Here is a 116683-nt window from a genome sequence, read left to right on the forward strand (position 1 = left end):
GATTAGACAACGCAGTAAAACAAGTTTATTAACTTCAAAAAGAGAAATTTTAAGTGAGTACAAGTAATGAGGCATAAAGTGAGAAATGGTTACAAGAAAAATAATGATAAAATGTTTTTCAATACCTAACTTAACAAACTTAGATTTAAGGAAAATTTTTCACCACATACTTCCAGCATTTACTCATCAAACTCTTCAGGTCAGGACCCCTCCCCCAAGAGTGCAATGGCTGTTTCCTTTGTCTTTTCAGGTGTCCCTCCTTTTTATAGTTTCAGTCCCGCTCTTGAAAAACACTTCCAGCTGAGAAACAGGAGATATAGAGTCTATGTGGAAGTATGTTCTTTGTTGGGTTTTTTAACTTGTTTTCCCTTCCTGCTTGATGATTATGTTTAATGCTTAAATGCAAATTAAGGCAAGCACACATTACTTTATTTAGGACAGACCTCTTTGCCTACTTCTGTTTGGGCAGGATTGTGGGGTTTGGAACATGTGTTACTAACATCATAGAGGAGAATCTTCTAACTTCACGTACAATGTTGCCACCCATATTTTATCAGGACATTATTAACTAGCAAATTATGGGTTGTCAAATGATACCTTACACAAAGATAATTATAATTGTGTGTAGGCTGTGACTATAAGGGTGTATCCTGTTGCACTTTGCTTTTGCAATAAGACTTAATCATCTGTCAAATGGCATAATAGTTGTACCACCTCCAAGCTAAAGAGAATCAAAACAAGGAGATATAAATTTTAAGATTTAAAATGTCTGGCATAAATACAATACAGGAAGAAAACATTTCCCTAATTTGTTTAGTATTATTTAATGAGGATTAAGAGAAGATACATGACATTCCAATTTTTAGTGTATCATTGCTAGTAAAAGTAAGAGATTGTGTGTGAGCATGTCCTGAAGAAATACTTAATACAGGCAGAATTTCAAGTATACTTTTATTTCACATCTTATGTAATTTCACAATACAGCTAATTCATAGACGAAATACAGTATGTGTAACTTTCTGTGTGATCGCTGCTTATTATTTATATGAAAACAAGGTTACTTACCAGTAACTGATGTTCTTCGAGATGTGTTGCTCATGTTCATTCCACTATAGGTGAGTGCACACCACCGTGCACGGTTCCCGGAACTTTTTTCCCCTTAGCAGACCCCGTAGGGTCGGCTCTGGTGCCCCCTGGAGTCCTGCGCACATGCCGCGGTATATGAGGCACTGCTGATCCTACGGTCTCTCAGTCCCTTCTTTCTGCGAACTCTGACAGCGGGGATGGAGGGTGGGTTGTGGAATGGACATGAGCAACACATCTCAAAGAACATCAGTTACTGGTAAGTAACCTTGTTTTCTTCTTCAAGTGATTACTCATGTCCATTCCACTATAGGTGATTAGTAAGCAATACCTTGGAGGTGGGTAGGAGTTACCGGTGAGCTGCCCTCAGCATGGCTCTGCCGAATCCCGCGTCCTCTCTCGCCTGCTGGACGATGGCATAGTGGGACGTGAACGTGTGCACCGATGACCAGGTGGCGGCTTTGCAGATGTCCTGCAGGGGTACTCTTTCTAGGAAGGCCACAGAGGAGGCCTGAGCTCTGGTTGAGTGCACTGTGATGACACCCGGAAGTGGCACCTACACCTGCTTGTAGCAGAACTTGATGCAGGATGTGATCCATGCGGAGATGCGCTGGGTGGAGACAGGTGATTCTTTCATCCGGTCTGCCACTGCGACGAAGAGCTGCGTTGATTTGTCCTCTCGATGTAGTAGGCCAGGGCTCATCTCACATCCAGCGAATGCCATCTTCGCTCCTCCTCCGAACTGTGTGGTTTGGGAAAAAACACGGGGAGAAAAATATCTTGGTTATAATGAAATTGGGAAACCACCTTGGGCAGGAAGGCTGGATGCGGCCTCAACTGCACCTTATTCTTATAGAATACAGTATAAGGGGGCTCCGAGGTCAAGGCCCTAATCTCGGAGACCCTCCTAGTGGAGGTAATGGCCACTAGGAAGGCTACCTTCCATGAAAGGATGAGCAGGGGGCATGAAGCCATGGGCTCAAAGGGGGGCCCTGTGAGTCTCGACAGGACCAGGTTGAGATCCCAGGGAGGCACCGGGTCACGGACCTGCAGATAAAGCCTCTCCACCCGCTTGAGGAACCTGACCGTCATGGAATGGGAGAACAGGGATCTCCCCTCTAGCTGCTGATGGAATGCTGAAATGGCCGCCAGGTGAACCCTCCGGGAGACCAACGCTAGACCCTGGAGCTTTAGCTGGAGCAGGTACTCCAGGATTGCCTGAATAGGAGAGAGACTTGGCAGAATACCCCGGGACTCCGCCCAGCAGGTAAACCGCTTCCACTTAGCCCGATACATGACCTGTGTTGAAGGTTTTCTGCTGCCCAGAAGGACTTGTTGGACCTGCACCGAGCAGGCTCTTTCTTCCTCCATCAGCCACAGGGCCTCCAGGCCATGAGGTCCAGGGAGTCCAGGTCCGGGTGTAGCAGGCGACCGTGGTCCTGGGAAAGAAGGTCGTGCCATCTCTGGAGCTCTATGGGTGGGGCGATCGACAGGTCCATCAGCATACTGAACCAATGCTGTCTCGGCCAGGCTGGGTCGATGTGTACCACATCCGCCCTGTCCCTCTTGATTTTCAAGAGAATTTTGGGCAGGAGTGGAATGGGTAGAAACGCATACATGAGGGTCCCCGTCCATTCGATGAGGAACGCATCGGATATTCATCCCGGCTCGCAACCCCAGAGCGAGCAGAACCTTGGGCACGTCTTGTTCCAGGGTGATGCGAACAAGTCCTGTTAGGGAACATCCCACTTGTGGAAGATCAAAGTCACGACCTCCGGGTGCAACGACCAGTTGTGGTGGGGTAGAAAGGACCAGCTGAGATGATCCGTCTCGTTGTTCCTCACCCTCGGGAGGTGAGAGGCAGCCCAGTAGAAGTTGTGCCTCAAAGCAAAGTCCCACAGGCGGATGGCTTCCTGGCAGAGGACCAAGGAGCGCTCTCCCCCCTGCCTGTTTATGTAAAACATAGCTGCGGTGTTGTCCGTCAGCACTTGCACCACCCTGCCTGTCAGGAATCGGAGGAACACCCTGCATGCTATGAGAATAGCCTTCAGCTCCTTCACATTGATGTGCAGAAGCCTCTCCTCCCCCGACCAGAGCCCCTGAGCGCTTAGGTTGGCGCTGATGTGGGCTCCCCACCCCACATCCAAGGCATTTGAGATTAGGGTGACCGATGGAACCAGGTCTCTGAATGGGACTCCCCTCATCACTGCCCTGGGAGTCTGCCACCAGTTTAGAGAGGCTAGGACTGGCGGGGGAACTGTGACTACCCTGTCCAAGGGGTGTCTGCTCGGCATGTATGCTGAGGCCAACCATGCCTGAAGCGGCCTGAGCCTCAGGCGAACTAGCCTCACTACGTACGTGCAGGCCATCATGTGGCCTAACAGTCGTAGGCTGTGCCTGGCTGTTGTCGTGGGGCACCAGTGCAGCTGGGTGATAATAGAGGCCATCGCCTTGAACCGTAGTTGAGGGAAGAAGGCTCTGGCTTGTGTGGCGGGGTACGCCTGCTCCGCTCTGTGGATCCTGCGCTTTACCGGCTACGCCAGTGGTGTGGCTGGGAGGGAAGTGCAGGGGGGGGGGGACCCGGTCCCACCCTCTGCCCCGGGCCCCCGACCCAGGGACCCTGTGAGGAGTGGTCTCACCCTGCTCAGTCCCTGAGACCGACTACCTTCCCTGGGTCACCTGTCCGTGGCCCCCCAGCCTGTAGCCTTCTCCGCCTCAGTGTGGTAGCCGCAGCGGATGATAGCTCCAAGCCCCGCGGCTGTCGCTGCAGCAGGGCAGGGCAGCTCTTCTCCGCTCTGCTTTACTTTGCTTCGCTTTGGTCCGTGCCTCCTCTCCTCTGGCTGTTAACTCCCTTCAGCCTTCCTGGCCTGCCTGAAGTGGAGGCTTTTATCTGCTGGGGCAGCTTCTTTGATAGGCCCCAGGTGGCCTAATTGGCCCAACTGTCTTAAATTAGCCCCAGCTGGGTTACCCAGGGAAAAGGGCTTTATGGAGCCTGGGGCTAATATACATGCCCTCCAGCACTCTTTCATAGCCGTGCGGTCTGGCCCTGTCACACATCCTCCCCCCCTGCTCAAGCCCCCAGGTTTGGGCAACTTGGGACGTCAGACAGTGAACCCGGGACAGGCCATCAGCATTCCCATGGCGACGTCCCGCCCTGTGCTGTATGGTGAACTGGAAGGGTTGGAGGGACAAGAACCACCGGGTCACCCGCACGTTTTTCTCCCTGTTTCGCTGCATCCACTGGAGGGGAGCGTGGTCGGTCACCAGTGTAAAGTGGCGCCCCAGCAGGTAGTATCGGAGTGCCTCCATAGCCCACTTGACGGCGAGGCACTCCCTCTCCACTACTGCATACCTCTGCTCCCTCGGGAGGAGCTTCCTGCTGAGGTACATAATGGGATGTTCCTTGTCACCCACCATCTGCGACAGGACCGCCCCTAGCCCCACCTCCGAGGCGTCGGTCTGCAAAATAAACTCCTTTGTAAAGTCAGGAGCGAGGAGTATGGGGTTACTGCAGAGGGCCGTCCGTAAGTCTGTGAAGGCTTCCTCTGCCCCTGCGGTCCATCGTACCATGTCCGGGCCCCGGGCCTTGATCAGGTCGGTTAGGGGGCTGGCTCTGGAAGCGAAATGGGGGATGAACCGTCGGTAGTACCCTGCCACCCCTAAAAATGCTCGGACCTGCTTCTTTCGGTTGGGCCGGGGCCAATTCTGGATATCTTCCAGCTTGTTGAGCTGGGGTCTTACTGTGCCCCGCCCTACAATGTATCCGAGGTATCTAGCCTCGGCTAAACCAATGGCACACTTGGCGGGATTTGCAGTGAGGCCAGCCCACCTCAAAGTATGCAGTACCCCTTCCACCTTCCTCAGATGTGTCTCCCAATCTGGGGTATGGATGACTATGTCGTCCAGATACGCAGCGGCATAGTCAGCATGGGGGCGCAACAGCTTGTCCATTAGGTGCTGGAAGGTGGCTGGGGCCCCATGTAGTTCGAAGGGAAGGACCGTGTACTGGAACAATCCATCTGGTGTTGAAAACGCCGTCTTTTCCTTTGCCTCTGTAGCTAGTGGGATTTGCCAGTATCCCTTGGTCAAATCTAGGGTAGTCAGGAATCGGGCCTTGCCCACTCGGTCCACAAGCTCATCTATACGGGGCATGGGGTATGCGTCAAACCGAGATACCTCGTTTAGCCGGTGGAAGTCGTTGCAGAACCTCGTAGTGCCGTCTGGCTTTGGTACTAGCACAATTGGGCTACACCACTGACTATGGGACTCTTCTATGACCCCCATCTCCAACATCCTTTTGACCTCAGCCTTAATCTCCTTTCTCTTGGCCTCGGGTACTCGATAGGGTCTCATCGTGACCCTTGCCCCAGGGCTGATGATGATATGGTGAACGACCTCCGTTGTTCGGCCTGGGCTAGTCGTGAAGACATCTTGGTTCCGGGCTACCATCTCCGCTGCCTCGGCCTTTTGGTTTGGCGTTAGATCGGGGGATATCTTCACCTGTTCTGGTGCTATCACCTCCTGGGTGAAGGTCATACATGCTTCTCGGGCCCTCCATGGTTTTAACAAGTTGATGTGGTAGATCTGCTCTTGCTTCCGGCACTCCGGTTGCCGTACTTTATAGTTGGTGTCTCCCACGGGCTCGACCACTACATAGGGCCCCTGCCACTGGGCCAACAGTTTGCTCTCGGCGGTAGGTACGAGAATCATCACCTGGTCTCCTGGCTGGAATCGTCGAACCATGGCGTGGCGATTATAGTGGACCTGCTGGGCCCTCTGGGCTTTCTCTAAGTGTTCCCGCACAATGGGGGTCACTCGGGCTATCCGATCCCTCATCTGGAGTACATGATCAATAACATTCCTTCCCGGGGTGGGCTCCGCCTCCCAGGTTTCTCTGGCTATGTCCAAGATGCCCCGGGGGTGACGCCCGTACAGTAGTTCAAAGGGGGAGAACCCTGTGGAGGCCTGGGGAGCCTCGCGAATGGCGAACATAAGGTACGGCAACAGGGTATCCCAGTCCTTGCCATCTCGGCTCACCACCTTCTTGATCATGGCCTTGAGGGTCCTATTAAACCTCTCCACCAGGCCGTCCGTCTGGGGGTGATAGACAGAGGTCCGTAGGGCCCACACCCGTAGGAGAGCACACAAGTCCTTCATTAGTTTCGACATGAACGGGGTCCCTTGATCCGTTAGTATTTCCTTGGGCAGCCCCACCCGGGCGAAAATCTTCACTAACTCTGTTGCGATCGCTTTGGAAGTGGTATTCCGCAGGGGAACGGCTTCTGGATACCGGGTAGCATAATCGAGGACAACGAGTATGTGTTTGTGCCCCCTGGCTGTTTTCTCCAAGGGCCCCACTAGGTCCATCGCAATACGCTCGAAGGGGATCTCAATGATGGGCAGGGGCACTAAAGGGGCCCGCAAGTGAGGCTGGGGGCTGTGTAATTGGCATTCGGGGCAGGTGGCGCAATAGTGCCGAACTTCCTCGTGTATACCTGGCCAAAAGAACCTCCTCAGGATCCGGGCCAGGGTCTTTTCTACGCCCAAGTGCCCCCCAAAGAGGTGGCTGTGGGCTAAGCTCAGCACGGCGTTTTGGTGCTTCCTCGGCACCAGGAGCTGCAACACCCGCTCCCCGCTCATCTCCGTGGCCCGATACAGCAGGTCCCCCTTTACCAGAAAGTACGGCCCCGGGCCTCAAGCTCTTCCTTCCACTGGGACACCATCGATCTCGGCCACTTCTGTCCTGGTGTTGACATATCTTGGGTCATTGGCCTGGTCTCGACCGAAGTTCTCTCACCCTGTTTCTAGTTGTCCCAGCTCCAAGGGGCCGGTCTCTACCCCGGCTTCCGGTTCGGTACGACTCAGCTCGGCGTCTGCTTCAGGGCCTTCTTCGCTCCGGGCCGGTTCTCTAGCTGCCGCCCAGGTCTGTCGGCCTACCATGGCTGGCTTCAGCCCCTGGGCCAGGATTCTTGTGCCCAAAGCCTTAGCCGCCCTCCTTTCGGCCCGAGTTTTTCGGCCCGTCCCTGGGGCTGGGAATAGATCCTGGGCGATCTCAGAGAACATCGGGGGGTGGTCTTCACGGGGAAGGGCCCGCCTGGTGGTTTCAAGTTCCTCCTCTCCCCCTGGCCCCTCTGGGGGAAGGAGGGTCCCAAAGCCCGGAAAGTCTCTCCCTATAAGAACTGGGTATGGGAGCCTAGGAACCACTCCTGCTGTCACTCTGGTGACACCTTCCTGCACTTCGATGTCCACTGGGATGGTGGGGTAGTAGCTTACGGACCCGTGGACACATGTCACTCCTGTGCGTTTAGCTTGTGCTAATTGGCTGTGCCTCACCAATTTTCCCGAGACGAGCGTAATGGCGCTCCCAGAATCCACCAGTGCCAGGGTCTTGACCCCGTTCAGCTTCACAGGCCTCGTGTATCTGTGGGGGGTTAGGGCGACCCCTATGAGGTGGATTAGGCTGCAGGGGTCCGGCCAAGTTCCCAGGTTGCACTGCATGGGTTCGTCGGTGTTGGGACATTGGGCAGCTATGTGTCCCCACTCCCCACATGCATAGCAGCAATAGAGGGTCCTAGGCACCCCTTTGTTCTTTGGGCTAGGGGGTCTAGCTCTATCCTCCCTGCCCATGTCATCCCGTCCCTTGGTGGCCTCCTTTGTCCTCCACCTAGTCCTCGCTGGGTTCTGGGGTGTCCGGCCTCTTGGAACTGGGGTGGGTCGTCTGATTCGGGGCAGGTCGCCGGGCGAGACCCCTGGCTGTTACCTGCCTCTCTACTAGCGCAACTAAGTCATCATAAGACGAGGGGTCATTCTGCCCTACCCAAGCGCGGAGGTCGGCCGGCAGCCCCCTCATATACCGGTCGATAACCAGGATCTCCAGGACCTTCTCCGGCCGGTGGACCTCTGGTTGCAGCCACTTCTGGGCGAGGTGGACGAGGTCAAATAGTTGCGACCGTGGAGCCTTGCCCTCCTGGAATCTCCAGTCGTGGTACCTCTGGGCCCGCACGGCTGTCGTTACCCCCGACTGAGCCAGGATTTCTGCCTTCAACTGGGCATAGTCTGCCGCCGCCGCCGCGGGTAGGTCATAATAGGCCTTCTGGGCTTCTCCGCTCAGGAAGGGGGCGAGAATACCAGCCCACTGAGCCTGGGGCCAAGCCTCCCATGCGGCGACCCACTCAAAAGTAAGGAGGTACGCCTCCAAATCGTCCTCCCCAGTCATCTTCTGTAGATAGCCGGTGGCACGTAGTGTTCGCGCCCCATCCGGCCCTGGGGTTTGAGAAGCCAAGGTCCTCAGCTGGGCTGCCACCTCTCGCAAAAGGGCCCAGTCCTGGTTGGCCTGGCTGATCAACAACTGATTAGTCTCTTGTTGAAGCCTCAGTGATTCCTGCTGAGTGGCCATCTGGGCCCGGGTGGCCTCTTGCTGGGCCGCCGTGGCCTGTATGAGTGCCTTTACTACGTCGTCCATTGTGGTGGGGAGGAGGAGAAAGGGAAAGTCCCGCACCCTCTTGGGGTTTTTCTTTTTTTTTTTTCCTCTCTCTCTCTCTAGCCGCTGCGCACGCCGAATCCCACTCCTGACACCAGTGTGGCGGGGTATGCCTGCTCCGCTCTGTGGATCCTGCGCTTTACCGGCTACGCCAGTGGTGCAGCTGGGAGGGGAGTGCAGGGGGGACCCGGTCCCACCCTCTGCCCCGGGCCCCCGACCCAGGGACCCTGTGAGGAGTGGTCTCACCCTGCTCAGTCCCTGAGACCGACTACCTTCCCTGGGTCACCTGTCCGTGGCCCCCCGGCCTGTAGCCTTCTCCGCCTCAGTGTGGTAGCCGCAGCGGATGATAGCTCCAAGCCCCGCGGCTGTCGCTGCAGCAGGGCAGGGCAGCTCTTCTCCGCTCTGCTTTACTTCACTTCGCTTTGGTCCGTGCCTCCTCTCCTCTGGCTGTTAACTCCCTTCAGCCTTCCTGGCCTGCCTGAAGTGGAGGCTTTTATCTGCTGGGGCAGCTTCTTTGATAGGCCCCAGGTGGCCTAATTGGCCCAACTGTCTTAAATTAGCCCCAGCTGGGTTACCCAGGGAAAAGGGCTTTATGGAGCCTGGGGCTAATATACATGCCCTCCAGCACTCTTTCATAGCCGTGTGGTCTGGCCCTGTCACACTTGGGAAACGTCCAGGGTGGCCCCAATGAATTCTATGCACTCCACGGGGGTTAGCGTGGACTTCTGCTCGTTTATGAGCAGTCCCAACCTGCTGTACGTAGAGCATGTGAGGGTCACGCTGTTCTGCACATGGGACCTGGACCTGCCCTTGATTAACCAGTCATCCAGGTAGGGGAAGATCTGCACACCTCGGCATCTCAGGTGGGCAGCCACTACCGACATGCATTTGGTGAACACCCTGGGGACCGACGAGAGACCAAAAGGCAGTATGCGTCCTTCAAGTCGAGGGCGGCATACCAGTCTCCTGGATCCAGAGAAGGGATAATGGAGGCTAGGGAGACCATGCGAAACCTGAGTTGTTTGATGTATTTGTTTAGACGATGCAGGTCTAATATGGGTCTCAGACCCCCCCTTCGCCTTGGGGATGAGGAAGTACCTCGAATAGAACCCCTTCCCCCTTTTGTCTTGGGGGACCATCTCCACTGCTCCCAGGCTGAGGAGGGTGACCACCTCCTGCAAGAGGAGTTGCTCATGAGAGGGGTCCCTGAAGAGGGATGGAGGGGGAGGGTTGTTGGGGGGTGATGCAAATTGTAAGGCATAGCCCCAAAGGACTAGCCTGAAAACCCAATGGTCTGACGTGATGCTTGCCCATTCTGCGTAGAAGGGTCTTAATCTGTCCAGGAAGGGGCAAAACAGATCCAGGGAGATGGTAGGGGCACCACCCTCGGGCGCACCATCAAAATTGCCCTTTTCAATTGCCCGACCCCTTGGGGGGCCCCTGCTGAGAGGCTGAGGATGAGCTAGTGGGCTGATTCCGCCTTCTAAACCCCCTATTTCTGTCCCTGCCCCTGTGGGGCTGGAAGGGCCTAGGCGGGGGCTGTGGTTACTGCTGTGCCTGAGGCCGTGACTGCCGCCTGGAAGCCTGGGGCGTGTACAGGCCCAGTGAGCGGAGCGGAGCCCTGGAATCTTTGAGGCCATGCATCTTAGCATCAGTCCGGTCCGAAAACAGGCCCATCAAAGGGGAGGTCCTGAATGGACTGCTGCACCTCTTGCGACAGCCCTGAGGACTGCAGCCACGAGCAGCGCCTCATGGTGATGGCGGAGGCCATTGCCCTGCTCACCGAGTCTGTTGCATCGCTGGACGTTTGCAGTGCCGCCCTAGCCACTGTAATCCCTTCATCCAGGACAGTGGCAAAGTCTGCAGCCTGGTCTTGTGGTAAAGCCTCAGTGAACTGTCTGAGGGAGTCCCATAAGTTAAAATTGTACCTGCCCAGCAAGGCCTGGTGGTTGGCAATCCTGAACTGCAGGGCTGCTGTTGAATAAACTTTTCTCCCAAACAAGTCCAGTTTCTTATTGTCCTTGTTTTTGGGAGTGGACCCTGCTGACCTTGTCTGTCCCGCTGGTTGGCCGCATCCACCACCAGGGTTCCTGGGGCCGGGTGGGTGAACAGGAACTCAAACCCCTCAGCCAGGACATAGTACTTTTTCTCAGCCCCCTTAGATGTAGGGGCGACTGAGGCAGGGGTTTGCCACAGGGACTTGGCAATTTTAAGGACCCTGTCGTGGATGGGTAGAGCCACCCTTGCTGGGGTGTCTGCCCCCAGCACATTAAAGAGGGTATCCTCTTCCTCCTCTAACTCCTTGACCTCCAGCTGTAAGTTAGAGGCCACCCTCTTAAGCAGCTCCTGGTGCACCCTGAAATCTTTCAGCGGCGCCATGTGGTCCCTGGAGGCTGCCTCGTCTGGGGAGGAGGAGGAGGACTGCCAAGGCGCGACCTGTGGCTGTTCCCCCTCTACAATGGGGTGTACCCGTGGAGGGTCCCTCCGCTGGGTCTGATTCCTCATCTGAGGAATGGTCCTCAAGTCCCTTTTCCAGTGCAGGGGGCATGGGCTTAACCCCCGATAACAGTACAGACTGTGACCCCAGTCCCATCTGGAAGCCCCATGGGCCCCAATAAGGCCATTGCTGTGGCCATTGCCCCTGTGGCCAACCAGGGACTGGCTGCGGCTCTGGCTGAGGTGTGTCATGGGGGCGCCGGATGTCCTTGCAGGACCCCGAGCCGCTGGGACGGTGGTGCCGAGCCCCTTTCCGGCCCTTGGTGCCGCTCCATGCTGGAGACCACCCTCGCAATGCCCCCGATGCGGAGGACAATGAAGACTGCTTCTGTCTCCGCGACCGGTGCTGGCAGGTAGAGGTGCGCTCCGAAGAGCTCGATGTCGATGAATGCCTTCTTGGCACCGACGACTTTTGGTGCTGCTTGCCCTTCAGGGAACGGGAGCATTGCCGCTGGGAGCTTTGCGGTACCAAACCCGACTCCGGTGACCGGCTCTTTGAGGGAGACTTGTTTCTGCGCTGCGAACCCTTTGATGCTGGGCTCTTCAATAGCGACCGGGTACCACACTGCCTTGTTGCATGAGAGCTGCTCGGTACTGGGGATTGAGAACTGGAACTGTCCCCGTGGCGCGGGGTGGACCTTGAGCGATGCCATCTTCTGTGCACTGCCTCCAGTGTTGGGGACTGACCTCGGTGCCGAGGGGCAGACTGGCTCGATGAGGTAGACTCGGCGCGACTGTTAGGGGAGTGTCCTCGCTCTACCCTGATGGCCGTCCGGCGGGAGACTCTTCCACCCCAGCCGGGGGTCTCCACCGCCCTTTGGGGGGACCCAATATGGGCTTGCCTCTGGATACCAGCCCTCTCTCCCTCGGTGGAGGGGGGGGGCGGAGGCGGCGTGGGCAAGGCCATCAGGGCTCTTGCCGCCTGAAAGGCCTCCGGTGTCGCCGGCGCCGGCAGGGGCACTCCCCCACTCCCAGGAGTTTCCCAGGGGAGGCTCCCCGCTCGGAGATGCAGGCACCGGAGGGGGCTTGACGGGCCGTGGCTGGTGCACCTCCACACTCGATCCTGCCCTTGCTGGCGGCACAGGGGAGTGTCCACGCTCCGTGCGCTGCTGCTTTTTCTTTCTTGGCGCCGGGGATGCCTCTTGGCATCGGGTCGATGTCGGTGCCAGGGCTGCGCTCTGCACTGAGGACACGCTCAGCACTGAGGTGGATCGGGTCAGCTTGGAGGCTGTGCGGAGCGCTGCCTCCATCAGCATGGCTTTCAACCAAGCATCTCGGTCCTTTTGGCTTCTCGGTTTGAAAGCCCTGCAGATTTTGCATTTCTCTTTTCTGTGCTCTTCCCCCAAGCACCTAAGGCAGCGGTCATGGGGGTCGCTGAGCAGGAAAGCCTTCCCGCAGGAGGCACATGACTTAAAGCCAGGTGACCCGGGCATGGCCCGGCCACCCTAAGCCCCTCAGGGCTTCTACTCTATTTAACTAACACTACTTAACAACTACTTAACTAAGGTATAAAAGAACAAAGAACAAAGTTAAAACAATGGGAAATGGTACTTGCGAAGAGCAAGGCTAGTTCCAGCAATTGTCATGGGCGGAAAGAAGGAACTGAGGGGGCGTAGGGTCGGCAGTGCCTCACATACTGCGGCATGTGCGCGGTACTCCAGGGGGCACCAGAGCCGACCCTACGGGCTATGCCAAGGGGAAAAAAGTTCCGGGAACTGTGCACGGTGGTGGGCACTCACCTATAGTGGAATGAACATGAGCAATTACTCGAAGAAGAATCTATTTTTCTTCTTTGTTCTATTTCCTGGCTCCTCTAAATTCCTCACAGTAACATGCAATGGCTGTGGCCGTAGGTCTGTCAGAAGGGTTGTCTGGTCAGCACTTTCCTTATTCTAGCTACTGCTTTATTTATACAGCAGACATACTATGCCTACTCTTCCTCCAATTTCTTATGCACTTGAGCAACCATTTCCAGAAGTTCTCCTGATATGAAACAAATAGAAACAGGAGCTCTGGTTCCTGCATTTGTCAATGGTGATTGCCTGTGGCCTTGTGACTTTATTATATTTTAAAAATATAATAGCTTTCAACGTGTAAGAACAATTACAATTACTGATGTGCCAAAAATTATTTTATTTAAGAGCAAAAATGGCTTTCTATTACATCAGAGCAAATAACATATTCAAAAAATAATTAAGTTCATATGGACTGAGGAACACATTGGGACTGATTAAAAATCAATTTTTTCATACTCAGTAAAGAAATTAATGGTGGTTTTCCTTGAATAACTATATAAATGTATATGCTTAAGAAAATAGAAAAAGGAAGATCAAACACAAACAGATGCCAAAGACAAGACAGATTTTAAGGAACTCATGATGGTTCTGGCACTTGGGTCTATGTTGAAGACAATGATCCACAGAATCAACAAGTGCAAATTTCTTTGGGCAGTAACCTAGTTGATTACATGCCTTGTCTATTCGGAAAGTATGAGTTACAGTGATGTTCCACACCTAAAAAGCAAAAGAAAGATTAATAGTGCTTCAAATACAGAATTAATTTAGGTGCCACTATTAGAACAGATACATAAAAACATGGTATGGATGACTGAGCAGACACAAACCACAGCAACAGACAGTAAGGTCCATTCAGCTAGACAGAATGTTTAGAAATACAAACCACACAGGACTGCTATAACCCAGAGCAGTCTGGCTATGGCTTCCTCCAGTTCTGCCATGTGCCCTTTGCTGGGGAAATCAGGAGTGCATGGCACAGAACTGCAATGCCATGCCTACACCATCTGGGGATTCCCCTATGAAAGCTACTTAAGACAGCTTGCTATCCCCTATGTGCCACTGGAGCTAGAAATTGGTGCAAAGGGAGTGTAAATCAGAATCATAGCAATTTACATTCACTCACTTAGGTTTAAGACTACTCAGGGTGCGAGGCAGTGGGGAATCAGGCTCCTAGTTGTTTCTTTCCACATAGCAATACCACACTAGCTGACACTGTTAATATATATATACAGAATAGTGCCTTACACAGTCCCTCTCTCATTTTAATAAATATCAACCTCCTCCAGCCTGTGGATAATATTGATGTTTAATTGTTGTTTCTGTTCTCAAACCTCTTTCTTAGGGGTCTATAAATCCATCATTAATTCTCTTGAGTGAATTATGTCTCTCTCTACCTTTTTAAAAATAAAAATGTAAACAGATTTAACATCAAAATGCCAGATCCTGCTTAATTTGCTCATATGACTTCAGTGGGACTACTCACAGGAGTGACATGAGCAAGATTTAGCTACATTTTTAAATATAAAATGAGGCAAAAATAGTGTCTTCATATTTCATACACTGGTCACAACTAATGAAACATACTAAAACACTTCTACAGGCAACTTGGATTGAAGACAATGCCTGTAAAACTATTTTAGTATGTTTCATTGGATTGTGACCAGTGTGTGAAATATAAAAACATTATTTTGCTTCATTTTATATAAAACTAATAGCCAAATCCTACTCACATTACTCATGAGGGTAGTTCCACTGAAGTAATATAAGCACATTAAGCAGGATTTGACCATATCTTTTAGAAAAAATACTCAATCTTGATTTAAAAATTGTCAGTGATGGAGACTCTTGGTAGGTTGGTGCAATGATTAGACCCTCCACGCTGCTATCATGATCCCTTGCTCTCTGGAAACATTTACATGGGCATAAAACTGGAAATAATACAGTGGCAAATCATGCCCAATCCCCCTCAACTATCTGTGCATAACTTCAGGTGGTACTATGTGGACATAAGTATAGGAGATAAGTGTTTGATTAGAATGGTTTCATTGTGGTATTTTATAAAATTTAAAATAGTTATATTAACGTGTGGAAAATCAGTCGTAAACCCTGTGCCCTATGACGGGGTGTGTACATATGTATCTTTTCCCCTGTATATTGCATAATATAGTAATATAAAAGATATACATTTACATGGTGACTACTGTATCATGAGTCATTCTTAGTATCATTAATGTTTTGAGGTGTATGTGTCTTGATTGATGCTGTGGTGTTTACTGGGTGTGGTGAGATAAGACAGTAAAGCTAGTCTCATTCCTGTGCATTTTGACACTGACACAGATTGAAACCAAGCTACCCAGAATGAAGGTTGATGAAAGGTGGGGCCTTCATCTCATCTTTTTTTAAAAAACTATCATTACCAAAAAAAAAAGGCAGTTAAAGGCAAAAAGCATATTTAAATGATATATGGTCTTTAATTTAAATAACCAAGATCTTTTTTCTAAAACTTGACATCTGGTTGAAGCTGCTCATGTTGTGCTTAATGTGACATGCTGCAAAACTCCACATTGCAAATTGATGGCCAAATTCTGCCATTGGCTTTTATTGTGTAAATGAAAGCCCTGCTCTTGCTTCCAAGAGTAGAACATGGCTCAAAAGACAGAGAGTCAGAAAATTTCTTCTAATTTTTTGTTTATTTGTCTCAGTTTAAGTGAAACCTTCATTTTATTTCAGTTTTAAAAAATAATTAAACAGAAGAAGAACCTGCAATATTTCAACACTGATCCCTAACCCTTATTCATTGATCCCAAATTTAATCTAGATCCAGACACTCTACTGACAACTGGAAAGTGCTTCAAGCTCAGTTCTAGTCTTCCTAGAAGTGGAGTTCTGTATGCAGAATGACTGCAGGATTGGATCACTAAGTGTTGACATCATCCCTCCTGTGAAATTTCTTGCAGAAGGGGGTCTAAGAGGGAGGAAAAGTATGCAATTCTTCTCTGGGAGACTTTGCCCATGGAAGAAAGAGAGGGTTTCTTTCAGAAGCTCCCTGGATATGGTGGAGCTGGTCAAAAACTTTCTGATGGAAAATGTTGATGTGCTATCATGATGTGATACTTCATGTCCTATTATATTATGACATGACATAATATAATAGTAAAAATATTTAGACTTTTATATTATAAATTATACTATAACAGTGAAAATGACTGTCAAAACAAAATGTTTAGAGGAGGCTAAAACAAAAAAATATCAGAAATTTTATTTTGTGGGAAATTTCAAAGTTACAACTTTTTGTTCTGATTTGGAGGACAAAAAATCAAAATATCAGAATTTTTCTTGGAATGGAAATTCTGAGTTTTGACCAGCTCCAAGTTATGGTATACTGCTGTGGATACAGTCTTCAGACCCTGTCTGTCCCTTTCCCACTGGTATGGATCCTGGTCTGCAGCTGCCTCTGGAACCTCCCTTTAACATGCAGTTCCATAACATGGAGTGGCTCACTGGAAAAGATAATATAGCCTATGTCTGTTTTACCTCTTATGCAGATTCCCTGCTGGTTGCATGAATGATGATGCACTTGGCTCTCCTGTTCACCCTGGCAGCTCCCTCTGGCCCATCTACTTTCTAAGCAGGGAAACAGTGTGGAGGGCCCCCTGGGATGAGGGGGGGAGAAGACTGAGATGGGGTAGAAAATTGTGTTACAGAGATGATAGACCCTCTCTGTCTATCCATATCTATCTCTGTCTATTCCATGCAGGAAAAATGGAGATCTATGTGCAGAGAATTTCCTCCACACGTGTATCCAGAGGAGATGTTCCCCACCATTGATATTAAGTGTTCTTGAGAACTTTATAATGATGAATATGTATGCATGAATACTTTTACCTCACTTCTGGTCAGGAAAGGTGTAAAGTTAAAAACTGGTTTCAGTGCCAGGTGCAGACATTCCATCAATGTGGCTGTGGACAGAAAGTCACTAAATTAGATAACAATAGTAAAATGAGAACAACATAAGGCTTGTCTTTGCTGCCAAAAAAGCTTTTTTTTTTAAAACGTACGGGTAGTTAATGCACATGAGCTCTAACAAGATTAAAAACACAGTGAAGACAAGGTGCTTTAGTTTTACCAGGAAGCAAACTTGCTGAGGTCAACTCCAGGTGGGGTATAGAACTAATCTTAGTGAGTTTACCCCAAGGTAAAACTAAAGCACCTTGTCTTCACTGTCTTTTTACCCCAGGATAGTTCACATATGGTAGATATCCTGAAGTAAAAAAACCCAGCTTTTTTAGCAGTGAATACAAGCCCAGAGTGATGACAGGTGTTGTAGGCTAGATCCTGTGTTTGTCGCATATCCACTGACTGCAGACCTTGCTTTGTGTTTTCTACAGAAGCAGAATCAAAGGTTTTGAAAAAAACATAATTTACATAATATTGATGAATGCAAAGATAGCTCATCTCTTTTTGTAGAGAAGTGCTTATTATACTTTTATAGGTATTACGTAATTCCAGCTAGTAAAATTGAACAATTATTGTAGGAACTGAACAAGTTTAAATCTGCATATTCCTTTTACAGAACTGCTGTGCAGCTTACCAGTGACAGTGGAAATAAAAGATGAAATGCAAAATAAAATAGCATAATTAATCTAATACTTGTTTTATTACCTGTTGCATAAACGAAGAAAGCAGGAATGTTTATCCATGGTTTACTGTAACCTAATTTTTCAAGCTGGAAGGGATTACAAATATAACAATAAGAACAAAGTACTCATACTAACTTGATGAATGTCAGTGCAGCAAGAATATGTAGAAATAATTACTGACACATTATAAATCTGAATTTTTCCCCCCAATTCATCTTACTATAATAATTTTTAAAAAGTTTTTCAGCTGAATCTCCCTATGCCCGCCAACACAATTAGATGACACAGGCTGGGGAATTCTATTTTAAAATAATAGATGACCTGAGAAGAGTGCATTTTCTCTATCTTGGGAACAGTCCGGAAGTCTATTGTATTGAGGTTAATGGGAATTTTGTCTGTGCCTGCACTACAGAGTGTGGTCCTGAGTGGAGATTTAAAATTCTAGGCTAACTATGAACATTTCCTGCTGCTTCTGTTTTATGTTTAAAGTGAACTTAAATAACATGATTTTCTGCCATTTACACCAGAATAGTCTGTGTATCACAATGCTACCAACTAACAATGGTAGCATTTTACATGCACTTTGGACAACTTTGCACATTGGTAAATGATTACACAAGGCAGTGAAGAATCAGGACTTATATCTTTTAACTAAATTAGCTCATAACAATAAAGTGCTTAACCCTGCATTCCTGCCCATCCAAAACTCTCATTGAAGCCAATGGGCGTTTGTTTTTATGAGCTATCATTTTGCTAAAATTTGTGAGAGTACAGGGCTGGGTTCAGATCTGATAAATAAAAGTCACAGAAATGTAGAACTGGAAGCGATCTTGATAGGTCAGCTACTCCAGTCCCCTCCACTGAGGCAGGACTAAGTGTTGTCTAAACCATCTCTGACAGGTGTTTGTCTAACCTGTTCCTAAAAACCTTCAATAATGGAGATTCCACAACCACCCTAGGTAATTTGTTTCAGCGCTTAACTACCCTGACAGTTAGCAAATTTTTCCTAATGTCTAACCTAAATCTCCCTTGCATTTAGGCCCATTACTTCTTGTCCTACCCTCAGTGGTTAATGAGAACAATTTATCACCCTTCTCTTTATAACAAGCTTTTATGTATTTAAACAGCGAGAGTCCTATAGCACCTTAAAGACTAACACATTTATTTGGGCATAAGCTTTCGTGGGCAGAAATCTACTTTGCTGGATGCATTGTATTTAAAAACTGTTATCATGTCTCCCCTCAGTCTTCTCTTTTCCAGACTAAACAAACCCAGTTTTTTCAATCTTTCCTCATAGGTCCTGTTTCTTCAATTAGTCCACATCTTTCCTGAAGTGTGGTCCCCAGAACTGGACACACTTCTTCAGTTGAGGCCTTATCTATGCTGAGTAGAATGGAAGAATTACTTCTTGTGTCTTGCTTACAACACTCCTAATACATCCCAAAGAATGATATATGCTTTTTTTGGCAACAGTATTATATTGTTGACTCATTTAGTTTCTGATCCACTATAGTCCCCGGATCCTTTTCTGCAGTACTCCTTTGTAAGCAGTCATTTCCCATTTTGTATTTGTGCAACTGATTATTCCTTCCTAAGTGTAGTACTTTGCATGTGTCAGTACTGAATTTCACCCTATTTAATTCAGACCTTTTCTCCAGTTTGTCAAGTTCATTTTGAACTCTAATCCTGTCCTCCAAAGCACTTGCAACCCCTCCCAGCTTAGTATCATCTGCAAACTTTACAAGTGTATTCTCTATGCCATTATCCAACTTATTTATGAAGATATTGAATAGAACCAGACCCAGGACAGATCCCTTTGGGACCCCTCTCGATACGCCCTTCCAGCTTGATTGTGAACCATTGATAACTACTCTCTGCATATGCTTTTCCAGCCAGTTGTGCATCCACCTTATAGTAGGTTCATCTAGGTCAGTGATACTCAGACTGAGCCTTGTGAGCCACAGGTGGCTCTTTAATGTGTTGCCTGCGGGTCTTTGCAGCACATGATATTAAAACACTGTGATTTAATTATTAACCAATCAGGATGCTTTTAATATGCTATTAACCAATTGTAGTTGATAAAATAACAGTCAGTCAATTGGCTGTGAGAATAATATAAATAGTAAATTAAATAATGAATTCACATTCCTGAGGCTCTTTTGGGTAATGTTGATTTTTAATTTGGCTCCTGCACCACTGAGGTCTGTGTGTCACTGGTCTAGGCTATATTTCTCTAGTTTGTTTATGAGAGGATCATGTGAAATGTATCAATCTAATCCTTCACCCCTTTCCACAAGGCTTGTTACCCTGTCAAAGAAGGATATTAGGTTGGTTTGACATAATTTGTTCTTGACAAATCCATGTTGACTGTTACTTACTTTATTTAATTTAAACAAATATAAATATATATTTCTTAAAAAAATATATCGAAGTTTTGCTTTTTCAGGTGATTACTGTGGTATTGGCTTCATTTAGCTGATACATTCTTTCTAGATTAGTTATATGCTCAAGTTCCATACATTGCATTATAACTAAAAGTGTATTGTACATACTAATGGAGCTATCCATTCAGAAAAGATGACATTCTTGCCGTCATGTATGTAATACGCCTGACCACTCTGTTAAAGAGGCAGAGAAAAGACAGATTAGAAACATAATACTGTGCATAGAATGACATTTTCTTTTTATCTTTTAAGAATATCTTTATTCATTTTGTAAATAACACAGCAACATAATTACAAGCAAACAGACACAAATACATACAGATCAACAAGCAACCTCTGTTGGACCTAATTCTGATCGTCATATAAGTTTCAGACTTCTGTAAATCCACTTAAGTTACTGGCGTTACTCATGATTTATTACACTGGTATAAACATAAAAGAGCAGAGTCAGGTTCATTGTGTTTAGGACTTCTACTACGATTAGTACAATCAACCTAACTGTCATAGTATTGAGGTTTTTCATTATATTTTTCAGGTGCCAAAATCATATTACAAACGATAAATTCACCAGAGTTGGCAACACGGAAAGAAGTTGTGTTAACTAACATATGTCATGTTCTCTTTGGCTTATTCATTTTCCTGCTTTAAAAACAATGGCATGTTCTTTAATGATTTTATCTATGTACCATTTTTTTATCCTAGGAGCATTAGTGACACTATACTTAAGATTTCCGATGGACTTACACTATAACTCCTTTTATTCAGTTCATAACATTCTGACTATTTCATTTAGTGAGATGAAGTTTGCCAGATGTCATCTCAGAATAAAGCCAATTTTTTTGGAAAGTTTGAACAAAAACTCTTCTGCTGTTCTCAATTAACAGGAGAGTGGTGGCAGGAAACTCTCCCTCCCTCTGGTTGCTCCACTTCCAAGAACCTGGGGAGGTTTCAAGAGTTGTTGTCTATAGCCTCCCTCACTTAGGAGGGTGGCCACTGTCACTGCTGGGATTTCTGCCCCTCCCTAGAGGTTTTCTGGGACTGGGCCTTAGCTGGGGGTGAGAATGAAACAATGTGGCCCAGAAGAGGCAGGGCCGTATTATCCATTAGGCACAATAGGCACAGTGCCTAGGGCCTACGAAACTTTCAGGGCCTACGAAAAAAACATTTATATATAATTTTTTATTTTTATTTAAAAAACTGTTTATTAATAGCTTAAAATCAAATTAGATATTTCGGTCGGGGGTACTACGAAGGCAAGTGTGCCTAGGGCCTACGAAGGTCTGAAAATGGCCCTGAGAAGAGGTGGAGTCTACAGGAGCTGCTGATCTTCCCTTCACCTTAGGTCCAGGAATATGCAGAAGAGCCAGGAGGATTCAGATGGGGTGACTGTAGCTGTTTCTACAATTGCTTTGCTGCTGAACTGAGTCAGAGGAAGAGATGCGATCTATGCGCCTGACTGATGCTGGAGCTACCAGGCAGTGTGAGTGCAGCTGCTGCTCCTGCAACACTGTCAGGGATGTAATGGTTCATGCTCTTAAGATTTTTGTCACAACCAAAAGGAATAGAAATTTAAGTAAAAAAAATCAGAAATGTCCACTAATTTTCAATATCTAAATTTTTGGGAATGCTGAGCATGTACAAATCAGGCCCAAAATGTCTCAAGTTTGTCAATTAAAAATTTTCACAACTAGAATCAAAGCCTGCTTTTGGGGGGAAAAATTAAATGAAAACTTTGATTCTAGAGAATTTGATGTTTGCCATATGTACTTGGGGAAGATAACTACTCAACCTGGGTAGGCAGGAAACCATACATTTGCAAAGCTAGCTTACAAGAAGAAAAAGATGTAACACAATAAAATATTAACAAGAAGAATGTGAGTTGCATTTACAGTGAAGACATTTTACATCTGGAACTGTACAGTTTGCACATGTATTACTTTTGAGAATTTAGCAGACAGACTTTTAGACAGAGTTTGATCTGAAAGCCACAGAAAGTGACACATATTTTAAAACTGTATCCAACTGGATAGGATATTTAAATTGTTTACTTACGGCTATATAACCCTTCTCAGGGGTGAGAGCTTCAGCAGCTAAGAGATGAGCTTGTACAAGATTTCCTATGTGAACCCAGTTCATCTGAGCTCTGGGATTTCCAAAATTGAAGTTAAATAACCCTCTTTGTATATTCATCTGTGGAAACATACAACATATGCAAAAGACTCAAAAACTAAAGCAATTTTTTTTTAAAATACATCAGAAGCGGGAAACCTGACAAACAATCAGTGGGGCCACTGGATGATTGAGGTGCTAAAGGAGCATTCAAGGAAGACAAGGCCATTGCGGAAAAGCTAAGCGAATTCTTTGCATTGGTCTTCACTGCAGAAGGTGTGAGGGAGATTCCCACACATGAGCCATTCTTTTTAGGTGACAAATCTGAGGAACTGTCCCAGATTGAAGGAATTTGTTCATGTTTCATAATTTTCATTCCCATCATCCTTCAGTTATGATATTTGTCACCTTGCATCATGTGGTCAGTCAACAACTCTTGGAAAGGGCTGTTTGAGAAACAGTTTAGATCAGTAACCAGGATACTAACTTTTCTACTGAATTTTTTTTAAACTTGAAAAACAGTACAGGTGTTGTACTATTTGTAATGCACTTCAGAACTGATAATACAATACATACTACTATTCGTGGCAGGAGTCTTTGCTCTCCTGGTCCATAGATGCCTGGTGGGCGAAGAACACATGTATACAGCTTATCGCCTCCTAGGAGATATAATGAAATGTGATTTTTTTTCCAAATAGTTTCCATATCAGTACATGACAGGTACACTTCAGGTGCAGTTTATATTTTATTTTGAAAAATATAAGCAGGCCAAACACACTGGTCCATTTGTAGTAAATTCTCTTAATCTTCTTTTAAAAAGTGAATTTAGTACTCAGGAAAGGTGCTGGCTTGTGAGACCTGAAAACTGAAGTCCTCTGACCATAAAATAGCTGCAATATGGACAGCACCTGTACAAACTTCCCCACCAATATGCTCCTCATACCTAGCTTGGAGGGGCCACCTCTAACAATCTATGTAGATGTATAAAATAAATGCCTGTCTACAGTTTCAGGCACATAGAACATTGAAAAATCACAGTATCTAATACTAGCTATATTCAAAAATGTTCTCTGATCACAGCTGCAGCAGTATCACAAAGGGATAGAAACAGATTCTCAAGTAGCCAGTTTCCAGATCAGTTAGTTTTGAACTTAAAAAGAACTAACATTTTAAATTTCTCATGGAAATCAATAGGCACCCTGTGCACTCTACAGTGAGTAGATATAATGTGCTTTCTGTATGAAACTACTTATATAAATTACAGATGCTTTCTGCACTAATAGTTTCAAGTTGTATCCTCATGTAGAATACATCACAGTAGTCTTCTTCTGAGTTCACAGCAATGGATAATGGTAGCAAGATCTGCATCTGATAGAAAAGATCATACCTTTCTTGCCTAGTGCAGATTGAACAAAGCATTCTTGGCTAAGGTGCTATCTGTGTACTCAGGATTTAGAAACTAACATAATACAGACATTGAAAATCTAAGTAACAAGCAGCTGTCCTTCTGCCTTCTTCCTTCATCTATTGCAAGTTATCTGTAAGCCCTAAGGACCCATGAGGACGAAGCTAGTGGAGAGTGTTTAGGAGCCACTGTGTCTACAGTGAAGCTCAGTGGGATTGTTAGCATGACGAAGGATTATGTGTATATAAGTCAGAAATGCAGGATCAGAGCCTATATTTGTTGTAGAATTTATAAACACTTTTAATTGACTTGAAGAAACAAGGTTTTAATTTTCTGAATTGTGGATTATCCCTTTTTATCCTTTGTGTATAGTCTCTTGTTCACCTGAATATACATGAACACTGAGATTAAACACATTAGTTGAGGGAAGAAAAGATCCCTTTATGTTGTTCATAGTTTGATGCACATTAGTGATATCAGAAATGTAGAATTTTAAATGTACCTTTTAGTAGGATTCCATTAGCCGCAAGGATCATTTGGTCTGCCATTGCTTTGGTTCTAGAATAATGATCAACATGCTGAAAAGAGAGTGCAAATATAATGAATTGCTTAACTATATCACTACATCTGTAAATGACACCTCTGATAACATTTCAGTAAACTTATATTTCTATCCAGCTTGCAGACATCAGCTCAATTAAATCTTCTCAGCATAGAAAATGTGGAGAAATAATTTAGGGTCTGAGGCCTAAATAATCTGTTTATGATAAAAAAAACAGACAGGCTAGCATTTTTGGCTACACAAGTTTAGATTCCCAGCAAACTAAGCACAGCCCTCTTTTTTATTTCTATTTTGACTTAGGATATGCTTCGCTTGAAGTTACTAAGATTCAAATTATTCTTTAGCAAGGAAGATATTTGTGATACAAATAATAATGTGAAAACATCGGTTAAGTGATTTTTAATTTATACACTTACTCATGCCAAATTTCTCATGAATCTTAAATTTTAAGTTGCTCAACTAGAACATAGACTTGAAAGACTCGATTCTCCCATGTGCTGGAGCAGCTCTGGGGCATTCTGACAGCAATGAAACATAGCCTGAGCTCCGGGAGCCTGAGTCAGCTGACACAGGCCAGTCATGGCTTTTTATTTGCAGTGTAGACATACTTTTGGTGGCTAGCAAGCAGTATCTCATCCTCAGAGATGGGTAAAAGGAGTCCTGATTAAAAATCAATTGATGGATCCTCTACTTAAAGTTGCATCTAATCTAGAGGCCTGCACAAAGCCATAGTGAATGGTAAAATTATGGACTGATCTGTGGGGCCACCCTACGTATCCCAGACATTGGGACATTGTTCAAGGAGGCGGTGGAGGCTACCTGGTCTCAAGTAGAATGAAATAATGTGTCCAGGAATGTCTGTCTTATAGTTAGTACATAGCAAGTTCAGATGCAGACTGAAACCCATTTAGGCAATCTCTGTGAGGGTACTGGTTGTTCTCCATTTGTTCTGCAAATGCAACACATAGTTTAGGTGTGGCTCTAATTGATCTAGTCCTGTCTATGTAAAAGGAGAATGTTCTTACCAAATCCAGTGTGTGACATTTTGCTTTGGTTGATTAATATCTAAGTTTGAGGTAGGAAATTAGAGTGAAGCCTGGGGGTGAGTTTGTCTTTGTGAAAGATTGTGCATAAGGGCCTGAAGAGGCATCTCATATGCTCATCATTTATGGGCATTGCTGTGTCACAGGATGGACAAATCTTGAATCCTGGAGACTTAACTTTGGCCATTTTGGGCCTATATACAGGGATATTTATTCCTTGGGGGAGGGGGGGGGGGGAAGAAGGAGAGCTATCAACGCCCCAAGCAGCTAGACCAGTGATAGATATATATTTTAAACCAATGGGTTAACTAAAACTTATCTAAGTGAATCTAGGTAATTAACAATAACTAATCTTTCTGTGGGTGAAGAGACGCAGGCACTGTGGGGTTCTGACTCAAAGCCCCGGGTGCTAAGGAAGAACTTGAGTTGAGGCTGCCCCATTCTTATACACCTGGCTACAATGGTCACAAGGGATCTCTTGCCTCAGGCACAGCCTCAATGGGCACTGCCATTCAAGAAAATCTGATCTTACATCAGGGCCGGTGTACCAGTATTAGGCATCCTCGGCAAACCTTCAGCCTTGTGCCCATCCCCCCACAATTAACTTTTGAAAATGAATATTGTGCATTAGTATGAATAAAAATTCTGCATTTATAATTACAGATTTATTGTACATGAAAAAGGAGAATATTATGATACTGATTGTACATTCTCATTGATCTTTCATTCCCACTACTGAAGCCTATTTGTTTACTTATTTAGTTTCATGAATAGTTCATTCAGTTTTTTGCTGCCTCCCAAATTTTGCCGCTGGAGGCGACCACCTTGTTTGCCTAGTGGTTGCACAGGCCCCGTCTCGCATGCATGGGGTGCATGATCACCACTGAGAGTAGAATCTGTGTAAACAGACAAAGAAGAAGAAGTGTCTCCTAAATGTGTGAGGTGTTCTGGGGACAGGAAAGAGCGCTCAGGGGGAGCAACTAAGGCACAATGTGCTCCAGATTCCAGCTGGTGAACATTCCCTAAGAGACTATAGCCAGTTGGAGCAAATTAGAACAGGCCTAAGGCTACTCTAACTTATACTTGGGCTGGGTAGAGAATCAGGGAGCCAAAATACTACTTGACAGCACCCTGCAGTAAAGAATCTTCTCATTATTTTCAAATTTCAATTTTTTAGTTTATTTTTGCAAGATCCCAAATCTGCTTAGTAATGGATAAGGACTGAATAATTGAAATAAGAGCATCTTTATTGATCACAGGCCACTCTTAGAATAATCTCACTGTGTTTAAGGTAGAGTTCTGGCAGCAATAGCTACCACTACCCAAAGACAGACTGAGGCTAATAATTTAAATAAACGCATAAACTACAGAAGCGTACTTTGGAACACAGATGCAGTTTCATAAAGGTGGACAGCAGTGCTTTTCTACAGATAAAGCTGACAAGGTTGTTGTATAAGTAAAATACCTTTTCTAGTGGAAAATATGGTACAGTTTCCTCATCTCCTTCTTCAATAGGATTTCCTCCAAACACCACATTCACTGAACTAGTATATATCAGTCTAGGGATATTTCTTTGTTTGCAAACTACAAGATTATACAAAATAAATTATTTTAAAGAAAAAGGTAAGAATACAAAAATCCAAATGAACTGACTCTGAACATTTTCTCGTTAAAGACAACTACTCAAAACATAAGGGCAGTCTTTCAGCGTTAGCATTATTTTAAAATTAACATACTACCTTTCATTTATATAGAATTTTTCATCCAAAAGATCTATTAGTTAATGTCTATACAACACTTTGAATCTGGACAATGCTATATAAATGCTATTGTTGTTACCAAGTGTTTTACAAACTATGTTCATGCAACAATCACATCATCACTGAATCGCAGTCACTAGTTGGGGTGGGAAAGTTACTTGTGCAAGTACACTTTGATGAAATAAAAAGCCCCGCTGTATTTCAGAAACTTCACATTAAAATTTATACTATGTATGATTGAGTTAAAAAAGGATATCAATATGCATACTCTCATGTGATCCTATAGAATTATAAATGACTTGCATCTTCTTTTCTTATGGATTGTAGCTCCCCCTGCTGAAGTCACCTTAGCCCATGCTTAAGCAGCAGGTAGTTGTGAGAGCAGTGCTGCTTGTTCTAGCACATCTGGCCTGTGCACCTGCCACCTCCTTGCTTATTTGCACACACCTCCATGAGGGTATCTCCATTCTCATCTTTTGAGAACTTAAGTATGATGGGAAGCAGGGATGTCTTCCCAAATGTCTCAATGGCACAAAGCTTCCCACACCATCATCTCACATATTGAGGGAAAAAGGTGGGAGGCATCCCTCCATGTGTTATGAAGGAGAACAGAGTGCTCCTTGACCTTCATCTTTCCAAGTGCTATGGGGGGAGAATACCACCAAAATAGGAGAGAGAAAAAATGAAACAACAAAACGAAAAAATTTGACCAAATGGGATTCAAATCCACTGTCCCTATTATTACAGCTGACTCTCTAATCCCTTGTACCAGTGTTCTGGCTGGGTTTTAGGGTTTCCACACTCCATTTTTGTGTGTAGGAAATCTTATGCAGACACATGCATGGGTATTGGGTTGTGTGTGGGGAAGGGACAGCCAGAAGCATGGTCCAGCTGTGCTAGGAACAGCACCACTGCTTGGCTGCCCGCAGGCTGTGATGACAACATTGGGGAAAGCAACTGTCACAATAGTGACTGTGTAGATAGTTATGTGGTTGCAAATATATGGGGGCAAATTCTGTCTTTTGGCACTGCATACTTTTGATAAACTATGGGCACATGGGGGAATCTCAAAGTGTGTATTTCCCCCATTTCTTGCTCTATTATAAACCCATGGAGACGTGACTTTGCAAATTCTGTGGCTCCAGAGATAGGAGGGAAATGTTTGGAATATTGAAATGGATACATTACCTGATTCATTCTTGGCTTTATTTACAACTTCACTTAAGCTATTTCTGCTCTAGATAGACAATCTGCAGTGAAAACTGGGGACTGTGCCTGGGTATATAGGCAACACAAAAGTGAGTACAGATTAATGCTGCTTTTGTCTGTGTTTGAGGGCAAAAGCAAAAATAATTTTGATATGTACAATACAGTATGAAAAGCCACATCTGTAACTTACAGCATCAGAACTAAATTGTCATTTTCCTGAGATTGTTGCTAAAAGGACAAAATATAACGGAAAAAAACAGATTTCATTTTAGATGTCCTGAGTTGCAGGCTAGTGCCAAAAGCAAATTTTCCACATACAATATAGTAAGAAATACTTTAAATATACCATAATTATGTTACATTAGGCCTTCATTCTGCCACCCTTACTCACACTGGGTAGTACCTTATTCTGTGAACAAGGCTGGAAGAGTTTTTGTCTGCTAAATCAATATGCTAAATCAATACACTAAAGGCCTGTGGTCAATGAGAGTCTTTCCAATTACTTCAATGGGCTTTGGATCAGACCCTAAGAAGGAAAATCTAGGTACATACCCTCAATGACTAGTTTTGTTCCATCAACATTTATGGTTTCCATTTGTTCTTTCTTTTGTAGCTAGAAATAGAAAAGTTGTAGAGTAGCTAATGAATTTAACAATTTAAATTTTTAGAAAATGAATTTAAACAATTTAAACCACATAGCTTTGTAATCGCTAAAAACTAAAGCAGTTAATGTCCACTTTGCTACTTATTTTATTGTTTTATGTTCTTGCAAACCTCACTTTTATATTTCTTGTCAGTGTACAGGTAAGTAAAGTTAAAATTAAAAAAAAGAGAGTGGGAGTAGGGAAGATAATCCTGGAAACAGATTCCAAGACCTCAATTCTCTCTTTTGCCCAAAGTATGCTTGGGATAGAAATGATAGTCGGAAGATAGATTTATATCACCTGTGTGCTTTCCCCTATTCTGGGGTTGGCCATGGTCCTGTCCTCCCCATTCACCCCACCCAATAAATTAGAAGCCTTAGAGTTGCTTTAATTTAACCTTTAATACAACATTCTCTACCAGTGCAGTAGCTGTGTAGTGTAATTATGTGGGTCCACTGGCCAGTCTCCCCATACTGAGAAAGAGCTCCTCAGGAGTGGAGACTTCAGTAGCAGCTGTAGAGTAGTACCGCTGCACCTCTGAAGTCTGGCCAGGCAGGAGGAGACCTTGCTTTCTAAGCCCCCAAGGCCACATGCTGCTAGATTATCTTGGGCTCTGCACCAGGTTAATGATTTGGTACTTAATATTCAATAAATGCCTCCTTGTTCCCTAGTTAGATTATTTAACCTTTATAAATAACTTTGGCTTACATCTTAAACTAACAATCACATTCATCAGAAGCTTAAATGACTTGTGGCTCTGGGCTCAACCTTTGTTTCCCACAGACATTTAAATGAATACAATTTCACAAGTATAAATGATTTAATAAATGTAAAAATAAAAGTTTGTGAATATTTTTTCCTGTCATGTACCCGTCTTTACGTGAACAATATACTGTTACCTTTACAGGATTCAGAGAGAAAAGCAATAAGAAAATTGTACTTACTTGTTCCAGTCCTGACATTCCATATGCAGCCACATGAAAAACACAGTCAACCCCTCCACAAGCCTTGAATACTGCATTATAATCCCTCACATCGCCCTGTAATAAACAAGAAAACAATAGATTAGGCCAGAAAGGTATCAGTTATTATTTTTTGTTATGTAACTAATAACTATTGTTAAGAAAAATCTAAAAGTAATTCTGCTGCTCTGCCCTTCACACAACAATTGGTTTTCTAACTAATATTAAATAGGTTTTTACAAAACTGTACAACAAAGTCCCTGACAGAGTATTTCTTTAGGGACAAGAAAAATGTGTATAGTTATGGTTTGGTTGAAATAGTACTATGTGTTTTTTCACACCTCATCCTTTAGCCCTTATGAAGGCAAAACTAGCTTGACTTGAATTGGAGTAACATGTCTAAGGGCTGCAGGATCAGGCCCCGATTCTAATAAGTCATGAGAGGAATGGGATTTGCAATGTTGCCACCCTGAGATAAGCATGTTAACCTATACCATATTCATAATAGTTCACACATCAAATCTCATCTTTTGCAGTTTATTAAAACATATACAAAATATCAGTCTGGTCTCCAACAGATTTTTTTAAACAAGTTTCTGTTAGAAATTTACTGTTTAATTGACATAGGTGATAGTTCTGTGCAAAGTTTCAGAGTAGATCATATCTCTCTAGACAGATACCAAAACAAATATAAAAGTTATATGTCTGGGTGGTGAGATTTAAACATCAGATGTGACTCGGATTACTATCATAATAATAATTTGCTGTATACAGCATCTTGCTTCTCAAATTGTCAAAGCATTTCACAAATAAGAATTTCTTTAAGCTTCACAACACCCCATTAGTTAGATAAATATTATTAGATGTAGCCAGTTTACAGTTTAAGCATTGGCACAGAGTGGTGCCCAAGATCACACAGCAGTCCCAGAGCCAGGAGTAAACCATGCAAGAGTCCCAACTTTTAGTCTGCCATTCTAACCACTAGATATCAGTCTCACCCTTCTGTAATTAGTTCATATACATGCCGCAATTTTTAATTTTATTAATTTTTTGTTAAAATGTGGAGGGGAAAATATTTTTTATGGATTCTTACAGCCCAATCCTGAGATGGTGTAAACTGGTAGAGCTCCATTAAGTTCAATGGAACTATGCTGATTTACACCAACTGAAAATCTTGCACATGCTTTCTAATGATGTTGCTTATGACAATTCTGTGTTCCATGAAAACTGCTAAGATAACAACTTGCTGCTGTACACAAGAGCAGAATACTTCATTTAATTTGATTGTTGTTAAAATGTAATTTTACCATACCTGGAAAAACACAGCTCCTCTAGGAACTTTCCATTTAGGCTTTTGTATATCAAAAAGAACAACAGTGATTCCTAATTTGGTGAGAGCGCACCCCAGGTTGTATCCCAAGTAGCCTCCACCTCCTGTCACCAGCGTCTTCGTGCTTCTTTTAAGCAGTGGTCCAGCTTGTCCATTCAGTCTGCAGTCAGATGATTGGTTCCACTGGGGCACTACCCCATTAGACCTCTTTTGTATCATTTCTACAGATTGAGAAACAATTTTGAAAACTCCTCCGCAGAGCTCTGGGGTGCAGATAATTCCACTAAATTTCATGAAACCAAGCACCATTCATGACTGCAAAGATTTTCTTTATCCAACCTGTTTAGAAGGCATAAAGATAAATCATAATACTAGTTGCATGATTATCAGGTACAAAGAGTAACCAACATAAATGCTCATTGATATCTTCAGTTTTAGTCTTTTTCTTTTTCATCACAAATTTCATGTTAAATGAAAAGAAATGCTGGCATTCTGCAAACATTGTCACCTATAGTCTATCAGTTATAATTCAGTTTTTAAAAATATTGTATTGGAAATACTGTAAAGTTTCACAAAGGTGAAAAGGTTCACTAAGTTTGCATATATTGATGTCCTATATAAATATTAACATAGCATACAAGAAAGAAAAATGGATGAGTTCATATTTGGTCAAGACAAGAATTATAACAGTGTTCCAAACTGCTTGAATGGATCACTTTATTCCACTTTCTGTGTCAAATTTACTCTTAATAATAACGATCAAAAGGTGTTATCATCTAATGACTGTTTGTCTATGCAAATGAGTTTAATGATCCCTGTCTAGTTCCTGTTAGGTTCTGTCCACATTATAAAATTCACCTCTGCATTGGGCACTCTTGTTGGCAGCCTCTGCAGAATGACAACTGAATGGGCAAGGAGATTACACTAATTCCTTTGTTCCAGGGTTGGTCCCTCCAGGTCATGGTGCAGGTATAGGAGGTCTGCATTGTTATTGCTTGTGCTGTGCCTGTTCTGTGGCTACATTAAGGATTTCTATCTCCACTGTTATCCATCCAGCTTCCTTGACAAGCACTTTCATTATAATTCTCTCGGACCACACACACAAAGTGTAAAAATGAAGAATAAAGCAATGCCAATATGTTGAAACAAAGAGTCTATTCTCCCATCAATAAACAGATCTCATTAGAGCTAAGGAGTTAAGATCTATTAGATGTTTAAAGGTTTGGAAATGTGCTATACCAGATAGCTGTAGATACTAAGTATTAACTCTTTATTATTGGAGTTGCTTGTATTCGCCCTTCAGTCTGAAGGTTTGTCTATACTTAAAAGGCTGCAGCGGAGCAACTGCGCTGCTGTAGTGCTTCAGTGAAGATGCTACTTATGCTGATGGGAGAGTGTCTCCTGTCAGCATAGGTAATTCACCTCCCCGAGAGGTGGTAGCTTTGTTGATGGGAGAAGGCCTCCCATTGACATAGCGCTGTCTACACCGGGAGTTAGGTTGGTAATAACTGCGTTGTGCAGGGGTGTGGATTTTCTATACCCCTGTGGGACATAGTTATACTGATAAAGTTGCTAGTGTAGACAAAGCCTGAGAGTGAACCCTGATGTGTTACTAAATTTACTGAGACACTTGCAAATTTGTAATTGAAATGATTAAAGTCAATACAATATGGTGCAACACATTATTATTTAACATACTAGAGTTTAAACATTTTTGACTATGCATATAATGTGTATTTTCTGAAGAATGAAAGGTGAAGGGAACATGGTGGTGAGGACATGAACAAACAGATCAAGTAGCCTAACAATAACGTATCTTGAGTTCTTGTTTCAGGGAATATACAGTGAAACTTTTTTAAAGTTTCCAATTTTGTCTTTGAAAATTAACAAGACGATCATGGCCACCTCTATACTTGGTACGCACATACTGTGGTAATATTATTTTGTTACAAAAAACAAAAACTTTTTTAAGGAAGGCTGCATTATTAAGATTTCTTGTCCCTGGAGGTAAATACTGACTTCTGCATTACATACATCAATACCTACTTCTTTGGTCATTAGTCTTGATATTCACCTCACCAGAAGTCACACGTGTAGTTCTCCTTTCATTCACTCAAATGCAAATCCAGAACAACTCCACTGAAGTCAGTTGGATTACTTAGTGTAAAAATGGTGTGAGAGGAGAACTGGGTTCTACATCTCTTTATGATTCTCTGATAGATGAATAAAGGCTGTGCTGACTTTCATCTTGGAGGGGTTTGGCAGGGATGTTACAGAACCTCCTCTGGCTCCCTGATATCCAGTGGTGGTCTTGCCCTGCCTTTACTCCAGCATACATTACAGTAGCCCAAGAAACAGTGTGCTGCAGCCATGCCACCTTCCAATCATGATGTAAGATATGGGTATGCTGTCTCTGGGTGTGTTTACATTGCAAGCGGAGGCTGATATGGAGCTTGCGTAAGCATACCAGTCCTAGATTTAATCTAGTGAGCTTGCTAAAAATAGCAGTAACAATGGCTTCAGCATGGGCTAGGAACGTGAGTATGACCCAGGGTTCTGGGTCAGTTTGTACAGCCCTCACTAAAGCCTGTGCTGCTGTGTCTTCACTGCTATTTTTAAGCACACTAACTAGAGTAAAGCTAGCACAGGTATGTTTACATGAACTGCATTGCAGTATAGTCATACCTTTATCTGTGTCAGCTGAGAGCTCCTCGTGTGTGGGAAACTCCCCTTCCTTACAGAAAGGCACAAAGAGACCAGAATGCATTTGAAAATCTGGTCCATAGTAGGTGAAGTTACAAATTACTGCTACCTTTGACTAGCTTACTTTTCATGCCTTTGGTTTGCAATATTTTTAATTTAAAACCAGGAAAGTGTGTGGCAGATTTTCCACTCTGTAACACCAACTGAATGTCAGCGTCACGTCACTGGAATCCGTGGAGTTACAATAGCATAACACTGGTGTAACAGAACAGAGTGCAAAATCTGAGCTCTGGATGGTGATTCTACTCCCAGGATATCGCAAGAGAAATGTGCTGATATTATAGAGACAAAATTGAAAATGACTCACACTCCTAAAGTAAAATTAATAAAAAGAAAGTAGCTCCCTTGCCCCCCAAAGGGGAACTGCCTATGATTTATACCTTGTGAATATAAGCTACCTCATAACTTTAATTAGGGTAAAACTCTTTCTTTTCCCTTTGTCTGCCACAAAGACAGACCAAAAGGTGGATTGTTATTTCATGCCAGGTGAGCTCTATTAGGCCAGGTCTCTCTCACCAACAGAACTTGATCCAATAAAAGATTGAACCTCATTCATTTTGTTCCTTCCATTTAAGTCAGCTGTAAGAGACAATTAAGGGGCCAACCCTAAAACAAAGTCGAATAGAGTCTGCCCAGAAACTAACACTAGCTGGATAAAGGGGTTTGACTGGGTATGGTGACCAGGTGTAGGGAGAGAGAACATCCAGAAGAAACTGAGAACAGATAAGAAAGTGAAGCAGGGACTTATAACCACAGTGCGATCCTAGAGAAAGCTAGAGAGCACTTTTGGATCTGGTGTTGGGTAAAGAGGCTTGGGGGATGACAGCTAAGGAACTGCTCCCTTTGTTCTTGGTTTCTCTGTGTTCAGAGACACAGGATTTTGTACATTCTTTGTAAATAAATAAGATTGTATCAAAGAACTACCTGATTATCACCAATTTCTACTCTGAACTGGAACATCTCCAGGGCCCCAAAGTTAACTAGCCACTTAGGTCAGAAGGGGCAACACTGGTGTCAGGAGCATGATCCCCTTTCCAGAGAGAGGTTGTGAGCTGGCATTCCTATTGAACCAAGATGGAACAAATAATAAAGGGGCTTACAGAAATTAAAAATGGTCATCAGGATTTAAAACAAGACCTAAAAACAGGAGCTGCAGGTTTCCCATAATAGGCTCAGATATGAGAGATTGGGAAAAATAATATAGCAGGGCACAGATTATCCAACAAGTTCTTGGAATGCATTGGAGACAATTTTTTATTTCAGAAGGTGGAGAAAGCAACTAGTAAAGAGGCTATTCTAGATTTGATTTTGACAAATCAGGAGGAATTGGTTAAGACTTTGAAAGTGGAACGCAGCTTGAGAGAAAGTGATCATGAAATGACAGAGTTCATGAGTCTAAGAAATGGTAGGAGGGAAAACAGCACAATAAAGATAAGGGATTTCAAGAAGGCAAACTTCAGCAAACTTAGGGAGTTGTAGATAAGATCCCATGGGAAGAAAGCCTCAGGGGAAAAATAGTTTGAGAGAGTAAGCAGTTTTTCAAACAGACATTATTAAGGGCATAAGAGCAAACTATCCCACTGCATGGGAAAAATAGGAAGTATGTCAAGAGACCACACTGGCTAAACCAGGAGATCTTCAATGATCTGAAACTCAAAAAAGGGTCATACAAAAAGTGGAGATGCCTTTTTTGTTTCAGTTTTCACCAAAAAGGTTAGTAGAGATTGGACGTCTAACATAGTGAATGCCAGTGAAAATGAGGTAGAATCAGAGGCTAAAATAGGGAAAAAACAAAATTAAATTAAAATTAGTAAGACAAGTAGATGTCTTCAAGTCAGCAGCACATGATGAAATGCATCCTAGAATACTCAAGGAGCTGCCTGTGGAGCTATTTGAGCCATTAGTGATTATCTCTGAAATCTCATGGAAGATGGGATAGATTTTAGAGGACTGGAAGAGGGCAAATATTGTGCCAACCTATAAAAACAGGAATAAGGAAAACCTGGGGAATTACGGACCAGTCATCTTAACTTCAGTACCCATAAAGATAATGGAGCAATAATCAAACAATCAATTTGCAAACACTAGAGGACAACAAGGTGATAAGTAACAGTCAGCATGGATTTGTCAAGAGCAGTTCATGTCAAACCAACAAACCAAACCAGCTTTCTTTGACAGGGTAACAAGCCTTTTGGATAGGGGAAAAGCGGTAGATGTGGGATATCTTGACTTTAGTAAGGCTTTTGACACTGTCTAGCAAGACCTCTTCATTAATAAACTAGGGAAATACAACCTAAATGGAGCTACTATAAGGTGGATGCATAACTGGTTGGACAACCATTTCCAGAGTGTAGTTACCAGTGGTTCAGTCAAGCTGGAAGGGCATATTGAATGGGGTCCCACAGGGATCAGTCCTGGGTCCTGTTCTGTTCATTATCTTCATGAATGATACAGATAATGGCACAGAGAGTGCACTTATAATGTTTGTGGGTGATACCAAGTTGGAATGGTTGCAAGTGCTTTGGAGGATAGTCTTAACATTCAAAATGATCTGGACAAACTGGAGAAATGGTCTGAAGTAAATAAAATGAAATTCAATAAGGACAAAAGCAAAGTACTCTGCTTAGGAAGGAAAATCAATTGCACACATACAAAATGGGAAATGACTGCTGACAAAGGAATACTGTGGAAAGGAATCTATGGTTAAAGTGGATCACAAGCCAAAGATGAGTCAACAGTGTAACACTGTTGCCAAAAAAAAAAAAAGCAAACATAATTCTGGGATGTATTAGCAGGAATGTTGTAAGTAAGACATGAGAAGCAATTCTTCCACTCTATTCTGCGGTGATAGGGCCTTAAATGGAGTATTGCATTCAGTTCTGGGTGTCACATTTCAGGAAAGATGTGGACAAATTGGAGAAAGCCCAGAGGAGAGCAATGAAAATGATTACAGATCTAGAAAACATGAGGAAAGATTGAAAAAATTGGTTTGTTTAGACAAGAGAAGAGAAGACTGAGGGGAGACATGATAACAGTTTTCACATACATAAAAGGCTGTTACTAGGAGAAGGGAAAAAATGGTTCTCATTGAACTCTGAGGATAGGACAAGAAGCAATGGTCTTAACTTGCAGCAAGGGAGGTTTAGGTTGGACATTAGAAAAAACTTTCTGTCAGGGTAGCTAAGCACTGGAACAAATTGCTTAGGGAGGTTGTGGAATCTCCGTCATTGGAAGTTTTTAAGAACAGGTTAGACAAACACTTGCCAAGAATGGTCTAGTTATTACTTAGTTATACCCTGTGTACACCTATTGAGGCCCTTCCACGTCTATGATTCTGAGTTGCAGGCTGAGATGAGATCCCTTTTGGGCAGAGTGCCAGACAGATTGGGAAAGTCAGCTGCAAATAGACTTTCCCAGGCTAGAATGGTGAAATGGATTGATGAGAAAACCAGCAATCTGACTGCCACAGACCAGGAGATTTTGCTACAAAATAACAGAGACCAAGCAATCTGGAATTTTCTTACCAAGATGAGCTGCAGCAAGGATTTATGGAGCTAAAAACTCAGCTACCAAGGAAATGAAAGGAAAGGCAGCCATCTGGATAAGGAATTGAGCCAGCCTGAGGATGAGTATTCTACAAGTTTGTAAGTCACAGAAGCCCGGAGATCAGTCTGTCCCAGCTCAAATAATGCAAAAGCCCACTCTCTTTGAGGGAAAAATTCCCTGGGAGGCTTATTTGGCTCAATTCAAAATTATAGCTAAAGTGAATGGTTCGGAGGAAGAACAGAAAGGGAGGTTGCTAGCAGCCAGCATGGGGGGCCCAATTCTGATGGTGCTGCAGAACTTAGCCTCTGTTTCTTTTCTGTGGGTATGTCTACACTTGAAACAGTACAGCAGCACAGGTGCAGCGCTGTAGCATAGACACTTAATACAGCAAAGGAAAAGGTTCTTCTCTCATTATGGATTAAATCCACCTCTCAGAGAAGCTAGATTGATGGAAGAATTTTTCCGTCAGCCTAGCGGTATCTATGCCCAGCAGTGTCTTATCTACGTCTCTCAGGGGTGTGAATTTTCCATATCCCTTGAGTGATTTTAGTTAAACCCAGAGTAATCTAGACTTGATACAAGCCCTTGAAATGCAGTTTGGAGCTACCCATCAATCTGAGCTGGCTAGGCCACAGATAAGGGCTAGAAGGAAATGAAAAGAAGGAACCTCAACTGAACTGGCAAAGAACCTGTGGAGACTTGTGTTCTTCGCATGTCTGGATACTACTGAGGCCTCCGGATAGATTGGCAATTTATAGATGCTCATTTGGATTGGACTTGCAGCTCAAGATCAGTGAAAGGAGGCCAAAGACACTCAGAGGCTGTGGAATTACAACAGAACTTGAATCTTTTTTTACAGCAGTTCACCAGAAGAAGGAGCACTGCTGGTGAGGAAGATGTGATATGTATGATGAAAGAGATGATTCTAATCTGGTGTATGGCTGCACTGAATGACTGGAACAAAGGATAAATTTGGTGTGTAAAACAAGGGAAATTGATAATAATGCAAAATTTAAAGAAAACAGTTTAGTTAAATGCTGGTACTGTGACAAAATTACTACAAAAAGGATTATTATAAATTTAAGGTGGGCAAAGAAAGACTATCAAAAGTGTCTAGTGACTGCCTCTCTCTGAGTTTAAAAAATAGGGGGACAGGACACCCCAGCTAAAGGGGCAAAGCTTGGCGGTACTAGGATTAGCCTCATCATAGTGCTTGGTTAGAGCTGGGCAGTTAGACAACAATCGGTGTTTGGCTATTGAGTGTGTAACACAATCTGTAATGTTTATGGGGATAATTGACATGGGTTCAAACATAAGTTATTAAACCAAACATGCTAAAAAGGCTAGGGAATAGGGGATCCAAAACCAAATAATCTAACTGGTCTAAAAGGGAAAAGATGACTGGAGGAAGGGCTCCTGTCCAAAAATGGGAAAATTGGGTTTGAAGCTTGAACTTTTGAAACTCAAGCAAGAAGTGTGGCTGCCTGAAATAGTGGATGTGCTAATAATTGGCTTGGATTTCATTATGGCTAATAACCATGTAATTAGTACAAGGAAAGATATCTTACAAATTCAGTTGGTGGAAATGAAAATATGGCTGAAGTGAGATAAGTAGTTTTAATTCTCTGCAAACCAATTGCCTGTATTATCCTCCCTCCGGGTGCAAACACCATACAGTTACATGCTGTGGTAGCTTTCCCAGCAAGCAAAATATGGGAGTGATTGAAACTTGGGGAATCTTAGCTTGCTACAGCTCTTGTGGATCCGAAACAAGAACTGATCCTTGTTCATTTTGCTGAATGTTTCTGAAAAACCCTAAACAGCAAAAAAAAAAGGACTGCATTTGCTAAATGTGAACTTGTGGATCTGGTATATACTGGTATAGAAGAAAACTTCAGTGGAAGAGGGCTGTAGGTAAGCTCCTAGTGTTTCTACTGGATCTGTTCCAGCGCAGTGCAGTAAATTTAAATGGGAAACAGCTGAACAGTCCAAGACTTTCTGGTTAGGAATAAGGAGGAGTTCTCCTGATCCTATTAAGATTAAGATTTTACTGCATTGGTCCAGCACAAGACTGATACTGGGGGAAACTGACCCATTAATCAGCCACCTCACAAGTTAGCAGTAGCAAAAAGGGAAGAGGCACTACAAACCCTTGAGGAAATGTATCAGGAAGCCATTATTGAACCTTCAACCAGTCCTTAGGCCTCATCCATAGGTCTGGTTAAGAAAAAGGATGGTAGCACTGGATGTGTGGACTACCGAAAAATTAAATGAAGTTATTGTAAATGATTCTTATCCATTACCATGAACAGATGATTGAACCTGCTACAGTATCCAGGTTATCTGGTTTTCAACACTGGATCTTAGAAGTGTGTATTAGCAAGTGGAAGTGGATCCAAAAGACAAGGAAAAAAACCTGCATTCACAGGAGCACAAGGCTTATGGCAATTTAAAGTGACGGCTTTTGGCTTGTGCAATGCACCAGCCACATTTGAGAATCTAATGGAGAGGGTATTAGCAGGCATGTCCCCCTCAGTCTATCTGTTTTACCTAGATGATATCCTGGTGCATGCTAAGACCTTTGAAGAGGAATTGAAACATTTCCAAATAGTCTGTCATAAGCTGAATAAGGCCAATTTGAAACGGAACACAAATATATAGTTGTTGTTCTAAAAAAGAGCTAACCCACCTGGTGCATGCAATTAGTGAGGTAATTTCCACTGACAAAAATAAAATGAAGGCTTGTACAGAGTTGGCCAACTCCCCAGATGCTCAGATAGGCAGGTTTTATAGGGCTCTGCTCCATATAGGTTTATGTGTGGGTTTGTAGATATTGCAAAACGACTGCATATATTGAATGAGAAAGGAAAACCACTTCACTGATCAGCAGACTGAGATGTAGCATTTTCAGAGTTGAAAAAGGTTCTAGTGATTGCTCCTGTCTTGCCCTATCCTATGGTTCAAAACTCCCTTCATACTGGACACAGATGCTAGTGCTGATGGCTTGGGGTCAATACTGACACAAGAACACAAGGGACTTGAGAGAGTGGTAGTTTATTATAGCAAAAGTCTAAATTCTGCTGAGAAAACTTATTGTACTACCTGAAAGGAACTCCTAGCAGTGGTTAAATCCCTAAAACATTGTCAACACTATTTGTATGACAGGAAGTTTAGGGTCAGGACAGACCATGCTTCCCTCCAATGGCGCTTTTAGATTCAGAAATCCTGAGGCACAGCTTGCCAGATGGTTGGAGAAACTGCAGTGATTTGATTTCACAATCACACACAGGTTAGTCTTGTTTGGAAGCTAATTGTAAGCACTGCTCCAAGTAGAACAGCAAGAGACAACAGGATTTTGTACGTTCCTTGTAAATAAATCAGAATGGTCCAAAGAAATACCTGACTATCACCAACTTCTACTCCCAGATGGAATATACCCAGGGCCCAAATTTTGACTAGCTGCTCTGATAAAAAGGGGAAACAGCTCCCCAAGGAACCAGAGAGTTTCTTAAGAAACTTCCTTTCACAAGCAGGATATTACATAAAACTCTTTTTAATACCACTGTGCATTCGATGCTATCAGTGTTAGAAAATGCTCACTGCATTTTCAGTGCTGTATGAAAATCACAGTCAGATATTTGTTTCCATTATTACATCATTCTTTCTGTTTCTCTCAATTTGTAGAGGCTATTTTGAGCGATTCACTCTAGACTTTTACGTAGTCAAATGTAAATATGCTCAGGGTTATGTCTAACTAGGTCCAGATACAGCGGGTACATCTTTAGCTTCTGCACTGCAATCCCGGTTGCAAAAGATGCAGAAAAGCGATAAAGTTCCTTACTACTTACAGTTAGTAATTGTCTGGTTCTTCTTTTCCAAGTAAATGGGATGGTGAGAACTCTCTTCTGTGGATGTTTAATAGCACCAGGATAGCAGGCATCCTTAGAAGAGCATATTGATGTTCCCAAGTGTGCTCAGGTCCTTTATATTGCCCCATAATTTCAAAAGAGAGAAATACTTACCTGTAGTTGGAGTCTGGGCTGCAGGCCAGGAAAGGGCAGGGTTCAGTAATTTCACTGCCCTCCCCAGAAGCAGGTCAGGACAAGTGGCTTCCTTCTATCAGCCTCTTCAAAACAGGGACAGGGACAGGTCTCACTGAATCACTGAGTTTTAACTTATGTAGAAGCACTGTTGAGATCCACAGGCAGCATGAATATAGAACAAGGTTACTTACCAGTAACTGATGTTCTTCGAGATGTGTTACTCATGTCCATTCCACTATAGGTGTGTGCACGCCTCTGTGCACAGTTCCCGGAACTTTTTTCCCCTTAGCAAATCCTGTAGGGCCAGCTCCGGCGCCCCCTGGAGCTCCGCGCACATATTAGGCGCTGCCAGCCCTACGCCCCCTCAGTCCCTTCTTTCTGCCAACTCCGGCGGTGGGGACAGGGGGTGGGTTGTAGAATGGACATGAGCAACACATCTCGAAGAACATCAGTTACTGGTAAGTAACCTTGTTTTCTTCTTTGAGTGATTGCTCATGTCCATTCCATTATAGATGACTAACAAGCAATACCTTTGGAAGTGGGTCAAAGTTACTGGTGAGCTGCTCTCAGCACGGCTCTGCCAAATCCCGCGTCCTCTCTCGCATGCTGGATGATGGCGTAGTGGGACATGAAGGTATGCACCGATGACCAGGTGGCAGCTTTGCAGATGTCCTGCAGGGGCACTCTCTCCAGGAAGACTGTAGATGAGGCTTGAGCTCTGGTTGAGTGAGCTGTGATGGTTCCCGGAAGCGGCACCCTCGCCTGCTTGTAGCAGAACTTGATGCATGATGTAATCCACGAGGAGATGCGCTGGGTGGAGACAGGTGAGCCTTCCATCCGGTCAGCCACTGCCATAAAGAGCTGCGTCCATTTCCGCAATGGCTTTGTACGCTCGATGTAGAAGGCCAGGACTTCTCTCATGTCCAGCAAATGCCATCTCCTCTCCTCCTCTGAACCGTGCGGTTTGCGAAAAAACACAGGGAGAAAAATATCTTGGTTACAATGAAATTAGGAAACCACCTTGGGCAGGAAGGCTGGATGCAGCCTCAACTGCACCTTATCCTTATAGAATATTGTATAAGGGGGCTCCGAGGTCAAGGCCCTAATCTCGGAGACCCTCCTAGCTGAGGTAATGGCCACCAGGAAGGCTACCTTCCATGAAAGCATGAGCAGGGGACATGAAGCCATGGGTTCAAAGGGGGACCTTGAGAGTCTCGACAGGACCAGGTTGAGATCCCAGGGAGGCACCAGGTCACCCCCTTGAGGAACCCGACCGACATGGGATGGGAGAACAGGGATCTCCCCTCTAGCTGCTGATGGAAGGCTGAAATGGCCGCCAGGTGAACCTTCAGCAAGGCCAGCACCAGACCCTGGAGCCTTAGCTGGAGCAGCTACTCCAGGATCGCCTGTATAGGCGAGAGGCTGGGCAGGATACCCTGGGACTCTGCACAAGAGGTAAACCGTTTCCGCTTAGCCTGATACATGACCTGTGTCAAAGGTTTCCTGCTGCCAAGCAGGACTTGTTGGATCTGCACTGAACAGGCTCTCTATACCTCCGTCAGCTGCAGAGCCTCCAGGCCGTGAGGTGCAGGTAGTCCAGGTCTGGGTGCAACAGGCGACCATGGTCCTGGGATAGAAGGTCGTGCCGCCTCGGGAGATCCAGGGGCAGGACGATCGAAAGGTCCAGCAGCATGCTGAACCAGTGCTGTCTCGGCCAGGCCGGAGTGATGAGTATAACATATGCGCTGTCCCTCTTTATTTTCAGCAGGATCTTGGGCAGGAGCGGAATGGGCGGAACGCGTACATGAGGGTTCCCGTCCAGTTCATGAGGAATGCATTGGAAATCAACCCAGTCTCGCGACCCCGGAGTGAACAGAACCTCGGACATTTCACGTTCCAGGATGATGTGAATAGATCCAGTCGGGGAGCCACTACCTCTGGGTGCAATGACCAGTCGTGGCGGGGTAGAAACACGCTGCTGAGGTGATCTGCCTCGCCGTTCCTCACCCCCAGAAGGTGAGAGGCAGTCAAGTGGAAATTGTGCCTCATGGCAAAGTCCCACAGATGGGTAGCTTCCTTGCAGAGTGCCGAGGAGTGCGCTCCCCCCTGTCTGTTTATGTAAAACATGGCTGCGGTGTTGTCCATCAGCACCTGCACCACTCTGCCTGTCAGGAATTGGAGGAACACCTTGCACGCTAGGCGAATGGCCCTCAGTTCCTTCATGTTGATGTGCAGGAGCCTCTCCTCCCCCGACCAGAGCCCCTGAGCGCCTAAGTTGGCGTTGATGTGGGCTCCCTATCCTACATCTGAAGCGTCGGAAATTAGGGTGACCAACGGGACCAGTTCCCTGAATGGAACACCCTTCATCACTGCCCTGGGAATCCACCACCAGTTTAGGGAGGCTAAGACGGGTAGAGGAACTGTGACCACCGGGTGCAATGGGTGACTGTTCAGCACATATACCGAGGCCAACCATGCCTGAAGCAGTCTGAGCCTCAGGCGAGCTAGTCTCACTATATACGTGCAGGCCGCCATGTGGCCTAAGAGCTGTAGGCAGTGCCTGTCTGTTGTCATGGGGCATCGGTGCAGCTGGGAGATGATAAAGACCAGCGCCTCGAAACGTGGCTGAGGCAGGAAGGCTCTGGCCCAGGAAGTGTCCAGGGTGGCCCCAATTAATTCTATCCATTGCACTGGGGTTAGTGTGGACTTCTGCTCATTTATGAGCAGTTCCAGCCTGCTGCACGCAAAGCAAGTGAGGGTCATGTTCTCCTGCACTTGAGACCTGGACCTGCCCCTGATCAGCCAGTTTTCCAGGTAAGGAAAAATTTGCACACCCTTTCGTCTCAGATGGGCGGCCTCTACCGCCACGCACTTGGTGAACACCCTTGGAGTCGAAGACAGGCTGGAGGGCAGGGGCTGTGAACTGGTAGTGGGAGGCAGCCACTGTGAAACCGAGAAAATGCCTGTGGCTGGGGAGGATAGACACATGAAAGTATGTGTCCTTGAGGTTGAGGGTGGCATACCAGTTTCCTGGATCCAGGAAAAGGATTATGGAGGCTAGGGAGACCATGCGAAACTTGAGTTGTTTGACATATTTGTTTAGACGACAAAGGTCTAACATGGGTCTCAGACCCCCCTTCATCTTGGGGATAAGGAAGTACCTCGAATAGAACCCCTTCTGCCTTGAGGGACCATTTCCACCGCTCCTATGTTGAGGAGGGTGTCCACTTCCTGCAAGAGGAGTTGCTCATGAGAGGGGTCCCTGAAGAGGGACATAGGGGGAGGTTTGTTGGGGAGGGGGGTAGATGTAAACTGTAGGGCATAGCCCCCTGAGACTATCCCAAGGACCCAACAGTCCAAAGTGATCTTTGCCCATTCGGAATAGATGGGCCTTAACCTGTTTAGGAAGGGGCGGGGTGGATCCAGGAGAGCAGTCGGGGTGCCACCCTCAGGCACACCATCAAAACTGTCTCCTCTGGTTGCCCGACCCCCTGGAGGGCCCCTGCTGGGGGGCTGAGGATGAGCTAGGTGGCTGATTTCTCCTTCTAAACCCCCTGTTCCTGTCCCTATTCCTATAGGGTTGAAAAGGCCTGGGTGTAGACCTTGGCTGCTGCTGTGCCTGGGGCTGTGACTGATGCCTGGAAGCCTGGGGCATGTACAGGCTTAGGGAGTGAAGCGTGGCCCTGAAGTCCTTCAGACCATGCAGCTTTACATTGGTCTGATCGGAGAATAGGTCCGACCCATCAAAGGGGAGGTCCTGAATTGATTGCTGCACCTCCTGGGACAGGCCTGAGGATTGCAGCCACGAGCACCTTCTCATGGAGATGGTGGAGCCTATGGCCCTGCCTGCCGACTGAGTCAGCAGCGTCAAGGACTTCTGGAGCTCTGCCCTAGCCACCGTGATTCCTTCCTCCACAATGGTGTTAAAGTCTGTGGCCTGGTCCTGGGATAGGGCCTCAACAAACTGCCTGAGGGAGTCCCACAAGTTGAAATTATATCTACCTAGGAGTGCCTGACGGTTGGCAATCCTGAACTGCAGGTTTGCTGTGGAATAAACCTTTCTCCCAAACAATTCCAGCTTTTTGTTGTCTTTGTTCTTGGGAGTGGACCCTGGCTGACCTTGCCTGTTACGCTGGTTAGCCGTATCTACCACCAGGGTTCCCATGGGAGGATGAGTGAACAGATACTCAAACCTTTTGGCTGGGACATAATACTTTCTCTCGGCCACCTTTGACATAGGGGCAACCGAGGAAGAGGTTTGCCACAGGGCCTTTACAATTTTAAGGACCCTTTCGTGGACTGGGAGGGCCACTCTCTCTGGGGCAGCCGCCACCAGCACATTAAAGAGGCTATCTTTGGCCTCTTCTAACTCCCTCACCTCCAGCCCCAAATTGGAGGCCACCCCCTTGAACAGCTCCTGATGCGCCCTGAAATCCTCCAGTGGTGCCGAGTTGTCCTGGGAGACTGCCTCGTCCAGTGAGGAGGAAGAGGACTGCCGAGGTGCGTCCTGCGGGTGCGCCCCCTCCTTGCGAAGGGTTGCACATATTGAGGGTTGCTCCATGGGGTCCAACTCCTCATCTGAGGAGTGGTGTCTATAGGCTCTCTCCTGTGCAGGAGGCACGGACTGCACCCCTGATGACAGAATGGATTGGGGCCTTGGCCCCATCTGGATACCCCATGGAGCCCAATAAGGCCATTGCTGCAGCCATTGACGCTGGGGCCAACCCAGGGCTGACTGCGCCACAGGCTGTGACGCTTTGTGGGGGCGTCGGCTCTCCCGATGGCTGTCCCCCCTGGGACACCCCGAGTCACTGGACCGGCGGTGCCGTGCATGTCCTTGGTCCCGGGCGCCCTTCCGTGCCAGGAAATGCCCTCTTGAAGCCTCCAAGATGGAGGATGACAAGGACTGCCTCCGTCGCCGCGAATGGTGCCGACAAATGGAGGTGCGCTCCGAAGAGCTAGAGGTACCGGAGCGTCGTCTCGGTACCGATGACTTCCAGTACCGTTTGCCATGCGGCCCTGCAGAGCCTTTCGGTGACTGAGGCCGGCGCTGCTCCAAGCTCCTCGGTGCCGAGCTGGACTCTGGCGACCGGGTTCCATGTTGTGGACTGCATGGCACCAGGTCCTCCGATAGCAACCGAGTTCTGTGCTGCCTTGATGCGGGCAAACTCTTCGGTGCCAGGTCCTCCGATGGTGACCAGGTTCTGCACCGCCTCAGTGCAGGCGAACTCCTTGGTGCCGGGTCTTCCGACGGTAACCAGGTTCTGTGCCATCTCGGTGAACTCCTCAGTGCTGGGGAACTGGGATGGGAGCTATTCGGGTGCCATCTGGCAGACATCAACCGGTGCTGCCTCCTGGCCTGCGCTGCCTCCGATATCGCGGATCAATGTCAGCGCTTAGAGGGAGACTCCGCATCCTGAGTCAACACAGGCTGGCTCGACGACGCCGACCTGGAGCGACTGCTGGGGGAGTGTCTCTGCTCTACCCCTGGTGGCCGTCTGGCGGGAGATCTTCCTTCCCGTACCAGGGATCTCCACTGCCCCTCAGGGTGACCCCACGTGGGTTTCCCCCGTGACACTGGCCCCTTCTCCCTCAGCGGAGGGAGGGACAGAGGTGGCATAGGCAACACCAACAAGGCTCTTGCCTGAAAAGCCTCCGGTGTTGATGGCGCCGACAGGGGCACTCTCCCACTCCCAGGAGTCGGGGGAGGCTTCCTGATCGGAGATGCAGGCACCAGAGAAGACTCAACGGGCCAGGTCTGGTGCATCTCCGTGCTCGACCCTGCCTGTACCGACGGCGCAGGGGAGTGTCCGTGCTCTGCGCACTGCGTCTTCCTCTTCAGTATTGATGATGTTGCTCAGTGCCAAGTCAAGGCTGGTGCCGGCGGTGCACTCTGCACCGAGGTCACGCTCGGTGCTGTCATAGAAAGCTCAGGGCCCTCCTAAATAATGACTTGAGTGCGAAGTTCTTTGAGGCAGTTTATTTCGAGCAGCTCGGAGAAGTGTTGGTCACCCTAAGGCTCCCGAGGACTTCTACCTTACAGACTCACATCACTAAGTTTTATACAGTATTCAGACAACGAGAACAAAGAAAAAGATGAGGTAATGCAGTACATTTCCATTAGCTCAACCTTTTCTACACTAAGATATACTAAGAAATTCCTCCATATTGCTAATTGAACAGGGCCCCTGATTACCATAACAACTATCTTTTGAAGCTAGCTAGCGATGTCCTGTTATCTACTGACAGCTGCAAAAACCTGCAACATCTGCAAAATGTACCTGTTTCAAGGATGAGAAAGCTACTAAAAATCCAAGATGGAGTCTTTAGAATACAAGATGGAGTCTTAAAAGCTTAATACAAAATAGAATATATAACTAGGTAAAAAAGTAGAATACAAAAAATAAAGTATATAAAACTGTTCCTTCCACAGTGCCGAGGTGGAGCCGGACGGCGGGCAGAGTGCTGCCTCCATCAGCAGGGCTTTCAACCACTTTTCTCGGTCCTTTTGGGTCCTCGGTTTAAAAGCCCTGCAGATCTTGCACTTTTCTTTTCTGTGTGCCTCCCCCAAGCACTTACGGTAGAGGTCGTGGGGGTCGCTGAGCGGAAACGCAGGAGGCACACAGCTTGAATCCCGGGGACCAGAGCATAGCCCGGCTGCTTTAAGTCACTGCAGGGACTTGCCTTATCTCTAACTACTCTTTTTAACAACACTTAACTAACTAAACTACTTAGAATAACAAACAAGTTCAAAGAAGGGGAATAGTACTTGCTGAGATCAAAGCTAGCTTCAGCAACCATCATGGGCGGAAAGAAGAAACTGAGGGGGCATAGGGCCAGCAGCGCCTAATATTCTGTGGAATGTGCGCGGGGCTTCAGGGGGTGCAGGAGCCGGCCCTACGGGATCTGCTAAGGGGAAAAAAGTTCCAGAAACCGTGCATGGAGGCATGCACACACCTATAGTGGAATGGACATGAGCAAGCACTTGAAGAAGAACATTTATTATATATAAGTCTATGTATAAATTGTACAAGATCATTCTGTGCATGCAAAACTATTTCTCACATAGGGCATTTTGAATGAGGCAGAATTATGAAAAATAAAATATAGGGAATTTTAAATGACTCTTTGAAAAACACACAGGAAAGTCTGTTGTTTAAAAATGTGAGAGCAAGTTCTCTAAAATGAATCCTTAAATGAATAGATCTCCCTCCCAACTGAATGATCCTTTTTTGGTTTAATCTAATCTAGCACACACAGACCAGCTGAAGTATTTTCCCTGGGAACCTAGATTTGCAGCACAATTTTGTATGTAGTTAATATACAGTGAAGAATGAATGAAAAACTCTTGGAGTTGGCAATAGCTAGTTTAAAAAATATGTCTTCAGATCTTGATAGATCAGCATTTGTTGCTGTAAATGCCTTAACATTTTTATCTTGACTTTTCCAATCTCAGACCCTAATACTACAAATATTTAGAAAGGTGCTTAAATTTAAGCACGCATGTTGTCTCATTGATTAAATTAATGCATGTGCTTAAGTGTTTGTCGGACTGGGGCCTCTGTGCACATAGTATCAATGAAGTCCAGCAGCAAACTGGTGCATGGCATGTGGGGAAAAAGTGAAATTCTTAAACTAAGACTACATGCTTTTACGTTAAGTGATTATATGAGATCTTTTTTTCGAGGATTTTAAAGAGAATTTTCAGATATTAATTAAGTATCAAACCATCCTTTTGAGGTAAGTGATACGAGACCAATTTTCCAAAAAGTTAAACTGAAAATTTGGCTTTAATTTCTCTTAAAAAATGTAGGCCTAAAATTAGGCAAGTTATGCCCTTCAGTAAGTACTTAGCTTAAATATAGATTTAATACCTATATTTAGGCAACGATATTTGGGTAATTTTGACTTAAGCAACGTGCCCAAGATCACTTAATGAGTCTTTAACCCAGGAGTTCTGTATCCAACCCAGGAGTTCTGTATCCAAGAACTTTAATAGCCAACAGTGGACAAGATCTTAAAATGACACCCAGTTCAGTATATCTTAGCACAATATTTATTCATTTTGGTCTTTTGAACTAAAAATAAAAACTAGGTTTATATGTTGATTAAAAAGAAATGAAAACCCATTTATGCTATTTGTAAACTCCAGTACATTTATAAAGTGAGAGATAGGCCATTCCACGTAGCAAGCAATGAGTTTTTTAGCTTATAAAATTTGTTCAGGATTTTTCTCATATTCACCGTAATGAGAAAGTTTTTAGAAAAGGCTGTGGAATTCATGCAGGTGGGATGCCTCAAGTGAGAGGCATGCTCTGATTTGTCATCCTTTCCTCTGAGGGTGGTGTACAGATAAAATTAGGAAAGGTTATTTGTCTTTTAAGTGACACAGTTGTTGCATCTGCCAGGTAAGGTGGCTTAGCTGTCTGTCACAGATTTGGGACATCCAAGTCATCCTGAACTAATTCTAGGTACCTGGCAATTAAGGAACAAGGCCTTTTCCACTTCAGTGAGTGAGTCAGCCTGCAATGGGGCTGACTGAAGTGTCTCAATGGGGCCGAAGTGTCTTAATGAGCATGCTGGAATTAACTTCAGAATATAATGGTTAGCTCAGTAAGGATGATCTATCTTTCTTTGTATTTCTGTTCAAGAAGTTGCTTGTAGGCATTATTTTCCACATTTTTTCTGTTCCTCAGGCAACTAAGTATCTTTACCTAGATCAGTTACATTTTGCCCATGGTCAAGATTTGCAAAAATACATACCCAAAACTCTTAAAAAAATCTGACTTGATTTTCAAAACTGCTGAGCCTCTTCAGGTCCCTAAGACAATGGCAACTGAAAGTGCTATGCATTTTTGAAAATTAGGCCAAATTTAAGGTCCAAAACATGATGTGCAAATCTCTAACATGTCTCAGACTCAGTGGCGGAGCAGGGGCTGTGGACCCAATACTTCTTCCCTCATCCACCCTCGGCAGGTGAGTGAAAAGAGCATTGAGAGGATGGGGCAAAGAGGAAGAAAGACAGAAGGGGGTTGAATCTTATCTTATCTCAGGGAGAACCCCTCCCACTGCTGTAGCAAGTGTCTACACTAACGCGCTACAGCAGTACAGCTAGCTGTTGTAGTGTTTTAAGTGTAGACATAGCTTCCCATAGTAGTCTTATAGCTAGAGACAACATTTTTTCTTTTTGTTTGAAGAAAGATTTTAAAAGGTATTATTCATTCATATTTACTTTATTATACAAACCACAATTGAGAGAAATTGGATTAAATATAAAGTGATTTTATGACTCTGAAGCTGTACATAATAATTTAAACTAACTATTTCAAAACAATGGACATGAATCATATTTGAGATTGTTGTCCATAAATATTCCATGATCTTTTCGACAACTTTTTTATGACAGCTCTGTCATACTCACTCATATTATTTAAAACTTGTTTGTTTTAACACGCCCACACACCCAGTTTATTAAAATTAAATCATTGCGAAATATGTCTAATAGATGAAGCCATCAAATAATTCTTTTCATTTTTTGGAGGCAAGGGGTAGGTGGGTGGATAAGAACACAAACAACTAGAGCTGGTTGAAAATTTTCAGATGGAATGCTTTTCCACTGGAAAATGCTGATTCCTTGAAATTGAAACATTCCACAGCAAATTTTTACACAATTTCTTTTATGGAAAAAAAAAATCAAAATAAAGCTTTTCAGTAGATCAGGCTCTCTCTCCCTCCGTCAGCCACAGAGTCTCCAGGTCGTCAGGTGGATGGAGTCCAGGTCTGGGTGCACCAGGCAACCCTGGTCCTGGGAGAGCAGGTCGTAACGCCTCGGGAGCTCCACAGGCGGGGCGATAGACAGGTCCAGCAGCATATTGAACCAATGCTGTCTTAGCCAGGCTAGGGTGATCAGTATCATGTCCGTTCTGTCCTTCTTGATTTTCAAGAGGACCTTGGTCAGGAGCGGAAAGGGGGAAACACATACATGAGGGTCCCTGTCTAGTCTATGAGGAACGCATCGGAGATGGAGCCCGGCTCGTGACCCCAGAGCGAGCAGAACCTCGGGCACGTCCTGTTCCAAGATGATGCAAACAGGTCCAGTTGGGGAACACCTACTTGCGGAAGATAAAAGTTACCACCTCTGGGTGTAGTGACTGGTTGTGGAGGGTAGAAACAACCTGCTGAGGCAGTCCGCCTCATCGTTCCTGACCCCCAGGAGGTGAGAGGCAGATAAATGAAAGTCGTGCCTCACTGCAAAGTCCCAAAGTCGAATGGCCTCCTGGCAAAGGGCCGAGGAGCATGCTCCCCTCTGCCTGTTCATACAGAACATGGCCGCTGTATTGTCTGTGAGGACCTGAACCATCCTGCCCCTCAGGAATCTGAGGAACACCTTGCAGGCCAACCGAACTGCCCTGAGCTCCCGTATGTTGATGTGGAGGCTCTTCTCCTCTTCCGACTAGAGCCCGAGCGCTCAGGTTGGTGCTGATGTGGGCCCCCCACCCCACATCTGAAGCGTCTGTGATCAGGGTGACTGATGGGGCCAGATCCTGGAAAGGAACCCCTCCCAACACTTCCCTGGGAGTCCTCCACCAGTTCAGGGAGGCCAGGACCCTTGGGGGAACTGTGACCACCCTGTTCAAGGGGTGCCTGACCGGTGCATACACCAAGGCTAACCATGCCTGGAGAGGCCTGAGTTTGAGGCCTCACCATATACGTGCAGGCTGCCATATGTCCCAACAGCTGCAGGCAGTGCCTGGCTGTCGTCATGGGGCACCTGTGTAATTGGGCGATTATCGTGGCCATCGCCTCAAACCAAGGCTGTGGGAGGAAGGCTCTGGCCTGGGTAGCGTCTAGGTGGCCCCAATGAAGTCTATGCACTGCACCGGGGTAAGAGTGGACTTCTGTTAATTTATGAGCAGCCCCAGTCTGGTGCATGTCGCGCAGGTGAGGGATAGGCTGTTCCGAACGTGGGCCCTGGACTTGCCCCTGATCAGCCAGTCATCCAGGTAGGGGAAGAGCCGCACCCCTCTGCGGTGCAAGTGGGCTGCCACCACCACCATGCACTTCGTGAAGACCCTGGAGGTGGATGAGAGGCCAAATGGCAGGGCCAAGAATTGGTAATGGCAGCCAGCTACCATAAACCTGAGGAAGCGCCTGTGGCTGGGAAGGATGGAAATGTGAAAATACGCATCCTTCAGGTCGAGGGCAGCATACCAATCTCCTGGATCCAGAGCAGGGATAATGGAAGCTAGGGAGACCACGCGAAACCTGAGACACCTGATAAACTTGTTCAGTCGGCATAGATCTAATACGTGTCTCAGGCTCCCTTTTGCTTTGGGGATGAGAAAATACCTGGAGTAGAATCCCTATCCCTATTTCTTGCGGAGGAGCCGCTTCCACCGCCCCGAGGAGGAGGAGGGCATTCACCTCCTGCAAAAGGAGTTGCTCGTGAGAGAGGTACCTGAAGAGGGACGGGGTGGGGTGGGAGTCTGGCGGGAAAGCCGTGAACTGAAGGGCATATCCCCTGAGAACTATGCCGAGAACCCAATGGTCTGAGGTGATATTCTGCCACTTGGCGTAGTATGGTCTTAGCCTTTCCGCAAACGGGAAGAGTTGATCCGGGAGAGAGGTACTGGTGCCACCCTGGGGCGCACCATCAAAACTGTTTCTTGTTGTTAGGCCCCTTAGAGGGCTCTTGCTGTAAGGCTGCAGACAAGCCAGAGCGGTCGCGTCATCTGAACCCCCTGCTCCTGTCTCAGCCCCTACGGGGTCTGGGTGACGGCCTAAGGGGTGGTTGGGCCTGGCGTTGGGGCTGTGGCCAAGACTGACGCCTTGAGGCCTTGGGGGTGTAAAGTCCCAAGGACCGGAGCGTAGCTCACGAGTCCTTTAGAGAGTGCAGCTTCTTGTCCGTTTTTTCCGAGAATAGGCCTGCCCCATTGAAGGGCAGGTCCTGAATAGATTGCTGCACCTCCTGGGACAGCCCAGATGACTGCAGCCATGAACACCGCCACATGGCTATTGTAGAGGCCATGGCTCTGCTGGCGGTGTCCGCAGTATCACTGGCGGTTTGCAACGCTGCCCCTGCCACCATGACGCCTTCCTCCAGAACTGTGGCAAAGTCCGTCGCCTGGTCCTGGGGAAACCCCTCTGCGAACCGCCTCATAAAGTTCCAGAGGTTCAGATTATACCGCCCTAGGAGGGCTTGGTGATTTGCAATTCTAAGTTGTAGGACCCCGGTGGAATAAACTTTACGGCCGAACAAGTCAAGTTTTTCGTTGTCCTTGTTCTTAGGCATGGTGCCCAGGCCACCTTGTCTGTCCCTCTGGTTGGCCGCATCAACCACCAGGGTCCCCGGGACTGGGTGGTTATACAAAAACTCAAACCCCTCTGCTGGAACATAGTATTTTTTCTCAGTGCCTTTAGAAGTAGGGGCAACCGAGGGGGGGGGTTTGTCATAGGGCCTTGGCCAGTTTAAGGATCCTATCGTGGACAGGTAGGGCCACCCTTGATGGTCCTGCTGACCCGACAACCCCAAAGAGGGGGTCCTCCTCCTCAGAGAGCTCCTTAAGTTCAATGTTCAAGTTACTGGCCACTCTTTTAAGGAGCTCCTGGGGAGCCCTGAAGTCTGGGAGGGGTACCCTGTGGTCTCTGGCGGCCGCCTCATCAGGGGAAGAGGAGGAGGATTGTGGAAGGGGCCCCGCGGAGGATCCCTCTTCAGGGTCCGATTCCTCCTTCGAGGAATGGCCCTTAGCCTGTTGGCTTGGTGGGGGGGGGCAGCAGCTGTGCCACTGAAGATGGGACAGATATAGTTCCCTGCCCCATCTGTGCCCCCCATGGGACCCAGTAAGGTCACTGCCAGGGCCCTTGTGTCCATCCTGGTGCCGGCATCAGTACTGGCTGCGGAGCATCGTGGCAGGACTTGTCCTTGCAGGACTCGGAGCCACTGGAGCGGTGCCGACGATGCCTCCGGCTTTTGCTCCTCTTTGCCGGGGACCGGCCTCTCGATGACTCCAACGAGGACCTCCGTCTTGGCGCCGAAAACTTCCGGTGCCGCTTGCCCTTCAGGGACCAGGAACGGTGCCATCCATGCCGCCTCAGTGCTGAGCCCGACTCCGAGGACCGCGATTGGCGACGTGTCAAGGTGGCCGGGTCTTTCAGTGCCAGGTCCTTCAGTGCCAGACTCCGCGCCGGGCTCCGCGTCGGAGATCGGGACCGGTGCCATGGTGGTGAAGGGCTCAGTGTCGGGGTGCGGGAGCGGGAGCTGCGCGCACTGCGCGAGGCAGACTTGGCGCGCCGCCGCCTCAAGTATGAAGCCTCCGGTGCCGTGGACCATCCTCGGTGCCGCGAGGAGGAGGGGCTCAACAACTCATAGTCGGAGCTGCGAGGGGAGCTGCCACGCTCTACCCTCTCTGGCCGTCTGGTGGGAGACTTCGCCCCTAACGGGGGTCTCGACCATCCACCTGAGGCACCCAGCACGGGTTTACCCCAGGACACCGGTCCCCTCAGCCGAGGGGAGAACGGAGGCGTAGGCATGGACAGTAGGGTCCATGCCGCGTGGAACGTCTCCGGTGTCGACGGTCCTTGCAGGGGCGCTCCCCCACCCCCAGGAGTTGGGGGAGGCTCCCTGCATGGAGATGCAGGTGCCAGAGCAGGTTCAACGGACCGTAGCTGGTGCATCTCCTGGCTCGACCCCGGCCACGCAGGCAGTGCGGGGGAGCCCTGGTGCTTGGTGCCCTGGCGTCTTCTTTTCTTGGGCACCAGAGACTGGCGTCGTCGGGTCGACTCCGGTGCCAGTGGAGCACTCCACACCAAGGAGACGTTCAGTGCTGCAGGGGAATGCACCGGTTCAGAATCTGGGCGGAGCGCCGCCTCCATCAAAATAGCCGTCAGCCGGATATCTTTCTTTTTGAGTCCACGGCTTGAAGGCTTTACAAATCTTACAATTTGCATGCTAAAAATCTTTGACCAATCTATATTAACACCCATCCTGTATAAAAATTCAGAGAGGCAATTGCAATGTCTGAGGGTGCAGTAGTCTCCAATATGTATAAAAAGTTGAATTTAAAAATGCTTGTCTATAGATCCACTAATACGTTTTAGGTGAACAAGAGTCAGTGTGTATCAGATTTCTGAAGGATGAGAAACGATGATGCAATAGATGAAACCTTTGCGAATTGGTGGCATCAAACAGGGAATGAACATAGCTTTAACAGCTGGGAATCAAATCAGAGGAGTGCATTTCAGATCTGTTTTGCATGAATTTAAATGATTCAACATTGAATACGGGCTGTTCGTATGATGTACAGGACAGTTATTTAGACTGTAAGACCCGTGGGGCAGGGACTGTCTTTTTGTTCTGTGTTTGTACAGCACACAGCACAATGGTGTCCTTAGTTCCTAACCTCATGAGGACCACAGAACTGATTTGAAAACATTCAGAGGTTTTCTAGCACACAACTATGACATAAGGTCTTGGAATAAAAATCTAGATGCTTAAAACTTGCCCCCAGCTCACCACAAAATCTTTTTGGAAAAACATTTTCATATTCTCCTAGTTAAATTTAACAAAAACAAACCAAACAGCATATCCAAGGGCTTGCCCCTGCTTTTAATAGAACTGTGACAGAGTGCTGAAAGCTAACAGGTAACTCTGATAACATAGGCACAAGTTAGTTCCCCTGGAGAAGGCTGATGGGGGATATGCAAGCTAATTAGCTGATCAGGCTGGGAGGGTTGATGTACCAATTAGTTCATCAGCTGAGGGATATAAGACAGACACAGGAAGGGAGAGAACCTGGGCTAGCTTGAACCCACCATGTTCAATCTCAAGGAAGGGAGATCTCTGGTGCTGTAGGAAAGGCTAATGGCAGAAATGCACTGGATGGTGTTGGTGATGGGAATATAAATAAATCCATACAAAGTTGCCACTTACTGGACAGAGTCTAAGAGGTTCCTAGGGCATCAGAGGAAGGGGATGGAGCCCCATGTTACAGCAACTTGGAAAACATATCTATTGAACAGGACTGTTGATTCATGGATGGCACTGGGGGCAGGCAAGGAGCGTGGTTGGCCTGGGTGAGCAAGTTGTTTGATATAAACTGTCCATGCTTCACACCTATCACTGCTGCATAGTGTATCATCAGTTTTGTTGCTAGTTTGATGGTATGCTGGTTGAGTATCTTTTGGCAAAGTCTCCTGAAAGGCTGGTGTGCCTTTCATATTCTGTTTGGTATTTCTTGATCCAGAGAACTGTCATTTGAGATGGTACAGACAAGATATGTAAAGTGATTAATGTTCTTTAGTATTGTATCATTAATGGTACTGCTTGGCTCAGTGATAGTGGTTGATGGGCTCATTGGAAAAGGACTTCAGTTTTTTCCAAGCCAATGGTGAGGCCAAACTGTTCAATTGCCTCTGAGAGCCTGTCAAGAATAAGCTGCAGGTCACAATCACAATGACTAAGTAGAGCACAATCATCTGCAAAAAGGGCTTCAAATATGAGTTTGTCCTAATTTATTTATTCATAAAGCTCCATAAAGATGCATTGTGCTTTACAAATCCAGGACAGTCTCTGCCCTCTTATGATAATTTTATAAACCTCTACATTTAAGACCAGGTTAGAACAAACTGGAGATCTCCTCAAGGATCTTGCCTTCACTCTCACAAGGAGGACAATTAGTCTCTTTCAAAAAATCAGTTAAGTACCAATAAGTCCATTGGCTTCAGAGTTTCAGAAGGTGCTCACTGAAATTTTGGTCCTGTAGAATAAAACTAGTAAAATAAAACTGATACAACATTCACTCACAGCAGATTTGCTTCCAGTACCTATTATCTCATTCCCCCCCTGCACATGTGGATTTGTAGGGGTTATTTTTATTTTGGGATGATTCATCCAAGACTTCTACTTAAATGGGCATAAATGCACTTGTGGCTAGATCCATCTTGGGCCAAGTACTCTGCCTGAATCCTTAGCTTTGTCACTGCATTGAAAATGACAAACTATAAAATACCTCAGACATGTTTATGATCAAACATTTTAAAATATGGTGATAACAGGAATTCCCTTAGCAAGATCTTGGATGTTACTATAAAGTTTGATTATCTTGGCTCCTTCTTTCCAAGTTGGAGGGAGAGAAAGATTTTCTCTTCTAGATGTTGGAGTAACAGGATAGCAGGCTTCCTTGAGGGTGTACTGATGTTCCTCAAACATGCTCAGGTAATTTATACTGTCCCCATTGTATTACAAGGTGTCACAAGATACATATCTGGCTGGGCAGAATGCCAAGATAGGGCAAAGCATTCTGTGTAGCACTTCACTACCCACCCCTCAGGAGTAGCCCAGATAGTGTTTTGATTTCCCTTTTAAAAGAGGCATTTCTTAGAGTCACGGCTGTAGCTTGTAACACAGTGCTGATATGACAAGTAAGCAAGGTGACAGAGTGGAATATGTTTGCATCAAAATGTGAACTCCCTTTGTTTTACGTCAAACACAGTGCTAAATTTGCCAAAGGCAAGCCTTTTGAATTGCATTCCAGATAGCAGCCCTGCCCAGGGAAGGTACTTGACATCTCATTGAAGGACTGCCAGTCCACAAAGAAGCCATCAGGATGGTAACAGAGACAAATCTGATAACTCAGAACTGCTGGTTCACTCTGATGGATGAGTGGATATGAGTGAGAGAGAGAATATGCAAGCATGTCTGGTGTAGGAGGCTGGGGTTTTCCAGTTAAGCACATGGCAAAAAGAAAGACCATTGCCCAGCAACACCATGCAACAAGGACTTGCGGAAGAGAGGACAGGACAGGAAGGACTTTGCCCAGCGTGGAATGCTGACAACCCTTATACTCAAAAAAGGGCTGAGAGCAGATGAGGTGCATCAACATTTATAACTCTGGAGTGCTTTTAAGAGAGAAGTTCTGTTGTCCTTGGGTAAGCCTGAGTTCCTTGCTTTCTGTCACATTGTCCTCAGGGGTGAAACTAGAAGTCCAGAGCACCCATACAGCTCTGGGAAAGCATATGTAGGCTTTTTTGGGGGGTGGAGTGGGATCTGAAGCACTGGTTTCCTGGTCTTGGGTGGTTAGACTGTGGCATTCTATGTCCTAAGGAAAGGTTCAGACAGACGAGATCTGAGCCTGGAATTATGACCTAAGGATGAAGAGCTAGAAACAGTGACTAGATTCTGCCAGTTGGCTTTGAAGCAACAGGACCCAGCAACTGAGTCTACTCACAACAGATTGGTGTCCATAGAGGAGTATTGAGCCAGGTTACAAGTAGCTTTAATGTAGTATTATATGAACAATTAATCATAATTTTACAGAGAAATTGTAAAGATTACTCTTAAACAGACAGAGTTGTCACTCAAAGGGAACATTTTGAATGAGTCAAACTTACAAAAAACATACAAGAAGTGTCTTCCTGAAAAAACACCCAGGACACTGTCATTTAAAAAGGGAGATAATATGATTCTAAATCTTTAAATAAGAGCAGGAATTTGTCAGTCACTATCTAACACAACATGATGGAGTCTGGATTTGCAATGTCATGTAGACTCAGATTTGAACACCCTTATTCACATTGTGTAATATCTTACTTTGAGAGTAGTCTCACTGATTTCAATAGGACCATTTGCAAAGGAAGTTTTCATTCTCTCTCTTAGTAAGGATGTCCAAATCTAGCACATAATTTAAATCTTAATGTTTTAAAACCAGTGAAGAAGGAATCTGGCAATAGCCAGATCTAAGAAAAAAAAGAAATGGCCAACCACCCTTCACCCCCAAGAAAAACAAAACCAATAAAACCCACTCCCCACTGTGGTGTTCCCAGTTCACCATTTATTATTACAAAAACATCAATGCTTCCAATTTTTCAATTGTCATATCTAACATTTAAAAGTCTGTCATTTTAACATATAGCTAGTCCTATTCATTGATAACAATTATACACATTTTTACATAGCACCTCTCATCCCAAAGTTCTTTAGAGATTATGTACATACAGTACCAGTGAAATCACAGGAAATGATACTCAGAAAGATGCCTCCTTTTTATGATCTGTCATCTAACAATTGGGGAGTTAGAGATGACCAATGGCAGCTCACTGAAAATGAAGGAGCTGCCCATAGCTGGCCAGCAGTAGTTTTCAGCCCTCTACAATCAGGAACCAGGTTGAATGGTGAGTCACAGAATTTTATGTTGAAAATGCAGTAAGTGCATTTGAATCAGAGAGAAGGTGGACATTCTGCCAGTTACACAGGGGACAACTCGTACTTCTAGCTCCTGGTAGGTTTATAATAAAATAATAAGCCATGAAATAAATGTCAATATTGTCACCTGTCATTAGGTATCAGAGTTCAAATCTCAGTGAGCTGAACAGGGACAAGTTCACACTTCTCAGAGTTATTGTTTCAGACTGCCTGCAGACTCAGGAAGACAATACTGTACCATTTTATCTTGGGTCATATTTGCAAGGCTCTGTATAACCAAATGGACTTTAAAGGAAGCTTGGAATCTGGAACAGAGTGATTGTGGGGGCAGTGACTGATTCAATGTCAGACTGTGTGGCAATGTAAGAAAAAGTATACATACGGTTCTGTTTACTTCAAATGGACATGGACCAATTTTTATATTATCAATAGGAAGGGTTGCTTAGTCTTGTCTATTGCAAAAACTTAAACAGATTAAAATTGTAGTACCTGTTATGTGAGCATTAACACATCTCATTATAAAAATATTAACACTTTTTATTTTATGGCAGAAGAGGCATCACACCGAAGTTTTTTGCACATGGACAGTGGGAAACTGTTCTGTTCATTTGTTCTGTGTATTCTAAGATTTCCCATTAGTTTTCTGGGAGAGAGGAGTAAAGAGTTGGGGGAGGCAAGAGTGTCCCACCTGTTACATTGTACACCTCCTAACTTCTTTCAATGGGTACTGATCAAAAAACTTGGTCTCCTTTCCATAGTCCTTTGCTAGCAAAAAAGTGAAGTTCATAGATTCTAAGGCCAGAAGGCACCATTGTGATGATCTAGTCTGACTTCCTGTAAAACAAAGGCCATAGAACTTCTCCAAAATAATTCCTAGAGCAGATATTTTAGAAAAACATTCAATCTTGATTTAAAATTTGTCAGTGAAGGAGAATTCACCATGAACCTTGGTAAATTGTTCCAATGATTAGTTACTGTTAAAAAAAGTACACCTTACTTTCAGTCTGAATTTGTCTAGCTTCAACTTCCAGGTATCGGATCATATTATACATTTCTCTGCTAGACAGAAGAGCCCATATTAAATATTTGTTCCTCATGTAGGTACTAATAGACTATAATCAAGTCACCTCCTACCTTCTCTTTGTTAAGCTAAATAGATTGAGCTCCTTGAGTCTATCACTATAAGACATGTCTTCTAATTCTTTATTCATTCTCATGGTTCTTCTCTGAACCCTCTCCAATTTATCAACATCCTTCATGAATTGTGGACACCAGAACTGGATGCAGTATTCCAGCAGCAGTCACACAAATGCCCGATAGAGAGGTAAAATAAATTCTCTACTCCTACTGGAGATTCCCGTTTATGCATCATCCTAGGATCACATTTGCTCTTTTGACCACAGAATCACACTGAACGCTCACGTTCAGCTGACTATCCACCACAACCCTCAAATTGATGAGCAGTCACTGCTTCCAAGGACAGAGTTCCCCATCCTGTAATTATGGCCTACACTCTTTGTTCCCAGATGTATACATTTACAGTTAGTATTTGAGGTGGGCCCAAACAATACCTTGGGATCTATATACACCTGGACTTTGGGAAAATTCAGATCAGTATTTGAACTTTACAGCTCTGGCCCATTTCTACTTAATATTACCTCAATTAAATTTTTGGGCTGAAATCTTGGCTCCACTGAAGGCGATGGCAAAGCTCCCATTGACTTGAGTGGGGCCAGGATTTCATCCTTGGTGCCCAGGTTCACTAGCTGGAAGTGCATGAAAACCATGCATCTCTCAGAACTGTGCAGTTAGTTTGAATTGCATATCCTCACAAGACTCCTGTGAACACATGTTCAGTCTCTCTGGAACTGAAACACTGTCACTGAAGAAGCCTGAACAAACTACCACCGAAGTCAGAGGTAGTCTCTCCTTTGTTTTTAGTTGAGAGTCCAATTGGACCCACAGCAAATTCAGCTGGATTTGATCAGCATGAAAGGGTATTGCTTGCTTGTGTGTCTGTTGATTTCTAGAATCATCTTTCATTAGTACTTGTGATGGCAGCAGAGAGAGAATTTAGAACAAGAAGTGAAAATGGTTATTTGCAAAATCTTTTTAGCAAATGCATTCTCTTCAACGCTAGGCTTTATTTTTTTTTTCTGTGCTAACAGTTTTCTTGACATCATTATATAAAGATGTTGGGAATAATATTCTTTTTATGATTATAGTCCATCTCTTTTACCTATCAAGGATAACTTCTGGAGTCTGTTAAAATAACTGTAAAAAACAAAAACAAACAAGAGGCTCAACATACAATGCCAATTAATTGAAGCAATTCTTACTACAATAATACAGTGTAACACATTTTCTGAACCTCAGTTAGGAGAAACAGTTGTATCCTTTTTTATCTGTTAATTACATTGAAAATTTGCTTCATTTTTCAAAACCCTTATTATCCAAACTTATAATATTCCAATGCTAAACTGTATGTGCGTGCTGGGCCTGATTTACTGCCTCGGCTGTAGGCTCCAATGGGCAGAAAATTTTTACCTCTGTCACAGCTCTGACCTAGCAAAGCACCTAAACATATTGTGGCGGGGGAGGTCTATTCGGCCCCATGGGTCTGCGCTCCATTTGGCTACGCCGGTGGTGTGGCTGGGTGGGAGTAGGGTGGGGGCCCAGTCCCGCCCTCTACCTCAGGCCCTGACCCAGGAACCCTGCAAGGAGTAGCCTAAAATGGCTTAGTTCATGAACTGCTACCTTTCCTGGGTCCTTGTCCATGACCCCCTGCTTGTGGTCCACTTCCTGGAATCGGGTAGGCAGGTTTCCCCCTCCCTCACTTGAGTCTCTCTGTCCAGTTGTTTGAGCGGTGCTGGTCCTCCTCAGGCCTTTAGGGCCTGCATCCCCTGTGCCTGGACAGGCTTCTCCCTAACTCCTGTGGCTTGATGCAGAGGCAGCAATAGCACTAGCTCCAAGCCTTGTAGCAGCTCTGCTCCACTCCTTCACCCAACTCCCTCTCAGCTGCCCCTGTCTGCCTGAAACAGAGACTTTTACCAGCTGTGGCAAGCTCCTTAATTGGCTTCAGGTGACCCAATTGACCTGGAGTAACCCTGGCTGTATTACCCAGGGAACAGGGATTTGTTAAGCCTGGGGCTGATAACGCTGTCTGGGGCTCTCTGCTTGGTGTCCCCTTCCAGTTTCCTTTGTTTACCCACGCCCCTTCCTGTTTTTTCATTTGTTGTCCCAAACATTCAGTTGCATTCTGGGTCTGGTGACTCCTCCCCTTAGGCTGTGGGAGGGCCTTAAGAAGTGGGCGGTTCCCAGTTTGCAAATAGGAACACCATCCTATAGCCGTCAGGTCCGGCCCTGTCACAATATGCACAGCTTAAGTACATTGCACATGATTTTCAACATCTGAGTAGTCCCAATCAAATCAAATGAAGGGCTTCATTATTCAGTGCATGTCCATTAATAATAGTATATTAAATGAAGCTGGCAAGAGTTGCATTTAAGCAGCTAAGTTAACACATGCTTGAATAGTACATCCTTGTTTAAAAGTTTGGTAAACAGTGCTCTTATTTTTTTTTATCTTGGAATCCATTTATCGTCTGAGCCCTGCTATACCCGGATGCTGATGATAATCATATACACTGTGCTTTACTATTCAAAGTTTTTATAACCTGATAGTCACATTTTACCAAGAGACATGTACTAGAATCACTTGTAAATTATTTTTCTAACAAGAAAACATAGCATTGGGCACTACGGCTCCAGAAGAGCTTTGTTATTCATTCTTTCTGAAGCATGGAGCCCTTCATTAATAAAAACACACATCTGTATAGCACTTTTCATTCTGCCAAAACACATTACAACTTCTGAACTTCCTTGTGCATTATTATTAGGTGCTGCTGTTAAGCTAGCTGAGCATGTTATGCCAGGCACAGCTAATTACAGCTGCCTGCGGATTCTGGATACCAGGTGAGGAATAAAAACATGCCTACACCAATTAGGTACACTTATTTTTAATTACGACTTACGCTTTAAACAGCAGAGGGAGACCCTAACGCTCTGTGAAGCAGCTGCAGTGGAAGGCCAAGCAATCCAAATGGATTTATGGTGGAGTTTTATTGCGTAGCTTGCAATTTAAGCTTTTATATACAGCATAACATATTTATTTTAGGGAACAGCAAGCATTGGCTAAATTACAATATTTGATTTTTTTTTTGTTTTGTTTTTGGCACCAAAGCAAGTTAAATAATGGGTTGCGAAAAACAGGGTTACTTATCAGTAACTGTTGTTCTTCGAGATGTGTTGCTCATATCCATTCCACACCCACCCTCCGACCCCACTGTCGGAATCGGCAGAAAGAAGGGACTGAGGGCCCGCAGGGTCGGCAGTGCCTCATATACCGCGGCATGAGTGCGGTAATCCAGGGGGCACCAAAGCCCACCCAAGGGGTCTGCTAAGGGGAAAAAAGTTCCGGGAACCACTGCATGGTGGCGTGCACTCACCTATATTGGAATGGATATGATCAATCACTCGAAGTAAAACCAGTTATAATCTGTTTAATGTGCACCCAATTTTGGCCAAACCGGTCCTGACCACACCCGCCACATCACTATCTCCAGAATGTCACAACATTTTCCGTGGCCTCCTACTATAGAGCAAAACACTAAAACAACTGGAATGAATAGTTATTTACTTTCAGCAATGACTCTCTCCAGAGTTGGAAAATACTGCTTTCTAATTTGAAATAACATCTTTATAAAGATATACAATCAATTACTTTTTTTGTGTACTGACTACTTACCTGAGGATTTTTTTTTTTTTAAAAATTTGTCCTTCTGGTCTAAATTCCATTTTTCTAATAGCAACCTATTTAAAAGGAAAAATAAGGGACATAAAATTATTACAGCATTTTTTCCTAAAGGAAGGTATGTACTATCTACTTACTACTGTGTCTTTCCAATTAGCCTTGGCCCTGTGTGACATCAGGATGACATTGTAGGGACATAAGGATCAATTGTACTTGTATTTCAATTGTACTTGTTGAATGAAATTGGTTTGTTCTGGACTTAAGGGTGCAAGAACAGAGTCTTTTAAGATTATATTTTTCAGAGCACTACAAGGTTGTTGTAAGATTATGCAAGCTTGTTGGATTTAATTTTTTAAATCATTTATGTATGAGTAATGCCCTTCTCCATATGTGCCAAATCTTTCTGTGATAAGAGCTTGTGATGGTGGCAGGACATCCAAAATGGGAAGAGGAAGGAGTGGCAAGAAAAATTGCCTGGGAATCACTGGCAAATGATGGTAACTTAAACCATGAGGATAGATTAGGCTGTCCTAGAACAAAAGTGGAGAGAGAAAAGTGGTGAGGGGCCAGGACTGAACCCTGTGGGACCTTGAGAGAGGGTGGAAGGGAGGAAGTTTGAGCAGCCACAGGAAATGCTGAAAGAGAAGTTGCAAGAAAGAGATTCTATGCAGAAGATGGTGGAGGTTCACAGAAGTCAGAAGAGGATAGGATAAAGGGAGCAGGTGCAGGTGTGGGCAGAGAAGAGTAGGACTGATACTTCAGATTCTGGAGAGTGAAAGAGGAGGAAGCTCACTTCAGTTAGAGTCACTTTTCTCTTTGAAGAAGATAGGAACCAAGTACTACCATGGGAAGATGATAGAGCTGAACAAGGAAAGGATCAACCTCACAATTTTTCACTTAGTTAAAGAGAGAGAGACACCCACGGATGACAGAGATATTAGTTACATAGCTCAATGCACTTCTGGTGCTCAGATACTGGTGATGGTTGTGATATAACAACCTGAACAGAAACTCTAGAGGAGGCAGTCTGCATGGATGTCCCTTACCCACACTTTAAAATAATGCCATGAGTGGAGAAGAGAAATATAGGGGAGATAAAATGATTCTTTTGTAAGAAGCAGAAACTAGTACCCATTCTTTAGCCATGTAACATCCTTCTTTGGTCCCTTTATGAAAAAAAAACCAGTATTCACTGAAGGATCATGGATAGATACACACCTAAAGGATTTCGCTTGTATTAAAAAGCTTCTGGCTTTTGCTACTTCTTGAGCAAGTTTCTTTAAATCATCTCCTTCGAAGAAAGGAAAGACTGGGTCCTTAAAAATAAAATTAAAATGTTGTTGCTACAATGTACAGCAATTGCTTACAAATCTGAGGGGAGCAAACAAATGTAAATAATTGAACCCAAACTTCTGAACTTCACCACACTCACCAGAACCAGACATGATCTTCTATTTATGAAGGGCTAGAATAGAGTGTTTAACTCCACATTCTACTTGAGATGGGTCTGATCTTTATTTTTATTAAACATTTCTATTGCAATAGTGCGTGGATGCCTCAATCAGGTTGGAGCCCCAGTATGCTAAGCACCATACAAATACATAGTTAATGAGAGTCCCTGCCCCAAATATTTTATAACCTAAAGACAAGACATGATGATAGATGGATAAAACATAAATAGGTGGTAGTGAGCAGGACAGCTGAATTTTGATAAATCTCAGGGGTGTTCAGATCCAGGGTTTTGGTTTGCTCTCATTTTCAAATTCTTCTGCACCTTAGACTCCTTCCAAGGCTTCAGTCACCACCTCAGTGTGGCTGGGCAACAGGTGTAGTCAGACATTACATTTTTGTTCTTGGATCCCAAACATCTCAGTGCGAGATCCCTTGAGAGTCTTATTGTATTTTTTTAGAAGGTAATTTAAATATGGAGGGAAAATATACATTGCGTAAAGATACACAATCCAAATAACTATTGAACATACGTCCTCATCATCAAACCCTTCTGTCAACATTCTGTGTGCTGTTAACTGTCCGTCCACATCTCCAATGCAGCGATGGTAGCGTCCTCCTGTCTGAGAGGCCAGCTTCTTCAGAAATTCATTAGCTCTTCTGTTGACAATGAAGCAATAAATTACCTGTAATGATTGCTCTTCAGCATTAATAGAGCCTTACCATCAGGGACTCTTGTATTTCTAAGCATGCAGTTTGGGGAATATGATACAAATATCTACATCATTTCTAGAGTCTTTTCCAGCTATGGGGAGTGTGTGTGATTATAGATTACATAACAATACTTAGTGATCTAGACTCCAAAGGCTGGTTACATTTAACCAACTGTTACGGAGACAGCATAGCAATAAGCATGGAACCCAGACTTCTAGGGAGAAATCTGATGGCTTTACATACTGAAGAAAAAAATCACAGGTATGATAAGTAACTAATTTTATTGCAATTATAAGTCATTTCATAGACCTCTATCCATACAGCCAGATCCTCCACTACTGTAAATTGTCATAACTCCCATGGAAGTCAATGGAGCTATCACAATTTACACAAATTGAGGAGCTGCCCCCTAAAGTCTACAGTTACGCCAAAAGGAAGACACTGAGATTGACTTTCAGTGTAAATTAGGATTATCAGAAAAGTGATACTAAACATGACATTTGTGTCATTTATTAATAGTATGAATTACTCATTAAGAGACCTGCTCTGTTTATAACACAAGGCTTGTTTTTAAAAAGCCATAATTAGAGGCTCAACCTACTATCTGAATCTGTAAATCAAGATATGTTTTAAATCATCACAATAGAGTTTTTCACATCCAGAGTTTCAGGAAAACAAGGCACACCAAACATGACTGTGATGCTGGCAGGCAAGGTGCCAGCTCATGCCATGGTCCCCATGCCTCAACTGGACACTAACAGATACATAACTGGAATCTCTCTGGCTCACTTGCGGGTTAATGTTGATAAAATAGGCATTAGAATTCTAAGAGAGTTTAGTGTTTGGACTCTGCTGAATGCTTGAGTTGCTGTATGCATTAATCTTGCTTGTAATATCGGTGTTCCATATTGTAATGTAATATGAGATGTTACACTGTGAGCCTCTGTGTCTATGACAAAAGACAGACACTAATTATAGTCTGGTCTACATTAGAAAATTAAATCGGCTCACTCCCAGAATAGACAGCACAAGGTCAATGGAAGAATTCTTCCATCAACCTAGCTACCATGTCTTGGAGAGGTGTATTACTGACACTGATGGGAGAATCCCTCCCATCAGCATAGGTAACGTCTATGGCGAAAGCATCACAGCAACACAACTGTGCCACTGTAGTGTTTTAAGTGTAGACATACCTGTAGTATGGTAAGATGCTCTTCTACAGAAATTGTTATGCCCTTCTGAAAGAGGAGACTAATTAATACCAGACAGGCTACGGGTGGCACTTACAATTGGAAATTCCCCAAATCTGGATTGAAGAATCATCAACAAAAAGATTAAAGATTCATATTGTTGTTCTGCTCTCTTCCCAGCAGCTGAGTTTGCAACTCAGAGCACACAGCAGGAGGGGGATAAAAACCCCAAAGAAAAGGAACTAGATATCTCTATGCTGCTTGGACTCTGGGGGTGCCAGGTGTTTCTAGGCATAAGCAACAGATCCTTAGCTGCTTAGCCTAGGTTAGCCCTAAAGGACAAATAGAGCTTGCTGATTATAGAAGCCTTTATTACCTTTTGAAACCTAAGACTGTAACTAAATCCTTTGTCTGTTTGCTTGCTTTAACTTTATAAATAACTCTCCAATTTTCTTTCCCTATCTAATAAATCTTCATATAGTTTAACATAGGATTGGTTACAAGCACTGTCTTTGGTGTGAGATCTAAAGTGCAATTGACCTGGGTAAGTGACTAGTCCTTTGGGATCAGGAGTAACCTGAATATTACTATGCTCTTTAGAGTAAAAGACCATCCATCACAGAGATATACTTACCTGGGTGACAAGATAGACCAGAATATGCAAGGGGACTGTCTGTGACTCCATTTAAGGCTGCTAAAGTGCCTGAGGTGTTTTGTAGTTGATTGGTGAAATCTAAGTTTAGAATTCATAACCAATTAGGGGTTTGTGTCCTGGTTTTCAACAGTCTGCCCTGAAGTTGGTACTCATGATCTTGTGTTACCATTCAGAGAATTACAATAATACCTAAACTAGTAATTTTAATGAATTTCATACCCTTCTGCAAAGTAATATATACCTGTCTGAACAGTTAAAAGAAATGGTGTGGATTTTAATAGTTTGTTTCTTTCTAATCTTTTCAACTTCTTTTAGAATAAGACTGCAGCTGGTGTCTGGTTTTCCATCAGTCAGAACATACAGTGCCTCTACATCTTGAAAACAGAAAGCTTTCTGAAAAAGCAGAAAATGAGTTTAAACATCGAGGTACTGGAGAAACTTAGAAAATATTACAATAAAGAAGGGAAAATGCTGTTTAAATCATGTTATACTTAGGTAACTACATACAAATCATATCAAAATTAGTGAAATAGAAAATGACTATACTGGATGTGAAAGAATCTTAGTTACTGTTTAGAAAGGATATGACTTTTTTCTAAATTGATAGAATGTTTGTAACATAAGACAATAAACCCAGGGAAAGAATCTTCAGAGAGTGTCTCAGTGAATTAGATTAGGTAAGCGGACTTATTGGTCCTGATTTTGAAAGCTGCTGACTTCAACTGGGCTTGTAGGTCCCCCATTGACTTCAGCTGGACTTGTTGGCACTCAATCAGGGTATTATGACTTGGCAGGTGTTTCACGAGCTAAAAGTTTGTGTACATTAAGAAATGAAACATTTTATATTTTTGCTGAATCCAATACTAATGATGTTTCTAAATGCCTCTAAACTTTGGGCTGAGGGCTGGATCCAAATGTTGTGGCTTGATTCCAGAACTGTTCAACATACACATTTTCAAGCGATTTGTGCAGAAATAGCACTTAACTAAATTATTTTCCAGCAGTAGCGTCAGTTATGTAGAGCAATGTTTTTATTATCATATCACTTTGACATAATGTGATATACACTTAACTAACCTGCAAAGCCTTAAGAATGCATGTATTACCATGAGCTTGGAATTTTGACACCCATTGTACAGCATCATGACATGTTTCATCTGTAGCCTCTACAAGGCATTCCTGCCAAGTGTCTATATCTTCTGCAAATCTCAGCAGGTTAAACCTGGCAAGAAAGATGTAATTTTGTTAGAACTGACAATGCCAACATCAGCATCCTAATAGACAATTATATTTTAGCGTCAAATGTCAGCATCTATAATGTGTTCTATTTTCTATATTCACATTAAGTTTGGGAAGAATTATACTCTTGTGGGTAAGGCACTGGATTGGGACTGAGGAAACCTGGTTCAATTCTTAGCTCTGCCACAGACTCACTGTGTGACCTGGGGTAAATTACTTTATGCCTTCGTTCTCCCCACCTACAAAATGTATATATTCAGACTATATATATGTTACAATATTTCCTGTCTTTTCTATTGAGATTGTAAGCGTGTTAGGGCAGGTAGTTCCAGAGGGGTAGCCCTGTTAGTCTGTATACAGCAAAAACAATGGGAGTTCTGTAGCACTTTAAAGACTAACAAATTTAATTTCAGCAGGCATAAGCTTTCATGGGCTTCAGCCCACTTCCTCAGATGCAGTTGGTAGAAATAATATAGCAAATATTGGCAACATATACAGGAGGCAACATATACATATCCAAAGACATAGACAGCAATGGGGTAGGTGGATGAAAGCCGGGTACTTGAGGCCTAATGACAACTATTGAGTAGGAGGTGAGAATGGGTGATCAGAGCAAATTACTTCTTGTAATGAGATAGCCATTCCAAATCCCTGTTTAAACCCAGTTTGAATGTGTCAAGTTTGCAGATAATTTCTAACTCAGCAGTTTCTCTTTGGAGTCTGTTTTTGAAGTTTTTTTGTAGAAGTATAGCAACTTTGAGGTCAGAGACCAAGTGTCCTGGGAGATTGAAGTGTTCTCCGACTGGTTTATGGATGTTATTATTTTTTATGTCTGATTTGTGTCCATTTATCCTTTTGCAAAGTGATAGTCCAGTTTGGCCAATGTACATGGCAGAGGGGTATTGCTGGCACATGATGGCATATATAACATTAGTGGATGTGCAGGTGAATGAGCCCCTTAGGGTGTGATTGATGTGGTTAGGATCAGTGATGCTGTCACTAGAGTCGATGTATGGGCAGAGTTGGCAACGGGGTTTGTTGCAGGGATAGGTTCCTGGATTGGCCTTCTTGTAGGGTGTATGGTTGCTGGTGAGTATTTGCTTCAGGTTGGGGGGCTGTCTGTAAGCCAGGAAGGGTCCGTCGCCCACTGCCTGAGCAAGAGACGGATCATCTCCTAGGATAGGTTGTAGATCTTTAATGATGTGTTGGAGAGATTTTAACTGGGGACTGTAGGAGATGACCAGTGGTGTTCTGTTGTTTTCTTTGTTGGGTCTGTCCTGTAGTAGGTGACTTCTGGGTATCCGTCTGGCTTTGTCAGTTTGTTTCTTCACTTCTCCAGGTGGGTATTGTAATTTTAAGAATGTTCCATAGAGATCCTGTAGGTGTTTGTCTCTGTCTGAGGGATCGGAGCAAATCCGGTTGTATCTTAAGGCTTGGCTGTAGACAATGGATCGTGTAATATGTCCAGGCTAGAATGGATCGTGTAATATGTCCAGGCTAGAAAGCTAGAGGCATGAAGATACATATTGCGGTCAGTTGGTTTTTGGTATAGGGTGGTATTAATGTGACCATCTTTTATTTTTATTGTAGTGTCCAGGAAGTGGATTTCTTGTGTGGACTGGTCCAGGCTGAGGCTGATAGTGGGATGGAAATTATTTAAATCCCGGTGAAATTCTTCGAGAGACTCTTTCCTGTGGGTCCAGATGATGAAAATGTCATCAGTGTAGCGTAGGTAAAGAAGAGGTGTTTGGGGATGAGTTTTGAGGAAGCGTTGTTCTAGGTCAGCCATAAAAATGTTGGCATACTGTGGGGCCATGCAGGTGCCCATAACTGTGCCAGTGACTTGGGAGGTATAGATTGGCTCCAAATCTGAAGTAGTTGTGGGTCAGGACAAAGTCAGAAAATTCAGTTGTCAGGTGTGACATATCATCATCAGGGAAAATGTTCTTGATGGCTTGAAGTCCATCTTTGTGGGGAATGTTGGTGTAGAGAGCTTCTACATCCATAGTGGCTAGGATGGTATTTTCTGGGAGATCACCGATGGATTGTAGTTTTCTCAGGAAGTCAGTGGTATCACGAAGATAGCTAGGAGTGCTGGTGGCATGGGGCTTGAGGAGAGAGTCTATACAGCCTGACAGTCCTGCTGTGAGAGTGCCAATGCCTGAGATGATAGGGCGTCCTGGATTCCCAGGTTTGTGGATCTTGGGTAGTAGATAGAATAACCCTGGTCAGGGCTCAGGGGGTGTGTCTGTGTAGATTTGTTCCTGTGTTTCTTTAGGGATTTTATTAAGTAGATGTTTTAGTTTCTTTTGGTATTCCTCAGTGGGATCGGACAGTAGTGGCTTATAGAATGTGGTGTTTGAGAGTTGTTTGGCAGCCTCCTGTTCGTAATCCAATTTGAGAGTTGTTTGGCATTGGATTGGATTACGAACTGCTACACAACAAGCCACTACTGGCATTGCTGTTTAATGTTCTGTATATCAAGATCTGGTCAATCTCTATTATCCAAATGGGTGATTTTTAAAAAGTTTGGTTAATTAAGGTTTTTGATCAAATTATCTCTGTAAACACCAGATGCTGGGGGACAAAACTATTTTGGATAAGAGGTCATTTCAGATAAATGAGATTCAAATAACCAAGGTTGTACTGCTTTACATCCTTTTAAAGATGTAAGATTTCATAGGTACTTTTTGGTTTAAAACATAAAAATGTGTGTTCTGTACTAGTTCCTAATAACTGCTGCTATTGTGTTTCAATACCATTTTCATTAGCTATTTAACAGTTTTTGGTTAACAGCTTTCACACGTACCTAGCATTACTCTTTCTTAGCTGTTCCCAGATGAGGGAGGTAAGCTCTTTAGTGACCTGTTGCAAATAAGGGTCCATGGAACCAGATGTATCAATCAAGATGCATACTTTTGTCTCCAAAATGGTGCCAAATAATCGCCGGCTCCCTAGTCCGGAACATGAGATTTAGAGTATAATATCAGTTCATGGGCTCATTTTATAAATATACCATTTCAACTGACCTTGTCAGTACAATTTTCCATTGTTTGCAGCATTATTGTATTCATGTTGGGCCCAGGATATTAGAGAGACAAGTGGATGAGGTATATCTTTTATTGGACCAACCTCTGTTGGTGAAAGAGACAAGCTTTTGAACTACACAGAGCTCTTATTCAGGTCTGGGAAAGGCATTTATGGTATGTCTACACTGCAATTAAAAATCTGTGGCTGGCCCTGTTAGCTGACTCTGGCTTGTGGGGCTGTTTAATTGCAGTGTAGACATTCAGGTGGGAGCCGGGCTCTGGGACCCTGAGGGGTAGGAGGGTCCCAGAGCTCGGACTGCAGCCTGAGTCAGAACATCTATACCTCAGTTAAACAGCCCCTTTGTCCAAGCCCATAAGCCCAGGTCAGTTGGCATGAGCCAGCTACGGGTTTCTAACTACAGTGTAAATATCCCTCAAAGCATCACAGCTAAATACAAGATGGAATAGATTCTTTAGCATACAAAGTTAACAGAGTCTAAGGACCATTCAAGGTGAAGTAGCACATTAACACCTCTTCTGTCACTGGACAAAGAAGGAGGGTTAGTATGGGTTACAGACTGTTGTAATAAACCCAGATATCTAGTGTCTTTAAGACCATGGTTTTTAGTGTCTAGCAAAGTTATGAATTTAAGCTTCCAGGCTTGTCTTTTGAAGGTGCTGTGTAGAGCTTCTCCCGCTGACATAGCTACCACCTCTCGGGGAGGTAAAGTAACTATGCTGATGGGAGCAGGTCTCCCAAGGGCACAGGAACGTCTTCATTAAAGTGCTACAGTGGTGCAGCAGAGCTGCTAAAGCACTGTGCATGAAGACAAGCCCAAAGAGTTAATCAATATGGATACTGAACCATTTTTCAGCCTTAGAATGGGCCCTCCATGTCAAGGTTAAGGCACATTAGTAGTGGTGAATGTGGGGAAGCTTGCATTGCTGTGGCCGGTACTGTACATGTCCTGTTGACAGAAGGCATCTGTTTCCAAGAATATCAACCTGGCACTCTTCACAAACACTAAAAAATGTATGAGCAGAGCTCTATGTTCTCCACAGCAAGCAGGAACGAAATTCAGCTGCAAGGGCCCTGGATTCTGTGGCAATCTGAGGTGGTGAAATTCCACGGCAAATTTAAAATTTTTGTTTTTAAAAATAAACAAAAACAGTAATACAATTAGTACAGTGGCCCTTGTGTGATTTTTTTTTTTACAGTATATTTAATTTATTTTACACTATCCCTGCATCTTCAGTTCTCAACATGATGAATCGGGTGTGCAAGCGGGAGAGCTGATAATTGCATTCTAGAAGTCAGGTGGGAAAGCAGGAGCTTTTGGCAGCTATATAAGGGCAATAAAGACTTCTGGCATTTGAGGAGGCTGTTTCATTGCAATGTAGACTTCTGGGTTTGGGCTGGAGCTCAGGCTCTATGATCCTGTGAAGTGGGAGGGTCCCAGAGCTCAGGTTCCAGCCCAAGCCTGGAGTCTACACTGCCATGAAACAGCCCAAATCCGGAGCCCTGCAAGCCCGAGTTAACTGGTATAGGCCAGCTGAGGGTTTTTCATCGCAGTGTAGAAATCCCCTTAGTTCATATTTCAAGGTTTTCTTTATAATCATGAGGACTTTGCCAAAAACATGAATTTAAAAAATGAAAGTTTAGATTATGGAGCACAATTCTGCAGCAAGGAGAGGACAAGAGAGTGGATACTTCAGCAATTGTGCAGCTCAATAATCATGGACTATAGATCCTTACAGACCTAATGTTTACTTATGCCAGTAGAAAGAGTAGGCAAGAAGAAAGATTTTAATCATGCTTGGATTACATCTGCATAATCATGGATTATAACCTCATCCCTATCCCAGATGTAAAACCTACCTGAGAGAAGCCACTGTATTCTTTGAATGTAGCAATGTAACACCCTCTCCATTTGTTCAACATAGTCTTCTAGTTCCTTAGGCTGAAACTGTAGATGTTTCACAATACCCTAGAACAATTCACAACATTTGTAGAAGAATGTCTTATTTCAGCAGACATGTACTATGCTGCTGTGTTAGTCTGTATGGCTGCTCAGAGACATGAAGGTTTCCCCCTAACACACCCATGATATAGGGGCTGAAGGATGTGATGTAGGAGAGCTCCTATACTACACCTTTGTTCTAGGTTTAACCAAATTAGGAAAACCTTGCTCTGGTCAATGAGGGTGCATATGATAGAATTTGACTGGATACATTTATTTCTTGTATTTTTGTTAGGTGACAGGCCATTGATCAATAAGTATGAGGGAAACTGCTGTTTCCCTCAGTTTACTGCATTGTCTGTACTTTGACTAATTGCACGGAAATGTTTACAGCCTGAACCAAATCCATCAGTTTCTACACACACACAACTCTCACTGATTTCAGTGGGAAATCTATTTGAGTAAGAACTGATAGATTTGGCTCTTTATTTTTTTTTCAGATTACAGAAGCAGAAGAGTTCTTAATCCAGAAATAGTCTAGGGATATTAAATGTATACATTATATTCGTATAGGTGTACTGTATATTATCCAAAGTAATTGTATATAGATTTTATCAACAGATAACATGAGTCTATTTTTCTATATTGTGGGAAAGATAGTAACCTAACTCATAGTTTAAGTTTAACATTGGTTTGGCACAATTAGAGACCTACTGGAACTGTGTTAAATGAATACAAATCCATGTTATGATATACACCTCAAATACACGGGTTCATGATATTTGCAGCAACTTACATTGATTTCTACACTAGGGAAGATGGTACAGTATTTTGCTGACACTTTCTTGTGCAAAGATTCCACCATTTTCTTCTGGTGAATACAGTTGGGACCAAACATCATTCTGGGCAAATATAACTTCAACTTTTTTATACTGTACTTGTTCAACCACTTTTAAGAGAGAAAACAGAACAGTCTGTTAAGTTAATTAGACATATGACAGCAAATATTAAAACCACATACAAAATAACATTTGTCTAAGTCACAAATATTCATATTCAATATTAATTTATCTTAGATGGTCTAATAAAGATGATAACATTAATAAATAACTGATTACCTCTTTGCTTGAACATATTTCATTTTCCTTTGGCAGTGTAGCAAAAGGAACAGACCTCCTCACGCTCTTTGTCTTTGGATACTTTCTGTAAACTGCACCTAGCAAGAGCAGAAAAAAGTGAAATGAGAAACTCTGAGTGAAATCATGGCCCCAGTGAAGTCAATGGGAACTTTTCTGTAGTTAGCATAATATATGTGCCTAAGTTTCTTTAAAATACTATGTATATAAAAAATATCACTTCCCTTTTCAACTTGTATTTGCTGTGGAGCTTTGTGATCCAAACTTTTCCACCTGGGCTCATACCACAATAATACATTGACTTATATCTTTGACCAGATGATTTCAAAGCACTTTACAAAGTTGGGTAAATGTCATTCCATTCAATGTACAGACAATGAAATGAGGTAGAGAGAAGTGATTTGGCCAAGATCATGGAGAAATCAATGAGAGTATAAAATAAATCACAGGTTGTATGGTTCACCATTTGAAAAACTACTTTCCATACATTTCCTCTATGAACTCCACTCTTTATCAGGGTAAAAAGCTTGCTGGTGTTTAGTGAATTAATATCTAAAAAGTTTTGTAAGCAAAAAGACAAATGTTTAGGTGTCACATGTTGAGAGCACTTACCCACATTTTTTCCTTTGTCAGTATAAAATACTGAGAAAGAGATTTGTGGTTGTTTTTTTGATTTATGTTTCTTCTTCTCGGAAGCCTGAGGCCATTCTTTTACTGGCTGAGCTACAATATAAAAGTAAATATTGTATTGTTTCAGATAGGATAATCATGTTTGCTTTTGCAATGTTACTCCAATGCACTACTCATTTAATAATTTTACAGTCACAGATGTAATACTTAAAAGATTGTATATGTAGATAATAATGGTCCAATATTATTAATTCACTCATGCTCTCCACAAACAAATGGGGACCAACAAGTTTTGACACTTACAAACAGATAAAATGTCCCAAGGTCCAGTTTGGAGAGGTTTATGTATCTGAAGTTGAGAGATTAATACCATAATCATTGGGGAAGGCAAGTAACAATACACATTACTTCTTATTGGCTGAACCTTCAAGAGATGATGGAATATGACTTTACAACCAAATCAATTCTGATATTCTAAACTGCAATAGCTTTAATTTGAAAACAACTGTAATGTTTCCTAATAGTCATAGCTGTCTGGTTAAGAAGTATATAATCAGTTCTAAAAAGTGTTTGTGAAGATTAAATACACTAGTTCTAATCTAATTATTCCAGTGTCTTTGAATATAAAATAATGAACTTTATCTATACATACGTGGTGGAATTTCTGCTTTGGCACTAGTTGGACGCCATGTCAGAGCTCTTAAGGCAGCATTTTTCTCCCCCTCATGATTGTCTTTAATATTCTAAAAGCACAGATAATGTGTGAATCTTCTAAAAATTTCCTTTTGACTATATTTTAGTTACAGAATTCTGAAACTCAATACACTAGAGACTATTTTCTATCTTCCTTCTTTCTCCATTCTATGCCAATGACAAATGCCAATTGACAAACTTACAGATTAGTTTTAGCACAGGATAGCTTTCAGAAGCATCTCACCCCAATGTTTGCCAGTTGATGCCAATGACAAAGTTGCAGATTAATTTTAGCAGTAACTTTCAGAAACATCTCACCCCAATGAATTCACCGTGCTGTATTTTCTCATTGAACTCCTCCTGTTGGCTTTAACTGCAGGGTCAGACCTTTTTTATGCTACTGAATGTACATGGAATATTCTGAGAAAAATAGCATAACAAATCTGATCACCTCTAGCTGACAAACCCTAACTATCAGATGAAAAGAACATTAAAGGGTCACTAGACTTAGACGGAGAAGTCTGTGCAAGCTTTTCACATCTCTTAGTATACAACAATGCTTCATATTCATATCTTATATTATTCATTTTTCCTGTGTGTTTTTGATGTGATAGTAGGCAAATTCTGTCTTAGATAATTTATCATGGAACAATTTTTGAGATTATCCACTGACATTTTATCAGCATAAACAGAAATGCATTTTAGAGAATATTCTCCCTAATTCAGAAAATACAGATTTTAAATTCAGGTCAGAAAGTTAATAAGAAGGCTGAATGAGGCACTTTAAACTTAGGTCCAGATATGGACCTAGCTATAGGGTGAGCACTAACCATTAGATATGCAAATCCATCCTGTAGCATGCCCAGATACATATGCATTTAAAAATGAATAACTAAAAATTAATAATAAAAGGAACTCGTGGAGGCAGCATGTTTTACAGGAAAGGGCAAAGGGTCAGGAGGCAAGAAGTCCTGAATTCTAATCATGGCTCTGATACTGACTCACTGTGGGGCCTTAGGAAAGTCACATTTCTAACCTGAGAATAGTATGTCTTATAAACCGTAACTCCAGGGACTGACAAAACTGGCTACTCAAAGTGATTTTTTTTTTTAAACAGAGGCAACACAGAATCGTAATTGTAGACATTTTGGTACAGTTTCCTGGGGGGGAGGTTGCATTACAAGGGTGGTCTCTTGTACCACCTTGCAGGTATCACTATACCTCACAAGGTTGTTAAAAAGATTACTTACTGATAATGTTTTGCAGCATCAATATAAAGACCTATATAATTGCTGAGTATGATATTTTACCAACAGGATATTCCCTGACATTTCCAGCTTAAGCACTTTTCTCTTCGAAAGGGCAGCATTTTACCTATTGTGTGTGGTCACTGACTAAAACAGATTTCATCTTTAAAATGTGGGTATTAAATGAAATCAAACCATTCTAGCCAGAGTGAGCGCTGTAGGTTTAGGAGGCAGCAATTCCTGTGCTCTACTTCTCTCCTTTTTCAAGAGAATCTTTAAGTCTTCTTCTGGGATAAACTGATTAACCAAATGACTTCCTGAACGTTGCTTTAAGGATTCCACCAGCAAGGCACACTGAAATGAAAATTCAGTTTGTTGCTATACTTAACAGTTCCTTTGCAGGCAATTTAAGTAAACATTTTAAACAGCCACCTGTTTGAAATAAGAGAGGATAAAGCCAAAACCAAAATGTTTTACAGAAATTAGCTTCAGTCAATCCCAAAGCTTCACCAATCCCAGTGCTTTATCCTCTAGACTAGACTACAACTAGACTAGACTACACGGCAGAGTTCTGACCATTTTGTATATCATCACCAGTAATAAAGATTTTGCAGGCCAAATTATGTCACAGTTATATTTACTGTTGCCCTTTGAGTTGTTCAGGAATAACTGAAGGCATAATTTGGCTTGCAGAATCTTAATTATCGGTGATGTGTAAGAACCACTCAGCTTGACTCTCAAAGCCTAGGCTGAGTTTACAAGATTGACAGAGAAAGAGCGTCCTTTTAATTATTAAACTCATCATATTTGATATGCAATCACTGAAACACAAACATGGAACACCACAATGCCATTTTTATAGTTGCTTTTCAGAGCAGAACTATATTTTTACCTTAAATATTATTTTATATTATCCTAAATCATGCCGTATCTTACAAATTATTTTGATTTTGTAGCTAACGCCTGAACACCATTAACTGAACAAATATTGTAAAGTTATTTTCTAAAGAAAATTTAAAATGATATTTTTAAAGCATACCTTTTGGGAGTAGTTGACTGCTTTTTCCATTTCAGTCACAATAATACTGATGTCATCACTTTCATAAATGCCTGGTAACCAAATATATGCTTATCAATAGGTAATTATTTAAAGAAAGCATATTGCAACTTGCAGAGCACACAAAAAATAAACAGAAAGGGGACAAAAAAGTTAAGTGCATCCCTCATTAGGGCTAGATATAATTTAGCCCACACTTCATTAGTAATTAAAAACTTTAAAACGTTTCTCCTTAGAAACACCTATCAGTTGTCTTGTGAGTACTTTAGTTTCTAATTAGGTTCTAAAGTACTACAGTACAGAAATCCAGCATCTTTATTAAACTTTTATATTGCAGTAACACCTACAGGCCTTGAGCAGAATGAGTTCTCTGTCTATTTCAGTCCCAGTATAATATCTTAACACAATGTAAAGGGGAAACTATTTGCCTTAGGAAACAGTTGCATGTAATAGTTCACTACAGACTTCCCCACTGGAGGAGGAATGTATTAAGATGGAAATTAAAAAAACATACCTGTTTCTCCAAACCAATGAAATCTTCCATTGGCAGCATGTACTATTTCTCTAAAAATGCTGGCGGTTTCATTTGGACTGGCATAGCGGGATGGAATAATGCCACTGGGGTCAAAACTATTTACATTGAACAGACAGACATGAAGATGCAAATCACAACCTCCACAGACATCTGCCACGTAAGCACTAACTGCATGCTACAAGACAAAAAGAAAAGCTACCACAATTAACTTCTGAAGAGTCTGACTATTTTATTGACTTGTAGGGCCAGATCATAAGCCGATGTAAATCAACATCATTCCACTGAAGTCACTGGAGCAACATTGCTTCATACCAATTGTGACTCTGACTCTCAGAGCTTTACTCTAGGTAAATGTACTGTAAAGTTAGCTACAGAACTGATGAGAGATTTCATCTTATAATTTAAATCCTCTTCTGTCTGGAGAAGAATGTGCTGCCTGGCTGAAGTGGGAGTGGACTCGTCTTCTTCTGCAGATGGGGCATGGGTGGGCTGATGAAGAGTTGCCAGATACAGGCAGGAGTGGGCAAGGAAGATCCTGCTGTCACTAGAAAAGGGCTCTACAGTGTCAGTTTGTGTGGCGGAATGGGTCACACAAAAACGTCCAGAACCTTTTCAGATTCATCCAGTGATATTTCCTGCCTTGCATATATAAGAATGAATAATTTCAGGAGGTGAAATCACAGATCCTGGCATCGTCAATGTGCTAATGTATATGAAAGACAAGTGTTCTATTACCAAACTACTGGAGGCAGCTGAAAAAAAATTTAGATTAGTTCTGAATAAGCAATAAATATTTACAAAGAACATGCAAAATTTTGTAATGATACCCACCATCTCCTGGTCAGGAACTCCAGTGGTAAGCAGATAAAGTCCTTGAGATAAATGTTTGTCTTTATCTTTGAGGTCTACTTCCACTGCTCTTCTTAGAGCACTCATTACATTTCTACTGCCTTTGCACTGCAGGCTTAACACCCATCTAGAAGGAGAGTTTACTAATAATCAGAATGCAAAGAATACACAATAGAAAGACTTTGCTGCAGGAAGCAATAAAAGTCACTAAACCCACTATCTCAACTAAAATCTCATGGTGATGCACTGGAATATAGAAATAGCTTTTGAATGATGACATTCAGCACAGCCCAATGATATGATGGCCCAAGGGGAGTGGCCTAATTTTTGTATGGCAGCCACAGCAAATTAGCCACTCTGAAAAAGATCAAGGCACAATCTTAAAGCAGAAGGATTATTTATGCACTTTATATGGGGAAGCTGTAATCTGAGACTCCATGCTAACTCATGATTCTACTCTCTCATGCATCAACAGAACTATTTACTAAATTCCAATCAGTTACATCTGTGCAGATCTTCTGAAGACAATGGGATTGCATAGGTTCAATGAGGGCGTAATTTGGCATGCAGAGTGGTGGTGGTATATAGGGAAAAAAGAATCCAGACTGACTTTCAGCTACCAGGTTGAATCTGAAGGTTTGGCTGTTATTTAAAAAAACACCTTTATACTTGTAAATGGAGCACATATGATATGGAACACACTAAACATTAAATGCTATCATGCTGTTTTCACAGTTATTTTTCAGAGTAGGAATACACAAACTACAGTACAGCACAACACACTACATTTTTTAAATCTGCAAAATTGTTCACTGCTCTGGTTAAACCTGATTCTATGCTACCTTTGTTCTAAGATAAGCACTTTCACTAAATTAATAAATATAAGCAAGTTATAATTTGATTGTACCTCCAGGCATTTTGTAAATTTTCTGGATTTGAAGGAACCATTTCTGGCTTCCAAGATTTGATGTCACTTCCAAATCTTTGGAGAATACAAAACAGTAGTTAAATTTTCAAATTATAGTGCACGAGGGAACAGAGTAAATTCCCTAGATAAAATCTAGCATTACACATGTTTGTTGTCTGATATCAGTTTCTGTTTCAAGCCATGGAACATTTCACACCTATCTGTGAATTAAGGCATTTTAACATTGTTGTATACTAGGAAAATATTATTCAACGTTCATACACTTGTATTTATGCCTTTTCTAAATTGCAAGAGGGATTTTGCAGTGGGGGGGGGACCTCAGAAACCCAATTATTTATTTAAAAATGTAATGCTTTTGACACTTGAATTTTGACACTGTTCTCATTACTATAATATGCACAGTATTTGTTATTGGGGTTCACTGAAATATGCAAAATCATGCAGCATAAACATCAGAAAGTAGATGATTATCCTTAATTACCAGACTGGCCACTGTATATTTCAGCTGTTTAAAATAGTGATAAGGGCAAATCAGGATGGCTTTCATAAGTTATACTTGTAATTATTTTATTACAAAAAGTTAAATATTGTAAAATATCAGGTAAGATATTGGCTAGTGAGACACCTTTCATGTCATTTTTCTATTCAGCAACCAGGGTACTGCTTGCCCACAGTGCATTACAGGTAACTGATCAAAAATATTTTTCTTTAAACAGCTACTTACGCTATAATATTGAAGAAATCCTTGTTTGACATTTGTTCTTCAAGTAAAAGTCGCAAGGAATGTTGGATATGAATGATGTACAAGGAATTTGTTACTGAGATGTCAACAAGTATAACAACCCTACACAAGGAATACATGCCTTAATTAAAAAAGACCCAAATCACAGACAATATTTCTGTCTCTTCACTTTACTGTTTAGATATTTTATTGAATACTGAGCTAATTATTGTTCAAGTTTGGCCTTAAAATCTATGAAGTGATCTCTGTCTCTCTCCTCACACACACTCTCACCTGCAGCATTAGGGTAAAACAAATCATGCTCAGTATGGAATAAGCAAGGGCTAACTCCTGGAAGTACAGGGATTATTCATGTGATTAAAGTTCCGCATGTGCATTAGTGTTTGCTGAACTGTGGTCAGAACATGGATCTATATTAGAGATACTCAGACCTCAGTGGTTCAGGAGCCAAATTAGTGATCAACATTACCCAAAAAAGCCACAGTGGTGTGAATTGTTTCATTTACTACAGTACTATATATTCATATTTAAACAGTATGACAACTAGATGGACCATTGGTCTGACCCAGTATGGCCGTTCTTATGACAGGGAAATATTTAGTTATATTATTCTCATAGCAAAATGGCTGACCAAGTATTATTATTTTATCAACTACACTTGGTTAATTAAATCACCCAGTCTTTTAATATCATATGCTGCTAAGAGCTGCAGGAAACAGATTAAAAAGCCACCTGTGGTTCTGGAGTCTTGAGTGTCACTGATCTATAGCATTGTGTTAGTCAGTGACTGTCTGATTTGAAATAATCACTGTCTAACATAATTTTATTGAGCCATATTATGGTCCCTATCCAGCAAACACTAATGCATATGCCTAACTTTAATCACATGAATAGTCCCTGTAAGCGTTTCCAGGATCGGGCCCTTACTTATTCCACATGGAGTGTGTTTTGTTTTACCCTAATGCTGCAGGAGAGTTGGCAGCTGGACCTCCATAATACAGCTCAAAAGGTGAGAAGAGTGTGGTCTCCCACCATTTTTATTGTGGTTCTAAAACTCCATATACAGTGTTGGGACAAAAAGGATTAAGTATATGAGTGTGGCTGGGTAGAAGATTTTGGTGCCTGAGCCTTTGCAATAGAAGGCTTTAACATTAAGTACAGGTGGCCCAATTTGCTATGCAGGGAAGGGTCTTAGGGTTTTGGTCTTTGCGGCCAGACACATCAAACTCTGTTTACATGGGGATTAAGACAGAACATTTCCCAAAGGGTCATTTCCTAGATCAGTGTTTCTCAACCTTTTAAGTAGCAAGTACCCCAACACTCAATATTCCATGGGATTTTATATTTACAGACTAATGTGAGCCATATGTTGGAAGAAGGGCTGAGTATATAAGGCTGTGATAGGACAGATGTCAGATCTAGTGTGGGTAGGGTTACCACCTTTACACCAGGGGTGCACAACTCAAGTATGTACCTGGTCTAGAGGTGATGTTGGCCAAAGCTAGGAGGCTTTGAGCGGCATGCCAATGCTGGGGAATATAAAGTGCTGCGCCAAATTTTTGGCCATAGATTTGAGAGGAGAAAGGGGTGAGAGAGAGACAGGGAAGGAAAGAGAGAGAGAGAGAGAGAGACAGGAAAAGAGGGTAACTGGTGAAATACTGTCATAGTTGTCAATTTCACTGCTCAGCTAGCAGAGAAATTGACAAGTTTTCTGGGCACTGGACTTTGAGCCAGGGAGGGGAGCTGCCACCTGGGCAAGCTGTAGGCGGCTGCCACCTGGCTGACAGCCTGGGAGGTGGGCGACTGCCACCCAATCCGAGCTGGGGCAGAGGAGGCTTCCGCACCAGCTGGGACCCAGGGATGTTGGCAGGCGGCTGCTGCCCGTCTTCAAGCCGGGGCACTGGAGGCTTTCCCTCGGCTCGGAGCCGGGGCACAGGTGGCTGCCACCCAGCTGCGAGCCCAGCTCGCAAGACGCAGGAGGTTGCCACTGGGCTCCCATCTGGGAGCTGTGACCAGGCGGGAAGCAGGGGACTGCCGCCCGCCTCTCCCAAGAGCTGGTGGCTGCCGCTTGCTTCCCAGCTGTGACAGGACGGGAAGTGGGCGGATGCAGCCCGGCTTCCCGGGACTGTAGTGGCTGCCGCCCACCACCCAGCTGGGAGCTGTGACCAGGCAGGAAGCAGGGGACCGGATGGGAAGCGGGCTGCTGCTGCCTGGCTTCCCCAGAAGTCGGCAGCTGCCACCCACCTCCCCTTCACTCCGTTTTTCCTGGGGTACCCCGTCTGTGTCTCACGTACCCCCAGGGGTACGTGTACCACAGGTTGAGAAACTATGTCCTAGATAACTCAACTTTAAATGTGTATTTTAATCGGTCTCATTGAAGCTGTGCCTTCTTTTCTAGTATATTTGAACTTTAGGGTCTTTATGGTCCACTGAACACCCCATCATCAATAATAAAGATATTCTTAAATGCTGAACAGATTTCAAAAATGGATACTTGAATTGCATGCACAAGTCACTTATTTGCAAATGATGCATCTAGGAGGATACATGTTCTGTACTGTGTCTCTATGCTCATTTATAGGCACAAATTAGGACGCCACTTCTGCAACATGGACCCATAATGTCCAATACTAATACCTCTGTCCACAAACAGTTCCCCATATTCTTCTGCTAGCGATAGAAAGCCAGTTTATTCGTCTCTCATAAGTTCTCACCATTCTACCAAGCTGTTTCTGTGAACAAAATATAGGCAACTGATTAATAGTGATTTTTAAAATAATTTAAATTAATATACTTCTATTTCAGACTAAATTTGTATTTCCAAGTATTTGTGAACCTAAAACTAGGATAACTGACTATATAACTAACTATACACATTACAGTGAATAAAATCCAAGTATTTAAATTTATGGAAATAATCAGTTGTGGTAAAATATAGTAGATAAAGTTTCCAGTACCCTTACAGTTCATTCATTCTCTTAAAACATCTGGGAATAAGATGCACATAAAAAGAAGACAAAACTAAAAGGGCTCCCAGGTTCTCCCATTGTCACAATCTCCACTGGCCACAGGAATGTCAGATGATAATTTAGCGTGCTGATAATTGCCCTCTGTGCGTTTTAGTTCCTCAGCTGTTAAAGTCACTTGATACAACCACATTTCAATCATTTTGGCTATAATTCCCCAGTCTTTAAAACTTCCTCATTAGAAGCAAAGCTTTTCCACTGTATATAAAACACTTGATTAATCATAGGGAGAGACACTGACATTATAGCCTGGCATTTAGGGCACTCACTTGGGAGGCAGGAGACCCATGTTCAAGTTCCTGCTCCAATAACTATTTAATTATTTATACCCCATGGCAAAGCTCCAACAGGAGAGACTGAGACACACCTGAGAATGAGGAAACAAGCAATGGGAGACAAGTCAGCAGGTATCTCTCAGTGGTGGCATTACAGGAGCCAAAGGGGAGTGAGAAACAGCAGGTATACCAGACAGACAGAGGGAAAGTGCAACACAACTGTTGCTGGGGACATCGATAAAAAAAAAGTTCACATCCAACCTTAGCAATGGTAGCTGTAGTACAGTTAGAAAGCACATCTCAGAGAAGCGGTAGAAATATGGCTGTTACAAGTGCACATGTACAGTAATCAGCAGCAAGTAGACATACTGTCATGTCTTCCAGCACCACAGAGAACACTGGGCATTCCTCACCCTCAAATCAGCACCCCTTTCCTTAGCTGTATCCCAGGGGTGGGCACTGAAGGGGCCATGACCCTACGAAGGCAATGATAGATGCCCAGGGCACATAGGTCATATCTCATCAGGAGGATGCAGTACTCAAATAGTGTTCCAAAACCAATGCAATACAGTGTAGGGAGCTGCACTTGCAAGAATCAGCACAAGCACGTGTCCCACAGGAAGGGATCTCACCTGTTTCCATGGTAAGCTTCCACATCATCCCTAAGCCAGGAACCAAGAACCAGAAGAGTAAATTTTGGTATTTAGTGGACTATTACAACATCAACAATACATACTCTACTTCTAGGGTATGACGTCAAGAACTTATTTCTCTAAGGATATGTCTACACAGCAGCCATGAGTGCAAATAGCAGATAGTGTAGACATAACTGTGCTGGCTGTACTCTCGCTAGCTCACTAAAAACTGAAGTGAAGATGCTGTGGTGTGGGCTACAAGCACAAGCTTGCTACACAAGCAAGTGCACATGCGCTTCCATTTACACTCATGGCTCCAAGGTAGACATATCCTAAGTGCCTTGTCTCACCAGTCAGGTATTCCACTGGACCATCCATGACAGGAGCAAAGGCCATGTTTCACAAGCACTATATTTTTATTTATTAAAATGCAGTCCAAGACCATGCAAGGTCACTGCTGTATATTAAAACCATGAGACAAGAATTGGGAGCCATGCTTTTCTCTGGAGAACACTAACAGAAACTACTCGCAGTGAAGAACCACCACCAAGCATGGTGTCCCCTATGGATACATCTACACTGCAATGTAAGTCCAGGATTAGTAGAACTTGAGTTGGCAGATCCTGGGTTTGTTAAAATAGGGCTTGAGCATTTACACTCATTTATAATCACAGGTTAGGCATAGCTGAACACTGGCTCCCAACCTGGTGTCTACATGGCATTATGTGGACCTGACTCCAACCACTCATATTCCAGACTTCCTAGTGCTCTCCCAAAATGTGGCTGCTCTAGCCTTTTGTGTGTGGTGCAGTGTGGGAAAACTTGACTGTTCACCAAACTTGGCTGTCCAGAGGACAAAGATAGCTAGCCCATGGGATTGTGGAATACTTTTGGCAGGCTCCCAGAGCACAAGTCCAGTAGGGCAGCATCTAAACTACAAAACAGTCGAGCTTGAACCCTGGGTGGCCGCCGGTTCAAATGTTATGTGAGGGTGTAAATGATACTTTCTTATTCACTTTCTCTATACCATTTCATGATTTTACAGACCTCTGTCATATCACCCCTCATTTGTCTCTTTTCCAAGCTGAACAGTCCCAGTCTTTTTAGTCTCTCCTCGTATGGAAGCTGTTCCATACCTTAATAATTTTTCTTGCCCCTCTCTGTACTTTTTCCAATTCTAATATATGTTTTTTGAGATGGGGCAACCCAGAACTATACATAGTATTCCAAGTATGGGTGTAACATGGATTTACATAGAGGTATGATATTTTCTGTCTTATCTATCCTTTTCCTAATGGTTCCTAACATTCTATTAGCTTTTTTGACTACTGCTGCACATTAAGAAGACGTTTTCAGAGAACTATCCACGATAACTCAAAGATCTCTTTCTTGAGTGGTAACAGTTAATTTATACTTCATCATTTTGTATGTGGAGTTGAGATTATGTTATCCAATGTGTATTACTTTTGCATTTATTAACACTGAATTGCACCTGCCATTTTCTTGCCTAGTTCTCCCAGTTTTGTGAGATCCCTTTGTAACTCTTTGCAGCTTACTTTGGATTTAACTATCTTGAGTAATTTTGTATCATCTGCAAACTTTGCCACCTCCCTGTTTACCCCCTTTCCCAGATCATTTATGAATATGTTGAACAGCACTGATCCCAGTACAGATCCCTGGGGGACCCCACTATTTATCTCTCTCCACTGTGAAAACTGACCATTTATTCCTAATCTGTGTTTCCTATCTTTTAATCAGTTACTGATCAATGAGAGGACCTTCCCTCTTATCATGACTGCTTACTTTGCTTAAGAGCTTTTAGTGAGGGACCTTCTCAAAGGCCTTCTGAAAGTCCAAGTACACTATATCCAGTGGATCACCTTTGTTCACATGTTTATTGACCCCCTCAAAGAATTACATTAGATTAACGATACATGATTTCCTTTACAAAAGCCCTGTTCAATCTTCCCCCAACATTTCGTGTTCATCTGTGTGTCTGACGATTATGTTCTTCACTACAGTTTCAACGAATGTGCCTCATACTTAAGTCAGGTTTACCAGCCTTTAATTGCGTGGACTACCTCTGGAGCCTTTTTAAAAATTGCCTTTATATTAGTTATCCACTAGTCATCTGGTACAGAGGCTGATTTAAGCGATAGGTTATGTACCATATTTAGTAGTTATGCAATTTCATATCCGAGTTCATTCAGAACTCCTGGGTGAGTACCATCTGGTCCTCATGATTTATTACTGTTTACTTTATCAATTTGTTCCAAATCCTCCTCTACTGACACCTCAGTCTGGGATAGTTCCTCAGATCTGTCTCCTAAAAAGAATGGCTCAGGTGTGGGAATCTCCCTTACATCTTCTGCAGTGGACTGAAGCAAAGAATTCATGTTAGGTTCTCCACAACAGCCTTGACTTCCTGGAGTGCTCCTTTACCACTTTGATCACCCAGTGGGCTCCACTGATTGTTTGGTAGGTTTCCTGCTTCTGATGTACTTAATTATTTTGCTTTTAGTTTTTGTGCCTTTCGTTAGATGCTCTTCAAATTCTTTTTTGGCTTTCCTAATTATGCTGTTACACTTGATGTGCCAGAATTTATGTTATTTTCTATTTTCCTCAGTAGAATTTGACTTCCAATTTTTAAAGAATGTCTTTTTGAATCTAACCATCCCTTTTGCTCTGTTGTGTAGCCATAATATTGGGTTTTTTTTAGTCCTCTTACTTTTTTTAGAAATTTGGGATATACATTTGAGCCTCTATTATGTTGTTTTTTAAAAGTTTCCACGCAGCTTGCAGACATTTCACTCTGACTATTCTTTTTAATTTCCACTTAACTAACCTCCTCATTTTTGTGTAGCTCCCCTTTTTGAAGTTAAATCCTACTGTGGTGAGTTTCTTTGGTATTTTGCCCCTTACAAGGATGTTAAATTTAATTTAATTATGATCACTATTATTAAGTGGTTCAGCAAAATTCACCTCTTGGACCAGATCCTGTGTGCCTTTTAGCATTAAATCAAGAATTGCCTCTCCTCTTGTGGGCTCCAGGACTCGCTAAAATTTCTAATACAAGTCATATTCATGCATATTATCCAAAGACAGGTTCAATCAGTGTATAAATTCCATAAGACACTGTCAAGCTACTATCCAGTGTCAGAGGAAACTCTTAAGCTTCCTTCACCCACACAGCGCTAACAGTGGCACTATTAAATGGCCTACTTTCAGGATGTTTCAATTCAGCCAACCATCTGTCTGTCCATCTCACTTCATCCACCCTGGCATTAGGGTCTCACCTTTGGTTTCACAGACATTATGCAATCCATAGCATGCAGCAAAAACTGTGGGAAAGTTTTCCTTGCTGAATTTGAGTCTTGCCTTGAGAGATCTCCCTCCTGCCCTTCAGTATCCCAAAGACACACTCACATTCATTCTCTAGCTGCACAGGGGATAGTTAAACCTTCCCTTACTTCTGACCAAGTTGCTGGTGTTTGGCTTCATAAGCCAGGGAAACAAAAGGAAGTCAGAGCCACTAAGAATCGCAGTTGGCATAAAAACCATTTTAACATCAATTGGATAGCTAGAAAAAGTGTCCCAGCTTCAGCATCTCAAAAAGTCCTTTATTTCTAAAAATCCAAGTGTCATGGACTTTTCCAGACGAGCCAACTTTGTCAGTATATAATCCTTGGTGATTCACCAAGGCTTGCATAACCATCAAGAAACACCCATTTTATTTACTTGGAGGCTGGCAGTGGGGGTGGGGCACAGAATGGGGACATGCGTAATCAATTGTCTGATCAGTTAAAGAAGCCCATGTCACTGAATCCATTATTTCCTGCATGTTGCCCTGTCTTATTGCCCTGCATAGCAAGACATGTTTTATTGCCTTGCATACCTCATTGATAACTGCCTTCACTATTGATTTTCCAAAGTCAAAACACTGATTCTTCACTAACTAATAGCAATCTAGGGTTACAAGTATCTATATGGTGATTGTCACTCATTTCTGCCCTGTAAGGGCAACTCTCTTCTTGACGCTGCAGGATTGGGATTAGCTCAGCACACAACTGCAGGGATGTCGAGTTCTGCATATAAAACTTCTGAACCCCAGTGCTGATTGACCTAGGTTTGCATGATAGTCCAATCATGCCACTTGATACTCATTGAATAGACATACTACTGCTCTACCACATGCAGTTCTGTGAATAACTGTAACAGCACAGGCACTACATTAACTTTCCTCTCATCTTCAGCTGAGTCTAAGAGTTGCAGCCTTGCAAATACAATAAATCTGTTCCTCTGTGCTGCATCCATGTTCTGTGAGTTCGAAAATAGGGCATGGGAGTGGTAGATTATGAGATGGAACAGAACGGGTTGTGTGCATTTATCCCAAATTCCCTGAGAGGAATGAGGTATCTCACAATACACAGCAGCTGCCTCATACTGTACAGCAACAATTTCCCACAAGGTAGTGTTCCCCCCAGTTTGGGTACCTCTGCTTTAACAGGTCTGGTTATACTGCAAATATAGGCATTCAACTGTCAAGATGTGTGAGCCCAAGCATTTATGCTAGCTAAAACACATTCCAGCCAAACATGTGGCAAGGTTATTGTGGGAATAATCATCCAAACTTATTGAGGCTAAAATGCTACTCACAAATAGGATATGCAGAGCTACTGAGGGCTATAAAGTGAACATTTCTGTGATGACCCTTTGATGATTATTAACACTTAGCATTTATTCAGCACTTTTCATCCATTGATCTCATATCGCTTTACAATGGTAGGTAAGAATTACCCTGATTCATTGATAGAGAAACTGAGACACAGAGAAGAGGGTAATTTTTTTGAAGTCACATGGCCAATCAAACTATATTTTGAATTTTGCATCTGTCTCCTGACTCCTGTCTGTCTACTATTCTCTCACCTGACAATACTGCTTCTCTTTAGATGCAACAACCTAGTGCTGGATGCTGTGGAAACATATTCAGAACAGATATGTCTTGTATGAGCCCATGTTGTAGAAATATGCAGTGATATGGTGTTCTAAAACCATGTGGCATCATGACTTACATCATCTGCTTTTTATTCCTGCAAATTTCCCCTTGATATAGACAGTCATGTTTCTGTCACTTTCTGCTTCCAAGGTGCCACAGGTGGCCCTCAGGGTCCTATACTGATCTGGTATTATTAGTCTTTCACCACTCTCCTCAGTCTCTTTCCCCAGAGTTGCTGTGCATCATCTGTTGTTCACCTGGAAAACCCCAGTGCATTCACTTCATTGGTGATGGTCGTTGAGGAAGCTCTTTATACAATGCACTGTTTTGCAGGGCAACAAATCTTGTTTAATCTATGCTTTGTGAAGCGCTAGAATCAAATTCTTGACCACAGAATTCTTTGCCTGCCTCTTCTTCCTGCAGATGAGCTGTTTGGTCCTGCCATGGCAGCAGGGTGCTCTGTCTTATTGCCTTAGATTGTTGTCATATCACACAGCAGTTATCTGAGCTTTTGAGTGCTTTGCTTGCTAAAATGCCCAATTTTTTATTTTTTTGTCTGACCAATGACGGCTAGGCATTCTGCTTTATTGGATTTGTTTTCTGCTTGGACTGAATAGAATGGGGACATCCTTATAGTTAAAGTATGAAATTATAGGGGAGAGTTACAAAGGTGGTTTTGGGAGTTACTGCTTTGAATACTGTTCAGTGTGTGTGTTTATAAGATACACAGAGCACCAGAATAGGATGGAATAAATATTATGTGTTCACAATAACTTGCTGCTGGACCACTAAGCATGTTTGATACTAGTTCAGCAGTACTCCTCACAGACTTATTGCTCCTGTCTAGAATCCTTTATTGTTAGATGAACCTGTTCATCTATCCAGCCAGGTTACTGTCTCCTGTATGCTGCAGATACATTCAATGACAGATGTCAGCATCTTGCTTGTAACCAACTGCACCTGTGAACCCTCTCCGTTGCTGGGCTCTCCTCAGGGCAGGATAACGACTGAAGTGGAATAACTAGTGTGAATGTAGTACTAGATAGTAGGATCAAGTAGACAAATACTAATAACTCACCTGATAGTCATATAATATTGGTGGGTCCACATGCACATTTTTCACAGTCCCATCATGCCATTCAAATTGCATCATTGCTTTCTGAAAGGATGAGAAAACACTCAATTGTTTAAAGCAACATGTATGTTGTAAGTTATATAAACATGACATTCTTTCCATAGAAATCATCAATGAAGAAGTACACAGAATATAGTTAATGACAGTATATGTCTGACTTAAATCCATATATGGAAGAAAATTCAAAGTCTATGATGTTTCACCTGCTTACATCAGGGCTGACTTTGGTACTGTGAGCACAGGAGGCAGAACACAGAAAGATATTTAAACCTGAATTGATTAGGTATCACACTTTCAAATAAATACTACTTTTTCAGATAAAAATCTATCAGACAACCTCTTTGGACTGGATGTTCTATACAGGATGAAAGCTGTCTGAGCAGGCCATACAATGAGGCATTATACTTTCCAAAAAAAAAAAAAATGTTATTCATTGGGGCCAGTGCTGCAAGATACAGCGTATTCGCAACTTCAGTGAAGTTCAAGGAAGCTTAGAGTATTTAGAATCTCACAAGGTCAGTCTAGAGAAGTTATTTAGGGTCATACAACTAGGAATCTTGTTCCTGTGACAGCAATGCTACACAATTGAAAACAAATACTTTATCTTATTTTTCCATCAGCTTACGATGACTTCAGGTAATATGAAAATAGCAAAGAGATTTGGATACATATTCTGACTATATTCACCTAAGGAAACACCTTTCCTCATCCCCCTCCCCCCCACAAAAAACCATACCAAACTACCCAACCCCCCCCCCCCCGCAAAAAAAAAAAACCAAAACAAACAAACAAACAAAAAAAACCAGAACAAAACAAATTCTCCCCCAAAACTCACTTTTAAGAATAAGCTTTAGTGTCATCTGAATGTTAAAAAAAAAAAAAAAAAAAAAATTAGTTTTGGGCAGTATGAGAGAAGCTCTAGAGCTGATGACCCCTAACTGAAAATGCCCTACTTCTACCCTCAGCCCCTTGCTGTAACTAGGAGGCTAACAGACAATTGACAGGGAGGCTTACAGAATGGGAGAACTAAAAATAATTAGCATGCTCTTCTCATACGCTAGTAAATTATACTTGGACTCAGACAGCCTAGCAGAAACACTTGGAAGCACATTGGAAGACAGGATTAGAATTCAAAATGACCTTGACAAATTGGAGAATTGGTCTGAATCCAACAAGATAAAATTTAATAAAGACAAGTGCAAAAGAACTTCACATAGGAATTAAAAATCAAATGCCCAACTACAAAATGGAGGATAACTGGCTCAGTGGTTGTACTGCTGAAAAGGTCCTGGGAATTACGGTGGGTCACAAACTGAATGACAGTCAACAATGTGATGCAGTTGCAAAAAAAGGTTAATATCATTTGGGGTGTTTTAACAGGAGTGTCATAAAATCATCAGCTATAGTTGGTACTGAAGGATTAACTGTTTCATCTGGGAAGGACAAAGAAATTGCCAAAGACGCAGAAGGGTTCACATGTTCCTCCAGATGATGATGATCACTCTGTACATCCTGTTTGGGTTCACAAAGACCATGCTGTTGAGGTTCTCACATTTACCTGGGAGGCTCAACTGTAGGAGGTCATGTATTCCTGGATTTGGGGGGGTGGGAAGAGGAAGGCGGGAGTACTCAAAAATATGGTCCTAAATAACAAGAATGAGGATTTCAAGATGGCCAATCAGGCCAAGGCAGCATACCATAGGGACATGGCATATGAGACCAAAATGGAGGAATCCAAGGTGTTTGCACTTTGCCTGATGCATATTTCTTATGGCAAGAAGAACATCCTGATGCCACCTTCTCTGATTCTCTCTCATGACTTTACTCAGGGCAGTGAGTAATTGCCCTGGGAGAAGGACTTCTGCTATAAGCTAATGAAAAAGATTCAGAAGAATAAGCTTCCTCCAGAGAAAAGCGAATCTCTGAGGAACTTTGAGGAGATCTAGACAATTCTCCCTGAGATATAGATATCGGGTGCTGATGAGAATCGACGAAGTTAAATCTTCCTTATTAGTACTCTAGATACTGACAGAGGCTTTGTAGACATTGATAATGGTGTCATATGTAGAAGGCCAAGTTCCTCTTCCAGTGTAATAGTTAAATCTCCAGATGTTGCAAATGTAGCTGGAGCAGAGATTGATTGTACTGATGGAGGCACTGATATTGTGGAGATCAATGTAGATCTCATTCCTCTATGTGGTACCAAGGTTTTTGGAACTGACAGTGCCACAGTAGTCAGTACTAATATAGAAGGGTTGGCAACAGAGTTAAAAAGGTACAGTGCCGGGACTGAAGAGTGCACCTCTTGTGCTCAAGTAGAACCAAGGCACAGGTCAGATGATAACTCTTTGGACTTCCTCTTACACTATGTTGGGGATGGTGATAGATGCTGAGTCATGAGCTTAGATGTCTGTCTGACAAATACTCAAAATGCAGTCTTTTCCCTGTCTTTTAGATCCACTTCCACTTGCTAATACCCGCTTTTAAGATCCAATGTGGGATATCATCTTTTTGTGGTGACAGATAAGAACACTTTACAGTAACTTAATTTAGTTTCTGCCATCTTTTTTCTTAACCAAAAAATATGGGTAACCACTGTTTGAAGGTTCCTTTATTCCTTCTGGAAATATTTCCACAATGGGCTATAGAACTTCTCTCTTCACAACTGGTAAATGGTATGGGGTCGGTTTAATGGGTTGGTTCCCCCCTGTGTCATTCTTCTGTTGGACCAACGTAGTATAACTTATATCTTTGATGGATCATGAAAACAACTAATTCCTAATCCAAAAAGTATTACATCTTTCTACTGCTTTTCATTTAAATGTACATTACTACACTGGAACAACTCCAATAGAAACTTTGGGAGCTCACTTTCACATCTTTCTCCTTTAAAGTTTTCCTCTGTACCAGCTTTTACTCGTTCACATTTTGCAACTGTGATTTTCTCTTTTTTGTTTGTCAGAAACATTCAGTAAATGAACAGGAATCCATTCCTGCTTCAGATTCACAAAAAGCTGAGCAGCTAAAATTTCCCACAAAACCCTGGGTCTCAACACAAGTCTTAACTATTCCTTATCTTTCTCTTGCTGGAAAAATACCACAGTACATAGCTGATATTATGGTTCTAGCCTCAGAAGTTAAGACAACTTGCTCACTAATATTCCATAGCAGTTTCAACATGTCTGGTTTCATATCTTATATTTCAACTCACGTCTATAATTCTTTTGCTCCTATTACATGTTCAGTAGCCAAATTCCTATTATTGTTTAACTACTCAGATATGAAGAAAAAAATGTGAGGCTACATTGAACTTTCTGAGTTTTCCCCTTCATCTTGGTGTCTCCCCATTTACTGAACAGGGTTAGGGACGTTTTATATATTTTGTGATTCTCTGTCCTGGCCTGCCGTAAATTTATAGTAATCCTTTTTGTGCTCATTTCCCTGTCCACTCCCCCATAGTACCAGCCTTTTAGCTGGACTGCTTCTCTTAATGTTTATATTATTGCCAATCTCAATCCAAACAGTCTTTCAAACCATTACAAATGCCATGAACTAGACTAGAACCTCCCTTTTCATCATGCATGCTTAGATACAGATTTGCATTTACAGGGGTCATGGGCAGTCAGCTTCCAGCTTCCTGACTAGAGGAAGATTTATTTCTTGCTGAGTTGCTGTAAAGAAAGATTCAAGTTCTGTAGCAAATTCCACTGCCTCCTGAAGTATCTGTGGTCTCCTTTTATTGATTTTGATTTGCAAGTCCAAGTTTAGCTGAATATCAATAAATTGGTCCATTACTAATTGATCCTCAATGTCCTTGTTGGTATCTAGATATGACAAGTGTTCCAGTCTGCTCAAGTTCTCTATCAGTTCAGGTGGGGTCTCTTCTTTCCTTTCCTTTCCTCTCCTTGTAGTCCTTAGCTAAGCCCTGACAAGGTCAGAGCAGTGGCTGGTTTCAAACTGAATATCAAGAGCTTGTACCAGATCTGGATAACTCAGGGCTTGTCTACAGACAGCAGTAATGTGGGCTATGGGGATCTGATTTCTAAAGAGCACTAAACTGTTGTGTGTTGGCCCATCTTGGCCAAAACAAGGAATGAAAACTCTGAAATGTTTGTTTGCAAGATATCAGCTTCCAACTTAAATTCTGGTGTCAGACTGTGTGAAGCCTTGATTGCAACTAAGGCTTCAAGAACACCCTCATCCTAACCACCTTGGTGTTTGCATTTTAATATCATGCTAATATGCTTTTTCAATACATTCCAACTACTAGAAAAAATGGAAAACAGGGTATACAATCTTTGAAGAATTCCAAAATCTAGAACAATTTGGGGAACAACTATTGCAGCACTTCTCTAATCAGATTCAGCGACTGAACATCACATGGGATGAAAGACAGGTATATCTGCTGAATTTGACTAAATACATTTATCAACAATATTTGAGTTCTGTTCTTTTTAATGGCCTTATATTCATGATAGTTCAAAGTAAGTTTGAGATCCTGACTTTTTTGGTCATGAAGATATTTCTGACGTATTCTACAAATTCAGATTTATCATCTTTCCTATAAACCTGAGAGGCCTGTAAATGCTTGTAATAGTGGTTACACAAATATTACACAAGCTTCATAACGTTCCAAAGAAAAAGTTTTCTTACATCTTTTTTTCTTGATATTAGTTGCTGGCCAGGGCTAAGATAAATCAGTCTGCCTCTTGTGTGTGACAGATCTGAATAATCAAATATGCAACTAAAACATGGAGATGGAGATTTCTTCCAGAATTGTTTATGTATAATAGTCCTACAACTGTACTTTTAACCAGATGGAATTCCTACAAAAGCATTATAAGTAAGAGAAAGCTGAACGACAGTGTAGGTCAATTACATAATGGGAAAGGAGTGCAAATAACAGACATCACAGAGAAGGTTGACGTGTTTAATCCCTTTTTTGCTTCAGTCTTCATTAAAAAGGTTAATTGTGACCAGATGCTTAACACAATAAATATTAACAACAAAAGGGAAGGATCTTGGGCCAGCATAGGGCACAAACGGATTAAAGGATATTTAGGTAAGTTAGATATATTTAAGTTGGCAGAGCCTGATGGAATTCACCGTAGAATACTTAAAGAACTAGCTGAAGCAATTGCTGAACCATTAGCAATTATCTTCGAGAACTCATGGAGGATGGGTGAGATCCCAGAGGACTGGAGAAGGGCAAATATCGCGCCTTAGAGCCACTGAACTTGACTATTTTGCTAATTTGATATGAATTTACATTTTAAAAAACCTACATTGAAAGAACATTAAGGTTGCAAAGTCAAGAACAGAAAAGTTAAGAAATGCCAGAATTAAGATAGCTCATGCAACTTCAATTTGGCCCCTGTGCATGTACATTATGATAATTTTAAATGACATAATCATATATATTTTTCCACAGGACCCATGACTCATTCAGAGTACAGGATGGATGGTGCTCACTTAATGAGCAGCTGGGGGCTCTGTATTGCTATAACTATTTCAACGCAGCTGCTCCAGTACTAATCCCTAGTATAGTTGTGTTTGTAACACTGTAAAAAATTATGTGCAATGGTGCAAGTGTCTAGTCTAGGGGTTTGGATGGTGCATCTATATTGGTATTTTGCGCAGATGTATAAAGAGTGTAGGGAAGGATTTAGTATCCTTGTATTCATGATCATTTTTACAGAAATCTGAGAAACTGAGTTTAGCAATCTTACGGATATTTCTAATTATGCATTTCTGATTTTACAATCAGATTTACGTCCCTCCCTATCAAATGGAGGATGGACTGCTGTACTATATAGATAATCAATTTATTTTCTCCTGATTGATTAATCTCAGTCACAGAGTATTGGATTAATACCCACACCCAGGGCAAACGATGTGAAAAGGTATTGCAAAGAGAGCTTCCTGATAACATTAACAGTAATTCAGGGGCATTGGTTCTGTATAATCACAATGCTGGAAAAGATAGGTAGTACTGAGGGCATATTTCCCAACAATGGGAATATGCAGAGGCTGTCATGGGACACTATGCTTGCAACACATATATAATACCTTGCCTCCACAAAAACAGCCAATCAAGCACTTTTTAAGTGTTGGTTGCAACACCTGGGATGAGGTCTTAGCTCAGATTCAGGTGAACCAGTGTAGCCTACAACTGTTTATACCCAGTCTGCACAGGAAGCTACAAACATTGCAGTTGCAGTGGTTCAGCCAACTGCCTTAAGTCAATCCACAATGCAATGACTGAGGTTTGGAAAATTACCAAACATGGTTGAATGATATCTGGCTAAATCATCTGTGCTGCTTTGAAAATTTCAGTCAGTATACTGCTGTCAGTTGTCTCACTTGTCCATGAAACAGTTTGTTGCATCGGCACAGCAATACTGTAGAAACCTTTTAAATGTTTCCTTGAAGAATTACAAACATAGCTCATATATCAGGCTGACTTTTCAATCAATGATTTCACCTAAAGACATTTAAAATGTGAAGACTGTTTGATTAATAAAGTGGGTTCCAGAGAGGAAAGAGCTGCAGCTTTGTGAAAGCGAAAATACATTAAAATGAGTCATCAGTATCTTCTGTAACAGCAAAAGGAATATGAAGGAGAAGGAACAGGTCCCAATTATTTACCTCATGCAGAGTTGATGACACTGTTTTCTGAAGAATAGGCACAAATTCTTCCACAGGCGAAAAAGCGTTAGGAGCCAAAACTTGATAAAGGCTTAACTTCTTGGCTATAGCAAGCAAGGAAATATAAGCTAAGTGAAATATACACTGTATTTTGTAATCCATGCTTCATACCACATTAAGCTCTTTTACATGCCATACCTTTCAATCCATTTGTCTTTAACCAGCCCACTGAGGTTTTGGCCAGGAAGCCTGGCATTTGTATAACCAGAGGTCCTTCATGTTTTGGAGGCTTGGGTAGGAAACTAGTAGGTGTCAACTCGGTAAATTCTGTGGAAATCTAGATAGTCACATAAAGCATTTTCAAAATCTATCAACATTTGTAAAATGCAGAAGCATAGAAATGTAGGGCTAGAAGGGACCTTGTGAGGTTATCAAGTCCAGTTCCCTGTACTGAGGCAGGAACAAATATACTTACACCATCTCTGACAGACCTTTGTCTAACGTGTTCTCAAACACTTCCACTGATTTGGATTTTACAACCTTTGTTGGTAACCAGTTCTGGTACTTAATTATCCTTATAGTTAAAAAGTTTTCCCTAATTTCTAACCTAAAATTCCCTTGCTGCAGTTTAAACTAACTATTTCTTGTTCTACCTCTGGTGGACATGGAGAACGATTGATCACTGTTATCTTTCAGACGTCCCAGGTCTTTCCAGTCTTCTTTTCTCAAGACTGAACATATATCCAGTTTTTTTAACCTTTCCTCATAGGTCAGGTTTTCTAAACCTTTTATTATTTTTATTGCTCTTCTCTGGAGTCTCTTCAATTTTTCCACATCTTTCCTGAAGTGTGGTGCCCAAAACTGGACACAATACTCCAGTCGAAGCCTCATCAGTGCTGACTACAAGCGGTGCATTTACCTCTCATGTCTTACACACGGTGCTCCTGTTAATACATTCCGGAATAATAATAGCCTTTTTCCCAACTGCATCATGTTGTTGGCTCATGTTCAAACAAACAAACAAACAAACAAACAAAAAAAACAAAACAAAAAAAAAAAGCACAGGAAAAAAATCCTTTTTCTTTTTCCCAACTTCACCAAGGGCATGGGGAGGTTGGAAATACAAATAGAAGTTAATGAATGAGGCTAGCTTTTAGGTAGGCCAGCATTTGTTTCACCATCCATTATGGCCACATTCTATGTTTTAAAAAAAACTTTTTTCCTGCTGCTCTTTCGTTGGTAAGTATTTCAGTTTACCAAAATAATTGTACTTAGAAAGAATCCATTGAGGATCCATTCAAAGTTTTCCCTTACCATTTGTTGGCATTTATCTGATCTTACAAAGTACAGTCAATAAACAGCATTGTGATATCTTAGAATAGTATGTTTCCCATATTGTAATAACTAATATGGAATTCTGCATGTCTGTGATACTACAAAGATTATCTGAAAGCAAAATGTGGTGAGTGGGTGTGGCCTCCCTCCGAAATTGACAACGAGGAAAAGGCTGGGCCTGCGGGGTCGAAACCAGAGACTGCCTGTCCGCCTGCCCAGAAGCGAGGGGACAGGACAGGAAGTATAAAAGAGAAGCCCAGGGACTCAGTCGGTGGCCAGCTCCCGGAGGAAAAGGACGTCCCTTTCTGCTCTCCAGAGCTGCCTGTGGCCTGGTACCCAGGTGAGCAGATCAGGACCTGGTACCGGGGTAAGCGGACCAGGGCCTGGGTCCGGGCGCCAGCGAATGAGCGGCAGGTGGCCTGGGGCCGAGAGGTACCCCCAGAGCCGAACACCCTGCAGGAACCAATAATCTTGAGGGACCAGGACCTGGAGGAGTTGCCGGATGCGGACAAGGAGAAGGTGGCCATACCGGGGCCAGACTTGGAGGAGTTGCTCTTGGAGTTGCCAGAGGCCAATGACGAGGCACGGGTCCTGACAGGGCCAGACCTGGAGGAATTGCCCCCCACCAACCTCCCTGACCTACCACCCCCACCCCCAACAACATCGAGGGGTTCTGCAACCTGCCCCTGGGCAACTACCCCAATGAGGTCGACTGGACGTGGCACAACAGGTACACAAGGGAAAGGGGGCAGGAAGTGGCCCAGAGGAAGAGTCACTCCTCGGGAACTGGGGGGCCGGACAGTGAGTCAGTGTGTTGCGGTTGGAACCCTACTGACTCCGTGGCATACTCCTCTGCAATGGATATGGACCTAGGCTGGGATGCAGTGGAGTCGGGTGGGCCTGTGTCCCCTTCCCCGTTCCCTGACCACCCAGGGGGCCTCTAGACTGTTTTCTGCCCGTTGGAGCTCGGGCTATTGCCTTTGGGCTGCCCCGCCCGAGCCCAGAGACTGTTTCCCTGCCCCAGGGCTGGGCCAACCCCTGCCGGAGGAGGGTAGGGAGTGGGTGTGGCCTCCCTCCGAAACTGACAAGGAGGGACAGCCACCCGCTCTATACAAAACAAATACTGTACTTACATCCTGTATTCTACCAATAACTGAATCACCAATCCTTCCCTGGAAAGTTTCTTTGATGCTGTTGAGCACGTTCTTAGCTTTTTGGGACTCACAAAGCAGTAGACAAACATCACTACTATCGTAATTCTGTTCATGCAACAAGAAGGGGAAAAAAAGTCAAATAGATTCTCTAGTTTCTGTGTTGTATGCAGTGTCGTCGTAGCCGGTTCCAAGATATTAAAAAGACAATGTGGATGAGGTAATATTTTTATAGGACCAACTTCTGTTGGTCAGAACGACAAGCTTTAGAGCCATACAGAACTCTTCTTCAGGCCTCCTCTTCAGCTCTGTGTGGCTCGAAAGTTTGTCTCTCTCACCAACAGAATTTGATCCAATAAAAGATATTACCTTATGCACTTTTTCTCGCTACAATTCATAGTAAAACAACAAGCAAAATGCCAGCTCATCTGAAACTGGTTTACCAGTTATTTTATGGGCACTACCAACAATGCTGCCTCGCAGAACAGAGTTAATGTATTTGTATCTAATAATATTGTGTACCGAAATTTCTCCCATTATTTAGTGAACATGAAATTTCTGAATTAATCTTCAATGATAAAGCCCATCACTTCCATGGTATTTAGAAGTTAGACTCTGTATTTGTTGCATTATGTCTGCAGAAGTCTCCTGCACCCTTAGGAGAGCATTTCTAATTCTAGAAAGCATTTAAGCACATGTTTAACTTTAACTCTTAAGTGCTCTCCTGAACAAAGACCTTAGTTACCAAATCTCTTTACTGTAAAATGCTACAAAGATGAGAACCTATTTCACCAAGAGTGACTGCATGAAAATAAATGAATGAATGTGTACTTCTAGCCTAAACCTACCTCACTCTTTGAAGAGTAGCAATGATAACGGCCTCCAACAACTTCTGCAAGGTTCTTTAAGACAGCCTACATATATGTATATGAAAGAAAAGTTACTTAAGATTTGGGCATCCCAATTTATAGGATTTCTTGTTGCTAATCAGTCCTCTACAACAGACAGAGCAGCACCCTTAGCTATTTGTAGCAAAGGATGCAAACAATTTTAAGATGCTGTAAATTTTTCTAGTCTATTATACTTAGGAATAGGAAAAAACAAACTACTAAGATAGCTTGAAGAGACTTATAACAGGTGACAAGATTGATCACAGATAGGCTTCACCTCTGGATTAAAATGCCATAGTTAAACCTCCTTCTAAAGAGGAAATATTTCATGGCACTCACTACTGGAAATTGGGGTCCCACAATAAATATTTGAAAATATAATTTAACACTTCTGTAAATCTATGATTGTATAAAATACCTTAACTACAATTCAAAAGGAAGCATATGACAGGTCATTTTTAAAAAAACATACAAAGAACAATTACTTACAGGAGGAACATGATTGCTACACTCATATGTAACAGCGTGTATCAGCAGCTTTCTCCCCAAGGTACATTGCTGAATATAATCAGATAACATTTCCGAAGACTGATCAGGGCTGATGAAAAATGATATCAACAATGACATCAACCAAACAGTAGAAAAGGTCATGCTGAAAAAACTGACATGCATGTGGCAGGAGTGGAGGAGAAATATCAAAGCACAGGAAAATAATTTAAGCATTAGGCAAAAAGGGGTACGTGCCATTTTGTAACTTTTCAGATATTTGTGTATTTGCATCCTTTTAAACAATTCCTAGAGCATGGTTCTACTCTGAAAAGTAAGTCCTAAAATAGTTTAATAGGATTCCATATTTGTCTGTAATGACTTTTGGATCAAATTTCCAGATAGTTTCAAAGTTCCTGTGTGATGCTCAGCAAGCCATATATACTAAACTTTTCATAGGTAGTCACTTCTGCATGTAATTAAAGGGTGTATTATAATGCATATGCACAAGGTGGCCGAATTAGGTCTGCCTGAGCAATGTTCATTCTGGCATTTCCTAATTTGAGAGTGCTTGACTTTGCAAACTTTTAATCTTTTTTAATCCTTAACTTTGTATTTCCTAATTTTTTGAAGTTTGTTTATCAAAGAAAAGGTTGCTTATCAACCTTAACTAATGTTAATGTTTTTGTCTTTGAATTTCCTTAGTTTTTAATAAATAGTACATGTATAAAAGATTTTCTTTCTAATTAATAAAGCACTTACACACAGGTTGCCTTCGATGAATTTACCTCAGACTACTATTTTTATTGCCATTGTTCTCTTTGTGAAGTTCCATATTTCACCATTCAACACCATGTTGACTAATATATTGAAAGTAGTTAAATTAAAACTGTATTCAAACATAACTTAAACCAATAACTTAAACCATAACTTAAACCAATTATCCAAGACAGCTATTGTCATGATAAACCAAATAACCTGGAGTGAGTGAGTGATGCTGTGAACATGGCTGATGTTACAATGCTACTGCTCAGGCAGTAGCAGGAGGAAGAAAATGTGTACTGTGGGTGGGTGGGAACAGGGGAAGAGAAGAGGAAAGAATCAGGCTTTTCCAGTGTTCAAGTTTCCCTAAAATTTCCTAAAAACCATCATCATTCTACAAACATATGAATTAGTGGCTGAATTTGGTTCAAATTATCCATGGCATGTTTAGAAAAAGAGAATTTAAAAAAATGGTGAGACACTGAGATGCACAACCTGTAAAACAGACAATTAGGGTACAAACATAACTCTAGTTTTGTGTAGTGGCATGGCTGAGGGAGCACCCCTTTTTGGAACTTCCAGGCACCCTACTGAGGCGGGCTTCAGCCTACTGGCTAATTGTTCCTTCTTCAGTCCTATCCCCTTCTCAGGGTTTGAAGAGGCTTAGTTCCAAAATGTTCTTGAATGAAAAGCAAATCCAATTGAACATTGGGCCATCCACCATTCTGCCCTTTCCTTTGAGCTTGCTTGCCAAACAGTCTCTTACTTGTGTGTTGTTAGCTCCCTAAGGTCTAACTTCTCCTCCCACCTGCTGGTCTAACTAGTAGACCGCTCTCTACACAACACTGCAGGCAAAACTCCCTTCAGGCAGAGCTCCATCCTCCTTCCTGGCCAATCAGCCCTGAACTGACCCAGGCTCTCTTTTTACCACCACCCCCCACCCAGGCTTGGCAATGGCTGCAGGTATAGCAAGATGGGGCTAGCTGGGCCCATAGGCTCTCCTTAACCCCTTCTCAGCAGTTGTGAGACTACTGCAAAACCATAATAAACCAGACCTGAGCCAAATCTGGAACCATTTCTTTGAATCTCCTTAAGTGTTGATGATTCAGTTAAAATGGAATTTGGAACCAAACTGCCCCAAATATCATTTTAGCAAAGCTAACAGTCTTCCCAATGCACCACTATAACAAATTTAATGAGTAAAATATAATGGAATTAGTCCACATTGATTACCTATGCACTCACCAGAGTCCTTTATATATTATCCTTCTCTTGCATTCACTAATTTCAATTATGCAAACTTTAAAATGGACAACACAGACTGCAGAATTTAATTCCAAAATTTGTCTCAGCTCAACATAGGATTTTGGCCAAAGCATTATGGATTCCATTTTTTAAACCATTCCATCAGCTCCATTGCTTGTGATCACAGAAAGCAAATTAGTATGAACACAAAATGCGACTTTACAGAAATTAACTAGTGATTCCAGAGCCATGTACATTCCCACTGAAATCCTCAGTGATGTTGATTAATTTTAACTGAGAGAATACTAGGGCTCGACATTTTATTTATCAACAAGAGGACAAATTTGGAAGAGAAAACTATTTTCATATTGGTACACAGGGAATTAGCAAGTAATAAGGGGTAACAGAAAAAGTAGCACATATGTAAATGAGGGAACAACTTAAGAAAGGGGGACGTCAATAATGTCTCTTTAAAGATTAAAAACTCTAACCAAATATACAATTAGATGGAAAGTGTAAGTCTGAAGCATTTAATTCTTTATACAAGTTAATGTTTGTTGCCAGTTCAGATAGTTGACCTACCAGCTTCCTATAATAAGAAGCAATGAATTCAGTTCTCTCATTGTAAGGACCTTCTTTAAAGCTTTCAGCAAATTGCAGCCTCCACTGGGTTGCAGCTCCTGCACCCACTGTCTTGCTTCATGTAAGCTAGGAAGACAGAAAATAAAAAAGTTATTGTACACCTGAGAATTATATGGCTTTTTTTTACCCAGCATAAAGATCACATACCCACTGGTTGATGGCTAAGATCTCCTGAGATTTAGCTGTATGAATGAGCTGACTTATTTGAACTGCACTCACACTTCAGTTGTGTTTTTGTCCTGGCAAATCAATGAAGGCACAAACTATAGCTACAGTTATTATGAGCACAAAACTGCTCCTTATTAAAAAGAGGCCATGTTTGAAAACTCACTGTTATAAGCTAGGCAACATACTTACACGTGCACATTGACGTTTGTTGGATTCTCCCATAGAGATGAAATCTCAGTACCAAAGGAGAGGAAATATAACTGCTTCTTATAACACAGCTGCTCATCTATCAGACACTTCATAATAAAAATGTTAGTGAGTTAATATCCATGCTATCATTTGAGTTATCATGTACAAGAAAAACAATTTGCAATTTGCTAAAGTCAGTTCAGACAGTAGTGTTCTGAATTTCCATGTAGGACAACTAGGCTCAGAACAGAAGTGATATAGATTTAAAGTTTTAGTTCAGCATATTGAGATACAGCGACTTAACCTAGTCCTTATGAACCATGCTGACATAGTACTCCCATTCAGTTGGTTAAATGGGAAAAATACATCCTCTGTCCATTTCATCAGCACCTTTTAACAGGCAAGCAAATGAGAGAGAATGATATTGATTCAGAAAGAGCATGTTCACTTATGGAGCCGTGATCATATGAGCAAGAGAAAAAGAAAGCAGCAGCTGTGATGGGTTGTCAGATAAAAGTAGCTTTCACTTCTAGTCCTTTGTCAATCAGAGCAAGTGTAACAATTTTCTTGAAGTATCTTTACTTAGGGTGCACAAATTAAAAAAAGAAGTAGGTGCAAGTAAATTTTAAGGTACCTTTTCTGGTATATGAAGAAAGATTGTACAGAGAAAGCTTCAAAATCAGAAAATAGAATTGTTATTGTCACATTATAAGGTCTATCTTTAATAATCCTCACTAGAAACTTTGTAAAAATAAAGAACAGCAAAAAAACAGAGTTTTGTTTCTTTGGGAAGCTGGAGAAGAGAATGTAAATCAGCAAGGTCCTGACTCAACAAAGAGCTTAAGCACACTTTGCTGCATCGAAGTGCATAAGCACAAGTGCATCCTATTCTTTATAAGCATAGTACTGTATGTACAACTTGACTCTCAGGTACTCTGAACTATCTATTTCAGTTATATACATTAGTTTCTAGCAGATACTGTTGAGGCACAGATGTCAGGGGCTGGTTCATATTTGAAGTCAGGTCTTCAATTTTTATTACTTAGAGGAGATGCTTTAAGTTTTTTAATCTGGATATTAAACAAATAATGTATACTTTAAAAGTGATTATACTATACATCTCTTGCAAATTAACTTTTGGTACTTAGAGTAATATGTAAACAAGTGATTGTTACACTTACTTTCTCCCCTGCACTCCGAGAGAGACTTATTTAACTTACTTTAAGAGTCAGAGTCTCTTTCAGAACTATTTACCAAAAGGTCTTTCTGAAACTCAAGTAGTCTAGGTCCACAACTTATATCAGATACATCAATCAGGACTCCAACTTTGTTCCCTTTTATAAGGCCGAACACCTAAAAAAACAAATGTTCATTTAAATACTTTGTGCTAATCTAACTTTAAATTTCCGTTTAACCTGTTTATATTGCCATTTTCATTTCAAATGTTACATATTTATTGTCACTGTTACTTTTTAAGTGTAAAAAATATGAGCAATGACAGAGCAAAAAGAAAGAGATAGGAGTTTTGAATTCTAGTTCTTGTTCTGAGTGGGCAACACTTCCTCTTCCCCAAGTGACATGTTTGTTATTTAAGAAAATGAGGGTACTCAATTCCACAGTATCCCCATCAGGCCCAGTCATGGGTGTTAGCTTTTTGGATACTGCTTGTACCCAATCCCTGCTTATATAATCTTTGGAGATAACAGTCAGAAAGATAATAGAGAATGGAAGGGACTATGTTTGAAAAGTAAAATAGCCATCTGAATAAATGCTCAAAACAAATCTTAAATGAAACATCAATTGCCAAGACAAAACATTGCTTAATGGTGCTTTAGTTACTCACAATATGGGAAAAATACAAAAAAGCTTTCTGGATGGGATTCTAGACAACTATTAAAGGGTTAATTTGTCCTTTAACACCATATGCAGGTTCCCCTTTAAAAGCATATTAAAAAGTTAACATTACCTTTCTGCTGTCCTCCAACAGCCACTGAATTCGCTGGTGATAAAGTTCAAGTGCTCTGATAAAATACAGTACACACATTTAAAAAATGCATTCTCTTGAACGGTATGTCAGTTAAATTCAGATCTTTTATCATCATCCAAATTTTCCATCAGGTGCACTTCTACAAATATTCTACTTACAATGCTCTCAGCTCTGATACAGCACTAATTATTTAAATACTTCTTCTTCTAAACTTGTTTAATTGCTAAATATCTAATTGCCCTGAAAAAATGAGATCAGCAGAATGCTCCTTAATTAGTTGTGTTTGTATAAAGTGTGTAATATGTGTGCGGATGAAGGAAAATTCAGCCAAAAGTCAAGCCAATTCATCCCACTTATTTAATTTATTGGCTGGAGATGTATTTAATCCAAACCGTACAAACTGATTTTTAAAAAAATGATAAAGTCTCTTCTCTGTGGGACAAAGGGAGCAAATTTTTCAATATTGAACAAATGTCTTAGTGATTCTATTACAAGGCTCTTTTTCAATTATTTAACCAATTTTAAAGGATTTATAACTGGGGTGAAACTTAGCATTTGCTGTCCCAGCCCTAGAACAAATTGTTTCAGAATTATTTTTAAAAGAACTTACTGTTCAACACCATGCTCATGATTTTGGAACTGAGAAAACACAATTAAAATACTCAAACTTCAAATACAAGGGTTTCTTCCTCCCTCCCCAAAACACACACACTTTTTAGCATACCAGGGCCTGTGTGGCTCAGGTCTCATAAGAAGCTATATAGTCTTTCACTGTTCGGTCAGCAGTTTGAAACAAACCCAGGTCAACAGCAAATAAAAGTCATTACCCATCTGAAGTATGTTCAGAGGCCTATCTGAGATGAGTTGACTGCCTCAGCTCAGATCCTATTTGAAAGGTATCATTACAAAAACCACCAGCACCAGGGTTTCCAATAGACATGGACATTGAGCGAACCAATATTGAGATTGCCTTTCAATACTGAGGTACACTGGAAAAGCAGCATGGGGAAAGCTTTCAGAGCTGCTGTTTGTTTCATTTGTTGCATCTCCAGGGCTGATGCAGCTCAATGTCAGACATGAAAAAAATTCACTTTAAATCTAAGTTTAGAGGAAGGAATTCACTGTTATACTTTGAAACTGTAGCACATATTATTATATACTTACTCAGTCAGCTTGGATTCAAAATTAACAACTGTCTTGGCAGTAAACTCTATCTGTTCGGAGGCATTTCTTGCATTCCTAGAAGAGAGTATATATATATATATATATATATATATATATATATATATATATATATATAAAATATGAATAATATAAGCAAATTGATTGATTAAAAAGGGATGGCATTGTACTTACAAGACAACATCGCCCTTCTTTAGGAGATCTTCTAATGTTAATTGCATGGATTCTAAACTGTGGTTTCTTAGCCATTCTTCTGTGGTTTGCACCTCATTGGACTGCATTTTCCTCTTTTGAACTCTCTGTAGATCAGAAGCAGCAGAAAAGTTAAAGGTAGTGATAGGAAAGAGCAAGTATTGTTCAAATGTAGACAGTGCTGAGGGATGGCAGGAAAGAGGTATTATTTAGTAATTAAAGCATGGAACTGAGATACAAGAGCTCATAAACATAACCATACAAATATACTTGTAGCAAGCAGGATGCCCTGGGATCTGGAACAGAAGGAATGCTGCCTGAAGTGTATTATACCAGACACCAAAGAAAGTGTCTGCTACTTAGTTTCTACACGCATAATTGTCTGTTATTTCCTCTTGGAACATAATACATGTAATTCAACATGAAGTATTCACTCAAAGAAGTCACAAAGTACTGTGATGCCACTAGATGTCACTGTCCCTCTTCATTTTCCTGTTTCATATTAGCTTAATTATCCACAGACTCAAAAAGAACCCTAAGCTAGTCCTCTCTTTCATTTGTTTCTTTTCTCTAGGAAGATGCTAGAGTTCTATTGCTACATATACCCATTAAGGACATTGTAGATTATTTTATTTTTGTGTGTGTGTGTGTGAGAGAAGCATTGATACACATGAAAAATGATACCTAAAATACAGAATACTAAGATACTCAATAGTATTTGCTCTCATTTTCTTCTCAATATAAACCTAGCAACATGTGAAAAACCACATCATGGAGCAGAAAGGCAGTTGGAAACTGCAGCCAGAAAAATCTTATTTTATGACTCTAAGACAACACAGGAATAAATGATAAACCAAGCAGCATGTAAATGAAAAGAATTATTATGATGGTTGACGTAGCTGATCCACAAACTGCCATGAACTGAAGAACCTATTATAATTCAAACATTGGGTAGTCAATAGGTCTAGTAATGGTCACATATGTGCAAGTCTCAGTAAGGAAAATGGAAAAAACCTATTTGCTTCCAGTCACACCACAATGTGCTAGGCATTTTCCAATCAGAAAAAAAGTAACAGTCCCTGCCCCAAGGAGCTCACAATCTAAACAGAGGGTATAAGAGGAAGCAGTACAACAAATTAGTAGGTTGGTCAAGTTAGTGATTGGCTAAGTCACCACAATTACTTCTGGAATTTATACTTACTAGTCTAGTAATTTCCCCATGAACATCACAGCAGAAGTGGGTCTTTAGGAGGGATTTTAATGCGGAGAGGATAGAGGTCTTGTCAATGAGCTGAGGAAGGGAATTCCATGCATGGGTATAGAATGGAAGAAGGCATGGAGATGGAGAAAGTAAATGAAAATTTAACATGAACAAAAAGTTCATGGATCTACATTTATAATTTTACCTTATTTGCAGGCTTTCAGGCAACTTATCCTCAAGAGATATACCTGTTGGTACACAGACCTCCTCAACAGAAGTTGCATATATTCAAGGTGGCTTTGGTGATAACACTTACTGTGTTCTTTTTTGTGCATGCATACAGGATAATGATAGAACATTAATTTTCTGTTTTCTTATATATTATCTTCTATATATTTAATGTAAATATACATCATCTAAGGAATTACTGTATTTAGTTAGAGTATTTGCTTACCAGCAGGTCTTGTGTCTGGTTGATGTGTGTAACCAGTAATCCATTATCAGACTCCAAATCTGTTATTGTAATATCGTGCCATGATGGTCGGCCTTTCATCGGAACTGTGCCAGATCCCATGCTTACCCTACAAAATAAGGCATTTCACAAACTGGGCAGTTGTTTGTATCACTGAGAGTGCTGTTGCACCTCAAAGAGTCCGCTTATAAAATTGTTCATCATTACCCATAATAATTAAACTTTTTTGTTTATGCTGAACAACTAAAAACTCTCATGCTTGGTTTTAAGCATACCAATATACACATTCATAGAAAAATGTAGTTTGCATCACCAGAGATGTAAATTTCATTTCCATTTAAGCATTCCCCCTAAGGATTTTGCAACAACATCCTTACCCTACTTTTTCCAAGAACTGATCATTGTCCAATAACTGAGCCATTTTTCTGGTTTGTGCATCCATTGTATTTATGACGAAAGATTTAACCTTCTTTTTAAAAAAAAACATAGCATTAAAGAGCAGAAGTTTAGAATATAAAGAATAAAAGCTATATACAAATGTTTGATACAAGATATCACTGTTCCTAGGACTATTGTCCCATGGATACAAATCAATAGAAACCACATACTTAATTATATTGTGTGTGGTGCCTGTAATCAAGAAAATTAAAAAAACAAAACACACACTGCAAGTGGAAGTTACTCTTTGATTATTATTATTATTATTAGATAAAAATATACTTGGAAACCATTTTTAGCTGTCATTCACCAAGGGTTCTACCCAAAAAATGTGTCCAAAATTGCTGTAAAATTGTGTATATTGGCCACGCAGCTCATTCGGGAGAAAGGTAAATCCACCAAAAATAAGAGCTCTGCAACTGAGAATTAGATGTGGGAAGGTGGAAGAGAATTTATGAAAACCACAATTCACTGAACCCATCTGATTTCTTATCACTAGAAGCAACCATGAGAATTACTACAGTTTTAGGGTTAGAGTCATCTGCCAGTTGCTTTACCAACAGGGGCTTGTCAGACATGCAATCTGCTATTCTGATTTTGTTTCCTAAAGCAGATTGAAAGTATTAATTTCTTTTTTAAATTCCTATTTTTGCCGGGATAGTTAAGAGAAAAGCAACATTTTAAATGTATTCTGCTTTGGCATAGCAGGATCACACAATAAAGGCTAGGTCTATAAGTCTAACTTCTTTGTTTAGTCAGCTTCTGCAGTGCACTGAATACTGTACAAACCATTCTTTCAGTGGTTCACAATTTTCAGGGCATTCCTGATTTGGAACCAAAAATTTTCCTTTCCCTTTTTCAATCTGGTTTTATCATTTACAAAGCATAAATAATTTCAAAGTTATGTTTCAGTCTTCTTAAATGCTCTTTATTCAGACTCAGTTTATACCTCTTCAAGTCTCTTTTCTTCCATTTAATGATGGTCCCCTGCTGACCCTATATAGATGAGACTAAGGCTTAAAAAAAAAAAAAAGAATGTGGGTACCCTTGCTAATATTAAGTGCAAATGCAAGTCTTCAAATTCTATGTCACCAGACACTTATGCTAAACCCAGACCAGGACACTGGACATGTGAACTTTGGGTTTTCTTTTGGTTAGACTGTCCTGTGTACTTTGGTAACGATGACAATTTAACTATTAGAGAGACAAGTTGGGTGAGATATCTTTTATTGGACCAACTTCTGTTGGTGAGAGAGAGATGAGCTTTCAAGCACACCCATAGCTCTTCTTCGTCTGGTAAACTTACTCAGGCTATGTCTAGACTGACATTGGCAAATTCACCGTCAGATCAATTTATCCAGATTGATTGAGCGGAAGTGGAGACCTGCTCAATAGACCCGGAAATCGACGCTATTAATCCACCTCCGCCAGGTGGAACAATGCTGTGTCGACCACAGCGCATTCCCCATTGGCGCAGCAAACTGAAGACACTGCGGTAAGTAGGAGTTAGGAAGTCGACGAGTGGACTGCTGCTGAATTTGGCAGCCAGTGTAGACATGAGTGTCACAGCTAAATACAAGATGGAACAGATTGATAAACACAAGTGGTTACTGGATTTATGGTTTATTACAACAATTTATAATCCACTAACCTCCACCCCCCCTTATGACTGGATGAGTGCTAACAAGCCACTTCACCTTGACTGGTCCTTTGAAATATGGGTTAACTACTTATGCTCAACAACCTGTTCCGCCTTGCCATGACTCTGAGTAAGTTTCCCAGACCTGAAGAAGAGCCGTGCCCCTGGGTAGCTTGTCTTTCTCCCCAACAGAAGTTGGTCCAATAAAAGATATGAACCTCCCCCTCCTCCCCCATCATCTTGTCCCGCTAAAGTCCCGGGACCAGCAGGGCTACCCCACCGCTGCACACACCGAACCCTTGGTTATTTCACACCCTTTACAGGCGGCATTAGCTCTGAGCTTACAGCTCCTTCTTCTGAGAAAAGCGCCTGCTCCCCGGGCCGGGCCGGGCCGGGGCCTGACAGCCTCAGCGCCTGCTGCAGCGAGGGGAGCGCGCCGGCCGGGTCAGCCCAGCCGCCTCTCGAGGGACTCTGGAGCTGCGCAGTCAGAGGCGGCTGAAGCATTTGGCAGACGAGCCCGCTCCGGTTCAGCTTCCCTCTCAGCCCGCCGTGCAGTCTTCGGCCTCACCTTCAGCGGCGGGGACCGGGGCAGCCGCGCAGGGAAGGGAAGAGAAGAGAAGAAGGGCGGCAGCAGCGGCCTCCGGCCCCCTCCCAGCCCTGTGTTACCGCGTCGCTAACAGAAACGGGAGGAACCAATTATTCCCCGTCGGGCACGGGCGGCGTCCCCGGTGCCGGGCGGGCAGTGGTACAGTCCGCTGGGCAGGGCTGCCGCGCGGCACGCTGCGGTGCGGCCGGCCATGCAGGTGCAGGTGCAGAGCCCAGAGCCGGGCTTGCGGTTTCCCAGCCCAGCGGGGGCTGCAGGCGCGGCTCGCAATCAGTGCAGACGGGGCCAGGCCTTTCGTAGACAATTTATTTTGATAAACTTGCTCGATAACAAAAATACAAGTGAAGAAAAGTCTGTTCGTTTGCACAGTCTGTATTAGCAGGTGCCGGGCCGTCAGCGCCCGAAGTGTCCTAGCCCCCTCGACAACGCTCCCGGCCCAGGGGAAAGGCTGGGGGAGCGGAGGAGACCGCTGCAGCAGACTTTCCAGCCCCCCCGTCCCCAGGGGCCCGCTGATCGCTGACGCCGAGGCAGGACGAGGAGTGGCAGACCGCTCTTGCCTTCATCTTTTCCATCCTTCACGCCGGGTGCAGAAGCCAGCCTTGCTTTTAGCCATGCTTGTGGGTGAACGGGCATGTAGAGGGCTGGGCTGCAACGCTTCCACCGAGGCCCTGCCACAGCAGTACTGACCCGCTGTCGGGTCCTAATCCTGCAGCTCATCTTGCTACTCAGGAGAAACGCCCATTTAAACTAAATCCATGGGTGTTTTGCTTGAGTAAAGGCAGGAGCAGGCTTAAGTCCAAGGTTTGTTACACAGTATCAGCATTTTGGACCAGTTCTTAAATGCCTACAGGTTAAGAATTGAAAGCCAAATGGTGAATGGGTTGATTAATGCTTTCAGAGAAACACACTGCCCAACAGAGACATTGAAACAGCATCTCGTGAGTTATTCCTTCTGTCTTCAAGAAGAGTTATACAGACACATTTACAATTTTCCTTTTTAAAGTATTTTAAGTTTCGGATTAGGACTTGAGGTTAACCAAGTAAAACTACAAAATGCATACATAAATTGCATTATGTTGTGACATTAAACCTTTTCAGGTGATAATGAAATGAAGACTAAACAAGAGTTTGCTGTGATTTATAATAGAATAAGCTGTCCTTCAAAAATATATTAAATGGCTGGCAGAGTCCAAAAAGTTTACGTAAACAACAACATGTAACACAGATTACCTTTGGAGAAGATTCATACTGAAAATTTGCTTTTAAGGAGCTGAAAGTCTACAGATGTTTAGGCATGTTCAATAGGAACTTAGTGTAGTTCAAAACTAATCCTTGTGCAAATAAAACCTATAAATAGTATTCAGCAGATTTTACAGTGATGCTCTTAGGTATGAAAAGAATGCACAGAACTTTTAAACAAAAGTAACAGACAAATCTGACAAATGATTGCACCATAAAACAGTGTTTTATATACAGTTTACAAGATATGATTTTCTGCTATAAATTAATACTGTACTGTATAGTACTTAATGACCTTATTAAAAGCAACTATTGACAGCTGTCTCTTTTCACTTACAGGGACTTTTTTAAAGCAAATAGATCCATCTATTTGTAGACTGAAATGCCCAAATATTAATTAAAACATCCTGCTAGTTGAATCTATGCTGTCTTTAATGATTTATAGCAGTGGTTAACCCACTAAAGTTCCAGCCAGTCATGCACAGACGGCATATGCTCCACGCTAACAAGTGGGTTTTGTTTTGTTTTTTGGTTTTTTTTATTAAATGGTAATACATTTTAAATATAAGATTAAATGTATAATCTTATTATACAGGATGTCACTGTAACTGAAATAAGTAAACATGGGGAAAAAACTCTTAGCAGCTGAGAAACTCTCCTCCCCATGTCTGTGATCCAGTTAAAGTATTTTATGTAATTATTTACAATAAGTGACACTTCTGGAGGCGAAAAAGCTATTAACTTGTCAAATTAATTAGTGAGCTATGATTCATTTAGTTAACACATTATCTCAGGTTATATCACCAGTCTGGTAGCATTGCAAATTTATATCCCAGTCCTACAACTGGATCCATACAGATTGCATCCATATACAGAGCTCCATTGACATCAATAAAGCTTTGGATTGCCTGTGCAGATATGACTGAAGGAGAAGAATCTGAATTAGCAGTACCAGATGGGTATCTGGCTGTATTTTCTTATACTTCAGAAAAATTTAGAGAGACTTTGATGTGAAAACTTCCTTCAGTTTATGAGTGAACTGATAAGAGTTTTTTCTACAACCAAGAGAAAGTGACCTAATACATCATTCAGGTAATTTTTACTCACTAAAATACTTCTAAGATAGTTGTAAAATACTTCAAGATAATTGTATAAAGGTATCTCATTTCTAACACTTGTTTCCGACATGATAGGTGTTTTTTCCAAAATAATTATAAATACATTTCAGAAGCAATATAATCATCATTCTTACAGAAAAATGCACTCAGTTTCACTTATGCCTTATAGAAGCATAGGTTTAAGTAATGCACTTCTTCTCATAAGTACATTTGGATAGTCATTTTATTGTCAAGAATTATGTTTATCAACACTTCCCCAAAAAAAGATTAATTATTGACTAGGCAATAAGGGCTTGATCCTGCAAGCAAACTTCCTGGGACATCAACCAAAGTTTTGTGCTAATAAGGACTAAGGTCAGACTTTAAGTAAATATTGAAGTATACAGCACTATCCATGAATCCAAGGTTTATACAGTTCTTGTATTTAAAGAACGTTGATTTCAGGGGAAAACTTATACTCTGAATTCAGATGGTCCTTATGCCCACATTTTTATTATCAACTTTAGTAAACAAGGCATATGGACATTAAAAACAGTTATATTGCTCATTTTTTGGTAAAGAAGATGAATTAACTTAATACTCAAGTGAAAATAAATTCATCCAACTTTACTACAGAATAGTGTTTTTACAGGTTGACCTAAACACTA

General features: G+C 42.6%; 2 protein-coding genes across 5 annotated transcripts; both read right to left on the reverse strand.

Moving 5' to 3' along the window:
* Window positions 1–13365: 13365 nt before the first annotated feature.
* LOC137155288 (putative short-chain dehydrogenase/reductase family 42E member 2) lies at window positions 13366–31272 on the reverse strand. The gene is made up of 11 exons (XM_067551488.1): window positions 30946–31272; window positions 29616–29711; window positions 28580–28640; window positions 26524–26642; window positions 23956–24031; window positions 22625–22707; window positions 21992–22129; window positions 20048–20113; window positions 17518–17581; window positions 16741–16814; window positions 13366–13572 (listed from the first exon to the last, which is right to left on the reverse strand). Exons 1-11 carry the CDS (start codon window positions 31270–31272, stop codon window positions 13366–13368), a joined length of 1311 nt encoding a protein of 436 aa, XP_067407589.1.
* A 27851-nt stretch (window positions 31273–59123) lies between these two features.
* On the reverse strand, window positions 59124–111440 carry VWA3A (von Willebrand factor A domain containing 3A). 4 transcript variants are annotated; one of them, XM_067550967.1, is made up of 33 exons: window positions 111376–111440; window positions 110981–111107; window positions 109308–109432; window positions 109116–109190; window positions 107931–107985; window positions 107219–107317; window positions 105965–106071; window positions 105548–105673; window positions 102962–103070; window positions 102431–102496; window positions 101565–101690; window positions 99295–99433; window positions 99097–99200; window positions 92392–92472; window positions 85019–85113; window positions 82364–82483; window positions 81619–81693; window positions 80694–80838; window positions 79842–80037; window positions 79310–79380; window positions 78466–78624; window positions 76983–77073; window positions 76313–76423; window positions 75683–75780; window positions 75361–75513; window positions 74483–74591; window positions 72384–72528; window positions 69413–69557; window positions 68577–68728; window positions 66310–66436; window positions 65546–65643; window positions 64322–64386; window positions 59124–61788 (listed from the first exon to the last, which is right to left on the reverse strand). In XM_067550967.1, the coding sequence occupies exons 1-33, from the start codon at window positions 111438–111440 to the stop codon at window positions 61757–61759; spliced, it is 3591 nt and encodes a 1196-aa protein (XP_067407068.1). In that variant the 3' UTR covers window positions 59124–61756. The 4 variants fall into 4 exon arrangements, 3 of the variants coding, with proteins under 3 accessions (XP_067407068.1, XP_067407069.1, XP_067407070.1); XM_067550968.1 differs by lacking the exon at window positions 111376–111440 and having other exon boundaries at window positions 68577–68724; window positions 69442–69557; window positions 110981–111243; XM_067550969.1 differs by lacking the exons at window positions 65546–65643; window positions 111376–111440 and having other exon boundaries at window positions 110981–111243.
* Between the last annotated feature and the right edge of the window lie 5243 nt (window positions 111441–116683).

This window comes from Emydura macquarii, unplaced genomic scaffold, assembly GCF_026122565.2.
Source record: "Emydura macquarii macquarii isolate MOO-44397 ecotype Brisbane River unplaced genomic scaffold, CSIRO-AGI_Emac_v2 contig_1348, whole genome shotgun sequence".
NCBI classification, from domain to species: Eukaryota; Metazoa; Chordata; order Testudines; family Chelidae; genus Emydura; species Emydura macquarii.

Bases quoted from the DNA above. Each gene is read 5' to 3' on its own strand.
- LOC137155288 (XM_067551488.1), bottom strand. From the start codon at position 31,272: ATGGTGCTTGGTTTCATGAAATTTAGTGGAATTATCTGCACCCCAGAG. The intron at 24,032-26,523 runs GTATTTTACTTA...CTCTCTTTTCAG, and splicing joins CATATTTTCCACTAGAAAAG to CATGTTGATCATTATTCTAG. The intron at 17,582-20,047 runs GTATGTACAATA...AATCCCTTCCAG, and splicing joins CTGAATGGATAGCTCCATTA to CTTGAAAAATTAGGTTACAG.
- VWA3A (XM_067550967.1), bottom strand. From the start codon at position 111,440: ATGGATGCACAAACCAGAAAAATGGCTCAGTTATTGGACAATGATCAG. The intron at 81,694-82,363 runs GTAAGTAGCTGT...TATTCTCCAAAG, and splicing joins GATTTCTTCAATATTATAGC to ATTTGGAAGTGACATCAAAT. The intron at 75,781-76,312 runs GTAAGTGCTCTC...TGCTCTTGCTAG, and splicing joins TGACAAAGGAAAAAATGTGG to GTGCAGTTTACAGAAAGTAT.